This window comes from Balaenoptera ricei, chromosome 2, assembly GCF_028023285.1.
Source record: "Balaenoptera ricei isolate mBalRic1 chromosome 2, mBalRic1.hap2, whole genome shotgun sequence".
In the NCBI taxonomy this organism is placed as follows: Eukaryota; Metazoa; Chordata; class Mammalia; order Artiodactyla; family Balaenopteridae; genus Balaenoptera; species Balaenoptera ricei.
The window spans coordinates 187,996,818-188,137,509 of record NC_082640.1 but is presented as its reverse complement, the minus strand read 5'-3'; the positions used below and the strand labels follow the sequence as shown (position 1 = coordinate 188,137,509).

General features: G+C 58.0%; 6 gene segments (V, D, J or C); all 6 read left to right on the top strand.

Moving 5' to 3' along the window:
• The first annotated feature begins 28,421 nt into the window (after positions 1-28,421).
• Positions 28,422-37,691, top strand: LOC132360211 (Ig gamma chain C region-like). The segment is given in 8 exon segments: positions 28,422-28,466; positions 28,546-28,555; positions 28,805-28,882; positions 36,000-36,293; positions 36,627-36,689; positions 36,832-36,983; positions 37,086-37,161; positions 37,246-37,691. Coding segments are annotated over 8 exon segments (1,047 nt in total).
• A 20,198-nt stretch (positions 37,692-57,889) lies between these two features.
• Positions 57,890-63,631, top strand: LOC132360210 (immunoglobulin heavy constant epsilon-like). The segment is given in 8 exon segments: positions 57,890-57,959; positions 58,704-59,003; positions 59,130-59,453; positions 59,543-59,866; positions 59,939-60,271; positions 62,572-62,705; positions 62,800-62,964; positions 63,110-63,631. Coding segments are annotated over 8 exon segments (2,172 nt in total).
• Positions 63,632-71,266: 7,635 nt separating this feature from the next.
• Positions 71,267-77,342, top strand: LOC132360209 (immunoglobulin heavy constant gamma 1-like). The segment is given in 7 exon segments: positions 71,267-71,285; positions 72,320-72,646; positions 72,980-73,042; positions 73,185-73,514; positions 73,599-73,919; positions 75,521-75,654; positions 77,259-77,342. Coding segments are annotated over 7 exon segments (1,278 nt in total).
• Positions 77,343-86,278: 8,936 nt separating this feature from the next.
• On the top strand, positions 86,279-102,218 carry LOC132360208 (immunoglobulin heavy constant gamma 1-like). The segment is given in 9 exon segments: positions 86,279-86,406; positions 89,189-89,247; positions 89,586-89,663; positions 97,525-97,818; positions 98,152-98,214; positions 98,357-98,686; positions 98,771-99,091; positions 100,693-100,826; positions 102,135-102,218. Coding segments are annotated over 9 exon segments (1,491 nt in total).
• Positions 102,219-119,260: 17,042 nt separating this feature from the next.
• Positions 119,261-125,002, top strand: LOC132360207 (immunoglobulin heavy constant epsilon-like). The segment is given in 8 exon segments: positions 119,261-119,330; positions 120,075-120,374; positions 120,501-120,824; positions 120,914-121,237; positions 121,310-121,642; positions 123,943-124,076; positions 124,171-124,335; positions 124,481-125,002. Coding segments are annotated over 8 exon segments (2,172 nt in total).
• Positions 125,003-133,018: 8,016 nt separating this feature from the next.
• Positions 133,019-138,027, top strand: LOC132360206 (immunoglobulin heavy constant gamma 1-like). The segment is given in 6 exon segments: positions 133,019-133,331; positions 133,665-133,727; positions 133,870-134,199; positions 134,284-134,604; positions 136,206-136,339; positions 137,944-138,027. Coding segments are annotated over 6 exon segments (1,245 nt in total).
• The last annotated feature ends 2,665 nt before the right edge of the window (positions 138,028-140,692 follow it).

Below are 140,692 nucleotides of genomic sequence, written 5' to 3'. Positions count from 1 at the left end.
CGCACGGCGATGAAGAGTGGCCCCTGCTCGCCGCAACTAGAGAAGGCCCGCGCACAGAAACAAAGACCCAACGCAGCCAAAAATTAATTAATTAATTAATTAATTAATTTTTTAAAAAAACCCATATGATCATCTCAATAGATGCAGAGAAAGCTTCCAACAAAATTCAACACCCATTTATGATAAAAACCCTCCAGAAAGTAGGCATAGAGGGAACTTTCCTCAACATAATAAAGGCCAGATATGACAAACCCACAGCCAACATCATCCTCAATGGTGAAAAACTGAAACCATTTCCTCTAAGATCAGGAACAAAACAAGGTTGCCCACTCTCACCACTATTATTCAACATAGTTTTGGAAGTTTTAGCCACAGCAATCAGAGAAGAAAAAGAAATAAAAGGAATCCAAATTGGAAAAGAAGAAGTAAAGCTGTCACTGTTTGCAGATGACATGATACTATACATAGAGAATCCTAAAGATGTTACCAGAAAACTACTAGAGCTAATCAATGAATCTGGTAAAGTAGCAGGATACAAAATTAATGCACAGAAATCTCTTGCATTCCTATACACTAATGATGAAAAATCTGAAACTGAAATTAAGAAAACACTCCCATTTACCATTGCAACAAAAAGAATAAAATATCTAGGAATAAACCTACCTAAGGAGACAAAAGACCTGTATGCAGAAAATTATAAGACACTGATGAAAGAAATTAAAGATGATACAAACAGATGGAGAGATATACCATGTTCTTGGATTGGAAGAATCAACATTGTGAAAATGCCTCTACTACCCAAAGCAATCTACAGATTTAATGCAATCCCTATCAAACTACCACTGGCATTTTTCACAGAACTAGAACAAAAAATTTCACAATTCGTATGGAAACACAAAAGACCCCAAATAGCCAAGGCAATCTTGACAAAGAAAAACGGAGCTGGAGGAATCAGGCTCCCTGACTTCAGACTATGTTACAAAGCTACAGTAATCAAGACAGTATAGTACTGGCACAGACACAGAAATATAGATGAATGGAACAGGATAGAAAGCCCAAAGATAAACCCACGCACATATGGTCACCTTATCTTTGTTAAAGGAGGCAAGAATATACAGTGGAGAAAAGACAGCCTCTTCAGTAAGTGGTGCTGGGAAAACTGGACAGCTACATATAAAAGAATGAAATTAGAACACTCCCTAACACCATACTCAAAAACACACTCAAAGTGGATTAAAGACCTAAATTTAAGGCCAGACACCATGAAACTCTTAGAGGAAAACATAGGCAGAACACTCTATGACATCAATCACAGCAAGATCCTTTTTGACCCACCTCCTAGAGAAATGGAAATAAAAACAAAAATAAACAAATGGGACCTAGTGAAACTTAAAAGCTTTTGCACAGCCAAGGAAACCAAAAGCAAGACAAAAAGACAACCCTCAGAGTGGGAGAAAATATTTGCCAACGAAGCAACTGACAAAGGATTAATCTCTAAAATATACAAGCAGCTCATGCAGTTCAATATCAAAAAAACAAACAACCCAATCCAAAAATGGGCAGAAGACCTAAATAGACATTTCTCCTAAGAAGATATACAGATTGCCAACAAACACGTGAAAATACGCTCAACATCACTAATCATTAGAGAAATGTAAATCAAAACTACAATGAGGTATCACCTCACACCAGTCAGAATGGCCATCATATAAAAATCTGCAAACAATAAATGCTGGAGAGGGTGTGGAGAAAAGGGAACCCTCTTGCACTGTTGGTGGGAATGTAAATTGGTACAGCCACTATGGAGAACAGTTTGGAGGTTCCTTAAAAAACTTAAAATAGAACTACCATATGACCCAGCAATCCCACTACTGGACATATACCCTGAGAAAACCATAATTCAAAAAGAGTCATGTACCACTATTTTCATGGCAGCACTATTTACAATAGCCAGGACATGGAAGCAACCTAAGTGTCCATCGGCAGATGAATGGATAAAGAAGATGTGGCACATATGTACAATGGAATATTACTCAGCCATAAAAAGAAATGAAATTGAGTTATTTGTAGTGAGGTGGATGGACCTAGAGACTGTCATACAGAGTGAAGTAAGTCAGAAAGAGAAAAACAAATACTGTATGCTAACACATATATATGGAATCTTAAAAAAAAAATGGTTCTGAAGAACCTAGGGGCAGGACAGGAATAGAGACACAGATGTAGAGAATGGACTTGAGGACACAGGGAGGGGGAAGGGTAAGCTGGGACGAAGTGAGAGAATGGCATGGACTTATATATACTACCAAATGTAAAACAGATAGCTAGTGGGAAGCAGCTGCATAGCACAGGGAGATCAGCTGGGTGCTCTGTGACCACCTAGAGGGGTGGGATAGGGAGGGGTGGGAGGGAGACCAAGAGGGTGGAGATATTGGGATATATGTATATGTATAGCTGATTCACTTTGTTTTAAAGCAGAAACTAACACACCATTGTAAAGCAATTATACTCCAGTAAAGTTGTTTTTAAAAATCCCAATTACATTTTTTTCAGAAAAAAATTTTTTAAACCCATCCTAAAATCTATACGGAATCTCAAAGGACCCCCAAATGGTGAAAATGATCATGAAAAATAAGGACAAAGCTTTAGGACTCACGCTTCCTAATTTCAAAACTTACTACAAAGCTACAGTAATCAAAACAGTGTGGTACTGGCATAAAGACAGACATAGCCCAATGGAATAAAATATGGTCCAGAAATATACCCTCACATATATGATCTCATGATTTTTGGTAAGGGTGCCAAGAGCATACAATTGTGAAAAGACAATCTTTTCAACAAATGGTACTGGGAAACTGGATATTCATATGCAAGAGAATGAAGTTGGACCCTTGTCTAATACTGTATACAAAAGCTAATTGAAAATGGATCAGACTTAAATGTAGGACTTAAAACTATAAAACTCTTAGAGGAAAACATAGGGCAAAAGCTTCACAACATTAAAATTGGCAATGATTTATTGGATATGACACCAAAAGTATAGGCAACAAAAGAAAAGAACAGACAAATTAGACTTCATGAAAATTTTTAAATTTCATGCATCAAAAGACACTATCCCCATATGTATACATATAGCTGATTTACTTTGTTATATAGCAGAAACTAACACAAAATTGTAAAGCAATTATACTCCAATAAAGATGTTAAAAAAAAAAAAGACACTATCCACAGAATAAAAAGGTAGCCCATAGAATGGGAGAAAATATTTGCAAATTCCTGATAAGGAATTAATATCCAGAATATACAGAGAACTCCTAAAATTCAACAACAAAGAAATAACTAACCTGATGCACAAATGGGCAAAGGACTTGAATTAACATTTCTCCAAAGAAAATATATAAATGGTCAACAAGCACATGGAAAGGTGCTCAGTATCACAAATCATTAGAGAAATGCAAATCCAAACAACAATGTGATACCACCTCACACACACATTAGAATAGCTATGATTTTTTAAAAAACAGAAAATAACAAGTGTTGGCAAGGATATGGAGAAACTGGAACCCTTGTGCACTGTTGGTGAGAATGTAAAATGGCATAGCTGCTGTGCAAAACAGCTTGGAAGTTCCTCAAAAAATTTAAAAAAGAACTACATATGATCCAGCAATTTCACTTCTGGGTATATACCCAAAAGAATTGAAAGCAGGGTCTTGAAGAGATACTTGTATACCCATGTTCACAGCAACATTATTCACAATAGCTAAAATGTGGAAGCAACTTAAGTGTCCATGGATGGATGAATGGATAAGCAAAATGTGGTATATACATACAATAGAATATTATCCCCCTTAAAAAGGAAAGAAATTCTGACATGCGCTACAACTTGGATGAACCTTGATGACATTATGCTAAGTGAAATAAGTTAGTCACAAAAATATAAGTACTGTATGATTCCACTTATATTTAGGTACTTAGAGTTGTCTAATTCACAGAAAGAGAAAGTAGAATGGTGGTTACCAGGTGGGAGGTGGGGGGGGAGAATAGGGGATTACTGTTTAATGGGTATAGAATCTTGGTTTTACAAGATAAAAAGAGTGATGGGGATGGATGGTGGTGATGGTTGCACAACATTATGAATGAATTTAACATCATTGTACACGTTGAACTGTACATAGGTTTAACATGGTAAATTTTGCTATGCATATTTTACGACAGTTTTTTTTTTTTTAATTTTAAGTAGAGGAAAACAAGAGAAAACTAACCCATAAAGAAACTGAAACCATTCAGGAAAATCTGGAGCCTGTGTCTCTCTCACACCTGTGACCCTCAGGATGGAGCTGCACATCTGCCTGGCCCAGGACTCAGATGACCTGAAGGGTATCTGCAGGGGCTGCAGAAGCAGCTTCTCCACACTAACAAAGTGAGTGTGCAGGTCAGTGACAAGACGCGTGGGCCTTGGCAGCACTGGGGCTCTGCACCAGCCTTCCAGGACTGCTGCTTCATGCTTGCTTTCCAAAAACTGTAAACTCTTTATGACCAACCCTAATCTAGGGGGACACACAGGGAAGGGAAGTCTAAGAAATCCAGTTAGAGCTTAGAAACTTGACACAGACCAAAACCACCACAAACCACTCCTTGTCAACCACTTTGGACCACTTTTAGCTTCCAAATTAAAAAAAAAAAAAAAGCAATATTATCTTCCACCTAATTCAGTGAAATTATCTCACATTCAACTTAAAACATGCCTCCAGAAAGAGGAGATGAAGTCCAACATATCAGTTTAAATATCTTTGGGGGATGTTCATTTCTCTTCTTGATGAATAACACTCAACTTTGGTTATCCTGCAACTTATACACTGTGATACAGTAAATCACCACTAACACCTCTTATGTCAGATGGTAGGGGAGTGGGAGGGTGGAAAAAGGAAAAGAATTGGTTAAGGGAGGAGGAGATGGAGATGGTGGAGTAGGAGGGCCCTGAGCTCCCCTCCCACCGCGAGCACATCAAAATCACATCTACGTGTAGAGTAGTTCTCACTGAAGACTCACTGGAGGCTGGCAGGATGTATAACCAAGGCTGCAAGAAAGGTCCACACGGAGTCAGGTAGGAAAGGAAGAGGAGCAACTGGGTTGGGAACCGCTCCTTAGGAGGGACACAGAAGAGGAGGAGGGTTATACAGTCTTGGAGATCCTCCCTGGGGAGTGAGCACTTCGACCCACATATAGGGCTCCCCAGCCCTGGGGTCCAACACCAGGAATATGAGTCCCCTTAGCTGGTTTGCAAACCAGTGGGACTAAGAGGAGGGCTGTAAGAAACCTAGACTCTGCTCATGCAGAGCATGCACACACTTGCTTACTCCTAGGAACAAGGCGGAGTAAGGAGACTGAAAACATCCAGGGCTCTGGCCAGTTTCCAGCGACAGCCCCACTGCAAGCCCCGCCCACACTGGGCACCTGCTCCAGCCTCTCTTGCTTTGGCACAGCTCCCCACTAGGGTGAAGGCTGCTGTTGCCGAGGAGAGCGTGGAGTTGGGGGGACAGGGCCAGCTCCGCATCTGAATGGGGTGAGAGCGGCCACTGCCCGCCCTTGTGGAGGTGGTGGACTGGGAGCTGTCTCGAGCCTGCTGGGGTGCAAGGACTGTCCCGGGGCACACCCTGGCCCACAACGGGCACCCACTCTGGCCCCTCTTGCTCCAGCTCTGCTCTCCTCGAGGTGAAGGTGCCATTGCTGGGAGGGGGGAGAGTGTGCACTTAGAGGGACCAGAACCAGATCAGAACCCTCAGGGCTTCTGCCCCAGCAACTTGAGACCCGACCCTTCCCCAATAGGGGGTTGATGACCACTGAACAGAGGAGAAGCTCTGGCTCACACCTGGCTTGGGCTCTAGCCCCTCCATCTCCAGCCCCACCTCCCACCAAGGTGGTAGCTGCCAGCACACCCTGGGGGGGAGACATGACCCGTGCTCACATCACAGCCAGCTCTCCCATCAAAGGCACTGGGCACACACAGACCGCATAGGGACACTCCCACACAAGGACACCCCTTCCAGACCAGGATAGGTGACTGCTTCACCTAATCTCATAGATACAGAGAAAGTTAAGCAAAATTAAAAGACAGAGTAACTGGTCTCAATTGAAAGAGCAAGAGAAAACCCCTGAATAAACAGCTAATGAAACAAATAATGTACCAAAGAATTCAAAGCATTAGTAATAAGAATGTTAACTGAACTTGGGAAAAGAATAGATTAACACAGTGAGAATTTTTACAAGGAACTAAAAAATATAAAAAAAGAACCAGTCTGGACTTCCCTGGTGGTGCAGTGGTTAACAATCCGCCTGCCAATGCAGGGGACACCGGTTCAATCCCTGGTCCCGGAAGATCCCACATGCCGTGGAGCAACTAAGCCCGTGTGCCGCAATTACTGAGTCTGCACTCTAGATCCCGTGAGCCACAACTATTGAGCCCACAAGCCACAACTACAGAAGTCCATGCACCTAGAGCCCCTGCTCTGCAACAAGAGAAGCCACCGCAATGAGAAGCCCACGCACCACAACGAAGAGTAGCCCCCACTCGACTCAACTTGAGAAAGCCCGCGCACAGCAACAAAGACCCAACACAGCCAAACATAAATAAATAAATTTTTAAAGAAAAAGAACCAGTAAGAGCTGAAGAATACAATAACTGAAATTTAAAACACTGGGAGGAATTAATAGCAGATTAGGTGCTATAGAAGAATGCATAAATGATCTGGAAGATAGAATAATGGAAATCACTCAATCAGACCTGCAAAAAGAAAAACAATTTTTTAAAAATAAGAACAGGGCTTCCCTGGTGGTGTGGTGGTTGAGAGTCTGCCTGCCAATGCAGGGGACACGGGTTCGGGCCCTGGTCTGGGAAGATCCCACATGCCACGGAGCAGCTGGGCCCGTGAGCCACAACTACTGAGCTTGCGTGTCTGGAGCCTGTGCTCCGCAACAAGAGAGGCCGCGATAGTGAGAGGCCCGCGCACGGCGATGAAGAGTGGTCCCCGCTCGCCGCAGCTAGAGAAAGCCCTCGCACAGAAATGAAGACCCAACACAGCCAAAATAAATAAATAAATAAATTTATTTTAAAAAAATAAGAACAGTTTAAGAGACCTCTGAGACAACAACAAGAATACTAAAATTTTCATTACAGGGGTCCTAGGAGAAGAGAGAAAGGAAGGGGGTTGAAAATGTATTTGATGAAATTATCGGTGCAAACTTCCCAAACCTGAAGAAGGAAACAGATTTTCAGGTACAGGAAGCATAGAGAGTCCCAAACAAGACAAACCCAAAGAGATCTCACACCAAGATGTATCATAATTAAATTGGCAAAAGTTAAAATAAAGAAAATTCTAAAGGCAGCAAGAGAAAAACAAAGAGTCACATACAAAGGAACCCCCATAAAATTACCAGCTGATTTTTCTGCAGAAACTTCACAGGTCAAAAGGGAGTGACATGGTATATTTTAAGTGCTGAAAGGGAAAAACCTACAACCTAGGATATTCTACCCAACAAGATTATCATTTAGAATAGGAGAGAGAAAGAACTTCTCAGACAAGCAAAAATTAAAAGAGTTCATCCACACTAAATCAACCCTAAAAGAAATGTTAAAGGGTCTTCCTTAAGGGGAAAAGAAAAGGCTACAACAAGAAGTAAGAATTTATAGGAAAGGAAAATCCCACTAATAAAGGCAAATATACAGAAAAGGCTGAGGATCAACCACTTAAATAAGCTAGTATGAAGATTAAAAGATAAAAAAATATAAAATCAACTGTAACTACAGTAAACAGTTAAGGGATAAACATGAAGATGTAAAATATGACATAAAAAAACACGAAAGGTGGAGGAGGGGAGTAAAAAATAGGCACATGAAAAGATGCTCAGTATTCCTAATCATCAGAGAAATGCAAATCAAAACTAAAATGAGATATCACCTCACCCCTGTAAGAATGGCTGTCATCAAAAAGACCACAAATAACAAATGTTAGTGAGGATATGGAAAAAAAGGAACCCTCCTACACTGTTGGTGAGAATGTAAATTGGTGCAGCCACTATGGAAAAAAGTGTGGAAGTTCCTCAAGAAATTAAGAATAGAACTACCATATGATCCAGCAACTCCGTTCCTGGGGATATATACCAAAAAAATGAAAACAATAATTTGAAAAGACACATGAACCCCAATGTTCTTACCAATATTATTTATATAATAGCCAAGATATGGAAGCAACCTGTGTCCATCAACAGACAAATGAATAAAGAAGATGTGGTATATATTTACAATGGAATATTATTCGGTCATAAAAAAGAATGAAATTTGCAGCAACATGGATGGATCTCTGGGGTATTATGCTAAGTGAAACAAGTCAGACAGAGAAAGACAAACACTGTATGTTATCACTTACATGTGGAATCTAAAAATTAAAACAAATGAATGAATATAACAAAAGAGAAACAGACTCACAGATATAGAAAACAAACTAGTGGTTACCAGTGAGGAGAGGAATTGGGGAGAGAGGCAAGATAGGGGTGGGGAATTAAGAGGTACAAACTACCATGTATAAAATAAATAAGCTACAAGGATATATTTTACAGCACAAGGAATATAACCAATATTTTATAATAACTTTAAATGGAGCATAGTCTATAAAAATATTGAATCACTATGTTGTGTATCTGAAACTAATATAATATTGTAAATCAACTATACTTTAATTTAAATATATTTATATTAATATATTTATATATAGATACAAATTTCATATCAAAATAAGGAACCATCTTAGAATTCCACCTACCATACTCGGGATCAATCTGTTCTTCTCTGTGGGGCACTCATGGTCCATGCATGCATGACTCCAAGAACTTGGGCCATCAGGTTACAAAAATGGACATGGTTTACGCCCTAAGACACATGAGGTCATGGGACGATGGTCCAGAATGCTTTCTTAATCTGTGAACTACCTTACATAAGGCTACTTTGCTGTGCACGATGCAGCCTTTTCCACATCAGACGATGGCTGTGCCACGTTTGTACCGAAGGCTTTCGAGGCTGCTGTCCGTGGTGTTGACTTGGTCCAGCCGGCTGTTTAAGCTACTGTCCATGGTTCTGCTTTTGTTTTTCTGCACAGCAAAATGATATTTTTAAAAAAACAGACTTTGTTCTTTTAGAATAGTTTTAGGTTAACAGATAAATTGAGCAGGAAGTACAGAGAGTTCCTTATACTCCAGTGCACCCCACATACACCCACAGTCTCACCTATTATTAATATCTTGAATCAGTGTGCTCTATTTGTTATAAATGATGAACCAATATTAATATATTATTATTAACTGAAGTCTATAGTTAACATTATGGTGCTACAGTAGTTACTTTATGTGTACAACTCTATGAGTTTTGACAAATGCACAATGTCATTTGCATCCAGAGGCCCCCAGGCTACTATCCATGGAACTGCCTTGGCCAGATATGCTGTTTAAGCTGCTGCCCGTGTAGCCACAAATTCCGTATCATACAGTATAATTTTACTGCCCTGATGATCCCCTGTACGTCACCTATTCATTCCTCACCCCTCCCCTGCAAGTCCCTGGCAACCAATGATCTTTTTTCTGTCTGTATAGAGGTGCCTTTCTGAAAATCATATAGTTGGCATCACACAGCATGTAGCCTTCTCCAGTTGGCTTCTTTTACTTAGCAACATGCATTTAAGATTCCTCCATGTGTTTTTGTGGCTTGATAGCTTATTTATTTGTTATTAACTTCTTTTTTAACAGCTTTATGGAGGTATAATTGATATATAAAATACCTGCATGTATTTAATGTATACATGAGTTTGGACACATGCATACACCTATGAAACCATCACTACAATCGAGGTAACAGACATATCCATTACCTCTAAAAGTTTCCTTGTGCCTTTGGGTTTATTGTTTTGGAGGGGTGTGTGTGTGTGTGTGTATAGAACACTTAACATGAGATCTTCTCTCTAAAACATGTTGAGGTGCACAGTGCAGTGTTGTTACCTCAGGTACTATATTGTATAGCAGATCCTAGAACTTAACTCATTTTGCATCACTGAAACTTTATACCCATTGAACAACAAAGGAATCAAAGAATATCACCACGAAAAAAATCAATGAAACACGGGGACTTCCCTGGCAGTCCAGTGCTTAAGACTCCCTGCTTCCAGTGCAGGGGGCACAAGTTCAATCCCTGGTCAGGGAACTAAGATCCTACATGCCGTGCGATGCAGCCAAAAAAAAAAAAAAAAATCAATGAAACACAAAGTAAGGCAACAAGAAAGAAAAAGAGGAACAAAGTAACTACAAGACAGAGAGAAAACTATTAACAAAATGGTGATAGTAGGCATTTCCCTACCAATAATTACTTTATTTCCTTGTCATTGCATTATTATGAACTTTCATCAAATCTTTAACTATGGTCATTTTTAAGTCTTTGTCATTTACAGACAGTTCTGGGTGTACTCTGATGCTTTTGCAAAAATGTTCCTATAAAAGGGTTTCATCTTCAAGGAATTCATGGAAAAGACTCTGACACGTACAGGTTTCTGGTAACTGACTATACTGTTGAACTGAATGAATAAGCATTTTCAGAATTCTAATGGAAAACTGATGAATTCATAAAAGTGCTAACAAAAGATCAAGATGAAAAAAATAATTAATTACATGGGACTGAGTGAACTGTTGGGGATGATTGTAATTTTTGTGACTTTCTGTTTGAATAATTAAAACATAATAATAATAATTACTTTAAATGTAAATGGTTAAATTATCCAGTCAAAAGATATAGGGTGGCTGAATGGAGGAAAACAAGACCCAACTATGTGCTGTCCACAAGAGACTCACTTTAGATTTAAACACACACATGGGCTGAAAGTGAAGGGATGGAAAACGGTATTCCATGAAAATGATAAACAAAAGAAAGCTGGGATGGGCACATTTAGAAAAAACAGACTTTAAAGTCAAAAATAGTCACAAGAGACTAAGAAGGACATTATACAATGATGAAAGGATCGATTCATCAGAAACAGATAGCTCATTTCTTTTAATTGCAAAATACTATCCCATTGTCTGGATGCACCACGCTAGTAATCCAACTCACCTACTGAGGGACATCTTGGTTGCTTCCAAGTTTGGGAATTGTGAATAAAGCATCTATAAACATTTATCAACTATAAACATCTGTGTGCAGGTTTGGAGGAGGACATAAGTTTTCAGCTCATTTGGATAAATACCTAGGAGTGCAATTGTTGGTTTGTATGGTAAGATTATGTGTAGATTTTTAAGAAACTGCCAAACTGTCTTCCAAAGTGGCTGCACCATTCTGCGTTCCCACCAAGAGTGGATGAGAGTTCCTGTTGTTCCACATCCTCACCAGCATTTGGAATTGTCAGGTTTTTTGTTCCTTGTTTCCAGATTTTCACCATTCTAAAGATGTGTAGTGGTATATCACTGCTGTTTTAATTTGCAATCTCTAATGATATGTGATGTAGAGCATCTTGTCATATACTTATTTGTGTCTGTAAGTCTTCTTTGGTGAGAGGTCTGCTCAGATCTTTTGCTCATTTTTAAATTGGGTTGTTTGTTTCCTTACTGTTGAATTTTAACAGTGCTCTGCACATTTTGGATACAAGTCCTTTATCAACTACGTGTTTTGCATGTTTCTAGACATCTGTGGCCTGTATTTTCATTCTCTTGACAGTGTCTTTCACAGGCAGACATTTTTCATTTTAAGTAAGTTCAACTAATGAATTTTTCTTTTTCATGAAGTGTGCTTTTGGTGTTGTATCTAAAAACTCATTGCCAACACCACGATCACCTAGATTTTCTATTTTCTAGAAGGTCCGTAGTTTTATGTTTTATATTTAGGTCAATGAGTTAATTTTGTGACTGCTGTTAAGTTTACACCTAGGTTCATTTTGTGCATGTGGATATCCAGATGTTTCAGCACCATCTGTTGAAAAGACTACCTCTTCTCCATCAAATTGCCTTTGCTCCAGTCCAGCACTTGGAGGTGGACCTGGGTGGGGAGAGGTCACCCCTTACCTGAGCTCCTTTGGTGATTCCAGAATGTTCTGTCACTGAGGGGCACATGCAATCAGATGGCCTAAGCTATGTGGAGAAAAATTATTTCTAACAGAATTCTGCACCCAAGCTGATAATAAAATGTAAGGGTAGAATAAAGACATTCTCAGACATGTAGGATCTCAAAAAAATTTCCCTCCAGACATCCTCTCTCAGCAAGCTAAAGCAGACGGCCCTCAGATCTGAACTCTCCATGTCAGCTCCCCTGGGTCTCCAGCCTGAGGGCCGCCCTGCACATTGTGGATTATCATCGTGTGAGCCACTGCCTTATGATAAATCTCCTTCTAGATAAAGATGATACAGAGACAGAGACAGATACAGGTACAGACATAGATACATCATATTGATTCTGTTTCCCTGGAGACTAATACATCCTGAGACACAATGGAGTTTTCTTCTAACCCAAAGGAACCAACTGACTCCAGAGAGGATGGGAGGGCAGGTCCAATGCACTTAGCAGCACTCCTGAAGAAGGGGTCAAAATTGCACTGGAAAGCCAGATCGAGAGCCCAGCACCAATGCCTGATTAAGTCTAAAGGCCACGTTTCCATCCGTACAATGTGAAAATGCTAAGTTTTAAGCATTGGGTCTGTTCTGTTCCCTGGGTGGCATTTTTCTTTCTAAATGGTGCGTAAAGTAATAGAGCACCGTGGAAGGCACAGCATCTTGGATATGAAGGACGATGGGTGTCACAAACCTGCTGAAAAGTGGAGCGGGCACTCGTAATCTTCACTGGGTGCCCACCAGCTGCACGGGCTTCTAGAGAAGGCGGCCTCTGTGTGGTCCTGCTATGGGCAGCCAGAGCCCTTCTCCACCTTTAGAGACAAAATGTAGAGACTTCCCCTAGGAAAGAATACTGTGTTACCGGGGCCCTTGCCCTTGGCTTGGCTGTGAAGGTGAGTCCCGCCGCTGGGAGGAATGTGGCAGCGTTCCACACGTGAGGCAGAGGGCGGGGACCAATCCACGCCCCACGCCCACGCCCAGCCACAAAGGTCACAGCCAAGGGCCTGCGTTCTCCTCCTGGTCACCGCTGGTCCTGCACCGCGATACGTGTCGCTGTCTTCACGGCAGCTGCGCCATCCTGGGGAAGGGCTCCCACATCACGGAGCCACTGTCCTAACAACAGTGCCGCGCCTGGCAAATTCCAGCGCCTGGCAAATTCCAGCTCGGCTGGCTGGGCGGGAGCCTCCACCAGGCGATGGTGAGTGCTCTGACGTCAGGCAGAAGTCACCAGACAGCAAACCTCAGCGTGCAGAGCCGTCTGCGGGCCCCCGGGGAGGGGTTAACCCACATTCTCTCCGGAACCTCCCCCGTCCACTGCTCCTTCAGTCCTCGGGAGCCCCTCCCACGCCCACACCTTCCTCCCGGTGAGCTGCGGGCCCCCCCTGCACCAGGAGAGACCCCCCACCCCCAGCGAGCCGGGGGAGCAAGACCCAGGCAGCAGCATCTGACCAACCTCCGGCCGATTCCACCTGCAGCTCCTGCCGCTGGGCACCCAAGAACGTAAGCGCTCCGCGTCTCCTTCTGTAAATGCACAACCGCCCTGCGCGCGCCTGCACGTCTACGCGTCCCACCGCGGACTCAGCAGCCTCGCTGCTCCAGGCCAGAGCCCACCCACCGTGCGGCCGCCATCGCCCACCAAGCAGCCTGCTTGCGTGTCCTGGCAGGTCTCAGCCCAGGGCGGACTCTGCCGCGGGGGCCGGTGCCCCATCGTGGGAGGCGGGGGTCGGGGAACCAGGCCTAACTCTGCCTCCGCGGCACCCGCGTGACGGGCGGAGGGGGCCGGCCCAAGGGTGTGCTAACGGCACCCGGGTCGTCAGACTCTACAGGGGTGGGGCGGGGACGGGGTTTTCTGATTCTCAAGACTCTGGGTGCGGCCCAGCAGGCGCCCCGGGAGCCGGCCCCCACCCACGCTCAGTGGATTGAGAGCAGTCGAGAAGGGCGCAGTGGGGGGAGTGCTTGCTGACACGGGTGTGGGCTGAGCGTGGGGAGCCCCAGATGTGCCCCTTTGAGGTAAGAATTATTTTGAGCCGTGGGCAATTTAAAAAGCAAACACAAGAAAAACCCTCGCCTCCCACCTTCCACCGGGAAGGGCAGGGCGATTCCTCAGGGCGCAGCAGGCCCGTATCAGCCCGTCGCCACTGGAGGGTCTTCAGGGTAAGCTCGACTCATGCCTCCCCACACCCGCATCTGCTTTCCCACGTACCCGGCCCCAGGAGCTCAAAGTCCCCTTCCTCTGTCTTGTCACTTGTCCAGAACTGTGCCAACCTTCCCGCCGGGACTCAGCCTGAGCTCCGTGTGCGCGCGCGCGTGTTGCTAACCTTCTGGCTGCTCCCGCTGGCCTGGCCTGTCTGAACTACAGGGCCCAGCCGGTGAACCTGAGGTGGCGGGCGTGCTCTCGTCCCCTACAACAGCAAGCCCCCCAGACCCGAAGGCCCCTTGCAGTCAGCAGAAGGAGGCAGCTCTCGGCCCTGCGGGGAGAGAGCCAGGCTGCTCGGGCCTCCCGCCCATCTCCAGCCGGTGCGCCCCACAAGCTGACCCACCCTCGGCCAGGGAAGGGGCGGGTCAGAGACTGCCTGAGGGGGCGGTGGGGCAGGTGGTCACACAGCCTGAGGGAGGGGTACAGAGCAGCCCACCTGGAGGGAGGCTGGGGCCAGGCCTGGAGCTGATCCAGGAGGGAGCCATAGCCGGTGGGCTGGCGGGATCACCTGAGCAGACCACAGCAGGCCTCCCGTTCAGGAAGACAGCCCACTCCCGCCATCAGGGGCAGACCCTGCAGGGGAGAGGCCACCCCCACCTGAGCCCCTTCAGTGCTTCTAGAATGTTCTATCACGTGGACTCAGATGGACATGATTCCACATGTTTCCTCCAGGTGGACTTGGGGGGGTGACGCATGACGGGACCCCTGAATTACTGTCCACCCCACACGCCTGGGGGCGACCTTAGGGAATGCAGAAGGTACTGGTTCAAGGCTCTCGCAGTGAAGCTGCACGGGGGGCACGTCCCCACCAGGGGCTGTGTGGGGCTGGGAAGCTGGAGTGTTCCGCTCACCTGGCTCGGCCCCCTGCGCTCCGCCCAAAAGGCCGGGACAGGCTGAGGCTGTTCTGGGATCCAAAGATGGTGAGCTAGGCCTAGAGACTGGTCAGGACACACCATGTCATGTGTACTTGTGGCCAAGAGAAATGGGGTTCAGAGCGGGAAACACACGTTCAGCACACCCAGGGGTCGCACCCAGGGTCACAGCAGAAAGACGCTGGGGTGGCACCAGGTTCACATAAATATCTCACTTAAAGAGAAGGGCCCTTAATTTTTGGCCAGTCGCCCCCTTGGGGTGCCTGGGAGATTGATTCCAGGACGCCCTCAGATACCAGAATTCACTGATGTTCAAGTCCCTTATGTAAAATGGGGTAGGGTTTGCATATAACCTGTGCACATCCTCTCATATACTTTATATTTTTGTTGGAGTAGAGTTGCTTTACAATGCTGTGTTGGTTTCTGCTGTACAGTGAAGTGAATCAGCTCTATGCATACATATATCCCCTCCCTTCTAGACCCCCCTCCCCACCCCCATCCCACCCATCTAGGTCATCACAGAGCACCGAGCTGAGCTTCCTGTGCTTTATAGCATGTTCCCACTAGCTATCTATTTTACACGTTAGTGTATATATGTCAATCCTAATCTCCCAATTTGTCCCACCTTCCCCTTCCCCGCCCCATGCCCACATGTCTGTTCTCTACATGTGCATCTCTATTCCTGCCCTGCAAATAGGTTCATCTGTACCATTTTTCTAGATTCCACATATATGTGTTAATACATGACATTTGTTTTTCTCTTTCTGGCTTAATTCACTCTGTATGACAGACTCTAGGTCCATCCACATATCTACAAATGACCCAATTTCGTTCCTTTTCATGGCTGAGTAATATTCCATTGTATATATATGTATGTACAACATCTTCTTTATCCATTCATCAGTCATTGGACATTCAGTCATTGTCCTGGCTATTGTAAATAGTGCTGCAATGAACATTGGGGGTACATGTGTCATTTTTTTTTCTTTTTATTTTTTTTGGCTGCACTGGGTCTTCATTGCTGCACGAGGTTTCTCTAGTTGCAGCGAAAGGGGGCTACTCTTCATTACGGAGCACAGGATCTAGGACACATGGGCTTCAGTAGTTGTGGCTCGCAGGCTCTAGAGTGCAGGCTCAGAAGTTGTGGCACACAGGCTTAGTTGCCCTGCAGCATGTGAGATCTTCCCGGACCAGGGATCGAACCCGTGTCCCCTGCATTAGCAAGCGGATTCTTAACCACTACACCCCTAGGGAAGTGCTCTTTGAATTATGGTTTTCTCAGGGTATATGCCCGGTAGTGGGATTGCTGGGTCATATGGTAATTCTATTTTTAGATTTTAAGGAACCTCCATAATGTTCTCCAAAGTGGCTCCATCAGTTTACATTCCCACCAAGAGTGCAAGAGGGTTCCCTTTTCTCCGCACCCTCTCCGACATTTATTGTTTATAGATTTTTTGTTGATGGCCATTCTGACTGGTGTGAGGTGATACCTCATTGTAGTTTTGATTTGCATTTCTCTAAAACCTAGTGATGTTGAGCATCTTTTCATGTGCCTCTTGGCCATCTGTATGTCTTCTTTGGAGAGATGTCTATTTAGGTCTTCCACCCATTTTTCAGTTGGGTTATTTGTTTTTTTGATATTGAGCTCCATGAGCTGTTTGTATATTTTGGAGATTAATCTTTTGTCTGTTACTTTGTTTGCAAATATTTTCTCCCATTCTGAGGGTTGTCTTTCGTCTTGTTTATGGTTTCCTTTGCTGTGCAAAAGTTTTTAAATTTCATTAGGTCCCATTTGTTTATTTTGGGGTTTATTTCCATTACTCCAGGAGGTGGGTCAAAAAAAGAGCTTGCTGAGATTTATGTCAAAGAGTGTTTTTCCTATGTTTTCTTCTAAGAGTTTTATAGTATCCAGCCTTACATTTAAGTCTTTAATCCATTTTGAGTTTATTTTTGGGTACAGTGTTAGGGAGTGTTCTAATTTCATTCTTTTACATGTAGCTGTCCAGTTTTCCCAGCACCACTTATTGAAGAGGCTGTCTTTTCTCCATTGTATATTATTGCCTCCTTTATCAAAGAAAAGGTGACCATGGGTGCGTGGGTTTGTTTCTGGGCTTTCTATCCTGTACCATTGATCTAAATTTCTGCTTTTGTGCCAGTTCCATACTGTCTTGATTACTGTAGCTTTGTAGTATAGTTTGAAGTTGGGGAGCCTGATTCCTCCAACTCCATTTTTCTTTCTCAAGAATGCTTTGGCTATTCGGGGTCTTTTGTGTTTCCATACAAATTGTAAAATTTTTTGTTCTAATTCTGTGAAGAATGCCATTGGTAATTTAATAGGGATTGCATTGAATCTGTAGATTACTTTGGATAGTATAGTCATTTTCACAAGGTTGATTCTTCCAATCCAAGAACATGGTACATTTCTCCATCTGTTTGTGTCATCTCTGATTTCTTTCATCAGTGTTTTATAGTTTTCTGAGTACAGGTCTTTTGCCTCCTTAGGTAGGTTTATTCCTAGGTATGTTATTCTTTTTGTTTCAGTGGTATATGGGAGTGTTTCCTTAATTTCTCTTTCAGATTTTTCATCATTAGTGTATAGGAATGCAAGAGATTTCTGTGCATTAATTGTGTATCCTGTAACTTTACCAAATTCATTGATTAGTTCTAGTAGTTTTCTGGTGGCATCTTTAGGATTTTCTCTGTATAGTATCATGTCATCTACAAACAATGAGTTTTAATTCTTTTCCAATTTATATTCCTTTTATTTCTTTTTCTTCACTGATTCGCATGGCTAAGACTTCCAAAACTATGTTGAATAAAAGTGAAGAGAGTGGACATCCTTGTCTTGTTACTGATCTTAGAGGAAATGCTTTCAGTTTTTCACCATTGAGAATGATGTTTGCTGTGGGTGTGTCATATATGGCCTTTATTATGTTGAGGTAGGTTCCCTCTATGCCCAGTTTCTGGAGAGTTTTTATCATAAATGGGTGCTGAGTTTTGTCAAAAGCTTTTTCTGCATCTTTGAGATGATCATATGGTTTTTATTCCTTAATTTGTTAATATGATGTATCACATTGATTGATTTGCATATACTGAAGAATCCTTGCATCCCTGGGATAAATCTCACTTGATCATGGTGTATGATTCTTTTGATGTGTTGTTGGATTCTGTTTGCTAGTATTTTTGTACTAGCAAAAATTTTTAAATTTTGTATTTTAGTATTTTGAGGATTTTTGTATCTATGTTCATCAGTGATATTGGCCTGTAGTTTTCTTTCTTTGTGACATCTTTGTCTGGTTTTGGTATCAGGGTGATGGTGGCCTCATAGAGTGAGTTTGAGAGTGTTCCTCCCTCTGCAATTTTTTGGAAGAGTTTGAGAAGGATAGGTGTTAGCTTTTCTCTAAATGTTTGATAGATTTCACCTGTGAAGCCATCCGGTCCTGGACTTTTGTTTGTTGGAAGATTTTTAATTACAGTTTCAATTTCATTGCTTGTGATAGGTCTGTTTATATTTTCTAATTCTTCCTGGTTCAGTCTTGGAAAATTGTACCTTTCCGAGTATTTGTCCATTTCTTCGAGGTTATCCATTTTATTGGCGTATAGTTGCTTGGAGTAGTCTCTTATAGTCCTTTGTATTTCTGTGGTGTCAGTTGTAATTTCTCCTTTTTCATTTCTAATTATATTGATCTGAATCCTCTCCCTTTTTTTCTTGATGAGTCTGGCTAGAGGTTTATCAATTTTGTTTATCTTCTCAAAGAACCAACTTTTAGTTTTATTGATCTTTGCTATTGTTGTCTTCATTTCTATTTCATTTATTTCTGGTCTGATCTTTATGATTTCTTTCCTTCTACTGACTTTGGGTTTTCTTTGTTCTTCTCTCTCTAGTTGCTTTAGGTGTAAGTTTAGATTGTTTATTTGAGATTTTTCTTGTTTCTTGAGATGAGACTGAACTGCTATAAACTTCCCTCTTAGAACTGCTTTTGCTACATCCCATAGGTTTTGGGTCATCAAGTTTTCATTATCAGTTGTTTCTATGTATGTTTTTATTTCCTCTTTGATTTCTTCAGTGATCTCTTGGTTGTTTAGTAGCACACTGTTTAACCTCCATATATTTGTGTTTTTTACAGTTTTTTTTCCTGTAATTGATCTCTAATCTTATAGTGTTGTGGTCAGAAAAGATGCTTGATACAATTTCAATTTTCTTAAATTTTCTGAGGCTTGATTTGTGACCCAAGATCTGATCTATCCTGGAGAATGTTCCGTGTGCCCTTGAGAAGAAAGTGTAATCTCCTGTTTTCAGATGGAATGTCCTACAAATATCAATTAAATCTATCTGGTCTGTTGTGTTATTTAAAGCTTGTGTTTCCTTATTTATTTTCAGTTTGGATGATCTGTCCATTGGTGTAAGTTGGTGTTAAAGTCCCCCCACTATTATTGGGTTACTGTCAATTTCCCCTTTTATGATTGTTAGCATTTGCTTTATGTATTGGAGTGCTCCTATGTTGGGTGCATAAATATTTACAATTGTTATATCTTCTTCTTGGATTGATGCCTTGATCATTATGTAGTGTCCTTCCTTATCTCTTGTAACAGCCTGTATTTTAAAGTCTATTTTATCTGATATGAGTATTACTACTCCACTGACTACTGAAGTCAGCCTCTTGTAGACAGCATATATATGGGTCGTGTTTTTGTATCCATTCAGCGAGCCTGTGGCTTTGGCTTGGGGCATCTAGTCCATTACATTTAAGGTAATTATCAATATGTATGTTCCTATTAGCATTTTCTTAATTATTTTAGGTTATGTTTTTGTGGGTCTTTTTCTTCTCTTGTGTTTCCCGCCTAGAGAAGTTCCTTTAGCATTTGTTGCAAAGCTGGTTTGATGGTGCTGAATTCTACTAGCTTTTGCTTGTCTGAAAAACTTTTGATTTCTCCAATGAATCTGAATGAGATTCTTGCTGGGTAGAGTAATCTTGGTTGTAGGTTTTTTTCTTTCATCACTTTAAACATATCCTGCCACTCCCTTCCTGCTTGCAGAGTTTCTGCTGAAAAATCAGCTGATAAACTTATGGGGATTCCCTTGTATGTTATTTTTTGCTTTTCCCTTGCTGCTTTTAATATTTCTTCTTTGAATTTAATTTTTGTTAGTTTGCTTAATATGTGTCTTGGTGTGTTTCTCCTAGGGTTTATCCTATGTGGGACTCTCCGCTTCCTGGACTTGGGTGGCTATTTCCTTTCCCATGTTAGGGAAGTTGTTGACTATAATCTCTTTGAATATTTTTTCAGACCCTTTCTTTTTCTCTTCTTCTTCTGGGACCCCTATGATTCGAATGTTGTTATGGTTAATGTTGTTCCAGAGGTCTCCGAGACTGTCCTCAATTCTTTTCATTCTTTTTTCTTTATTCTGCTCCTCAGCAGTTACTTCCATCATTCTATCTTCCAGCTCACTTATCTTTTCTTCTGCTTCAGTTATTCTGCTGTTGATTCCTTCTAGTGTATTCTTCATTTCCGTTATTGTGTTGTTAATCACTGTTTGTTTGTTCTTTAGTTCTTCTAGGTCCTTGTTAAACATTCTTGTATTTTCTCAATCTGTGCCTCTATTCTATTTCTGAGATTCTGGATCATCTTTACTATCATTACTCTGAATTCTTTTTCAGGTAGATTGCCTAATTCCTCTTCATTTATTTGGTCTTGTAGGTTTCTACCTTACTCCTTCATCTGTAACATGTTTTTCTGTCTTCTCTTTTTTTTTTTTTTTTTTTGTGGGTGGGACTGTGTTCCTGTTTTACTGGTTGTTTGGCCTGAGGTTTCCAGCACTGGAGTTTGTAAGCTGCTGGGTAGAGCTGGGTCTTGGTGCTGAGATGATGACCTCCGTGAGACCTCACTCTGATTAATATTCCCTAGGGTCTGAGGTTCTTTGTTAGTCCAGTGGTTTGGATTTGGTGCACACACCATAGGAGCTCAGGCCCAACCCCCAGTCACTCAGGGGTTCCTCCCATCCCCTTGGGTGTCAAGGTCCCCACCAGTGTCTGGTAGGTGCCCTAGTTGTGAGGAGACACAAACTCCACGTCCTCCTACTCAGCCATCTTGACTCCACCCACTCCCATATACTTTAATAATCTCTAGGTTACTTATAACACCTAATGCAATGTAACCACTACATAAATACCTCCCAACATGCACAAAATTCAGATTTGCTTTATGGAACTTTCTCGGAATTTTTTTGCAAACACAGTACATGTTTTTAATCCACAGTTGGTTGAATCCAAGGATGCAGAACCCATGGATCCAGAGGGATGACTCTACTTACTCTCAGTAAAGATAGCCTTGGGATAGGTTTCCATTCTTAATCAAAATCACCTCGACCCCTGCCACCTCCAGACAGGATCCAGCTTCTGTGCTGATGAGGACCCAAACCTGGCCAGGATTACTGCTGTGGCCTCAGATGCCTATGTTGCCTGGTGGTCACTTTAAATGTATGGACCCCTCTGCACAGACCAGGCCCTGCACATGCCTACAGTGGCCTGCAGGGGTCATACAGGAGGGCCGCCAGGCTGCACTGGGGATCTGTGCTGGGCGGGGGAGGTGGGATGCAATGAGGATCTGTTGGGGGGACAGGTGGGATGCCCCAGGGGTTTGTGCAGGGCAGGGGAGGGGGAATGCACTGGGCCTCTGTGGGTGGCGGGGGGTGTGGGATGCATGGGATAAATCCCAAGGGGGCCTCTTTCACAAGACACTAGGCCAGGGCTGTGGTGGGATACTCAGTTTACACCTGTACCTGGCCAACCGTATATAAAGATGGAACTCTGACCCAAGAATGCAGCCAACAGCCCAGGACACCCAGGCACCATCACAGGATCCAGCCCAGGAAGCAGCTTTCTCCCTCCATGCTAACCTAAACCTAACCCTCTGTGCTAGACCTGCAGGAAGTCAGACCTGTATCTCGAGTGACAGCCCAGGAAGCCCTACCACTGCCCTGTGACATCCTTCCCACGGGCGGGGCTTGATCAATAACCCACGGCTTCCATGGTCTTTGTCCTCGCTTCTGACTGAGGACCAGTCAGAGAAAACCGGGTGTGCCCCAGCCATCACAGGGGTGCCTGCATCTTGTCGGCCGTCCAGCTTCCCCAGCCCCGCAGCCCCCATCAGGACGCCGGAGGCACTCTTTTTTCCTATAAAGAAGCTTTCTATACACAGAAAATATTTTAACATGCTAACACACACATGATATAATAAGTATGTTATAGGCCCTTACATGGGCATAGTGTTATATGTATACAGTAACAATTAAGCCACATACACATAATAAAGCCTCAAAGCCACCCACTCTCCTGCTGCCCGAGTCCCTGCCCAGCCAGCTGGGCACGGCTCCCTGGCTGCAGCAGCTCAGCATAAACAGCCTCTGCTTTTCCCGTTAAAACATTTCCAGTGTTTTAGGAGACACAAGGCCTCGTGACAATAGCTCAGGGTCACAGTGACAAACAGCCCCAAATGCATCCCGAGACCTGGACACAACAGGGACAAAGGTGAAGCTGGCATTCGGGCCTGGGCAGGGAGGTGATCGCCCATGGAAATGAGCAGAGAAGGGGTTGGCAGGGCGGCCACGGGGCCAGAGCAGCACCATGGCAGGGAGCGCCGTGCTTGACCGCCGTGCTAGACCACGGTGCTCTACCGCGCAGAGACGGATGCTGACAGAGGGCCCCGCCCTCCTCTTCCTCACAGGACTGGCCACACAGCCGGGCCTGCAGGCACCCTGAAGCGCACCCAAGCCACACCACGAGGAGTGTCGGGGCATTTCTTTTTTTTTTTTATTGAAATATAATTGATTTACAATGCTGTGTTAGTTTCAGTTGTACAGCAAAGTGATTCCGTTATACATATACTTATATCTATTCCAGATTCTTTTCCCTTATAGGTTATTATCTATTCTATATAGAGTAGTGAGTATATGTTAATCCCAAACTCCTAATTTATCCCTCCCCTCCCCTCTCCCCTTTGGTATCCATAAGTTTGTTTTCTATGTCTGTGAAGTCTATGACTGTTTTGTATGTAAGTTCATTTGTATCATTTTTTTTAGATTCCGCATATGAGTGATATCATATGGTATTTGTCTTTCTCTGTCTGACTAACTTCACTTAGTAATGTAATCTGTAGGTCCATCCACGCTGCTGCAAATGGCATTATTTCATTCCTTATTATGGCTGAGTAATATTCCATTGTATATACGTACCACCTCTTCTTTATCCATTCGTCTGTCGATGGGCATTTAGGTTGCTTCCATGTCCTGGCTATTGTAAACAGTGTTGCAATGAACACTGCGGTGCATGCATCTTTTTGAATTATGGTTTTCCTGGATATATCTCCAGGAGTGGGATTGCTGGATCATATGGTAGCTCTATTTTTAGGTTTTTGAGGAACCTCCATACTGTTCTCCATAGTGGCTGTATCAATTTTCATTCCCACCAACAGTGTAGAAGAGTTCCCTTTTCTCCACACCCTCTCCAGCATTATTGTTTGTATAGTTTTTGATGATGGCCCTTCTGACCGGTGACAGGTGGTACCTCATTGTACTTTGATTTGCATTTCTCTAATAATTAGCAATGTTGAACATCTCTTCATGTGCCTTTTGGCCATCTGTATGTCTTCTTTGCAGAAATGTCTATTTAGATACTCTGCCCATTTTTCTATTGGGCTGTTCATTTGTTTTTTATATTGAGTCGTATGAGCTGTATATACATTTTGGAGATTAATCTCTTATTGGTTGCATGGTTTGCAAATATTTGCTCCCAATCTGTAGGTTATCTTTTTGTTTTGTGTATGGTTTTCCATTGCTGTGCAAAAGCTTTTCAGGTTAATTACGTCCCATTTGTTTATTTTTGTTTTTATTTCCATTACTCTAGAAGTTTGGTCAAAAAAATCTTGCTGTGATTTATGTCAAAGAGTGTTCTGCCTATGTTTTCCTCTAGGAGTTTTCTAGTATCCAGTTTCACATTTAGGTCTTTAATCCATTTTGAGTTTATTTTTGTCCATGGTGTTAGAGAATTTTCTAATTTCATTTTTTTACATGTAGCTGTCCAGTTTTCCCAGCACCACTTATTGAAGAGGCTGTCTTTTCTCCATTGTATATTCTTGCCTCCTTTGTCATAGATTAATTGACCATAGGTGTGTGGGTTTATTTCTGGGCTGTCTATCCTGTTCCATTGATCTATATTTCTGGTTTTGTGCCACTACCATACTGTTCTGATGACTGTAGCTTTGTAGTATAGTGTGAAGTCATGGCGCCTGATTGCTCCAGCTCCATTTTTCATTCTTAAGATTGCTTTGGGTATTCAGGGTCTTTTCTGTCTCCATACAAATTGTAAAATTTTTTGTTCTAGTTCTGTGAAAGATGCCATTGGTAATTTGATAGGGATTGCATTGAATCTGTAGATTACCTTGGGTAGTGCAGTCATTTTCACAATGTTGATTCTTCCAATCCAAGAACATGGTATATCTCTCCATCTGTTTGTATCATCTTTGATTTCTTTCATCAGTGTCTTATAGTTTTCTGAGTACAGGTCTTTTGCCTCCTTAGGTAGGTTTATTCCTAGGTATTTTATTCTTTTTGATGTGATGGTGTATGGGAGTGTTTCCTTAATTTCTCTTTCTGATTTTTCATCGTTAGTGTATAGAAATGTAACAGATTTCTGTGTATTAATTTTGTATCCGGCAACATTGCCAAATTCATTGATGAGCTCTAGTAGCTTTCTGGTACCGTCATGAGGATTTTCTATGCATAGTATCATGTCATCTGCAAATAGTGACAGTTTTACTTCTTCTTTTCCAATTTAGATTCCTTTTATTTCTTTTTCTTCTCTGATTGCTGTGGCTATGACTTCCAAAACTATGTTGAATAAAAGTGGTGAGAGTGGACATCCATGTCTTGTTCTTGATCTTAGAGGAAATGCTTTCAGCTTTTCACCATTGAGAATGATGTTAGCTGTGGGTTTGTCAAAGGTGGCCTTTATCATGTTGAGGGGCATTTCTGTGAAACTCTGAGTGAGCGTTCCCATCCCAGGTCTGAGCAACCTCTTGGGGCAGAAGATCATGAGCTTCCCTGGGCCCCCTGAGCCTCAGCGACCATCTCACCTGATAGCACTTCTCCTGCTCTTGTTACAATTTTATACACGTTTGGTTTCCTGGGTGGCATCAATTCCCACCTGAAAGGCCTCCAGGGGCTTATGTTTTCTGGATTCAACCTGGACTTAAACAGCAATAAGTAAAAAGTCCTTCCGGAAGCAGAACTTCAAAGGTGGAACGGGCACCATGTGTCTGCCCGGCAAGCAGCAACCATCACGATCCCGGGACAGTGGGCATGAGATCCAGGCATGCGGCGGCCAAACCAGCACCCAGGTGGCCCTCCGCAACGACAGAAGGAGGTGCCGAATACAGGGGTGAGCCGGGGCAGGCCCAGGAGACACGGTTGCAACAGGTCGGGTCAAGTCAAGAATGAGCCAGGTTTCGGGCAGGGTGGGGTCTTACCACTGGGCTGGAGGACCCACAGCACGGGGTGACACCTCTGCTCCAACTTCTCATTCGTGTTCACAGATGCAGGAAGGGTCTGCTAGGAACCCCTCAAAGCCTCTCTCTGCTCTCAGAACTACATGGCGAATGTTTCTGAAGCCAAACCCAGACTTCAACACGACGTTTCACAAAGTTTCAACACCAGGTAAATTCACAGCCTCACTAACTTTCTCATGTGAAAAGATTTGCCTGGAAAAAATGGGACCTTGAGAACTGGGATGTGGACACGTGTGTGGATTTGATAAAGCCCAGGGCCTTGAGTGCGCAAATCACATTGTCACGCCCTCCCCAGCCAACGTAGGCTGCCCCCAAGTTGCTCCAGGGACAACAGTGGTGCTCTAATGATCCCGAGTGACTGATCCTCCTCAGTACAAACGCCACCACCACAACCAGGGGGCAGACAGCACGCACAGGACCAGGAGGAGGTAACCAGCGCCCTCAGTGACGTGCACCTTTTGCTGCTTTGTCTTGTCAGAAGCCTGGGCAGCAGGTGGGGTGGACTCCTCGGGCCCGAAGCCCACAAGCCCAGACTTTCTCAGGGGTTTATCCAGACTTGTCAGTACGGCTGAGCTGAGCACAGATTATGCAGATCCATGTGCTTCGTGAGCAACGCAAGCGAGTGGTAAGTGCAGCTTGCAGAACCAGTAGCCAACTGGCCGGGGGGTCACACCGATCCTGTGCCACATCTGATGGCACCTCCACACCGTCCACTCCCTATGGAGCTGGACTTGGCTTGGGGCAGGTCTGAAGCAGCACAGCACACACGCCGCCCACCCACAGCTTGGAGGAGTTGCACCCTGCCCCCCGCCCATGGCACTTCTGGGGTGGTGCGACAGTGTCTCCTGGGACCCCGATCCAGGACTAATGCTGAAGCTACGGGACGGCCCAGGGGGTGCACACAGGGTGTAGGGTCCGCTGCAGCACTCAAACGAGAAACTGAGGGCCAGTGTCCCCCAAAGATGGGACGACCAGTCTCGGCCCACACACAGCAGTGGACAGGCCGCACGCTCTCTCTCACCTAGAGGGCCATTTTCCGGCCCCAGTGACCATCGTGAACTCTGTCCCCCGGGGGACAGCTGTGGCCGGGATAACAACTGCCCTCTGACCGTGCACGTTACACTGGCCTTTGGTCAGATATCGGGGCCACGGATGGAGCCAGGGAGAGGAGGAGGGAAGAGGCGGGAGACAGAGGTCTGGAGGGGAGGCCACCCTGGCAGGTAGGCAGGACGAAGCAGGGGCTGGGCTGCAGGCTGAGCCCAACCACACACTCTCCAGGGTCAGGAGAGGTGCCCACCAGGGCTGGGACACCCAGAGGGCTCAGGCGAGGGGCCCGGTCCCCGGGCTGCGGTGGGCAAACCAGGCATAATCCCTGCAGAAGGTGGAAAGCCGTGACAGCCGGGGTTCTCACTCTGTCCCCTGGGTCCAAGGGCACCGCTCACCACACCCCACACACCCACAAGAGACACCCCGGCTGCATCTGGACTCCCCCAGGCCCTCTGAGACAGAAAACACCCAGAAGAAAAGGGAATTTCAGGAAGCAATTTGAGCCACCCGGTTTCAGTCCTGTTCTTAGTGTCTGATGGTCTGGGGGAAGGGAGTTCACACCTCCGGGGGCTGGGTACCAAGTCCTATAGGAAGCGGGGCTGCAGTCACAGAGCACAGCCCTGAGGAGCCACATGTGCCTGGGGCCGGAGCAGGGAGGGGCGCGGAGCCCTGGGCTGCAGGGGAGCGAGTCCACCACCCCAACCCTTGGTGAGTGGGGTCCGAGAGGATCAGGACAAGGGAGTGGAATGGGGGCCACGGAGGGATTGTCTACCTACTGTACCCATGAGGAGAAACAAAGGATTTGGACAGCAGACCAAGGGCGTGCTGACCAGCTCGCCAGGCACCAACTCCACATTTATGATGGGGGTGGGGACACGGTCCCCATTCAGGAGCCCGTTTGGGATTATAGTTCCCAGGGGTGGTGGGCAGTGGGGGAACGAAGGCCAGGAGCCACATGGTCCAATGCCTCTTAGAAGGAACGAGAAAGGACTTTAGGAAGCAGTCAGCCATGAAAAGGTCAAGGAAGTGACCCAAGAGAAAGAAGAAAATGCAGCTCTTCTTCAGGATGGCTTGTGGAGGCTTTTAGAAAGTTTACTAACATAGGCCCCTTCACTCCTGAGGGTCAGTCCCTGCTGGGACAACATTTCATCAGCCAGTCTGCCCGATATGAGGCAAAAACCCCAAAAGTCACAATTAGGCCCACAAACCCCTATGCACCAACTCACAGAGGTGGTCTTTGGGGTATTTAATAATCCAGATCAACCGGAGGGGGAAGAAAGAACTCAGCATGAGTAAAGGCAGGTCAAAGCTCCAGCTAAACCGATAGCCCTTGCTGTCAGCCGCATTTTGCAACCTCGGGAGAACCCAAAGGAGACAAGAAGGTTCAACCATCAGTCCGGAAGTAAGACCAGCAAAGGGGAATGCTTCAAATGCAAGTCGACCGGCCATTGGGCCCATGAATGCCAGAAGGAGCCCCCCAGGCCATGCCCAGTCTACAAGCAGACGGGTCATCAGAGTGGGACTGCCCTCGGTCCCGAAGGGGAAGGGGGGCTCCTGTTCCTGAGATGGCCATGCTGGACGACTGAGTCAGCCCGGGGATTCTGGCAGCTCCCCGCAACGAGATGTCCGTCTCCATCAAGGGGCCCCGGGCGTCTTTGACGTGGCAGGTAGGAAGAGCGACTTTTTAGTCCATACGGGAGCCTCTTACTCTGTGCTGATTTCTCACGCTGGGCCTCTTTCTTCTAGAAGCTGCACAGTAACCGTGTCGACGGAAAGCCTCTCACCCGTGACTTCACTGGGCCTCTCGCTTGCCAGTTTCAACAGCGTTTGAGCTCGCATGCCTTTCTGGTTGCCAAAAGCCCCACCCCACTGCTGGGGAGAGATCTTCTGGGCTTCCTTGGGGCCATATTATGTTTAGGAGACCCTGAGCAACCCCTTATTTTGACCCTAACTGAGGCTAATGAAAAGAGGGAGCTAGATCCTATCCCTAGCCATATCTCTGCAGATAAAGTGACCCCTGAGAAGGCCATCAACGTGCTAGCCGCTGCCCAAGGGGGAATCTGCGCCATGTTAAAGGAACAATGTGGGTTTTGGGTAAACCAAACAGGTCAAGTCCAAAAAGATACTCAGGGCTTCTTATCTGAGGCCTTTCAACTCAGGGAGCAGGCAACCCAGGGATGGCTCTCACCTGGTCCTGGTTCTCCTGGTCCCTTCCGCTCATAGGACCTAGAACCTCTATCTTTCCTCTTCTCCTCTTTGGCCCATGTCTGTTTATCCTCTTAGAAAGATTTGTCTCCTCTAGATTACGGCAATTCCATGTCAAGATGATGGTGATACAGGGATTCCAGCCACTCCCTGAAACAGATCCTGTCAGGGTGGCAGCAGAACTCACCTTGGGGCCCCTTAACAAGACAGAGCGAGAGTTCTGTGGCCCCAGTTAGGTAGGGTCCATGAGCCCAATACGAGCCTGAAGAAGCTACAGAAGAGGGACCATCGCCCTACATCCTGCCAGTAAACACTTCTCGCGGTCCACATATCTCAGGGGCGATTTGAGGTAGGAGATAGATGGGCCCAGCACAGGAATCAGTTCAACCTCTGTCTCCTAACTTTTCCTAGTAAAGTTCATTAAAGAATCCCATGCCACCTGAGCATACCTTGGGGGAGGTGCCTGTGGTACCTTGGGAGCAGGAGGTGCCCTCCCCCGAGGACGTGGACAAGGGGCCAGAGGGAAGGGGGCAGAGGGCAGCTCTGGGCCCCGAGGACCCAAGTGTCCAGCCAGGCTCTGCCTCAAGAGTCCTTCAATACCCACAGAGACCCCGGTTCAGGCTCCACCACGCCTGCGCCACTGACCTCCAGCCCAGACTCACCGCCCCTCCCCACACAAAGGTAAAAGCAACAATTCCACTCCCCATGGGCAAACCCTGAGGGGCTCATTCAGTGGTCAGTGCAGGAGGCCGCAGGAACACAGCTGCACAAGCACCAGGGTGGAGGCCAGCATCACCCTCCTGGGGCCCCAGTCACCACCCAGCCGTCCACCCACTGAGCTCACGCAGACAGGCCAGTCCTCAGGCCCCATCCCGCCAGCCAGCCCGGACATCCTGATGAGCAAGCGAGAGCTGTCTGGGGCTGGCCGCCACCATCCTCGAGAAGAAAGCTGGGAGCCGCGAAGGCAGCAGCCACAGGCACCAGGGAGAGGGCCGGCTGGCCAAGCACAGTGGAGGGCCCGGGCTGAGCCTCCTCCTGAGGGAAAAGAGCTGGAGAAGCCCGCCCACAAGGGGCTCTGAAGTCCCATGGAAACGGGGCAGAGCGCATGAGCACACGTGACACAGGGCAGGACTCCTTCATATACAAAGAGCACTCAGCAACCAATGAAAAGAAAGAAATGTGAGCAGTGGGTCCTGCACCATAAGGAAAAACCGGGTGGCTTATTGGGTGGCCAATAACAGGACGAAAATGTTTCAATAATTGGAAAAGGGACAATAGGAGGAAACTAGGGGCGGTGAGTGACCCTCTTGGCCTCTTTGAGGACCTGTGAGCAGCTAAGACCATTCTTCAGGGCCCGGTGGCCTCCTTCCCAGCATACGAGTGCCCAGACTGTGTTGACAGGAGAGTCCACTTGTGGCGAAGGCCCTTCTGAGAGCCGCCATCTGCGCTGGGAGACCAGGCATCCCACGGACTCCGACACGGACCGTGCAGCCTGCTGGGGTCGGGCACAGAAAACCCAGCACTGGGCAACTCTGAGGCTTGTCCAGAGAGCCCGAGTGTTTGGTTCAAATAGAACATGAGAGGGGCAGTAGAGCACTTCACACAAGGTCAAGGGCGCAACCCTGCTCTGCTCTGCCCCCTCACACCGACACTCCCTGGGGATCTGCTCCTGAGGCAGACAGGATGCCCTGGGGATCTGTGCTGGGGGAGGTGGGAGTGTTGCCCACCAGAGTTCGGAGGCCCAGAAGGCTCAGGCGAGGGGCCTATTACCCAGGGTGCTGTGGGCCGAGCAGGCATATTCCCTCAGGAGGGTGGAGCTGTGACGGCCGGGGTTCCCACTCTGTCCCCTGGGTCCCTGGGCCCCACTCACCGCGCCCTACACCCCAAAATAATGCATCTCTGCTGCATCTGGACTCCCCAGGCCCTCTGAGACAGGAACCACCCAGAAGAAAAGGGAACTTCAGGAAGCAAGCCATGCCGCTGGGTTTCAGTCCTGTTCTTAGTGTTTGCAGGGTTGTGGGCAAGGAGTTCACACCTCCGGGGGCTGGGTACCAAGTCCTATAGGAAGCGGGGCTGCAGAGACAGAGCACAGCCCTGAGGAGCCACATGTGCCTGGGGCCGGAGCAGGGAGGGGCGCGGAGCCCTGGGCTGCAGGGGAGCGAGTCCAGGCCCTCCACCCCCCTTGGTGAGTCTGGTCTGCGAGGATGGGGCAGAGATAGGGAGTGGGTGCCATGAAGAGGAGACTGGCCTCAGGGACCCCACAGAGCGGCTGGAGCAGCCACGCGGGCACGGGGACGGCGGGCTGCCCAGGGGTCACAGTGCTGGCCCAGGGGTCACAGTGCTGCCCCAGGGGTCACAGTGCTGGCTCAGGGGTCACAGTGCTGGCCCAGGGGTCACAGTGCTGGCCCAGGGGTCACAGTGCTGGCTCAGGGGTCACAGTGCTGGCCCAGGGGTCACAGTGCTGGCTCAGGGGTCACAGTGCTGCCCCAGGGGTCACAGTACTGGCTCAGGGGTCACAGTGCTGCCCCAGGGGTCACAGTGCTGGCCCAGGGGTCACAGTGCTGGCCCAGGGGTCACAGTGCTGGCTCAGGGGTCACAGTGCTGGCCCAGGGGTCACAGTGCTGCCCCAGGGGTCACAGTGCTGGCCCAGGGGTCACAGTGCTGCCCCAGGGCAGGGACTAGGGAGCCCAGGGCAGGGGCGTGTCCACACCAACAGGGCTGGAAACTCAGGGGCGGCAGAGCTCGGCGGGGCTGCTGGGCCTTCGAGGAACATGACGGGCTGGGGGACGGGAGCCTGAGGGCTTCGCTTGGCCAGATGTGCTGCAGGCACAGGGCTGGGCTGGGGCTGAGGACGAGGCCAGGATGGGCAGGTGGGTCTGAGCGAGGACGGAGGGAGGACGCGGCTCGGCACAGGGGAAGGAAAGGCCCCCCCGGTGGCGGGGGGGTGGGGGGAGGCTGAGGGTCCTGTCCAGGACAGTGGAGCCGGCTTGAGCCCCAGGGCAGTGGCAGGCGGGCTGGCGGTGGGCTCTGGGCTGGGGCCGGGGCCCAGGGCAGCGGGAGCGCCGGGGGCACAGCAGGCAGGGCTGGCCGCACAGGGGCTGAGCCCGCAGCTCCACAGGCTACACGAGGGGCGAGCGGAGCCAGGGCCGGAGGGCCGGGAGCAGGGGCTGGGGGCCGGGAGCGGGCAGGCAGAGGGCAGGTGACCCGGCAACTGGAGGGAGAAGCGACCAGAGGAGGATCCCGGGGGTGGTGGGAGAGAGAAGAGGGTGAAGCTCGGCAGGCCAGGAGCTCCTCTGGGAGGGGCCCACGGTGGGACAGGGGCTCTGCCAGGGGAGAGGGGCCCGGAGACAGGGTGGGCACCTAGCGACTCCAGGGAACAGAGCTCAGCCCCGGGAAAGAAAGGAGTCAGGAGTGGAACTGCACTAGGGTGAGGGCTCGGGGGTGGGCCAGAGGGGCGCGGGTGCTGAGGGCCAGAGCTCCAGGGACAAGTGGCAGGGAGGCAGCAGGTGAGCTGGAAAGCAGGGGGTCAGGGGCTGCCTCAGGGGCTCTGGGGAGCAGGTAGAGCTAGTGTAGGTGAGCCCGGGGCTGGGAGGGTGGGGGGCTTCCCTGGAGCTTTGGGGGAGCAGGTAGAGCTAGTGTAGGTGAGCCCGGGGCTGGGAGGGCAGGGGGCTGCCTGGGAGCTTTGGGGGAGCAGGTAGAGCTAGTGTAGGTGAGCCTGGGGCTGGGAGGGCAGGGGGCTGCCTGGGAGCTTTGGGGGAGCAGGTAGAGCTAGTGTAGGTGAGCCCGGGGCTGGGAGGGAGGGGGGCTTCCCTGGAGCTTTTGGGGAGCAGGTAGAGCTTGTGTAGGTGAGCCCGGGACTGGGAGGGCAGGGGGCTGCCCTGGAGCTTTGGGGGAGCAGGTAGAGCTAGTGTAGGTGAGCCCGGGACTGGGAGGGCAGGGGGCTGCCCTGGAGCTTTGGGGGAGCAGGTAGAGCTAGTGTAGGTGAGCCCGGGGCTGGGAGGGCAGGGGGCTTCCCTGGAGCTTTGGGGGAGCAGGTAGAGCTAGTGTAGGTGAGCCCGGGGCTGGGAGGGCAGGGGGCTGCCTGGGAGCTTTGGGGGAGCAGGTAGAGCTAGTGTAGGTGAGCCTGGGGCTGGGAGGGCAGGGGGCTGCCTGGGAGCTTTGGGGGAGCAGGTAGAGCTAGTGTAGGTGAGCCCGGGGCTGGGAGGGCAGGGGGCTGCCTGGGAGCTTTGGGGGAGCAGGTAGAGCTAGTGTAGGTGAGCCTGGGGCTGGGAGGGCAGGGGGCTGCCTGGGAGCTTTGGGGGAGCAGGTAGAGCTAGTGTAGGTGAGCCCGGGACTGGGAGGGAGGGGGGCTTCCCTGGAGCTTTGGGGGAGCACGTAGAGCTAGTGTAGGTGAGCCCGGGACTGGGAGGGCAGGGGGCTGCCCTGGAGCTTTGGGGGAGCAGGTAGAGCTAGTGTAGGTGAGCCCGGGGCTGGGAGGGCAGGGGGCTTCCCGGGAGCTTTTGGGGAGCAGGTAGAGCTTGTGTAGGTGAGCCCGGGGCTGGGAGGCCAGGGGGCTGCCCTGGAGCTTTGGGGGAGCAGGTAGAGCTAGTGTAGGTGAGCCCGGGGCTGAGAGGGCAGGGGGCTGCCCGGGAGCTTTGGGGGAGCAGGTAGCGTTTCTGCAGCTGAGCAGGGTGGGTGGAAGGGTAAGAGGCTGCCCCAGGAGCTTTGGGGAAGCAGGTAGACCTTGTGCGGGTGAACAGGAGCCTGGGAGGGTATGGGGCTGCCCCGGGAGCTTTGGGGAGCAGGGAAAACTTGTGCAGGTAAGCAGGGGTTTGGGAGGGCAGGTAGCTGTCCCCAGAGCTTTGGTGGAGCAGGTAGAGCTTCTGCAGCTGAGCAGTGGGGTGGGCGGTTAGGGGGCTGCCCGGGAGCTTTGGGGGAGCAGGTAGACCTTGTGCAGGTGAGCACGGGCCTGGGAGGGCAGGGAGCTGCCCTGGAGCTTTGGGGGAGCAGGTAGAGCTTCTGCAAGTGAGCCCGGGGCTGGGAGGGCAGGGGGCTTCCCGGGAGCATTGGGGGAGCAGTTAGAGTTTCTGCAGCTGAGCAGGGTGGGTGGAAGGCTAAGGGGCTGCCCCAGGAGCTTTGGGGAAGCAGGTAGACCTTGTGCAGGTGAACAGGAGCCTGGGAGGGGATGGGGCTGCCCCAGGAGCTTTGGGGAGCAGGGAGAGCTTGTGCAGGTAAGCAGGGGTTTGGGAGGACAGGTAGCTGTCCCCAGAGCTTTGGTGGAGCAGGTAGAGCTTGTGCAGGTGAGCATGGGGCTGGGTGAGCCAGGAGCTGCCCAAGAGCTTTAGGGTAGCAGGTGGAGCTTGTGTAGCTGAGCAGGGGCCTGGAGGGGCAGGGAGCTGCCCAGGAGCTTTGGGGAAGCAGGTAGACCTTGTGCAGGTGAACAGGAGCCTGGGAGGGGATGGGGCTCCCCGGGAGCTTTGGGGAGGAGGTAGAGCTTGTGCAGGTGAGCAATGGTTTGGGAGGCAGAGGGCTGCCCCGGAGCTTTGGGGAAGCAGGCAGAGCTTGTGCAGGTGAGCTCGGGGTGGGGAGGTAGGGTCCTGCCCAGGACCTCAGCAGACCAGGTACTGGGGTGAGCAGGTGAGTAGGCAAGTGTCATAGGGTGCAAGGGACAGCTGGTGCTGTGGGCCCAGTGCTCCAGGGACAGTGGGCAGTCTGACGCCAGGTGAGTAGATGACATGAGGATACAGCATCCCTGAGCTGAGCCCAGAGACCTGAGCCAAGGGGGCTGGGAGGGCAGGACGCAGGGCAGCTGGCAGTGGGGGCAGAGCAGGGAGTCCTACAGGAGATCGGGCTGGGGGTCCCCCTGGGGTGTTCTGAGGGCCCAGGGCCGGGGAGAAGGGGCACAAGGGCAGAGAGGACTCAGGCCTGAGATGGTGAACCGGAGCTCAGGTGGGAAGAGGCTAGACACTCGATGGGCAGGAAGCCCGGGCTCAGCTGAGAGGCCAGGACGAGGGGCTGGAGGCAGGTGAGGGAGCATCTGGGGGAGGGGAACCTGAGTGCACAGAGAAAGGAGAGCAGCCTTCCCACTAGAGCTCAGGGGGCTGGTAGGGAGGGTGCAGGGGGAGCTCAGGGGAGCAGGCGGGGGTGCGCAGGGGAGCAGGGGCCTGGGAGGCAGGGGCTGCCCCAGGTGCCCCAGAGTCAGGGGAAGAAAGGCTGAGGAAAAGTGAGCCCTGGTCTGCTGGGAGGGGCTTTGGGGATGGCAAGCCCGGGTGGAGAGGGGACCTGGGAGTGCAGGTCTCTGGGGCTGAAGGCGCACGGGCAGCCCTGAGGGGACCCGATGGGCCGCAGTTCTTGTACCCAGGGTCCCAACCCTGTTCCAGAAGACTGTAGGAGCTGGGACAGGAGGGGTGAACGTGCAAAAGCGAGGTGGGGTTGACAGGGCAGTGGACCTGGCAGAGGGGAAACGAGGGGCTCTTTCGGGGCTCAGACGGGTCTGCATATCTGGGCTGAGCAGACCAGGGTCAGAGGGGACAGGTCCAGCCGGGGAATGGGGCTTGGGGTGCTGGCACCCTGCAGGAAGAGAAGGCCAGGGGCAGTGCAAGGCTCCCAGAGATGCCGATGGGCAGAGCTGATCCAGAACACACGGGCCCTGGGTGGCAAAGAGCAGACCAGGACAAGGGGACAGGAGCAGGGCAGTGGGCTCAGGGAGCAATAGCCTCTGGTCAGGGCTCAGACCGACGGCCTGATCAGGCCAGACACCCACAGGAGGACTGGGGCCCCGGGGGGATCTAATCCAGGTGGTCACCCAGCACTGGCCCCCAGCAGTGTCTGGAGCCCACAGCTGCAGACGCAGAGACCTGGGGTGGGAGACAGCCATGCCGGGCCGCTGGTCTTCAGACACGCTGGAAGCACATGGTGGCTGGGCTCAATGGTGCCCCAGGCCTGCACACCTGATGCCCTGCCCGGTCCCTCGCAGGGGTGAGGCCCTGCCAGTCACATGGCCTCCTCTCTCACAGCTTCCACCACGGCCCCGAAAGTCTACGCTCTGGATTCCAGATGTGAGGGCACAACCGGCTCCACAGTGGTCGTGGGCTGCCTGGTCTCGAACTACTTGCCTGAGCCAGTGACCGTGACCTGGAACTCGGGCACCCTATCCAGCGGTGTGCACACCTTCCCATCCGTCCTCGGGTCCTCGGGGCTGTACTCTCTCAGCAGCACTGTGACCGTACCTTCCAGCACCTCGTCCGGCAAGACCTTCACCTGCAACGTAGCCCACCCGGCCAGCAGCACCAAGGTGGACAAGCGCATCGGTGAGGGGACGGGCCGCAGGGAGGGTGTCCACTACGAGACAGGCCCGGGGTCAGCCCTCCCACCTGAACGCACCGCACACCAGGGATGGGGAATCCCGCCCAGGGTGTCACGGGAGGCCTGTCTCTCTCCCTCACCTCAAGTCCTCCCAGGCTCGGGGAGGGGGTCCTCTGGGCGTTTCCACCAGGTCCAGTGTGGGCACAGGCTGGACGCCTCCCCCAGTCCCTGGGCCCACAGAGGTGGGCACAGGTCTCACCTGCCAAAACCTGGCCTGCCCTAAGGCCAGCCCCGGGCTGTCCCCAACCCCGGTAACCTCCTTTCTGTTCTCTCTGCAGAGATCAATGGCCGCAAACCATGCCCCAAGTGTCCTGAATGCCAGAAGTGTTCCAAATGTCCATGTAAGTCACCCGGCCTCATCCTCCGCCCCTCGGGGGTGGACCTCGCCCAGGAGCGGCCTTGGGGCTTGGGGGAGGGGGATGGATGGGTGCCCAAGAGGAGGTCCACCCAGGCGCTGACCACCCTCCGTGTCTCCCCGACCAGCCCCTGAGCTCCCAGGAGGACCGTCCGTCTTCATCTTCCCCCCGACACCCAGGGACACCCTCACAATATCCCAAATACCCGAGGTCACCTGCGTTGTGGTTGACGTGGGCCACGAGGACCCCGATGTCGAGTTCTCCTGGTACGTGGACGACGTACAGGTGCACACGGCCAAGACGAAGCCAAGGGAGGAGCAGTTCAACAGCACCTACCGTGTGGTCAGCGCCCTGCCCATCCAGCACCAGGACTGGCTGAAGGGAAAGGAGTTCAAGTGCAAGGTCAACAACAAAGGTCTCCCGGCCCCCATCGTGAGGACCATCTCCAAGGCCAAAGGTGGGTCAGGTGGACGGGCGCAGGAGGGTCCCTGGGGGCCAATAGCAGTGACCATCGTGCTAACAGCCATGCCTCTCCCCACAGGGCAGCCCCGGGAGCCGCAGGTGTACATACTGGCCCCACCGCAGGAGGAGCTGGCCAAGAGCTCGGTCAGCTTAACCTGCATGGTCACCAGCTTCTACCCGGGCGACATCGACGTGGAGTGGCAGAGAAAGGGGCAGCCGGAGTCAGAGGACAAGTACGGCACGACCCCACCCCAGCTGGACGCCGACGGGTCCTTCTTCCTGTACAGCAAGCTCAGGGTAGACAAGAGGAGCTGGCAGCAGGGAGACACCTACACGTGTGTAGTTTTGCACGAGGCTCTGCACAATCACAACACGCAGAAGTCCATCTCCCAGTCTCCGGGTAAATGAGCCCCACGGCATTGTCGCCCCAGCCAGCCCTCCCTCCCCTTGGGCTCTCAGGGTCCAGCGAGGACGCCTGAGCCCCAGCCCTGTGTACATTCCTCCCGGGCGCCATGAAATAAAGCACCCAGCGCCGCCCTGGGACCCCGCAATGCTGTCATGGTTCTTTCCGAGCAGAGCCCCGGGGCACGCCGGGCCTGCGTTGGGGCAGGGGGGACCCGGCTCTGGGTCACACTTGTCACCACCAGTGCGCGAGGGCTGATCCCACTCAGGGCCAGACCCAGAGTGTGCGGGTCTGCGCAGGCCGCTTGGGGGCTGCCCGAGGCCGGGGAGGGCCCCTCCCGGAGGCGACAGCTGCTCCGGCCGCCCTCCGCCCAGCAGCTGCTGGGGCTGGAGTGTGTGCCCGGAACGGGAGAAGCCCACCAGAGACCCTCAGGAGAATGAGTGCCCACTTCTTCCCGCCCCTGTTCCAGCCCAAGCTGTGGGACACTGGCCGTCCTCGTCCCCACGTTCCTGTCCCTGGCTCCAGGGTCCGCGTGCCAGCTCTGTGCCCTCACGGGGGCCACACGCGGCCCGGGGTGGGTGGACGGCCCTGCTGCACCGTCGGGCACGGGAGATCAGGCCCCCCTCCACTCAGGCCAGGTGGCTCTGCCCTGCTTGTCCCTGCCAGGGGCCAGGCCTGTGCACTCGTGGGGACACTCATCCCTGTGCCCATAAGGGGCTGAGGCAAGCAGCCCTGAGTGCCCGGGGAGGGACTGTCCAGATGTACCCGTGGACACTGAGCCCAGAGCCATTGGAAACAAGCCCCCCACTGAGCCACACCAGCCCACACACCACCGCCTTCATCCACATGCACTCACCTGCCCGCGTACACGCGTGTGCAGGGCACCCACCACACACACCCACGCGCGTGCACACACGCGGGCCTTGCACACGGGCCCTCCCACAGGGCAGCCGCACAGACCCACACCCGACCACAGAGCTGGGTCTCATGAGTCCTCGCCGTAGACCCCAGCCTGGTCCCCACCCTCCAACGCCCATGGGCTGCTCAGCGGCCCCTCCCCACACTGACCGCACTGACCACCTCCGTCACCCATCCCTCCTCTTCCCTGGGGCACCGACACCGCCTGCCGAACAGGCCAAAATCCTCCCACAGCCCCCTCGTCCCGGCACTCCCAGCCCCGCGGGCACAGGGACAGAGCCCAGCACTGTCCTGCCCCTTCCCTGGGGCAGGGCCCACGGCCCACGTGCTCTGCTGACCCTCCCGCCCTCCGGGTCTGGCCCCAGGGGGCGAGGAGGCCGGGGCCTGAGCCACTGTCCTGCGGGGGGTCCGGGCACCCTCCCCCCAAGGGCCCCAGCTCAGCTCACAGCACAGGACAGGGAGCAGGACCCACTGGCCAGGCCGAGACTGGGGCCCAGGCTGGAGGAATGGGGGGCTGGGCCTGGTGCCCAGCGACTGTCCTCAGGTGCATCTGGCCCGGCCCACCTGGGGCATCCCGCCACCACCCCGCCACAATGGGAGCCGCGCTGCGAGGCCCCGATGACCCCACCCCTGCCCCCCGGGGGCAGGCACAGCACTGACCCCCCCCCCCCTCCCTGTGCAGAACTGCTCCTAGAGGAGGAGACCTGTGCTGATGCCCAGGACGGGGAGCTGGACGGGCTGTGGACGACCATCTCCATCTTCATCACCCTCTTCCTGCTCAGCGTGTGCTACAGCGCCACCGTGACCCTCTTCAAGGTGGGCGGGCCGGCCCTGCTGTGCCCTCGCTGTCACCACTGTGTCTCCAACTGTCCCCTGTCCCCTTACTGTTCCCCACTGTCCCCTAACTGTCCCTCACGGTCCCCCACTGTCCCTCACTGTCCCTCACGGTCCCCCACTGCCCCCACTGTCCCCTCACTGTCCCTCATGGTCCCTCACTGTCCCCCACTGTCCCTCACTGTCCCTCACTCTCCCCCACTGTCCCCTCACTGTCCCTCACGGTCCCTCACGGTCCCCCACTGTCTCCTCACTGTCTCCTCACTGTCCCTCACTGTTCCTCACTGTCCCTCACTGTCGCCTCACTGTCCCTCACTGTCTCCTCACTGTTCCTCACTGTCCCTCGCTGTCCCCCACTGTTTCCTCACTGTCCCTTACCTTCCCTCACTGTCCCTCACAGTCCCTCACTGTCCCCCACTGTGCCTCACTGTCCCTCACTGTCTCCTCATGGACCCTCACAGTCCCTCACTGTCCCTCACTGTCCCTCACTGTTCCTCACTGTCCTTCACTGTCCCTCACTGTCTCCTCACGGTCCCTCACTGTCACCTCACTGTCTCCTCACTGTCCCTCACTGTCGCCTCACTGTCGCTCACTGTCTCCTCACTGTTGCCTCACTGTCCCTCACTGTCGCCTCACTGTCCCTCATTGTCTCCTCACTGTCGCCTCACTGTCCCTCATGGTCCCTCACTGTCCCTCACTGTCTCCTCACTGTCCCTTACTGTTCCTCACTGTCCCTCACTGTCTCCTCACTGTCCCTCACTGTCTCCTCACTGTTCCTCACTGTCCCCTCACTGTCCCTCACCTTCCCTCACTGTCCCTCATGGTCCCTCACGGTCCCCCACTGTCTCCTCACTGTCCCTCACGGTCCCTCACTGTCCCTCATGGTCCCTCACTACCCCCTACTGTCCCTCATGGTCCCTCACTGCCCCCTACTGTCCCTTATGGTCCCCCACTGCCCCCAATTTCCCTCACAGTCCCCCATTGTCCCTCACTGTCCCCCACTGTCCCTCATGGTCCCTCACTGTCCCCCGTTGTCCCTCACTGTCCCCCACTGTCCCTCACTGTCCCTCACTGTCCCTCACGGTCCCTCACTGCGCTCCACTGTCCCTCACGGTCCCCCACTGCCCCTACTTTCCCTCACTGTCCCCCATTGTCCCTCACTGTCCCTCACTTTCCCTCACTTTCTCCTCACTGTCCCTCACTGTCCCTCACGGTACCTCACTGTCCCTCATCATCCCCTCACTCTCCCCTCACCTTCCCTCACTGTCCCTCACTGTCCCCTTACTGTCCCCTCACTGTCCCCCACTCTCCCTCACTGTCCCCATCATGTCCTCATGTCCACCCTGGAAACCCTCGTTGTCCGTCGGCCCGGGGATGGGGGGCAGGCCCTGGGTGGCGGCCCAGGTGGGTTCCAGCCTGCACTCAGCCTCGCCACCCCTCAGGTGAAATGGATCTTCTCGTCGGTGGTGGAGCTGAAGCGGACGATCGTCCCCGACTACAGAAACATGATCGGGCAGGGCGCCTAGCGCTCACTACGTGCTGCGTCCAGGGCCACCCCGGACCGGCAGGACCACGTCCATCGCCTTGTGCCACTCAGCCTGCGCCAGGCCTGCCCCTCCGCCTGCTGACCTCGCCAGCCTCTGAGCTCACGAGTACCCTCGCCTGCACCCCCGGCCTCTGGCCTCGTGGCCACCACGACCTGCCCCCCACCCCACTCACAGACCCGAGTGGACAGCAGGTGATGCCCAACCTGAGCTGATGTCCCCGCAGGACACCTCCAGGACCCCAGGGACCACCGGGAACACCCGGCTCGGCGTGGAGGTCCCCCTGGAGGAGGAGGAGGCCGGCCTCCCGGGCTTCTGCACAGGGCCCGCCCCCTGCATCTTGTCCCAGCCGGGCTCCAGACGCAGGGTCCCAGGAGGACGGCCTGTGTCAGAAGCTGGAGGGGAACCACCCCCCTCAGCGCCCGCCTCTCCCAGCAGGAGAGCTTCTGCTGGTGCCGCTAGTGGTCCCTCCGGTCACCTCCACCGAGGACGCTGCTCAGAGCAGGGCCTGGGCCCGAGGCCGCTGCAGGAGCCCCAGCGCGGGAGGCGGTGAGGTCCAGCCAGACCGGCCTCCCGGAGAGGGCCCTGCTGACCTGGTGCCCCGCGGGCTGAGCTGGAGGGGCTCCCGGAGAAGAGGGCAGAAGGCGCGGCCAGCGCATCCTGCAGCCAAAGGCCTGAGTCACGTACAGCAGGAGCTCCGCCTGCACCGGGCTGGGGGTGAGAGGCGCGACCCCCGTAGGGCCAGCCTCCGGGCCCGGTACCAACTCTCCGCCTCTGGCGAAACACGCGCTCAGCATCCGCGTCGGAGAGGCCGCCCCCCGGGTGGGAAGGAAGGTCCACGTCATCGCAGCGTGGGGGGCTGGTCTCCGTTTTAAATGCTGGAGCCCACCGATGCTCTTTGCCGTCTCTTCATTTTCTTAATGACAATAAAGCGTTCTTTACAGTCGCCTAGCTCGCTGAGAAGTCTCCCTAGGTTAACACGCCTCCTACCCTCGAGAAGTCCACAGCCTGCCTCCCCCACACCACCGCCCAAGCCTGGGCGTCCCGCCTGGCCTGTGGGCGCAGGGGCGAGCCAGGGTCCTGGGGGAGCCACAGGGAAGTCGCACGCGTTGGGTGTGTCCGCACAGGAGGCTGTAACAGACACCACAGGGGCCTTTGACGACAGACATCACTGTCTGACGCCCTGGAGGCTGGAATCCCAGATCCGGGAGGTGCAGGGCTGGCTTCTCCTGAGGCCTGTCTCCGTGCCATGTAGACGCCGTCTTCTCCCGTGTCCTCACGTGGTCGTCCCTCTGTACGTGTCTCTGTCCTAATGTCCTCCTCTTATAAGGACGCCAGTCAGACTGGATTAGGGCACACCCTAGAGACCCCAGTTTACATCATCACCTCTTTACAGACCCCATCTCCAAATACAGTTACATTCTGAGGTCCTGGGGTCCGGGCTTCAAGACTGGAATTTGGGGACACAATTCAGCCCAAAACAGCCGAGCTGAGTGCCAGAAAGGAGGACCAGGAGGGAACGCCAGGAAGCCAGGCCAGGGGGGGCAGCGGTGGGGAGGGGCTGTCAAAGGGGAGCAGAGCCAGACCAGGCTCACCGCTCAGGACAGACTGGGCAGTGAGAAGGACCGCAGGAGGCGAGGGGGTCCGGGTGGCACTGAACTCAGCTGGCTGCACAGAGGTGACCCGTGTGTCACAGGAGGCGCAGGAGTGGGGCTCCAGGGGCTCCGGCGAGGGACCAGGAAGGGTGGCCGTGCAGATGCAGTGAAGCTGCTGTGTCCGCCGGCCGGCAAGGGTGCAGGGGCGGGTCAGGACTCCGCCGTCACAGAGACCAGGGATCAAAGCCCCGTCCCTCCTGGCGATGCCACCTCAGAGCAGACACAGCCCTCCCCAGAGGGCAGAGTCAGGATCCACAGCTGTCGGCCCTTCTCAGTAAAAGCTCCACGAAAGGGGGCCGGGGCCTGGGTCGGGGGCTGGCCGTGCTGGGCTCCCTCAGCCCAGCGGTTCAGGGGGGCTGGCTCATCCCGGGGACGCGGCCTTTCGCCGCGGGAAGCCACGCGTGTGTTTGTTGCAGCCTAGCAGGGCGAGGGGAGGAGGCCGCCCCTCGACAGCCCCAGGCCGAGGCCCAGCAGGACAGCGGCCCAGACCGGGAGCCGGAGTCTGGTCAGCATGGACGCTGCGGCCCAAGGCCGTCCGATGTGCCGCTCCAGCTTCCTGTGGGGGAGACAGAGACAGACAGAGGCAGAGACAGAGAGAATGGTCTGCAGGGAAGGGGCTGCATCGCTCAGGGGGCCCTGCACCAAACGGGGAGGCCGGGAGGGGCGGCAAACAGGACGGCCGAGGGTGGACAGCCGCGTCCAGGAGAACATCTGGCCCTCGGGCACCCCGCCAGGCACGCTGGGCACGCTGGCACAGGGCCCCCTCTGCCTGCTGGGCTCCGCGGGGGCTCCAGGCGACGGGCCTGGGGGTCACCCCACACCCTGCCTTTCCCTCCCCCAAACGTGTAACCAAGAAGCTGAACTTGCCTGAGGACAGCACAGCCTGCCCAGCCCTGGGCCCTGCCCCTCACTTCTATCCCCCAGACCAACGATCAGCCGCTAGCCGGCCCGCCCCGCCCCGCAGGAACGCCAGGGTGGTCACACGAGGGCCGGTCCCATGGCCTCCTAGCTGAACACCGTCCCTGGCACGGCTGCCTCTGGGCCCCTCGAGAGCTGCCCCACACTGGGCCCCAGGGCTCCCACCCTCGCCCCCCAGCAGTGCCGCACCACACGACATCCCTCACCTCTCCATGCCCCCCAAGCACCCCGAAGCCCAGTGGCCGACGCCTGCCCTTGAGCCCCTCGGGCTGCACCTGTGTGAGCCTGAGGTCAGCCTCCCGCTGCGTCCTGACCCCTGGAGCCCCCCAGACCATGAGCTCCACAGACACCTGCCAGTGCCTCACCTCGCCACCACACACCTCCATCTGTGTCTTACACACACACACACACGCCTGCACCCCTGGGCCACCACCCGGTCCCAGCCTCCTCCCTCACCAAGGGAGACATTGTCAGTCTGAACTCTGCATCCCGTTGTGGCATCTGTGCTGTGATGTCCATGGTGTGGTGTCTGTGGGGTCCAAGACATAGAATGGTCGGTATGAGTGGAGGAGGGGAAGAGAAGGCGATGCAATGGACTGAATATTTCCTCCAAAATTCATACATTGAAGCCCTAAGCCTCTAATATGATGCCATTAGGAGGTGGGCTTTGGGGAGTTGATGAGGTCATGAGGGTGGTCCCTTTTGAGTGGGATTAGTGTCCCTGTAGGGACCCTATAGAGCTTGCAGTCCTTCTCTACATTAGGACACAGCAGGGAGACGCCATCTGTGAACCAGGAAGCGGCCCTCACCAGACACCGAATCTGCCAGCTCCGTGACCGTAGACTTCAAGCCCCCAGAACAGTGAGGGCAAGTGTCTGCCGTCCATATGTGTGTGGTGCCTTGTTGGAGCAGCCGGACGAACTGAGACAGGAAACCCCTGGCCAGGTGACCCCACCCCCAGGACCCAGGTGGGCTGGCAGAGCAGTGGCAGGGCTGGTGAGATGCGGGAAGGACCCGCCAGCGCGGGGTGTAGGCACGCGAGACCCCTGGCGCACGAGCTGCTGAAGCCCCACGTGTGCTCAGCTTGCATGGGGCGGGCCTGGAGGCGGGCCAGGCCAGGATGGGGGTCGCACGGAGCCCTGCTGGGGTCCGTCCCGGTCCACGGGCTCCTGGCACTGCTGCTGCCACGTCACCAGGCCCGCCCAAAGTCACAGGGACGGTCGGCCTGCGGGGGAGAGAGCAGGGAGAACAGCCTGGCCTCCCCAAAGAGGCTCTTACGGGCACCCCCAGACGTGGCTGAGCCACCGCACAAGGGGGGGACCAGGCTGGGCACCCGTCTCCCCGTCATCCCTGTGGATTCGTCAGACTGCTCTCCAGGCTGGGATCACCATTGCAAAGTCACAGCCAGGGCCTGCCCGGACCCAGCCATGATCGGCACGGGTGTGGGCAGGGGCAGGGGCTGGGGCTGGGGCAGGGGGCCGGTAGGTGGAGGAGTTGGTCACAGCATCAGCATGACTTGGGGTTGGGTGACAACCCCCCCACTGCCACCCCTGGGCTCTTTTCAAATGCAGGCTGCAGAGGGCCAGGCCGGGGGAGAGGCCAGTGGGGGCTGTAGAGCTTGCCCACCGCCAGGTGTGGGGACAACGAGACCAGGCAAGGGGCCAGCAGCGTCAGTGACACAGACAGACCCCGGAGGGCACAGTGCGCAGGACGAGGTGGCACACCAGCTGTCAGGCAGCTGGCTCTGGGCTCCTCAAGTGTGTCTTCACCCTGGGGGTACGTCGATGACTGTCCCCACCACTCACGGCCCCCACCCTCTGTGGTTCTGTCCTGGGGGACGAGGACACTCACCACACACTGGCCCTGCCTCAGCGGAGGAGCATGCGCTGGAATGTCCACTGTGCAGACCACCACTGCTCCGTCCCTCCGCCCTGACATTGGCAAGTTCCAGAAAGCGCCTGCTCCTTTGTCCTGGCTACCAGAACAGAGGAGCCCAGACAAACTGCAGCAAATGCAGCAGCGAGAGAGAGATAGACCCTGACATCGTAGCCTGTTCACCTGGGGGCTGTGATCTCAGTGCATCCTAGTGAAAGCTGGCTGATACAGCCACCCTCAAATGCCACTGAGTGAGGTAAACTCGACAACAAGCCCAAATGTAATAACCACATCTGACGTGCACACAGTGTCCTGACTTTTACAGGGTTTTCAGAGACTATTAGTCAGGGGTCTCAAGAGAAACAGAACCAATAGAACATAGATGACAGATAGATATAGATAGATAGATGATAGATAGACGATTGAAAGATAGATAGATAGATAATAGATACATACATACATACGTACATATGATATAGCTATATATGTATATATGTACATCTATAGATAGAGCTAAAATACAGCTAAAGATAGACATAGACATAGATGACATACATATGGAGACAACAAGATTTCTTCCAAGGAACGGGCTCTCACGTTTGTGCGGGGTTGCCTGGCAGTTCTGAAATCTGTGGGGCAGGCCAGCAGGCTGGAAGCTCAGGTGGGAGTAGGTGCTGCTGTCTTGAGGCAGAATTCCTTCCTCTCCGGGAAGTCTCAATTTTGTTAAGTCCTTCCCTGGTTGGATGAGGCCCGCCCACATCATGCAGGGTCATCTCATTTACTTGGAGCCCACTGATTGCAGATGTTAACCACATCTACAAAATACCTTCACAGCAGCACCCGGACTCATGTCAGAACACACGGCCCCGCTAAGTGGGACTGTGGCCCTGACCCTCACGGGGACCTCCTCTCCTTTCGTACTCACAACGCCCCAAGAGGCGGCAGTCACTGTCACAATCTTACCATTGAAGCCCCTGTCCGAGGGGACGCCCCGCCTCTGGGGAGGACGCCAGGGCTTCATCTATGTCTTCTGAGCCAAAGCTCATGTTCTTTCCACTGCCCACACTGCCTCTTAGAGAGACTCGACAGCACCCTCCTCCTCCGATTCCTGCCCTCGGGGACAGGCTGCCTGAGGACATCCCTCCAGCCTGGAGATGTTTGGAGAGACAGAAGCCCTGGAAGTCCTGTGAAGGTGCATCCATTTATCTACCGGACAACTGCTCACCAGATGGCAACTCTGCCATCATCGCTGGACACTGAGTACCCCGTGATGAATACCACAGATGTGGCCTCTGACCTCAAGGACATTAGGGAGCAGGGCAAAGGCAGGCATCAAGTAAATCATTCCACAGACAATGATGTAAGGACCATCATGATAAGTCCTATGAATGGAAAGCTGGAGCGTGAGGCCCTACAACAGAAGAAACAGCCCAGTCTCGGGGCCAGGGCGAACTCCCCGGGGGGAGCACCCTGAAGCAGAGCCCTGGAGGAATGGTGTGGCTGCCTTGTCAACACCTGGTCTCCTGCCCTCCCGGCCACGGAACTTCTGGACCCAGGATACGTGGGGCCAAGCGGGAGCAGATGTCAGTGACATGATAGGTTTCAAAACATGGTCTGATGATGACTCTCACACAGATACATAAAGAAAACATCTCACAATTTTATTTAACTCAATTAATTGTTTACACCCACTTCAAAGTAGAATTCAAAGTACTACATGTATAGAGTTGAATCAAGGATGCTGAAATGAGTTTATACATGGGAGGCGGAGAAGAATCAATCGTCCTTCCAAAAAAGAGAATTTGCATTGCCATCAATTATCCATGGCTTACAGAGTTGTGAAGTAGCTCAAAGATAATGAAAATCATAGAGCCCGTAGAATCAGATAACCTTGAAGCGTGTGCAAGACAATGCCTTGCTTTCCACCGAAGACACAAGAAGTAACCCTTTGGTCCATTTCCAAGTCTTTCACAATTTCTCCTATTAACAAATACAACTCACAGAAACAGATCCAGAATATATAGCGAACTCCTGCAAATCAATCAGAAAAATCAAACAATTCGGTAGAGAAGTGGTAAAGAGAATTAAACAGATGTTTCACAAAAGATGTCCAAACAGCCCTCAGACATTTGAAAGGAACCAGACTGGTTACGAAGGAAATGAAAATGAAAAACCACATCAGAGAAAGTAGTTCTGACTCCACCACAGGTGAGGCAGCTTGGGCCAGACTAATCCCTTGCAAATAGCAATTATAAGCCCTGGCGGGGGGGCGCTGTTTTAAAAGAGGAGTTGAAGGCACTGGGGAATGACCGAAAGCAAGCAGACACTGGAGAAAATGATCCCCTTGAAAGATTTCTCTGAGGATGTACCCCGACCAGGCACCAGGTGCAACTAGAACATGAACAGGAACTGCAGTCACACTGGCTCGAGGGGTCAGATCATGGATGCAGGGCCGCATTGCAAGGGCAGCTGGAAATTAAGGGGAGATGTCCATAAAAGGAGGGCGCCACAGAAGGGGAGCCCCCAAATTCTGTACGTACACTCTGCTCAAACCCTTGACTGTCCCCTTACCTGTGCATGTGTAGGGGAAACTCCAAAGGGCCTGGGAAAAACCACAAGCAGGAGGCTGAAAGAACTGAGGAGATGTTAGCTACTGCCAACCACAGAAATAGTACCATGGCAGGCAGATTTTGGAATCCAGTCAAGCTAACTGCGTCCCGACAAAAAAAATCAATACTTCTCTGAGGAAGAGTACAAAATCCATAGTCTGGACTATACTTCATCCACCACACCCAGCACGCATTCAAAAATTACTAAGTGTGCAAAGAAATAAGAAAATGTGACCCAGGGGCTTCCCTGGCGGCGCAGTGGTTGAGAGTCTGCCTGCCAATGCAGGGGACGCGGGTTCGAGCCCTGGTCTGGGAGGATCCCACATGCCGCGGAGCGGCTACGCCCGTGAGCCACAATTGCTGAGCCTGCGCGTCTGGAGCCTGTGCTCCTCAGCAAGAGAGGACGCGATAGTGAGAGGCCGGCGCACTGCGATGAAGAGTGGTCCCCACTTGCCATAACTGGAGAAAGCCCTCACACAGAAACGAAGACCCAACACAGCCATAAATAAATAAATAAATAAATAAATGGATTATCACGTTTAAAAAAAAGAAAGAAAGAAAGAAAATGTGACCCATAGTCAAAATACAAAATAGTCAATGGAGAATGATCCAAAGATGACCCAGACACAGACCCAATTATGACAAAGACATTAAAGCAGCTATTATAAATATGTTCAGAGATCTTAAAGGAAAATATGCTCATAATGAGTGACTAGATAACCTCTACAGAAAACTTTAAACTATCTATAAGAACCAAATAAAAATTCTAGAACTAGAAAGTACAATTCTCAATTTTTTAAGTCACTTGATGAGCTTAACAGCAGATTGGAGAAGGCATAAGAAAGGTCAGAAAACTACATTTCAATATAGAGACATTCTATATTTATTATAGATATTCTAATTTATTATGTATGTAAAATATATCTATATATAATATATAGATTATATATAATATCTATATATTTTATATATCAATAAAATGTTCTTTTAATCAAATCCAAAGAACAGAAAGAAAAATATTGGAAAGAAAGAAAAGAAGAGACTCAATGGCCTATGAGACACTATGAAACATTTGAAAATACGTAAAATTTTGGAGTCCCAGAAAGGGACAAGAGATAGAAGGGGGGCAGAAAATGTCTCTGAAGAGATAAAAAGCAAAATTCCCCAATGTGATGAAAATATCAATTTACAGATTTAAGAAGCTCAGCCAGTTCCTAACCATAAATACGACATGATGTGTCATGCTGAGACACATTGTGCAAACTGATGAAAACCAAAGGTAAAGAAGATGTCTTGATAGCAGCCAGAGAAAGAACACAGACATACAAGGAACAAACTACAGCTGGCTTCTCATCGGAAAAAATGGTGACCAGGAAACAATACAAGGGGGGAGTTTCAACCCAGAATTCTATATCCAGAGAAAATATCGTTCCAAAATGAATATGTAATAAACATTTTTAGATACACAAAAACCGAGGGAGTGCATTTCCAAGAGACCTGCAGTAAAGGAAAGGCTAACAGAGAATCTTTGTGCTGAAAGGAAATGACACCAAATGGAAACTCTGATCTACAGGATGGAAAGGCGAGCATCAGAGATGGCAAACATGCAAGTGCAAAAACTAATCTTTTTTCTCTTAGTTTCTTAAAAAGATAATCGATTGTTTAAAGTAAAAATTATTAACAGTATGTTGTGGGGTTTATAATACGTACAGATGCAAAATATATGACAGTAGCACAAAAGATGAGTTCATAAATGAAACTATACTTTTTCAAGGCTCTAATGACTTATGTGAGGTAGTCAATTATTCAATCTAAGTTCATTGTGATGACTTCAGGATGCACATTATATTCACTGAAACCATATGCAAAGAGGCTTATCTAAAAAGTTGACAGAGAAATTTTTTTTAAAAAAAGGAAATCCTAGATCACACATTGTTTCAGTTGTCATGCCTCTTTCGTTTCCTTTATTTTTTTAATACATTTATTTATTTACTTATTTTTGGCTGCGTTGGATCTTCGTTGCTACGCGTGGGCTTTCTCTAGTTGCAGCGAGCAGGGGCTACTCTTCATTGTGGTGCATGGGTGTCTCGTTGCGGTGGCTTCTCTTGTTGTGGAGCACAGGCTCTAGGTGAGCAGACTTCAGTAGTTATGGTGCGTGGACCCTAGAGTGCAGTCTCAGTAGCTGTGGCACACGGGCTTAGTTGCTCTGCGGCATGTGGGATCGTCCCAGTTCAGGGATTGAACCCATGTTCCCTGCATTGGCAGGCCGATTCTTAACCACTGAGCCACCAGGGAAGTCCCCAGAGAAATTAGAATGGAATAAGTACTTAAAGTACTTATTAAGTACTAAGTATTAACTAATAAGTACTAAGAAGTACTTATTAACCCAAAAGAATGTAGGAAAGAAGGAATAAAGCTACAGTGAACACACTTGATAGACAAACTTTAAGAGGTGTTCCCATAAGATTAGGGACACAGCAAGGACGCCTGTCACTCCTGTCATACTATTTTGCAGTGCTTTTCAGATATGTGCTTAAATATTTGTGGATTGTGAAATCAAATCAGACAGTTACAGCCAGCTCTTTCTAATAAATAAAGAAAAAAAGTCTATGCATTGTACATAACAAGGGTAAATATTTTCAGGAAAATTTTGTTTCAGTTACATAAATAAATATACATAATATATGTTACATACAAATAATGTGTGTATGTGAATTAGATTATAATATAAGACACTTTTTTTACAAGGATTGTGGTCGAAACAGTTTGGAAAATGTTTATTTAATAGATTATTGGAGGTCCTGGCCAATGCTACATGAAAAGAAAAAGAAACAGGGCTGTTAAGATTGAAAGGAAAGATGTGAAGGAGGTATTATTTGTAGATGATGTGATCATTGCCAAGGAAAAGCCAACACAATCAGCAGACAAACTGTTAGAACTAACAAGAAAATTGGGACAATTTCCATGCAAGACCAACTTACCAAAAGCAGCTCTGTTCCTCTATGTCAGCAAAAACCTACTAGAAAATGTAACAGAAAGCCGGGCACAAGTCACAGCAATGGGAGGAATAACCTGGGAAAGAATGCCCAAGACCTCTGAGAAAAAAACTGAACTCTATTCAAGGACATAAAAGAAATCTGAATGGCTGGAGAGATACACTGGTCAAGGAAGGAATGACATGTTAGATTAAAGTGTCATCTATCTCCCAGACTAAGAAATAGAGTGTACTCCCAACCAAAATTCCAGCTGGGTTGGTTTTGTTTGTTTCTTTGTTTGTTTGTGAGATCCATTTACAGCTTAGACTATTTTGAAAAACAAAAGCACAGGACGAGGGGTTTCAGGGGGACTGTCCCCCTGAATGTTAACACATACACAAAACCATCACTGAAAAGGATGGTATTCATGCACAGACTACCAGACCCAAGGAATAGGAGAGCACTCAGAAACAGCCTGGTCGTTCCTAGGAACTTGGACTACAATGAGTGTGGTGCCTTCAGGCAGCGGGAAAGCTTCTGAGGTGGGTGGGAAACTGGCTCCTTCTGTGGAGAACTTCACCCTGGGTTTCTACTCCACACCATATGCACGGTGAGTGGTGGTGGAGCCTGTTGGGATCAAACACTTACATCTGAAAGGCTAACTTTAAATATAGCTGAAAGGAAATGGACCAGCAAGGCTGGCGGAGCACAGTAATAGCAACAGCCTGGTGGGATGTATGTCCACCCAGAACTTCAGAATGTGACCTTGTCTGGATATAGGGTCTCTGCAAATGTAATTAGGTTAAGGACCTTGGGATTAGATCACACTAGATTTCAGAAGCATTGTAAGTCCAGTGACTTATAAGAGGAGAAGATGACACGCGGGGCAGATGGCCATGTGAAGATGGAGGAAAGATTGGAGTGATGTCAATAGCCAGCAGGGGCTGGAAGAGGCAGGAAGGACCCTGCCCTGGAGCTTTCAGGGCAGCTTGGCACTGCCAACACCTTGTTTTTGGATTTCTTGCCTTCCAGAATGTGAGAGTCCATTTCTGTGGTTTTAAGCCACCAAGTTTGTGGGCCTTTGTTACTGCAGCCACAGGAAGCTCACACGGCAGCCTCCAAACGTGCAAGCTGTAGGGTAAATAGCTGATGAATCTGCCACATGGAAATCAAGAATTTCTGTTAAAGGAGGACTCAATAAGCAGCATTAACAACCAGGGGATTGACCAGGAGAAGTTTATCCCAAGGTTAAAGCTAGCAAGGGGCAGGCACCTAGAGACGACTGCCTTGCAAATTCCCAGGAAATCGCCAAGAAAATCTTCAGAAAGCAGGATGAGATCAGAGACAGACGTCCAAATGTCTCCCAAGTCTCTGAAGAGATACTCCAGCTCATTAGTAATGGGAGCATTTAAATTAGAAGAGAGACAACGCACTGCACACTTCAGAGATCGTAACGACAGCATCCTTGCTGGGGAGGCAGGCACGGAGCTGGAGAAGCGGGGCCTCCCTGGGGTGGAGGGCGTCTGGAGGCCGGGGTGGTGGTGGGCCAGCCCCAAGAGGGAGCGGGCAGCAGTGGAACCAGGCCTGTCCCGGGGGAAGGAAGCCGGGGAGGGGGGATTGAAGCATCTTTGGGCCCATGTTCGGGGCCACAACCAAGGACAACAAGGGGCTCAGCTGGTCTCGCTGTCCAGGAGAACTCTGGGACCTAGCCCCCACCGTGCGTACCGAGGGCAGTGAGCCCCTGGCTGAGTCTGAGGGGTCTGGAGGCTAGTGCTGCCGCCCGGTTAGTGTCCTGGTCAGGAAAGGTTGAAGAAACATCTGCAGCTTGGCCTTCCCTCCAAGCAGCCCACTGGCTGGAGCCAGCGTTGGCCCCTGGCTACCCCACAGGCCCTTACACGGAGGCCCAGCCTCAGAGGGACCTCACACTGCCTTGGCTGAAGGCCCACCCATCCCAGGCTGTCTGGCCAGGTCCCATCTGACTTCCTGCAGTCCCCAAACCCCCCAGCTCCTTGAGAACTCCCTGACCACACGGGATCCTGCTCCGGGCCCGCCTGAGCTGGGTCATTAGAGAGCGGCCTGAGGGAGACTGCGCTCTCCCTGTCCAGGCTCCCAGCTCCAGGCTTCGCCACGTCCTCCAGTGCCACGGGGCCACGCTGAGGGCTCCCGGGGCTGCCGGGCAAAGCCGCCCTGCCCGACCAGCCACCTGCGCAAGCGGCAGCAGCTCTGTTCTTGCACACGCAGCCCCGGCCCTCCTCGGTCGGCAGGGCCTTTTGAGGGCTGGGGTAGGAAGGCACAACCTCTCCCCGCTCCTCAAACACACAGGTGTGCACACACACAGACACACGCATGGACGCACACACACGCACCCAGCTGTGGCGCCGCACGTTTAGGTGCAGAACGTGTCCGAAGTCACTGAAGTAAAGCAGCAGCACCTTGGGGTCACAGGAGGGGCAGCTGGACCCTGTGCTGGGCAGGACAGGTGAGACGGCCTGAGCAGGGTGGCCGGGAGGGCTAGCGCCCTACGCCTGCTGGGTGGAGGGGGCGCCAGCGGGCAGGAGGGGGACAGCCAGGCCCAGCCCTGGGCAGGAAGAGGGTGGGGGAAGGACGATTCCTGGAGGCCAGGGCGGGGCCGCAGCCCCAGAGAGGCAGGGAGCACGCGTGCCCAGAGCTCAGCCGGCGCAGGAGCGCGTCTCCTCCAGCACCAAGGGGCGCTTCCCCCCACCCTCCCTGCCTCTGCGCCCGGCAGCCCAGTGGCTCCTGGGGTGCGGGGTGGAGCTGGGGGAGGGGCCGGCTGGGCACGAGGCCTCAGCCTTGAACGCCCACAGCTGGGCAGGAAGCGCAGGGGGTGCCGGGCCAGGCCCCCAGCCCCACACACTCACAGCGTGCGGGCCGCAGGGCCGGGCACCACATGGCAGAAGGCTGCCCGACGCGGCTCTGCCTGCCCTGTGGTTTCTCTCAGAACCTTGAGTCCTTCCAGGGAACTCGGCGTTCCCCTTGCACCTGCCAGGCGGCATCTGTGCCTGGTGCCGAGGGTGGGGCGGGACAGACCAGGACAATCTGTCCTGGGGGCCTCGGGGCCCTGGCTCTGCACACGGGGCCCCCCCAGCCATCCAGCAGCCCCTCTGGGGTCTTCCAAGAGGCCCGGACACTCCTCTGAGCGTGCAGGCCCGACAGCCCATCCCGGCACAGCCTCCCTGCATGCAGACCAGCGGCCCTGGGTGTCCTGGGCCCAGGGGACGTGGTCCTGCTGTGTCCCTCTCCAAAGACTGCATGTCGCCTCCCAGGAGCCCATGCTGATGAGCTAGCTTGCAAGTTCTCGTGGCCTCCCCTGTGTGTGGGCCTTTGGGGGGCTTTGGGGGGCTCCAGGGACACACCGGCCTGCAGGACACGTCCACAGCCTGGAGGCAAGGCCGAGACTCAGCACGCCATCTGGCTCAGCACGTGCCAGTGGAGTGTCGATGGTAGACTGGCCGCCCCGACAGACCGGAGTCGAGTGCTGTGGGCACCTCTACGAAGGCCACTCTGTGGTCCCCACACCTTGACGGACAGCAACAGCACAGGGCTGCGTGGTACACCCCAGGGTCCGGTGGCTACAGAGGTCTTGCCGAGCCACTGGCCAAGCTCACAGCCACGTCCCGCCGCCCCACAGGCCCCTGCCAGCCCTTGCCGGCCACGCAGCCCAGCCGCAGCCCCGATGGGAGCCCAGCTGCAAGACGGCGATCGGGAAGCCGGCTCGCAGACAGCGGGTGAGACTGCCGGCCGGCAGGGTGCCCAGGAAGCCACCAGAGGACCAGCACCTGCCTACACGCAGCTGGACCCACAGCCTCTCACACTCGCACCCAGGGCCGCCCACCGGGCCAGCCCCCAGACCACTGCTCAGAAAGCCCCATGCTCCACCACAGGCACCTAGGCCACGCGGGCCTCAACTTCTCAGGCACAAAAAGGCCCGGACCGTCCCTCACGGGGCTGCCTCGGGGGCAGCGGTGGCGGTGCCTGGTGCCCTCTCCCTTCCCGGGCCGTCGTGGTGACCACAGTGTGTGCCGGCCGCTCACCAAGTCAGCCCCTGGCATCAAGGGAAAGAGGTCACGAGCCGGGTGGCAGAGGCCGGGGAAGAGGCCACAGAGAGGAGCCTCACCTGAGACCGGCCGTCACTGGGTCGACTTCCCGAGAACAGAGAGAGAGAAGGGAACTTCCAGGGCTGCCGAGGCCCCTGCGGCTTCCCACTCCATTTTTAGCTGAGAGCACTGAGGCAGAGCTCGCCCCCCTGCCCCGCCCCGCCCCAGGCCCTATCGTCTGGACATAAAAATAACAGCAATGGTCCTAACGATTCACCTTATCTGGGAGGCTGCAGACGGCCACCACTGGCCAGATGGGCCACACCAGCCATGGGCACCCGACAGAGGACCCCAGCCCCTCAGGCACCCAGCCACTGGAGCTGCCCAGACCACTGCTGGGAGAAGACACCTGGACCGCCTGCCCAGTGGGGACCCAGCTTCTGGGTCACTGCTTGTCTTGCAGCTGTCCCTTCCCTGCATGGAGACGCAGGGAAGTAAGAGAACGCTCGAAGCTGACCTGGAGAAGACCAAGGGGCCGAGAATCTCAGACAGGTCAGGGCCAGGGCAAGAATCACACACGGGGCATGGACCTTGGGCTGAGCGTGGATCTGCCTACAACCAGTAAAAACGGTGACGGCCAGCCCAGGGTCAGGGGGAAGCAGCGGGGCTCAGTCCCTAGGCCGGCCAACATGGCAGGCAGGCCTGGGCCCACATCGTCTGGCCTGAGCTGGGCTGGCCTGAGCCAGCCTGACTCGGGTAGGCCAGGCAGGGCTGGGCTGGGCCAAGTTTGGCTTCAGTGGATGGAGTTATGTGGAGGGAGATGAACTATCCCAGCCTCAGCTGGGCCACACTGGCCAGAAGGGCTGTCCTCAGCCATGCGGGACCGTGCGCTGAGCTAAAGTGAGCTGGGCTGCCCTGAGCCAAGGGGATTCTGGGCCAAGCTGGGTGGACTGAGCCAGGTGAAGTGGGCTTAGAGAGAGGCTGTCCTCAGCGGGGCCAGTGGGGCTGAGCTGGGCTCTCCTGGACCAGGCTGCTTTGGATAGACAGGGAGGCAGCAGGCTGGTCCAGCTGAGCAGAGCTCAGGACTCAGCCATCCTAGGTTGGCTCGGCTGGGCTGTGCTCAGATGAACTAGGTGGCCGCAGACTCTGCTGGACTGAGCTGGGCTGTCAGAAGAAACTGGGCTCGGCTGAGTGGGGCCCAACGAGCATAGTCAGGTGGGATAAAGTGGGCAATCTGGGCTCACCTGGGCTGAATGCTCTGGGCTGGGCTCCTCTCTGCTGAGCTTGCCTACCCCGGAGGGCTGGGGCTGAGCTGGGCTGAGCTGGGCTGAACTGGGATGAGCAGGGCTGAGCTGAACTGGGTTGAACTGGGCTGAGCTGGGCTGAACTCAGCTGAGCTGAACTGGGCTGAACAATTTTCAGCTGGGCTGAACTGGGCTGAACTAGGCTGAGATGGGCTGACCTGGGTTAAACTGGGCTGAACTGGGCTGAGCTGGTCTGAACTGAGCTGAACTGGGATGAGCAGGGATGAACAGGGTTGAACTGGGCTTGGTTGAGCTGAGCTGAACTGGGCTGAACTGGGCTAGGCTGAGCTGAGTGAGGCTGAACTGGGCTAAGGTGGGCTGAGCTGGGCTGGGCTGAGCTGAACTGGGTTGAACTGGGCTGAGCTGGGGTGAACTGGGCAGAGCTGAAGTGGGTTGAACTGGGCTGAGCTGGGCTTGGTTGATTTGAGCTGAGCTGAACTGGGTTGAACTGGGCTGAGCTGAACTGGGTTGAACTGGGCTGAGCTAGGCTGAACTGGGCTGAACTGAGCTGAACTGGGCTGAACTGGGCTGAGTTGGGCTGAACTGGGCTAAATTGGGCTGAGCTGAACTATGCTGAGCTGGGCTGGGCTGAGCTGAACTAGGTTGAACTGGGCTGAGCTGGGGTGAACTGGGCAGAGCTGAAGTGGGTTGAAATGAGCTGAGCTGGGGTGAACTGGGATGAACTGGATTGAGCTGGGCTGAACTGGACTGAGCTGGGCTGGGCTGAGCTGAACTGGGTTGAACTGGCCTGAACTGGGATGAACTGAGCTGAACTGGGCTGAACTGAGCTGAACCGGGATGAGCTGGGCTTGGTTGAGCTGAGCTGAGCTGAGCTGAACTGGGCTGAGCTGAGCTGAGCTGAACTGGGCTGAGCTGAGCTGAACTGGGTTGAACTGGGCCAAACTGGGCTGAGCTGAGCTGAACTAGGTTGAACTGGGCTGAGCTGGGCTGAGCTGAACTGGGTTGAACTGGGCTGAGCTGGGCTACACTGGGCTGAACTGGGTTAGGCTGGGCTGGGCTGAGCTGAGTAGGGCTACATTGGGTTGAGCTGGGCAGGACTGGCCTGGGCTGAGCTGGATTAACTGGGTGGAGTGGGCTGTGGGGTCATCCTGGCCAACTTTGCTCAGTCAGCTAAACTGAACTAAAATGAACCATGTGGACGCAGCTCAGATGAGTTGTTTTGCTTGAGATGGGATGTCAGGGGCTGAAGCGGGCCAGGCTGGATCAAGGCAGGCTGTTCTGGGCTGAGCTGACTTGAAATGAGCAGGACTCGTTAGGGGTGCTGGGCTGTACTTGCGAGCTTGTTTGCTTTGTCTCAGCTGTCCTGACACAAGGTCATCTGGGCTGTGCTCAGCTGGGCTAGCCGGCAGAATAGAATAAGGTGGAAGAGCTGAGCTGGGATGCAGAGCCGGGATGGGCTGGGGTCTGGAGCTCCAAGGCCAGGGGATGTGCAGACAGGCATGGGAACCAGAGGAGCCTGAGAAGGGCTGAGGGGGACTGAGGAGGGCTCTGAGGGGTCTTTGTCCTCTCTCCATGGGGCCTGTAATCGGGCTCCCCTTGGGGGGTCAGCAGGGCAGGTAGAGCACCAGGGGTCCTGGGCTGGTCAGCCGAAGGATGGGGTGAAAGGGCAGCCATGGCAAAGCAGCTCAGGGACCTGAAGGCTGACCCACGGCTGCAGGTAGCAGGGGCCCAGTGGGTGGCAGGTGGATCCGCCCACAACAAGCCCACAGGGACTTTGGAGTGGGGCGGGGACACAAGGTGATTCCTGGGAAGTGGGGTCCTGTGGCTCGCCAGGCCCTTATGAGGTCTTTGGTTGGGAGCAGAAGGGCCAGCTTGGTGGTTCCTGGGGGTCTCCCCGATCCCCGATGGGGGTCTGAGTTAGGGTTAGGAGTGGGAAAGCAGCTTGGTGATCCTGGGGTTCTCTGTGTCCCAGGCCTGTGTTCCCAGGGCTATGGGTGGGGCAGAGGGGACAGACTGGTGGCTACTGGGGTTCTCAGGTTCCCTGATCTCCAATGGGGGTCTATGAGTGGGGGCAGAAGAGTAGCCTGGTAACTCCTGGGGGGGGGGTCTCTCTGGGTCCCTGGGTGCCGACAGGGGGCTATGGGCTCTGAGCCTCCACCTCAGGGAGTGGGTTAGCGCCTCCACTCAAGAGCCCCGTGTCCACCCACTTGGGGCTGAGGGCAGGAGTCCTGGCCAAGGGCAGTGACAGCCACTGCTTCTGCAGGGGCACAAGGATTCACTGGAGGGCGTCCCTAGTGGAATCAGGAGATGAGGAAAGGACCCAGGAGGAGCCATCTGTCCCCCAAAGCTGGAGCAGAGTCCCGGTGTTCCCTGCACGGGACCACCCCCCCTCGACCCCACAGCCCACCCTCCAAAGCCAGCAGTTAGTCTGGCACATACGGGTGACAGTCCTGAGGCCAGCGTTGACCCCTGTCTTGTCCCCACAGCCTCCATCCACGGCCCATCCGTCTACCCCTTGGGCTCCTGTTGCACAAGTGCTACCAATGCCACTTCTGTGACGCTGGGCTGCCTGGTCACGGGCTACTTCCCGGGGCCAGTGACCATGACCTGGGACACAGCGTCCCTGAACAGGAGCACCCTGACCTTCCCTGCCGTCCAAAACTTGAACTCCAGCCTCTACACCGCCAGCAGCCAGGTGACAGTCTCGGGCGAGTGGTCCAAGCAGAAGTTCACCTGCAGTGTGGCTCACGCTGCGTCCAACACCACCACCACCAAGGCCGTCACTGGTGAGCCAGGTCTGGGCCAGCCCGCGAGACAGCCGGAGGGGGAGGGGGAGGCCAGGCAGGAGGCACAGGGAGGAGGGGCTGGGGGCTCAGAGAGGCCAACCCCACTCCTGCTGCCTCTGCCACCAGGGTGCACCAAGAGCTTCCCCGACCCCTCTGTGAAGCTCTTTTACTCCTCGTGCGACCCCCGTGGTGACACCCATACCGCCATCCAGCTCCTGTGCCTCATCTCCGGCTATACCCCAGGCAAAGTCAAGGTCACCTGGCTGGTGGACGGGCGTGAGGCCACAGACGTGTTCCCACACACCGGCCCCGAAAGGGTGGAGGGCAAACTGGCCTCCACTTACAGCGAGCTCAACATCACGCAGGGCCAGTGGGTGTCCCAAATCACCTACACCTGCCGGGTCACCTATTATGGCTTCACCTACGACAACCACGCCCGCAGGTGCACAGGTACGGTGCTCGCCCACGCCAACACCCAGCCGCTCGGGATTCAGAGAGGAGGGCAGACTCAGCCTCACTCAGTCCCCTCCCCCACACAGCCGAGTCTGAGCCCCGTGGCGTGAGCGCCTACCTGAGCCCACCCACACCCCTCGACCTGTACGTCAACAAGTCACCCAAGATCACCTGCCTGGTGGTGGACCTGGCCAGCGACAAGGACATGACACTGACCTGGTCCACGGAGAACAAGGATCTAGTCTATCCAGACCCACCCATCGCCAAGACTCAGTTCAACGGGACGGTCACCGTCACGTCCACCCTGCCGGTGGACGTCAGTGACTGGATTGAGGGCGAGACCTACTACTGCAAAGTGGCCCACCCACACCTGCCCAAGGAGATCCTGCGCTCCATCTCCAAGGGCCCTGGTGAGCTGCAGGCTGAGGGGAGGTGGGCGGGTCTCCCAGGTGGAGTCTGGCTGACCACACACCTGTCTGCAGGCAAGCGTATGATTCCCGAGGTCTACGTGTTCCCGCCACCCAAGGAGGAGCTCAAGACCAAGGGCGAGGTCACCCTCACCTGCCTGATCCAGAACTTCTTCCCCGCGGATATCTCCGTGCGGTGGCTGCGGAACGGCGCCCCGATGCAGGCGGACCAGCACACCAGCACGGGGCCCCACAGGGTCCGCGGCTCCAGCCCCGCCTTCTTCGTCTACAGCCACCTGGCGGTCAAGCAGGCCGACTGGCAGCAGAGGAGCACGTTCACCTGCCAGGTGGTCCACGAGGCCCTGTCCGGCTCAAGGACCCTCGAGAGATCGATGTCCATCGACCTTGGTAAATGATGGCTGACCTCCCTCCCTCCCCCCGTCCCAGGGCTCCATCCTGCTGGGGCGGGGGAGGGGGCCGGCCAGACCTTCTGTCCATTGTCAATAAACACTCCAGTGCCTGCTCAGAGCCCTGGGCGTGCCCGTTCTTGGGGAGCTGTGGGGCAGGGAGCAGTGTCTTGGCACAAGGAAAGGAAGGCACGGGGCGGGGGCCGGGGCTGAGGCGCGGCTCCATCCAGCATTGCCGTCTGTGTCAGAGGCCCTCCCCGCCACCCCACTATGCACTCTATCCACTCAAAGGAGTTCTAAGAGCCAGAGAGTGGTCCTAGGGGAGGGACCACAGAGACCCCAGCCTCTCCCGGAGGTCCCGGAGGCCTCAGCCTCCACCCCTAGCCTCCTGCCAGCCCCTCTGGACACAGACAAGCCCCCAAGCTCCCAAGTCCAGCTGCACACACAGGCCCTCCAGGTAGAGAAATGGGCCAAGTCAGTCCCCCGCACCGGCACCAACACGCAGGTCCCTTCACCGTCACCTCCTGGGCACAAACGGGCCAACCCTGCACAGGGGCCAGTGCGGAGCCCACTCCTCTGACCCCGGCCTTCTGACCCCCCATCCTACCTGCGTGGTCACACCAGGCCGGGGTCGGCGCCCTGTGTCCCCCATCTTGCTGCTCAGCCTCACTCCACCCTGAATCGATCCAGGGAAACGCCCAGCCCTCGCACGCACCCTCACACTGTCATGCCCGCTGGTGCCAAGGCTCCGCACCCACCCAAGTCACATGGCACTGCCAACCGCTGGTAGCGTCTCACACACACTCACAGGTGGCCTCCCACCTGTGAGGCCCGCCCTCGCTCCCAGGCCACTCCCAAACCCTTCCCCGTCATACCTGGGCCCCTGGACCCACCCGTCGCCCCACATGGCTTCCTCCTGCAGCCAGCCCCTCCCTGTCAGCTGCACCCCACAGATGGACAGTTGGACACACAGACACACACTGACGCACATGGACACAGACACACACACAGACACAGACACATGGGGACACAGACATGAACACATACAAATGAACACACACAGATACACATACTGATACACATGAACAGACACACATGGACAGACACACTGACACACATGGACACAGATATACATGGACGCATATGGACACAGACACTGATACACATGGACACAGACACAACAGGCACACAGACACATGGAGACACACACATGAACACATACACAGACACACACAGACACATGGACACACACATGGATACACACAGACATGGACACAGGCGCACAGAGACACATGCGTGTGGACACACACGGACACACACATGGGCACATACTGATACACATGGATGGACACTCTGGCACACACGGACATGGATATACACAGACACATATGGACACAGACACACGGGGACACAGCCATGAACACACACACATGAATACACACAGACACACGTGGACACACACATGGACACACACGGATACATACTGACACACACGGACAGACACACACATGGACAGCACGCAGGCACCCACCACAGCCACACAGAAAGCAGCACATGCACAGCCCACACCCTGAACACGAGCCCAGAGCAGAGGCCGTGCTGGGGAAGGAAGGGGCCCAGCCCCAGGACAGGAGGAGCCGGAGGCCAGGGGCAGCTCTGGGCTCCCGCAGACTGGGCAAGGTCCGTGCGGCCGGACCGAGCCCTCGGGGCACCCACTGCGATGATCCAATGAGCCTAGGGGCCCTCCCGGGTCCAGAGCCCCTCCTGAGGGCTCCAGGCAGGGATGCCAGCCTGGGCTCTTCAAGGGGCCCCCAGGCTGGCGAGAACGGAGCCGAGCAGGAACGGGGCCCAGGGGGCCGGACTGGGCGGCCACAGGCCATGCAGTGGGTGGATGTGGGTGCTCCCCAGGCCGGGGGACCCCGCCTGCCACGGGGCAGGGAGCGGGGTGGGGCAGAGCTGGAGCTGAGGTGAGGGGCCCGCGGGGCTGAGAGGGGCGACCGGCAGTCAGGAGAAAAGCCGGAGAAACCGGGGGAGAGAAAACGCCAGCCACCTGAGAGCGGAGGGACAGCAGAGGGCAGGGGAACGGTGCCGCCCCACACGGCCACCGGCCGGCTCGGGGGCTTCCAACCCCCCACCCTCCAGGTCCAGCTGGTGGCTCTGGGCAGTCGCAGAGGGGCCGGATGGAGGGACCGCCCAGGACCAGGGCGCCCGGCCCAGTCCCCTCTGCTCCCTAAGGGTGGCCAGGCCTGTCCTTCCCCGTCGGACCCCGAGGCCAGGGGGCTGACCGGCTGACGCCCGCAGAGCTGGCCCTGGAAGACCTGTGCGCAGAGGCGGCCGAGAGCAAGGAGCTGCAGGGGACACGGACCAGCCTCCTCACCTTCGTGGCGCTCTTCCTGCTCAGCGTGAGCTACAGCGCTACCGTCACCCTCTGCAAGGTGGGCACGGGCGCCCCATTCCAGGGCGGGGCGCCCAGAGAGAGGGAGAACCTCGGCCTGGGCACAGAGTCCCTCACGCACGCCGTCCTCCCAGGCGAAGTGGGTCCTGGCCACCGTCCGGCAGGAGCAGCCGCAGGCTTCCCGCGACTACACGGACATTGCACAGCCCTGCCTTTCGCCTCCTCGTGTGAGCAGCCCCGAGGCGGCCAGCTCTACCCTGGGCCGGAGGAAGGAGCAGAACAGCCCCCAAGGGGCCAGAGTCAGGGGCCCAGCGACCAGCACACAGGCGCCCAGAGGCCCCAGCTCAGCCCCAAGGTCGAAGGCGACAAGGGGGCCCACCTATCACAGCCCCACACCACCCCACTTTGGGGCAAGTCCCAGAAGAGCATCTGTTCCCTCCACAGAGAGGCCTGGGCTGGGCGTGGCTGCTGACCACCCCAGGCTTCTCCCAGGCCCCTGGGCTTGGGCCCACACCGGCTCTGACTGAACAACCCCTGAAACACAGTGACGGCCTGGAGCCCATGGCCCAGCCCACGCTGGAGCCCAGAGCCAAATCTAGGACTCAGAGTCCCAACCAGCCCAATCCAGCGTCTGAGTCCAGCCCAGCCAAGCCAAGGGCTCACTCCCCAGGCTCAGTCCCGCCCTCCGTGCCCCCAGGTCCAAGGGCACTGCCCCCCATGCCCTGCTCCTGTCCCGTGCCCACCCTCCCTGCTGTCCACCCCCAGGCCCCGTTCGTGCAGAATGAGGCTGCAGAGCAGACCTTCCGGGGAGGGGCCAGGGCAGTTTTCAGGGCTGCGGGCAGGGCCCTAGGCTGTGAGGCAGGGTCCCACAGCAAAAGGCGCTTCCCAAGGGGTCCGCAGTGTGGCCAAATCAGCCCTGCAGCACGCAGCCCGTCCCCCGTGCCCTCGTCCCGACGCAGGAGATAGACGGGCTCCAGGCTGAGCAGCTGCAATCACTCTCCTGCTGACACTTCGAGGTGATTGGCCAGAGACCACCTGGAAAACTGTCCCCGTGTAAGCAACCTAAGCCACCCCTGCGGCACGTGACTCGCTCCAAGTTTCCCGTGTGCTCTTCCACTCGTACCTTCCTTCTAGTAAACACTGTCTCTATTTCACAATCTTGGTCTCTTTCCTAAATTCTTTCTTCAAAGAAACAAGACAGACATCCATCTTCCACCTGATCCACTGCCAGAATCAGGTCGACCTCTCTCTCTTTACTTTTCCTTGTAAAGTTCCTTTAAGTAAAGAACCCCATGCCACCTGAGCGTACCTTGGGGGAGGTGCCTGTGGTCCCTTGGGAGCAGGAGGTGCCCCCCCCCCGAGGACGTGGACAAGGGGCCAGAGGGAAGGGGGCAGAGGGCAGCTCTGGGCCCCGAGGACCCAAGTGTCCAGCCAGGCTCCACCTCAAGAGTCCTTCAATACCCACAGAGACCCCGGTTCAGGCTCCACCACGCCTCCACCACTGGCCTCCAGCCCAGACTCACCGCCCCTCTGCGCCCAAAGGTAAAAGCAACAATCCCCATCCCTGTGGGCAAACCCTGAGGGGCTCATTCAGTGGTCAGTGCAGGAGGCCGCAGGAACACAGCTGCACAAGCACCAGGATGGAGGCCGGCATCAGCCTCCTGGGGCCATAGTCACCACCCACTGAGCTCACGCAGACAGGCCAGTCCTCAGGCCCCATCCCACCAGCCAGCCTGGACGTCCCGATGAACAAGTGAGAGCTGTCTGGGGCTGGCCACCACCGTCCTCGAGAAGAAAGCTGGGAGCCGCAAAGGCAGGAGCCACAGGCACCAGGGAGAGGGCCGGCTGGCCAAGCACAGTGGAGGGCCCGGGCTGAGCCTCCTCCTGAGGGTAAAGAGCTGGAGAAGCCCACCCACAAGGGGCTCTGAAGTCCCATGGAAACGGGGCAGAGCGCATGAGCACACGTGACACAGGGCAGGACTCCTTCATATACAAAGAGCACTCAGCAACCAATGAAAAGAAAGAAATGTGAGCAGTGGGTCCTGCACCATAAGGAAAAACCGGGTGGCTTATTGGGTGGCCAATAACAGGACGAAAATGTTTCAATAATTGGAAAAGGGACAATAGGAGGAAACTAGGGGCGGTGAGTGACCCTCTTGGCCTCTTTGAGGACCTGTGAGCAGCTAAGACCATTCTTCAGGGCCCGGTGGCCTCCTTCCCAGCATACGAGTGCCCAGACTGTGTTGACAGGAGAGTCCACTTGTGGCGAAGGCCCTTCTGAGAGCCGCCATCTGCGCTGGGAGACCAGGCATCCCACGGACTCCGACACGGACCGTGCAGCCTGCTGGGGTCGGGCACAGAAAACCCAGCACTGGGCAACTCTGAGGCTTGTCCAGAGAGCCCGAGTGTTTGGTTCAAATAGAACATGAGAGGGGCAGTAGAGCACTTCACACAAGGTCAAGGGCGCAGCCCTGCTCTGCTCTGCCCCCTCACACCGACACTCCCTGGGGATCTGCTCCTGAGGCAGGCAGGATGCCCTGGGGATCTGTGCTGGGGGAGGTGGGAGTGTTGCCCACCAGAGTTCAGAGGCCCAGAAGGCTCAGGCGAGGGGCCTATTACCCAGGGTGCTGTGGGCCGAGCAGGCATATTCCCTCAGGAGGGTGGAGCTGTGACGGCCGGGATTCCCACTCTGCCCCTGGGTCCCTGGGCCCCACTCACCGCGCCCTACACCCCAAAATAATGCATCTCTGCTGCATCTGGACTCCCCAGGCCCTCTGAGACAGGAACCACCCAGAAGAAAAGGGAACTTCAGGAAGCAAGCCATGCCGCTGGGTTTCAGTCCTGTTCTTAGTGTTTGCAGGGTTGTGGGCAAGGAGTTCACACCTCCGGGGGCTGGGTACCAAGTCCTATAGGAAGCGGGGCTGCAGTCACAGAGCACAGCCCTGAGGAGCCACATGTGCCTGGGGCCGGAGCAGGGAGGGGCGCGGAGCCCTGGGCTGCAGGGGAGCGAGTCCACCACCCCAACCCTTGGTGAGTGGGGTCCGAGAGGATCAGGACAAGGGAGTGGAATGGGGGCCACGGAGGGAAGCCTGGCCTCGGGGACCCCACAGAGCGGCGGAAGCAGCCAAGCGGGCACGGGGAAGGCGGGCTGCCCAGGGGTCACAGTGCTGCCCCAGGGGTCACAGTGCTGGCCCAGGGGTCACAGTGCTGGCTCAGGGGTCACAGTGCTGGCTCAGGGGTCACAGTGCTGGCCCAGGGGTCACAGTGCTGGCTCAGGGGTCACAGTGCTGGCTCAGGGGTCACAGTGCTGGCCCAGGGGTCACAGTGCTGGCCCAGGGGTCACAGTGCTGGCTCAGGGGTCACAGTGCTGGCCCAGGGGTCACAGTGCTGGCTCAGGGGTCACAGTGCTGCCCCAGGGGTCACAGTACTGGCTCAGGGGTCACAGTGCTGCCCCAGGGGTCACAGTGCTGGCTCAGGGGTCACAGTGCTGGCCCAGGGGTCACAGTGCTGGCTCAGGGGTCACAGTGCTGGCCCAGGGGTCACAGTGCTGCCCCAGGGGTCACAGTGCTGGCCCAGGGGTCACAGTGCTGCCCCAGGGCAGGGACTAGGGAGCCCAGGGCAGGGGCGTGTCCACACCAACAGGGCTGGAAACTCAGGGGCGGCAGAGCTCGGCGGGGCTGCTGGGCCTTCGAGGAACATGACGGGCTGGGGGACGGGAGCCTGAGGGCTTCGCTTGGCCAGATGTGCTGCAGGCACAGGGCTGGGCTGGGGCTGAGGACGAGGCCAGGATGGGCAGGTGGGTCTGAGCGAGGACGGAGGGAGGACGCGGCTCGGCACAGGGGAAGGAAAGGCCCCCCCGGTGGCGGGGGGGTGGGGGGAGGCTGAGGGTCCTGTCCAGGACAGTGGAGCCGGCTTGAGCCCCAGGGCAGTGGCAGGCGGGCTGGCGGTGGGCTCTGGGCTGGGGCCGGGGCCCAGGGCAGCGGGAGCGCCGGGGGCACAGCAGGCAGGGCTGGCCGCACAGGGGCTGAGCCCGCAGCTCCACAGGCTACACGAGGGGCGAGCGGAGCCAGGGCCGGAGGGCCGGGAGCAGGGGCTGGGGGCCGGGAGCGGGCAGGCAGAGGGCAGGTGACCCGGCAACTGGAGGGAGAAGCGACCAGAGGAGGATCCCGGGGGTGGTGGGAGAGAGAAGAGGGTGAAGCTCGGCAGGCCAGGAGCTCCTCTGGGAGGGGCCCACGGTGGGACAGGGGCTCTGCCAGGGGAGAGGGGCCCGGAGACAGGGTGGGCACCTAGCGACTCCAGGGAACAGAGCTCAGCCCCGGGAAAGAAAGGAGTCAGGAGTGGAACTGCACTAGGGTGAGGGTGAGGGGGTGGGCCAGAGGGGCGCGGGTGCTGAGGGCCAGAGCTCCAGGGACAAGTGGCAGGGAGGCAGCAGGTGAGCTGGAAAGCAGGGGGTCAGGGGCTGCCTCAGGGGCTCTGGGGAGCAGGTAGAGCTAGTGTAGGTGAGCCCGGGGCTGGGAGGGTGGGGGGCTTCCCTGGAGCTTTGGGGGAGCAGGTAGAGCTAGTGTAGGTGAGCCCGGGGCTGGGAGGGCAGGGGGCTGCCTGGGAGCTTTGGGGGAGCAGGTAGAGCTTCTGCAGGTGAGACCGGGGATGGGAGGGCAGGGGGCTTCCCTGGAGCTTTGGGGGAGCAGGTAGAGCTAGTGTAGGTGAGCCCGGGGCTGGGAGGGCAGGGGGCTGCCTGGGAGCTTTGGGGGAGCAGGTAGAGCTAGTGTAGGTGAGCCTGGGGCTGGGAGGGCAGGGGGCTGCCTGGGAGCTTTGGGGGAGCAGGTAGAGCTAGTGTAGGTGAGCCCGGGGCTGGGAGGGCAGGGGGCTGCCTGGGAGCTTTGGGGGAGCAGGTAGAGCTAGTGTAGGTGAGCCTGGGGCTGGGAGGGCAGGGGGCTGCCTGGGAGCTTTGGGGGAGCAGGTAGAGCTAGTGTAGGTGAGCCCGGGGCTGGGAGGGAGGGGGGCTTCCCTGGAGCTTTGGGGGAGCAGGTAGAGCTAGTGTAGGTGAGCCCGGGACTGGGAGGGCAGGGGGCTGCCCTGGAGCTTTGGGGGAGCAGGTAGAGCTAGTGTAGGTGAGCCCGGGGCTGGGAGGGCAGGGGGCTTCCCTGGAGCTTTGGGGGAGCAGGTAGAGCTAGTGTAGGTGAGCCCGGGGCTGGGAGGGCAGGGGGCTGCCTGGGAGCTTTGGGGGAGCAGGTAGAGCTAGTGTAGGTGAGCCTGGGGCTGGGAGGGCAGGGGGCTGCCTGGGAGCTTTGGGGGAGCAGGTAGAGCTAGTGTAGGTGAGCCCGGGGCTGGGAGGGCAGGGGGCTGCCTGGGAGCTTTGGGGGAGCAGGTAGAGCTAGTGTAGGTGAGCCTGGGGCTGGGAGGGCAGGGGGCTGCCTGGGAGCTTTGGGGGAGCAGGTAGAGCTAGTGTAGGTGAGCCCGGGACTGGGAGGGAGGGGGGCTTCCCTGGAGCTTTGGGGGAGCAGGTAGAGCTAGTGTAGGTGAGCCCGGGGCTGGGAGGGTGGGGGGCTTCCCTGGAGCTTTGGGGGAGCAGGTAGAGCTTGTGTAGGTGAGCCCGGGGCTGGGAGGGCGGGGGGCTTCCCTGGAGCTTTGGGGGAGCAGGTAGAGCTAGTGTAGGTGAGCCCGGGGCTGGGAGGGCGGGGGGCTTCCCTGGAGATTTGGGGGAGCAGGTAGAGCTAGTGTAGGTGAGCCCGGGGCTGGGAGGGCAGGGGGCTGCCTGGGAGCTTTGGGGGAGCAGGTAGAGCTAGTGTAGGTGAGCCCGGGACTGGGAGGGCAGGGGGACTGCTCTGGAGCTATGGGGGAGCAGGTAGAGCTAGTGTAGGTGAGCCCGGGGCTGGGAGGGCGGGGGGTTCCCTGGAGCTTTGGGGGAGCAGGTAGAGCTAGTGTAGGTGAGCCCGGGGCTGGGAGGGCAGGGGGCTGCCCTGGAGCTTTGGGGGAGCAGGTAGAGCTAGTGTAGGTGAGCCCGGGGCTGGGAGGGCGGGGGGCTTCCCTGGAGCTTTGGGGGAGCAGGTAGAGCTAGTGTAGGTGAGCCCGGGGCTGGGAGGGCGGGGGGTTCCCTGGAGCTTTGGGGGAGCAGGTAGAGCTAGTGTAGGTGAGCCCGGGGCTGGGAGGGCAGGGGGCTGCCCTGGAGCTTTGGGGGAGCAGGTAGAGCTAGTGTAGGTGAGCCCGGGGCTGGGAGGGCGGGGGGCTTCCCTGGAGCTTTGGGGGAGCAGGTAGAGCTAGTGTAGGTGAGCCCGGGACTGGGAGGGCGGGGGGTTCCCTGGAGCTCTGGGGGAGCAGGTAGAGCTAGTGTAGGTGAGCCCGGGGCTGGGAGGGCAGGGGGCTGCCCGGGAGCTTTGGGGGAGCAGGTAGAGCTAGTGTAGGTGAGCCCGGGGCTGGGAGGGTGGGGGGCTTCCCTGGAGATTTGGGGGAGCAGGTAGAGCTAGTGTAGGTGAGCCCGGGGCTGGGAGGGCAGGGGGCTTCCCTGGAGCTTTGGGGGAGCAGGTAGAGCTAGTGTAGGTGAGCCCGGGGCTGGGAGGGCAGGGGGCTTCCCTGGAGATTTGGGGGAGCAGGTAGAGCTAGTGTAGGTGAGCCCGGGGCTGGGAGGGCGGGGGACTGCCCTGGAGCTTTGGGGGAGCAGGTAGAGCTAGTGTAGGTGAGCCTGGGGCTGGGAGGGCAGGGGGCTGCCTGGGAGCTTTGGGGGAGCAGGTAGAGCTAGTGTAGGTGAGCCTGGGGCTGGGAGGGCGGGGGGCTTCCCGGGAGCTTTTGGGGAGCAGGTAGAGTTAGTGTAGGTGAGCCCGGGGCTGGGAGCCCAGGGGGCTGCCCTGGAGCTATGGGGGAACAGGTAGAGCTAGTGTACGTGAGCCCGGGGCTGGGAGGGCAGGAGGCTTCCCTGGAGCTTTGGGGGAGCAGGTAGAGCTAGTGTAGGTGAGCCCGGGGCTGGGAGGGAGGGGGGCTTCCCTGGAGATTTGGGGGAGCAGGTAGAGCTAGTGTAGGTGAGCCCGGGACTGGGAGGGAGGGGGGCTTCCCTGGAGATTTGGGGGAGCAGGTAGAGCTAGTGTAGGTGAGCCCGGGACTGGGAGGGCAGGGGGCTGCCCTGGAGCTTTGGGGGAGCAGGTAGAGCTAGTGTAGGTGAGCCCGGGGCTGGGAGGGCAGGGGGCTTCCCGGGAGCTTTTGGGGAGCAGGTAGAGCTTGTGTAGGTGAGCCCGGGGCTGGGAGGCCAGGGGGCTGCCCTGGAGCTTTGGGGGAGCAGGTAGAGCTAGTGTAGGTGAGCCCGGGGCTGAGAGGGCAGGGGGCTGCCCGGGAGCTTTGGGGGAGCAGGTAGCGTTTCTGCAGCTGAGCAGGGTGGGTGGAAGGGTAAGAGGCTGCCCCAGGAGCTTTGGGGAAGCAGGTAGACCTTGTGCGGGTGAACAGGAGCCTGGGAGGGTATGGGGTTGCCCCGGGAGCTTTGGGGAGCAGGGAAAGCTTGTGCAGGTAAGCAGGGGTTTGGGAGGGCAGGTAGCTGTCCCCAGAGCTTTGGTGGAGCAGGTAGAGCTTCTGCAGCTGAGCAGTGGGGTGGGCGGGTAGGGGGCTGCCCGGGTGCTTTGGGGGAGCAGGTAGACCTTGTGCAGGTGAGCACGGGCCTGGGAGGGCAGGGGGCTGCCCTGGAGCTTTGGGGGAGCAGGTAGAGCTTCTGCAAGTGAGCCCGGGGCTGGGAGGGCAGGGGGCTTCCCGGGAGCATTGGGGGAGCAGTTAGAGTTTCTGCAGCTGAGCAGGGTGGGTGGAAGGCTAAGGGGCTGCCCCAGGAGCTTTGGGGAAGCAGGTAGACCTTGTGCAGGTGAACAGGAGCCTGGGAGGGGATGGGGCTGCCCCAGGAGCTTTGGGGAGCAGGGAGAGCTTGTGCAGGTAAGCAGGGGTTTGGGAGGACAGGTAGCTGTCCCCAGAGCTTTGGTGGAGCAGGTAGAGCTTGTGCAGGTGAGCATGGGGCTGGGTGAGCCGGGGGCTGCCCAAGAGCTTTAGGGTAGCAGGTGGAGCTTGTGTAGCTGAGCAGGGGCCTGGAGGGGCAGGGAGCTGCCCAGGAGCTTTGGGGAAGCAGGTAGACCTTGTGCAGGTGAACAGGAGCCTGGGAGGGGATGGGGCTCCCTGGGAGCTTTGGGGAGGAGGTAGAGCTTGTGCAGGTGAGCAATGGTTTGGGAGGCAGAGGGCTGCCCCGGAGCTTTGGGGAAGCAGGCAGAGCTTGTGCAGGTGAGCTCGGGGTGGGGAGGTAGGGTCCTGCCCAGGACCTCAGCAGACCAGGTACTGGGGTGAGCAGGTGAGTAGGCAAGTGTCATAGGGTGCAAGGGACAGCTGGTGCTGTGGGCCCAGTGCTCCAGGGACAGTGGGCAGTCTGACGCCAGGTGAGTAGATGACATGAGGATACAGCATCCCTGAGCTGAGCCCAGAGACCTGAGCCAAGGGGGCTGGGAGGGCAGGACGCAGGGCAGCTGGCAGTGGGGGCAGAGCAGGGAGTCCTACAGGAGATCGGGCTGGGGGTCCCCCTGGGGTGTTCTGAGGGCCCAGGGCCGGGGAGAAGGGGCACAAGGGCAGAGAGGACTCAGGCCTGAGATGGTGAACCGGAGCTCAGGTGGGAAGAGGCTAGACACTCGATGGGCAGGAAGCCCGGGCTCAGCTGAGAGGCCAGGACGAGGGGCTGGAGGCAGGTGAGGGAGCATCTGGGGGAGGGGAACCTGAGTGCACAGAGAAAGGAGAGCAGCCTTCCCACTAGAGCTCAGGGGGCTGGTAGGGAGGGTGCAGGGGGAGCTCAGGGGAGCAGGCGGGGGTGCGCAGGGGAGCAGGGGCCTGGGAGGCAGGGGCTGCCCCAGGTGCCCCAGAGTCAGGGGAAGAAAGGCCGAGGAAAAGTGAGCCCTGGTCTGCTGGGAGGGGCTTTGGGGATGGCAAGCCCGGGTGGAGAGGGGACCTGGGAGTGCAGGTCTCTGGGGCTGAAGGCACTCGGGCAGCCCTGAGGGGACCCGATGGGCCGCAGTTCTTGTACCCAGGGTCCCAACCCTGTTCCAGAAGACTGTAGGAGCTGGGACAGGAGGGGTGAACGTGCAAAAGCGAGGTGGGGTTGACAGGGCAGTGGACCTGGCAGAGGGGAAATGAGGGGCTCTTTCGGGGCTCAGACGGGTCTGCATATCTGGGCTGAGCAGACCAGGGTCAGAGGGGACAGGTCCAGCCGGGGAATGGGGCTTGGGGTGCTGGCACCCTGCAGGAAGAGAAGGCCAGGGGCAGTGCAAGGCTCCCAGAGATGCCGATGGGCAGAGCTGATCCAGAACACACGGGCCCTGGGTGGCAAAGAGCAGACCAGGACAAGGGGACAGGAGCAGGGCAGTGGGCTCAGGGAGCAATAGCCTCTGGTCAGGGCTCAGACCGACGGCCTGATCAGGCCAGACACCCACAGGAGGACTGGGGCCCCGGGGGGATCTAATCCAGGTGGTCACCCAGCACTGGCCCCCAGCGGTGTCTGGAGCCCACAGCTGCAGACGCAGAGACCTGGGGTGGGAGACAGCCATGCCGGGCCGCTGGTCTTCAGACACGCTGGAAGCACATGGTCGCTGGGCTCAATGGTGCCCCAGGCCTGCACACCTGATGCCCTGCCCGGGCCCTCGCAGGGGTGAGGCCCTGCCAGTCACATGGCCTCCTCTCTCACAGCCTCCACCACGGCCCCGGCAGTCTACCCTCTGGATTCCAGCTACGAGGACACAACTGGCTCCACAGTGGTCGTGGGCTGCCTGGTCTCGAACTACTTGCCTGAGCCAGTGACCGTGACCTGGAACTCGGGCACCCTATCCAGCGGTGTGCACACCTTCCCATCCGTCCTCGGGTCCTCGGGGCTGTACTCTCTCAGCAGCACTGTGACCGTGCCTGCCAGCACCTCGTCCGGCAAGACCTTCATCTGCAACGTAGCCCACCCGGCCAGCAGCACCAAGGTGGACAAGCACATCGGTGAGGGGACGGGCCGCAGGGAGGGTGTCCACTACGAGACAGGCCCGGGGTCAGCCCTCCCACCTGAACGCACCGCACACCAGGGATGGGGAATCCCGCCCAGGGTGTCACGGGAGGCCTGTCTCTCTCCCTCACCTCAAGTCTTCCCAGGCTCGGGGAGGGGGTCCTCTGGGCGTTTCCACCAGGTCCAGTGTGGGCACAGGCTGGACGCCTCCCCCAGCCCCTGGGCCCACAGAGGTGGGCACAGGTCTCACCTGCCAAAACCTGGCCTGCCCTAAGGCCAGCCCCAGGCCGTCCCCAACCCCGGTAACCTCCTGTCTGTTCTCTCTGCAGAGATCCATGGCCCCAAACCATACCCCAAGTGTCCTGAATGCCAGAAGTGTTCCAAATGTCCACGTAAGTCACCCGGCCTCATCCTCCGCCCCTCGGGGGTGGACCTCGCTGAGGAGCGGCCTTGGGGCTTGGGGGAGGGGGATGGATGGGTGCCCAAGAGGAGGTCCACCCAGGCGCTGACCACCCTCCGTGTCTCCCCGACCAGCCCCTGAGCTCCCAGGAGGACCGTCCGTCTTCATCTTCCCCCCGACACCCAGGGACACCCTCACAATATCCCAAATACCCAAGGTCACCTGCGTTGTGGTTGACATGGGCCACGAGGACCCCGATGTCGAGTTCTCCTGGTACGTGGACAACGTACAGGTGTACACGGCCAAGACGAGGCCAAGGGAGGAGCAGTTCAACAGCACCTACCGTGTGGTCAGCACCCTGCCCATTCAGCACCAGGACTGGCTGAAGGGAAAGGAGTTCAAGTGCAAGGTCAACAACGAAGGTCTCCCGGCCCCCATCGTGAGGACCATCTCCAAGGCCAAAGGTGGGTCAGGTGGACGGGCGCAGGAGGGTCCCTGGGGGCCAATAGCAGTGACCATCGTGCTAACAGCCATGCCTCTCCCCACAGGGCAGCCCTGGGAGCCGCAGGTGTACATACTGGCCCCACCGCAGGAGGAGCTGGCCAAGAGCTCGGTCAGCTTAACCTGCATGGTCACCGGCTTCTACCCGGGCGACATCGACGTGGAGTGGCAGAGAAATGGGCTGCTGGAGTCAGAGAGCAAGTACGGCACGACCCCACCCCAGCTGGACGCCGACGGGTCCTTCTTCCTGTACAGCAAGCTCAGGGTAGACAAGAGGAGCTGGCAGCAGGGAGACACCTACACGTGTGTAGTTTTGCACGAGGCTCTGCACAATCACAACACGCAGAAGTCCATCTCCCAGTCTCCGGGTAAATGAGCCCCACGGCACTGTCGCCCCAGCCAGCCCTCCCTCCCCTTGGGCTCTCAGGGTCCAGCGAGGACGCCTGAGCCCCAGCCCTGTGTACATTCCTCCCGGGCGCCATGAAATAAAGCACCCAGCGCCGCCCTGGGACCCCGCACTGCTGTCATGGTTCTTTCCGAGCAGAGCCCCGGGGCACGCCGGGCCTGCGTTGGGGCAGGGGGGACCCGGCTCTGGGTCACACTTGTCACCACCAGTGCGCGAGGGCTGATCCCACTCAGGGCCAGACCCAGAGTGTGCGGGTCTGCGCAGGCCGCTTGGGGGCTGCCCGAGGCCGGGGAGGGCCCCTCCCGGAGGCGACAGCTGCTCTGGCCGCCCTCTGCCCAGCAGCTGCTGGGGCTGGAGTGTGTGCCCGGAACGGGAGAAGCCCACCAGAGACCCTCAGAGAATGAGTGCCCACTTCTTCCCGCCCCTGTTCCAGCCCAAGCTGTGGGACACTGGCCGTCCTCGTCCCCACCTTCCTGTCCCTGGCTCCAGGGTCCGCGTGCCAGCTCTGTGCCCTCACGGGGGCCACACGCGGCCCGGGGTGGGTGGACGGCCCTGCTGCACCGTCGGGCACGGGAGATCAGCCCCCCCCCCCACTCAGGCCAGGTGGCTCTGCCCTGCTTGTCCCTGCCAGGGGCCAGGCCTGTGCACTCGTGGGGACACTCATCCCTGTGCCCATAAGGGGCTGAGGCAAGCGGCCCTGAGTGCCCAGGGAGGGACCGTCCAGACGCATCCGTGGACACTGAGCCCAGAGCCATTGGAAACGAGCCCCCCACTGAGCCACACCAGCCCACACACCACCGCCTTCATCCACATGCACTCACCTGCCCGCGTACACGCGTGTGCAGGGCACCCACCACACACACCCACGCGCGTGCACACACGCGGGCCTTGCACACGGGCCCTCCCACAGGGCAGCCGCACAGACCCACACCCGACCACAGAGCTGGGTCTCATGAGTCCTCGCCGTAGACCCCAGCCTGGTCCCCACCCTCCAACGCCCATGGGCTGCTCAGCGGCCCCTCCCCACACTGACCGCACTGACCACCTCCGTCACCCATCCCTCCTCTTCCCTGGGGCACCGACACCGCCTGCCGAACAGGCCAAAATCCTCCCACAGCCCCCTCGTCCCGGCACTCCCAGCCCCGCGGGCACAGGGACAGAGCCCAGCACTGTCCTGCCCCTTCCCTGGGGCAGGGCCCACGGCCCACGTGCTCTGCTGACCCTCCCGCCCTCCGGGTCTGGCCCCAGGGGGCGAGGAGGCCGGGGCCTGAGCCACTGTCCTGCGGGGGGTCCGGGCACCCTCCCCCCAAGGGCCCCAGCTCAGCTCACAGCACAGGACAGGGAGCAGGACCCACTGGCCAGGCCGAGACTGGGGCCCAGGCTGGAGGAATGGGGGGCTGGGCCTGGTGCCCAGCGACTGTCCTCAGGTGCCTCTGGCCCGGCCCACCTGGGGCATCCCGCCACCACCCCGCCACAATGGGAGCCGCGCTGCGAGGCCCCGATGACCCCACCCCTGCCCCCCGGGGGCAGGCACAGCACTGACCCCCCCCCCTCCCTGTGCAGAACTGCTCCTAGAGGAGGAGACCTGTGCTGATGCCCAGGACGGGGAGCTGGACGGGCTGTGGACGACCATCTCCATCTTCATCACCCTCTTCCTGCTCAGCGTGTGCTACAGCGCCACCGTGACCCTCTTCAAGGTGGGCGGGCCGGCCCTGCTGTGCCCTCGCTGTCACCACTGTGTCTCCAACTGTCCCCTGTCCCCTTACTGTCCCCCACTGTCCCCTCACTGTCCCTCACCTTCCCTCACTGTCCCTCACGGTCCCTCACTGTCCCCCACTGTCCCCCACTGTCCCTCACGGTACCCCACTGCCCCCACTGTCCCCTCACTGTCCCTCACGGTCCCTGACTGTCCCCCACTATCCATCACTGTCCCCCACTGTCCCTCACTGTCCCTCACCTTCCCTCACTGTCCCTCACTGTCGCTCATGGTCCCTCAATGCCCCCACTGTCCCCTCACTGTCCTTCATGGTTCCTCACTGTCCCCCACTGTCCCCCACTGTCCCTCACTGTCTCCTCACTGTCCCTCACTGTCCCTCACCTTCCCTCACTGTCCCTCACGGTCCCTCACTGTCCCCCACTGTCCCTCACTGTCCCTCACTGCCCCCACTGTCCCCTCACTTTCCCTCACCTTCCCTCACTGTCCCTCATGGTCCCTCACGGTCCCCCACTGTCTCCTCACTGTCCCTCACTGTCTCCTCACTGTCCCTCACTGTTCCTCACTGTCCCTCACTGTCTCCTCACTGTCCCCCACTGTCCCCTCACTGTCCCGCACCTTCCCTCACTGTCCCTCACGGTCTCTCACGGTCCCTCACTACCCCCCACTGTTGCTCACGGTCCCTCACTGTGCCCCACTGTCCCTCACGGTCCCTCACTGCCCCCTACTGTCCTTTATGGTCCCCCACTGCCCCCACTTTCCCTCACAGTCCCCCATTGTCCCTCACTGTCCCCCACTGTCTCTAACTGTCCCTCACGGTCCCTCACTGCCCCCTACTGTCCTTTATGGTCCCCCACTGCCCCCACTTTCCCTCACAGTCCCCCATTGTCCCTCACTGTCCCTCACTGTCGCCCACTGTCTCTAACTGTCCCTCACGGTCCCTCACTGTCCCCCACTGTCCCTCATGGTCCCTCACTGTCCCCCTTTGTCCCTCACTGTCCCCCACTGTCCCTCACTGTCCCTCACGGTCCCTCACTGCCCCCCACTGTTGCTCACAGTCCCTCACTGTCCCACACTGTCCCTCACGGTCCCTCACAGCGCTCCACTGTCCCTCACGGTCCCCCACTGCCCCCACTTTCCCTCACTGTCCCCCATTGTCCCTCACTGTCCCTAACTGTCCCTCATGGTTCCTCACTCTCCCCCACTGTACCCCACTGTCCCTCACAGTGCCTCACTGTCCCCCACTGTTCCTCACTGTCCCTCACTGTCCCTCACTTTCCCTCACTTTCTCCTCACTGTCCCTCACTGTCCCTCACGGTCCCTCACTGTCCCCCACTGTCCATCACTGTCCCTCACGGTCCCTCACTGTCCCTCATCATCCCCTCACTCTCCCCTCACCTTCCCTCACTGTCCCTCACTGTCCCCTTACTGTCCCCTCACTGTCCCCCACTCTCCCTCACTGTCCCCATCATGTCCTCATGTCCACCCTGGAAACCCTCGCTGTCCGTCGGCCCGGGGATGAGGGGACAGGCCCTGGGGGTTGGCCCAGGTGGGTTCCAGCCTGCACTCACCCCTGCCGCCCCTCAGGTGAAGTGGATCTTCTCGTCGGTGGTGGAGCTGAAGCAGACGATCGTCCCCGACTACAGAAACATGATCGGGCAGGGCGCCTAGCGCTCACTACGTGCTGCGTCCAGGGCCACCCCGGACCGGGGCAGGACCACGTCCATCGCCTTGTGCCGCTCAGCCTGCGCCAGGCCTGCCCCTCCGCCTGCTGACCTCGCCAGCCTCTGAGCTCACGAGTACCCTCGCCTGCACCCCCGGCCTCTGGCCTCGTGGCCACCACGACCTGCCCCCCACCCCACTCACAGACCCGAGTGGACAGCAGGTGATGCCCAACCTGAGCTGATGTCCCCGCAGGACACCTCCGGGACCCCAGGGACCACCGGGAACGCCCGGCTCGGCGTGGAGGTCCCCCTGGAGGAGGAGGAGGCCGGCCTCCCGGGCTTCTGCACAGGGCCCACCGCCTGCATCTTGTCCCAGCCGGGCTCCAGACGCAGGGTCCCGGGAGGACGGCCTGTGTCAGAAGCTGGAGGGGAACCGCCCCCCTCAGCGCCCGCCTCTCCCAGCAGGAGAGCTTCTGCTGGTGCCGCTAGTGGTCCCTCCGGTCACCTCCACCGAGGACGCTGCTCAGAGCAGGGCCTGGGCCCGAGGCCGCTGCAGGAGCCCCAGCGCGGGAGGCAGTGAGGTCCAGCCAGACCGGCCTCCCGGAGAGGGCCCTGCTGACCTGGTGCCCCGCGGGCTGAGCTGGAGGGGCTCCCGGAGAAGAGGGCAGAAGGCGCGGCCAGCGCATCCTGCAGCCAAAGGCCTGAGTCACGTACAGCAGGAGCTCCGCCTGCACCGGGCTGGGGGTGAGAGGCGCGACCCCCGTAGGGCCAGCCTCCGGGCCCGGTACCAACTCTCCGCCTCTGGCGAAACACGCGCTCAGCATCCGCGTCGGAGAGGCCGCCCCCCGGGTGGGAAGGAAGGTCCACGTCATCGCAGCGTGGGGGGCTGGTCTCCGTTTTAAATGCTGGAGCCCACCGATGCTCTTTGCCGTCTCTTCATTTTCTTAATGACAATAAAGCGTTCTTTACAGTCGCCTAGCTCGCTGAGAAGTCTCCCTAGGTTAACACGCCTCCTACCCTCGAGAAGTCCACAGCCTGCCTCCCCCACACCACTGCCCAAGCCTGGGCGTCCCGCCTGGCCTGTGGGCGCAGGGGCGAGCCAGGGTCCTGGGGGAGCCACAGGGAAGTCGCACGCGTTGGGTGTGTCCGCACAGGAGGCTGTAACAGACACCACAGGGGCCTTTGACGACAGACATCACTGTCTGACGCCCTGGAGGCTGGAATCCCAGATCCGGGAGGTGCAGGGCTGGCTTCTCCTGAGGCCTGTCTCCGTGCCATGTAGACGCCGTCTTCTCCCGTGTCCTCACGTGGTCGTCCCTCTGTACGTGTCTCTGTCCTAATGTCCTCCTCTTATAAGGACGCCAGTCAGACTGGATTAGGGCACACCCTAGAGACCCCAGTTTACATCATCACCTCTTTACAGACCCCATCTCCAAATACAGTTACATTCTGAGGTCCTGGGGTCCGGGCTTCAAGACTGGAATTTGGGGACACAATTCAGCCCAAAACAGCCGAGCTGAGTGCCAGAAAGGAGGACCAGGAGGGAACGCCAGGAAGCCAGGCCAGGGGGGGCAGCGGTGGGGAGGGGCTGTCAAAGGGGAGCAGAGCCAGACCAGGCTCACCGCTCAGGACAGACTGGGCAGTGAGAAGGACCGCAGGAGGCGAGGGGGTCCGGGTGGCACTGAACTCAGCTGGCTGCACAGAGGTGACCCGTGTGTCACAGGAGGCGCAGGAGTGGGGCTCCAGGGGCTCCGGCGAGGGACCAGGAAGGGTGGCCGTGCAGATGCAGTGAAGCTGCTGTGTCCGCCGGCCGGCAAGGGTGCAGGGGCGGGTCAGGACTCCGCCGTCACAGAGACCAGGGATCAAAGCCCCGTCCCTCCTGGCGATGCCACCTCAGAGCAGACACAGCCCTCCCCAGAGGGCAGAGTCAGGATCCACAGCTGTCGGCCCTTCTCAGTAAAAGCTCCACGAAAGGGGGCCGGGGCCTGGGTCGGGGGCTGGCCGTGCTGGGCTCCCTCAGCCCAGCGGTTCAGGGGGGCTGGCTCATCCCGGGGACGCGGCCTTTCGCCGCGGGAAGCCACGCGTGTGTTTGTTGCAGCCTAGCAGGGCGAGGGGAGGAGGCCGCCCCTCGACAGCCCCAGGCCGAGGCCCAGCAGGACAGCGGCCCAGACCGGGAGCCGGAGTCTGGTCAGCATGGACGCTGCGGCCCAAGGCCGTCCGATGTGCCGCTCCAGCTTCCTGTGGGGGAGACAGAGACAGACAGAGGCAGAGACAGAGAGAATGGTCTGCAGGGAAGGGGCTGCATCGCTCAGGGGGCCCTGCACCAAACGGGGAGGCCGGGAGGGGCGGCAAACAGGACGGCCGAGGGTGGACAGCCGCGTCCAGGAGAACATCTGGCCCTCGGGCACCCCGCCAGGCACGCTGGGCACGCTGGCACAGGGCCCCCTCTGCCTGCTGGGCTCCGCGGGGGCTCCAGGCGACGGGCCTGGGGGTCACCCCACACCCTGCCTTTCCCTCCCCCAAACGTGTAACCAAGAAGCTGAACTTGCCTGAGGACAGCACAGCCTGCCCAGCCCTGGGCCCTGCCCCTCACTTCTATCCCCCAGACCAACGATCAGCCGCTAGCCGGCCCGCCCCGCCCCGCAGGAACGCCAGGGTGGTCACACGAGGGCCGGTCCCATGGCCTCCTAGCTGAACACCGTCCCTGGCACGGCTGCCTCTGGGCCCCTCGAGAGCTGCCCCACACTGGGCCCCAGGGCTCCCACCCTCGCCCCCCAGCAGTGCCGCACCACACGACATCCCTCACCTCTCCATGCCCCCCAAGCACGCCGAAGCCCAGTGGCCGACGCCTGCCCTTGAGCCCCTCGGGCTGCACCTGTGTGAGCCTGAGGTCAGCCTCCCGCTGCGTCCTGACCCCTGGAGCCCCCCAGACCATGAGCTCCACAGACACCTGCCAGTGCCTCACCTCGCCACCACACACCTCCATCTGTGTCTTACACAAACACACGGGCGCCCAGAGGTTCCAGCTCAGCCCCAAGGTCGAAGGCGACAAGGGGGCCCACCTATCACAGCCCCACACCACCCCACTTTGGGGCAAGTCCCAGAAGAGCATCTGTTCCCTCCACAGAGAGGCCTGGGCTGGGCGTGGCTGCTGACCACCCCAGGCTTCTCCCAGGCCCCTGGGCTTGGGCCCATACCGGCTCTGACTGAACAACCCCTGAAACACAGTGACGGCCTGGAGCCCATGGCCCAGCCCACGCTGGAGCCCAGAGCCAAATCTAGGACTCAGAGTCCCAACCAGCCCAATCCAGCATCTGAGTCCAGCCCAGCCAAGCCAAGGGCTCACTCCCCAGGCTCAGTCCCGCCCTCCGTGCCCCCAGGTCCAAGGGCACTGCCCCCCATGCCCTGCTCCTGTCCCGTGCCCACCCTCCCTGCTGTCCACCCCCAGGCCCCATTCGTGCAGAATGAGGCTGCAGAGCAGACCTTCCGGGGAGGGGCCAGGGCAGTTTTCAGGGCTGCGGGCAGGGCCCTAGGCTGTGAGGCAGGGTCCCACAGCAAAAGGCGCTTCCCAAGGGGTCCGCAGTGTGGCCAAATCAGCCCTGCAGCACGCAGCCCGTCCCCCGTGCCCTCGTCCCGACGCAGGAGATAGACGGGCTCCAGGCTGAGCAGCTGCAATCACTCTCCTGCTGACACTTCGAGGTGATTGGCCAGAGACCACCTGGAAAACTGTCCCCGTGTAAGCAACCTAAGCCACCCCTGCGGCACGTGACTCGCTCCAAGTTTCCCGTGTGCTCTTCCACTCGTACCTTCCTTCTAGTAAACACTGTCTCTATTTCACAATCTTGGTCTCTTTCCTAAATTCTTTCTTCAAAGAAACAAGACAGACATCCATCTTCCACCTGATCCACTGCCAGAATCAGGTCGACCTCTCTCTCTTTACTTTTCCTTGTAAAGTTCCTTTAAGTAAAGAACCCCATGCCACCTGAGCGTACCTTGGGGGAGGTGCCTGTGGTCCCTTGGGAGCAGGAGGTGCCCCCCCCCCGAGGACGTGGACAAGGGGCCAGAGGGAAGGGGGCAGAGGGCAGCTCTGGGCCCCGAGGACCCAAGTGTCCAGCCAGGCTCCACCTCAAGAGTCCTTCAATACCCACAGAGACCCCGGTTCAGGCTCCACCACGCCTGCGCCACTGGCCTCCAGCCCAGACTCACTGCCCCTGTCCGCACAAAGGTAAAAGCAAAAATTCCACTCCCTGTGGGCAAACCCTGAGGGGCTCATTCAGTGGTCAGTGCAGGAGGCCGCAGGAACACAGCTGCACAAGCACCAGGATGGAGGCTGGCATCAGCCTCCTGGGGCCATAGTCACCACCCACTGAGCTCACGCAGACAGGCCAGTCCTCAGGCCCCATCCCACCAGCCAGCCTGGACGTCCCGATGAACAAGTGAGAGCTGTCTGGGGCTGGCCACCACCGTCCTCGAGAAGAAAGCTGGGAGCCGCAAAGGCAGGAGCCACAGGCACCAGGGAGAGGGCCGGCTGGCCAAGCACAGTGGAGGGCCCGGGCTGAGCCTCCTCCTGAGGGTAAAGAGCTGGAGAAGCCCACCCACAAGGAGCTCTGAAGTCCCATGGAAACGGGGCAGAGCGCATGAGCACATGTGACACAGGGCAGGACTCCTTCATATACAAAGAGCACTCAGCAACCAATGAAAAGAAAGAAATGTGAGCAGTGGGTCCTGCACCATAAGGAAAAACCGGGTGGCTTATTGGGTGGCCAATAACAGGAAGAAAATGTTTCAATAATTGGAAAAGGTACAATAGGAGGAAACTAGGGGCGGTGAGTGACCCTCTTGGCCTCTTTGAGGACCTGTGAGCAGCTAAGACCATTCTTCAGGGCCCGGTGGCCTCCTTCCCAGCATACGAGTGCCCAGACTGTGTTGACAGGAGAGTCCACTTGTGGCGAAGGCCCTTCTGAGAGCCGCCATCTGCGCTGGGAGACCAGGCATCCCACGGACTCCGACACGGACCGTGCAGCCTGCTGGGGCAGGCACAGAAAACCCAGCACTGGGCAACTCTGAGGCTTGTCCAGAGAGCCCGAGTGTTTGGTTCAAATAGAACATGAGAGGGGCAGTAGAGCACTTCACACAAGGTCAAGGGCGCAACCCTGCTCTGCTCTGCCCCCTCACACCGACACTCCCTGGGGATCTGCTCCTGAGGCAGGCAGGATGCCCTGGGGATCTGTGCTGGGAGGGTGGGGAGATGCATTGTGATGTAAGCTGGATGCTGCGGAGAGGTGCACTGGGGACCTGTGCTGGGGCGGGGGAGGGGAGATGCACGGGATAAATCCCAAGGGGGCCTCATGAACATTCTCATTCACAAGACACTAGGCCAGGGCTGTGGTGGGATACTCAGTTTACACCTGTACCTGGCCAACCGTATATAAAGATGGAACTCTGACCCAAGAATGCAGCCAACAGCCCAGGACACCCAGGCACCATCACAGGATCCAGCCCAGGAAGCAGCCTTCTCCCTCCATGCTAACCTAAACCTAACCCTCTGTGCTAGACCTGCAGGAAGTCAGACCTGTATCTCGAGTGACAGCCCAGGAAGCCCTACCACTGCCCTGTGACATCCTTCCCACGGGCGGGGCTTGATCAATAACCCACGGCTTCCATGGTCTTTGTCCTCGCTTCTGACTGAGGACCAGTCAGAGAAAACCGGGTGTGCCCCAGCCATCACAGGGGTGCCTGCGTCTTGTCGGCCGTCCAGCTTCCCCAGCCCCGCAGCCCCCATCAGGACGCCGGAGGCACTCTTTTTTCCTATAAAGAAGCTTTCTATACACAGAAAATATCTTAACATGCTAACACACACATGATATAATAAGTATGTTATAGGCCCTTACATGGGCATAGTGTTATATGTATACAGTAACAATTAAGCCACATACGCATAATAAAGCCTCAAAGCCACCCACTCTCCTGCTGCCCGAGTCCCTGCCCAGCCAGCTGGGCACGGCTCCCTGGCTGCAGCAGCTCAGCATAAACAGCCTCTGCTTTTCCCGTTAAAACATTTCCAGTGTTTTAGGAGACACAAGGCCTCGTGACAATAGCTCAGGGTCACAGTGACAAACAGCCCCAAATGCATCCCGAGACCTGGACACAACAGGGACAAAGGTGAAGCTGGCATTCGGGCCTGGGCAGGGAGGTGATCGCCCATGGAAATGAGCAGAGAAGGGGTTGGCAGGACGGCCACGGGGCCAGAGCAGCACCATGGCAGGGAGCGCCGTGCTTGACCGCCGTGCTAGACCACGGTGCTCTACCGCGCAGAGACGGATGCTGACAGAGGGCCCCGCCCTCCTCTTCCTCACAGGACTGGCCACACAGCCGGGCCTGCAGGCACCCTGAAGGGCACCCAAGCCACACCACGAGGAGTGTCGGGGCATTTCTTTTTTTTTTTTTTATTGAAATATAATTGATTTACAATGCTGTGTTAGTTTCAGTTGTACAGCAAAGTGATTCCGTTATACATATACATGTATCTATTCCAGATTCTTTTCCCTTATAGGTTATTATCTATTCTATATAGAGTAGTGAGTATATGTTAATCCCAAACTCCTAATTTATCCCTCCCCTCCCCTCTCCCCTTTGGTATCCATAAGTTTGTTTTCTATGTCTGTGAAGTCTATGACTGTTTTGTATGTAAGTTCATTTGTATCATTTTTTTTAGATTCCGCATATGAGTGATATCATATGGTATTTGTCTTTCTCTGTCTGACTAACTTCACTTGGTAATGTAATCTGTAGGTCCATCCACGCTGCTGCAAATGGCATTATTTCATTCCTTATTATGGCTGAGTAATATTCCATTGTATATACGTACCACCTCTTCTTTATCCATTCGTCTGTCGATGGGCATTTAGGTTGCTTCCATGTCCTGGCTATTGTAAACAGTGTTGCAATGAACACTGCGGTGCATGCATCTTTTTGAATTATGGTTTTCCTGGATATATCTCCAGGAGTGGGATTGCTGGATCATATGGTAGCTCTATTTTTAGGTTTTTGAGGAACCTCCATACTGTTCTCCATAGTGGCTGTATCAATTTTCATTCCCACCAACAGTGTAGAAGAGTTCCCTTTTCTCCACACCCTCTCCAGCATTATTGTTTGTATAGTTTTTGATGATGGCCCTTCTGACCGGTGACAGGTGGTACCTCATTGTACTTTGATTTGCATTTCTCTAATAATTAGCAATGTTGAACATCTCTTCATGTGCCTTTTGGCCATCTGTATGTCTTCTTTGCAGAAATGTCTATTTAGATACTCTGCCCATTTTTCTATTGGGCTGTTCATTTGTTTTTTATATTGAGTCGTATGAGCTGTATATACATTTTGGAGATTAATCTCTTATTGGTTGCATGGTTTGCAAATATTTGCTCCCAATCTGTAGGTTATCTTTTTGTTTTGTGTATGGTTTTCCATTGCTGTGCAAAAGCTTTTCAGGTTAATTACGTCCCATTTGTTTATTTTTGTTTTTATTTCCATTACTCTAGAAGTTTGGTCAAAAAAATCTTGCTGTGATTTATGTCAAAGAGTGTTCTGCCTATGTTTTCCTCTAGGAGTTTTCTAGTATCCAGTTTCACATTTAGGTCTTTAATCCATTTTGAGTTTATTTTTGTCCATGGTGTTAGAGAATTTTCTAATTTCATTTTTTTACATGTAGCTGTCCAGTTTTCCCAGCACCACTTATTGAAGAGGCTGTCTTTTCTCCATTGTATATTCTTGCCTCCTTTGTCATAGATTAATTGACCATAGGTGTGTGGGTTTATTTCTGGGCTGTCTATCCTGTTCCATTGATCTATATTTCTGGTTTTGTGCCACTACCATACTGTTCTGATGACTGTAGCTTTGTAGTATAGTGTGAAGTCATGGCGCCTGATTGCTCCAGCTCCATTTTTCATTCTTAAGATTGCTTTGGGTATTCAGGGTCTTTTCTGTCTCCATACAAATTGTAAAATTTTTTGTTCTAGTTCTGTGAAAGATGCCATTGGTAATTTGATAGGGATTGCATTGAATCTGTAGATTACCTTGGGTAGTGCAGTCATTTTCACAATGTTGATTCTTCCAATCCAAGAACATGGTATATCTCTCCATCTGTTTGTATCATCTTTGATTTCTTTCATCAGTGTCTTATAGTTTTCTGAGTACAGGTCTTTTGCCTCCTTAGGTAGGTTTATTCCTAGGTATTTTATTCTTTTTGATGTGATGGTGTATGGGAGTGTTTCCTTAATTTCTCTTTCTGATTTTTCATCGTTAGTGTATAGAAATGTAACAGATTTCTGTGTATTAATTTTGTATCCGGCAACATTGCCAAATTCATTGATGAGCTCTAGTAGCTTTCTGGTACCGTCATGAGGATTTTCTATGCATAGTATCATGTCATCTGCAAATAGTGACAGTTTTACTTCTTCTTTTCCAATTTAGATTCCTTTTATTTCTTTTTCTTCTCTGATTGCTGTGGCTATGACTTCCAAAACTATGTTGAATAAAAGTGGTGAGAGTGGACATCCATGTCTTGTTCTTGATCTTAGAGGAAATGCTTTCAGCTTTTCACCATTGAGAATGATGTTAGCTGTGGGTTTGTCAAAGGTGGCCTTTATCATGTTGAGGGGCATTTCTGTGAAACTCTGAGTGAGCGTTCCCATCCCAGGTCTGAGCAACCTCTTGGGGCAGAAGATCATGAGCTTCCCTGGGCCCCCTGAGCCTCAGCGACCATCTCACCTGATAGCACTTCTCCTGCTCTTGTTACAATTTTATACACGTTTGGTTTCCTGGGTGGCATCAATTCCCACCTGAAAGGCCTCCAGGGGCTTATGTTTTCTGGATTCAACCTGGACTTAAACAGCAATAAGTAAAAAGTCCTTCCGGAAGCAGAACTTCAAAGGTGGAACGGGCACCATGTGTCTGCCCGGCAAGCAGCAACCATCACGATCCCGGGACAGTGGGCATGAGATCCAGGCATGCGGCGGCCAAACCAGCACCCAGGTGGCCCTCCGCAACGACAGAAGGAGGTGCCGAATACAGGGGTGAGCCGGGGCAGGCCCAGGAGACACGGTTGCAACAGGTCGGGTCAAGTCAAGAATGAGCCAGGTTTCGGGCAGGGTGGGGTCTTACCACTGGGCTGGAGGACCCACAGCACGGGGTGACACCTCTGCTCCAACTTCTCATTCGTGTTCACAGATGCAGGAAGGGTCTGCTAGGAACCCCTCAAAGCCTCTCTCTGCTCTCAGAACTACATGGCGAATGTTTCTGAAGCCAAACCCAGACTTCAACACGACGTTTCACAAAGTTTCAACACCAGGTAAATTCACAGCCTCACTAACTTTCTCATGTGAAAAGATTTGCCTGGAAAAAATGGGACCTTGAGAACTGGGATGTGGACACGTGTGTGGATTTGATAAAGCCCAGGGCCTTGAGTGCGCAAATCACATTGTCACGCCCTCCCCAGCCAACGTAGGCTGCCCCCAAGTTGCTCCAGGGACAACAGTGGTGCTCTAATGATCCCGAGTGACTGATCCTCCTCAGTACAAACGCCACCACCACAACCAGGGGGCAGACAGCACGCACAGGACCAGGAGGAGGTAACCAGCGCCCTCAGTGACGTGCACCTTTTGCTGCTTTGTCTTGTCAGAAACCTGGGCAGCAGGTGGGGTGGACTCCTCGGGCCCGAAGCCCACAAGCCCAGACTTTCTCAGGGGTTTATCCAGACTTGTCAGTACGGCTGAGCTGAGCACAGATTATGCAGATCCATGTGCTTCGTGAGCAACGCAAGCGAGTGGTAAGTGCAGCTTGCAGAACCAGTAGCCAACTGGCCGGGGGGTCACACCGATCCTGTGCCACATCTGATGGCACCTCCACACCGTCCACTCCCTATGGAGCTGGACTTGGCTTGGGGCAGGTCTGAAGCAGCACAGCACACACGCCGCCCACCCACAGCTTGGAGGAGTTGCACCCTGCCCCCCGCCCATGGCACTTCTGGGGTGGTGCGACAGTGTCTCCTGGGACCCCGATCCAGGACTAATGCTGAAGCTACGGGACGGCCCAGGGGGTGCACACAGGGTGTAGGGTCCGCTGCAGCACTCAAACGAGAAACTGAGGGCCAGTGTCCCCCAAAGATGGGACGACCAGTCTCGGCCCACACACAGCAGTGGACAGGCCGCACGCTCTCTCTCACCTAGAGGGCCATTTTCCGGCCCCAGTGACCATCGTGAACTCTGTCCCCCGGGGGACAGCTGTGGCCGGGATAACAACTGCCCTCTGACCGTGCACGTTACACTGGCCTTTGGTCAGATATCGGGGCCACGGATGGAGCCAGGGAGAGGAGGAGGGAAGAGGCGGGAGACAGAGGTCTGGAGGGGAGGCCACCCTGGCAGGTAGGCAGGACGAAGCAGGGGCTGGGCTGCAGGCTGAGCCCAACCACACACTCTCCAGGGTCAGGAGAGGTGCCCACCAGGGCTGGGACACCCAGAGGGCTCAGGCGAGGGGCCCGGTCCCCGGGCTGCGGTGGGCAAACCAGGCATAATCCCTGCAGAAGGTGGAAAGCCGTGACAGCCGGGGTTCTCACTCTGTCCCCTGGGTCCAAGGGCACCGCTCACCACACCCCACACACCCACAAGAGACACCCCGGCTGCATCTGGACTCCCCCAGGCCCTCTGAGACAGAAAACACCCAGAAGAAAAGGGAATTTCAGGAAGCAATTTGAGCCACCCGGTTTCAGTCCTGTTCTTAGTGTCTGATGGTCTGGGGGAAGGGAGTTCACACCTCCGGGGGCTGGGTACCAAGTCCTATAGGAAGCGGGGCTGCAGTCACAGAGCACAGCCCTGAGGAGCCACATGTGCCTGGGGCCGGAGCAGGGAGGGGCGCGGAGCCCTGGGCTGCAGGGGAGCGAGTCCACCACCCCAACCCTTGGTGAGTGGGGTCCGAGAGGATCAGGACAAGGGAGTGGAATGGGGGCCACGGAGGGATTGTCTACCTACTGTACCCATGAGGAGAAACAAAGGATTTGGACAGCAGACCAAGGGCGTGCTGACCAGCTCGCCAGGCACCAACTCCACATTTATGATGGGGGTGGGGACACGGTCCCCATTCAGGAGCCCGTTTGGGATTATAGTTCCCAGGGGTGGTGGGCAGTGGGGGAACGAAGGCCAGGAGCCACATGGTCCAATGCCTCTTAGAAGGAACGAGAAAGGACTTTAGGAAGCAGTCAGCCATGAAAAGGTCAAGGAAGTGACCCAAGAGAAAGAAGAAAATGCAGCTCTTCTTCAGGATGGCTTGTGGAGGCTTTTAGAAAGTTTACTAACATAGGCCCCTTCACTCCTGAGGGTCAGTCCCTGCTGGGACAACATTTCATCAGCCAGTCTGCCCGATATGAGGCAAAAACCCCAAAAGTCACAATTAGGCCCACAAACCCCTATGCACCAACTCACAGAGGTGGTCTTTGGGGTATTTAATAATCCAGATCAACCGGAGGGGGAAGAAAGAACTCAGCATGAGTAAAGGCAGGTCAAAGCTCCAGCTAAACCGATAGCCCTTGCTGTCAGCCGCATTTTGCAACCTCGGGAGAACCCAAAGGAGACAAGAAGGTTCAACCATCAGTCCGGAAGTAAGACCAGCAAAGGGGAATGCTTCAAATGCAAGTCGACCGGCCATTGGGCCCATGAATGCCAGAAGGAGCCCCCCAGGCCATGCCCAGTCTACAAGCAGACGGGTCATCAGAGTGGGACTGCCCTCGGTCCCGAAGGGGAAGGGGGGCTCCTGTTCCTGAGATGGCCATGCTGGACGACTGAGTCAGCCCGGGGATTCTGGCAGCTCCCCGCAACGAGATGTCCGTCTCCATCAAGGGGCCCCGGGCGTCTTTGACGTGGCAGGTAGGAAGAGCGACTTTTTAGTCCATACGGGAGCCTCTTACTCTGTGCTGATTTCTCACGCTGGGCCTCTTTCTTCTAGAAGCTGCACAGTAACCGTGTCGACGGAAAGCCTCTCACCCGTGACTTCACTGGGCCTCTCGCTTGCCAGTTTCAACAGCGTTTGAGCTCGCATGCCTTTCTGGTTGCCAAAAGCCCCACCCCACTGCTGGGGAGAGATCTTCTGGGCTTCCTTGGGGCCATATTATGTTTAGGAGACCCTGAGCAACCCCTTATTTTGACCCTAACTGAGGCTAATGAAAAGAGGGAGCTAGATCCTATCCCTAGCCATATCTCTGCAGATAAAGTGACCCCTGAGAAGGCCATCAACGTGCTAGCCGCTGCCCAAGGGGGAATCTGCGCCATGTTAAAGGAACAATGTGGGTTTTGGGTAAACCAAACAGGTCAAGTCCAAAAAGATACTCAGGGCTTCTTATCTGAGGCCTTTCAACTCAGGGAGCAGGCAACCCAGGGATGGCTCTCACCTGGTCCTGGTTCTCCTGGTCCCTTCCGCTCATAGGACCTAGAACCTCTATCTTTCCTCTTCTCCTCTTTGGCCCATGTCTGTTTATCCTCTTAGAAAGATTTGTCTCCTCTAGATTACGGCAATTCCATGTCAAGATGATGGTGATACAGGGATTCCAGCCACTCCCTGAAACAGATCCTGTCAGGGTGGCAGCAGAACTCACCTTGGGGCCCCTTAACAAGACAGAGCGAGAGTTCTGTGGCCCCAGTTAGGTAGGGTCCATGAGCCCAATACGAGCCTGAAGAAGCTACAGAAGAGGGACCATCGCCCTACATCCTGCCAGTAAACACTTCTCGCGGTCCACATATCTCAGGGGCGATTTGAGGTAGGAGATAGATGGGCCCAGCACAGGAATCAGTTCAACCTCTGTCTCCTAACTTTTCCTAGTAAAGTTCATTAAAGAATCCCATGCCACCTGAGCATACCTTGGGGGAGGTGCCTGTGGTACCTTGGGAGCAGGAGGTGCCCTCCCCCGAGGACGTGGACAAGGGGCCAGAGGGAAGGGGGCAGAGGGCAGCTCTGGGCCCCGAGGACCCAAGTGTCCAGCCAGGCTCTGCCTCAAGAGTCCTTCAATACCCACAGAGACCCCGGTTCAGGCTCCACCACGCCTGCGCCACTGACCTCCAGCCCAGACTCACCGCCCCTCCCCACACAAAGGTAAAAGCAACAATTCCACTCCCCATGGGCAAACCCTGAGGGGCTCATTCAGTGGTCAGTGCAGGAGGCCGCAGGAACACAGCTGCACAAGCACCAGGGTGGAGGCCAGCATCACCCTCCTGGGGCCCCAGTCACCACCCAGCCGTCCACCCACTGAGCTCACGCAGACAGGCCAGTCCTCAGGCCCCATCCCGCCAGCCAGCCCGGACATCCTGATGAGCAAGCGAGAGCTGTCTGGGGCTGGCCGCCACCATCCTCGAGAAGAAAGCTGGGAGCCGCGAAGGCAGCAGCCACAGGCACCAGGGAGAGGGCCGGCTGGCCAAGCACAGTGGAGGGCCCGGGCTGAGCCTCCTCCTGAGGGAAAAGAGCTGGAGAAGCCCGCCCACAAGGGGCTCTGAAGTCCCATGGAAACGGGGCAGAGCGCATGAGCACACGTGACACAGGGCAGGACTCCTTCATATACAAAGAGCACTCAGCAACCAATGAAAAGAAAGAAATGTGAGCAGTGGGTCCTGCACCATAAGGAAAAACCGGGTGGCTTATTGGGTGGCCAATAACAGGAAGAAAATGTTTCAATAATTGGAAAAGGTACAATAGGAGGAAACTAGGGGCGGTGAGTGACCCTCTTGGCCTCTTTGAGGACCTGTGAGCAGCTAAGACCATTCTTCAGGGCCCGGTGGCCTCCTTCCCAGCATACGAGTGCCCAGACTGTGTTGACAGGAGAGTCCACTTGTGGCGAAGGCCCTTCTGAGAGCCGCCATCTGCGCTGGGAGACCAGGCATCCCACGGACTCCGACACGGACCATGCAGCCTGCTGGGGTCGGGCACAGAAAACCCAGCACTGGGCAACTCTGAGGCTTGTCCAGAGAGCCCGAGTGTTTGGTTCAAATAGAACATGAGAGGGGCAGTAGAGCACTTCACACAAGGTCAAGGGCGCAACCCTGCTCTGCTCTGCCCCCTCACACCGACACTCCCTGGGGATCTGCTCCTGAGGCAGACAGGATGCCCTGGGGATCTGTGCTGGGGGAGGTGGGAGTGTTGCCCACCAGAGTTCGGAGGCCCAGAAGGCTCAGGCGAGGGGCCTATTACCCAGGGTGCTGTGGGCCGAGCAGGCATATTCCCTCAGGAGGGTGGAGCTGTGACGGCCGGGGTTCCCACTCTGTCCCCTGGGTCCCTGGGCCCCACTCACCGCGCCCTACACCCCAAAATAATGCATCTCTGCTGCATCTGGACTCCCCAGGCCCTCTGAGACAGGAACCACCCAGAAGAAAAGGGAACTTCAGGAAGCAAGCCATGCCGCTGGGTTTCAGTCCTGTTCTTAGTGTTTGCAGGGTTGTGGGCAAGGAGTTCACACCTCCGGGGGCTGGGTACCAAGTCCTATAGGAAGCGGGGCTGCAGAGACAGAGCACAGCCCTGAGGAGCCACATGTGCCTGGGGCCGGAGCAGGGAGGGGCGCGGAGCCCTGGGCTGCAGGGGAGCGAGTCCAGGCCCTCCACCCCCCTTGGTGAGTCTGGTCTGCGAGGATGGGGCAGAGATAGGGAGTGGGTGCCATGAAGAGGAGACTGGCCTCAGGGACCCCACAGAGCGGCTGGAGCAGCCACGCGGGCACGGGGACGGCGGGCTGCCCAGGGGTCACAGTGCTGGCCCAGGGGTCACAGTGCTGCCCCAGGGGTCACAGTGCTGGCTCAGGGGTCACAGTGCTGGCCCAGGGGTCACAGTGCTGGCCCAGGGGTCACAGTGCTGGCTCAGGGGTCACAGTGCTGGCCCAGGGGTCACAGTGCTGGCTCAGGGGTCACAGTGCTGCCCCAGGGGTCACAGTACTGGCTCAGGGGTCACAGTGCTGCCCCAGGGGTCACAGTGCTGGCTCAGGGGTCACAGTGCTGGCCCAGGGGTCACAGTGCTGGCTCAGGGGTCACAGTGCTGGCCCAGGGGTCACAGTGCTGCCCCAGGGGTCACAGTGCTGGCCCAGGGGTCACAGTGCTGCCCCAGGGCAGGGACTAGGGAGCCCAGGGCAGGGGCGTGTCCACACCAACAGGGCTGGAAACTCAGGGGCGGCAGAGCTCGGCGGGGCTGCTGGGCCTTCGAGGAACATGACGGGCTGGGGGACGGGAGCCTGAGGGCTTCGCTTGGCCAGATGTGCTGCAGGCACAGGGCTGGGCTGGGGCTGAGGACGAGGCCAGGATGGGCAGGTGGGTCTGAGCGAGGACGGAGGGAGGACGCGGCTCGGCACAGGGGAAGGAAAGGCCCCCCCGGTGGCGGGGGGGTGGGGGGAGGCTGAGGGTCCTGTCCAGGACAGTGGAGCCGGCTTGAGCCCCAGGGCAGTGGCAGGCGGGCTGGCGGTGGGCTCTGGGCTGGGGCCGGGGCCCAGGGCAGCGGGAGCGCCGGGGGCACAGCAGGCAGGGCTGGCCGCACAGGGGCTGAGCCCGCAGCTCCACAGGCTACACGAGGGGCGAGCGGAGCCAGGGCCGGAGGGCCGGGAGCAGGGGCTGGGGGCCGGGAGCGGGCAGGCAGAGGGCAGGTGACCCGGCAACTGGAGGGAGAAGCGACCAGAGGAGGATCCCGGGGGTGGTGGGAGAGAGAAGAGGGTGAAGCTCGGCAGGCCAGGAGCTCCTCTGGGAGGGGCCCACGGTGGGACAGGGGCTCTGCCAGGGGAGAGGGGCCCGGAGACAGGGTGGGCACCTAGCGACTCCAGGGAACAGAGCTCAGCCCCGGGAAAGAAAGGAGTCAGGAGTGGAACTGCACTAGGGTGAGGGCTCGGGGGTGGGCCAGAGGGGCGCGGGTGCTGAGGGCCAGAGCTCCAGGGACAAGTGGCAGGGAGGCAGCAGGTGAGCTGGAAAGCAGGGGGTCAGGGGCTGCCTCAGGGGCTCTGGGGAGCAGGTAGAGCTAGTGTAGGTGAGCCCGGGGCTGGGAGGGTGGGGGGCTTCCCTGGAGCTTTGGGGGAGCAGGTAGAGCTAGTGTAGGTGAGCCCGGGGCTGGGAGGGCAGGGGGCTGCCTGGGAGCTTTGGGGGAGCAGGTAGAGCTTCTGCAGGTGAGACCGGGGATGGGAGGGCAGGGGGCTTCCCTGGAGCTTTGGGGGAGCAGGTAGAGCTAGTGTAGGTGAGCCCGGGGCTGGGAGGGCAGGGGGCTGCCTGGGAGCTTTGGGGGAGCAGGTAGAGCTAGTGTAGGTGAGCCTGGGGCTGGGAGGGCAGGGGGCTGCCTGGGAGCTTTGGGGGAGCAGGTAGAGCTAGTGTAGGTGAGCCCGGGGCTGGGAGGGCAGGGGGCTGCCTGGGAGCTTTGGGGGAGCAGGTAGAGCTAGTGTAGGTGAGCCTGGGGCTGGGAGGGCAGGGGGCTGCCTGGGAGCTTTGGGGGAGCAGGTAGAGCTAGTGTAGGTGAGCCCGGGGCTGGGAGGGAGGGGGGCTTCCCTGGAGCTTTGGGGGAGCAGGTAGAGCTAGTGTAGGTGAGCCCGGGACTGGGAGGGCAGGGGGCTGCCCTGGAGCTTTGGGGGAGCAGGTAGAGCTAGTGTAGGTGAGCCCGGGGCTGGGAGGGCAGGGGGCTTCCCTGGAGCTTTGGGGGAGCAGGTAGAGCTAGTGTAGGTGAGCCCGGGGCTGGGAGGGCAGGGGGCTGCCTGGGAGCTTTGGGGGAGCAGGTAGAGCTAGTGTAGGTGAGCCTGGGGCTGGGAGGGCAGGGGGCTGCCTGGGAGCTTTGGGGGAGCAGGTAGAGCTAGTGTAGGTGAGCCCGGGGCTGGGAGGGCAGGGGGCTGCCTGGGAGCTTTGGGGGAGCAGGTAGAGCTAGTGTAGGTGAGCCTGGGGCTGGGAGGGCAGGGGGCTGCCTGGGAGCTTTGGGGGAGCAGGTAGAGCTAGTGTAGGTGAGCCCGGGACTGGGAGGGAGGGGGGCTTCCCTGGAGCTTTGGGGGAGCAGGTAGAGCTAGTGTAGGTGAGCCCGGGGCTGGGAGGGTGGGGGGCTTCCCTGGAGCTTTGGGGGAGCAGGTAGAGCTTGTGTAGGTGAGCCCGGGGCTGGGAGGGCGGGGGGCTTCCCTGGAGCTTTGGGGGAGCAGGTAGAGCTAGTGTAGGTGAGCCCGGGGCTGGGAGGGCGGGGGGCTTCCCTGGAGATTTGGGGGAGCAGGTAGAGCTAGTGTAGGTGAGCCCGGGGCTGGGAGGGCAGGGGGCTGCCTGGGAGCTTTGGGGGAGCAGGTAGAGCTAGTGTAGGTGAGCCCGGGACTGGGAGGGCAGGGGGACTGCTCTGGAGCTATGGGGGAGCAGGTAGAGCTAGTGTAGGTGAGCCCGGGGCTGGGAGGGCAGGGGGCTTCCCTGGAGCTTTGGGGGAGCAGGTAGAGCTAGTGTAGGTGAGCCCGGGACTGGGAGGGCGGGGGGTTCCCTGGAGCTTTGGGGGAGCAGGTAGAGCTAGTGTAGGTGAGCCCGGGGCTGGGAGGGCAGGGGGGCTTCCCTGGAGCTTTGGGGGAGCAGGTAGAGCTAGTGTAGGTGAGCCCGGGGCTGGGAGGGCAGGGGGCTGCCCGGGAGCTTTGGGGGAGCAGGTAGAGCTAGTGTAGGTGAGCCCGGGACTGGGAGGGCAGGAGCTGCCTGAGAGCTTTGGGGGAGCAGGTAGAGCTAGTGTAGGTGAGCCCGGGGCTGGGAGGGCAGGGGGCTTCCCTGGAGCTTTGGGGGAGCAGGTAGAGCTAGTGTAGGTGAGCCCGGGACTGGGAGGGCAGGGGGCTTCCCTGGAGCTTTGGGGGAGCAGGTAGAGCTAGTGTAGGTGAGCCCGGGACTGGGAGGGCGGGGGGTTCCCTGGAGCTCTGGGGGAGCAGGTAGAGCTAGTGTAGGTGAGCCCGGGGCTGGGAGGGCAGGGGGCTGCCCGGGAGCTTTGGGGGAGCAGGTAGAGCTAGTGTAGGTGAGCCCGGGGCTGGGAGGGCAGGGGGCTGCCTGGGAGCTTTGGGGGAGCAGGTAGAGCTAGTGTAGGTGAGCCCGGGGCTGGGAGGGCAGGGGGCTGCCTGGGAGCTTTGGGGGAGCAGGTAGAGCTAGTGTAGGTGAGCCCGGGACTGGGAGGGTGGGGGGCTTCCCTGGAGCTTTGGGGGAGCAGGTAGAGCTAGTGTAGGTGAGCCCGGGACTGGGAGGGCGGGGGGCTGCCTGGGAGCTTTGGGGGAGCAGGTAGAGCTTCTGCAAGTGAGCCCGGGGCTGGGAGGGCAGGGGGCTTCCCGGGAGCATTGGGGGAGCAGTTAGAGTTTCTGCAGCTGAGCAGGGTGGGTGGAAGGCTAAGGGGCTGCCCCAGGAGCTTTGGGGAAGCAGGTAGACCTTGTGCAGGTGAACAGGAGCCTGGGAGGGGATGGGGCTGCCCCAGGAGCTTTGGGGAGCAGGGAGAGCTTGTGCAGGTAAGCAGGGGTTTGGGAGGACAGGTAGCTGTCCCCAGAGCTTTGGTGGAGCAGGTAGAGCTTGTGCAGGTGAGCAGGGGCCTGGAGGGGCAGGGAGCTGCCCAGGAGCTTTGGGGAAGCAGGTAGACCTTGTGCAGGTGAACAGGAGCCTGGGAGGGGATGGGGCTCCCCGGGAGCTTTGGGGAGGAGGTAGAGCTTGTGCAGGTGAGCAATGGTTTGGGAGGCAGAGGGCTGCCCCGGAGCTTTGGGGAAGCAGGCAGAGCTTGTGCAGGTGAGCTCGGGGTGGGGAGGTAGGGTCCTGCCCAGGACCTCAGCAGACCAGGTACTGGGGTGAGCAGGTGAGTAGGCAAGTGTCATAGGGTGCAAGGGACAGCTGGTGCTGTGGGCCCAGTGCTCCAGGGACAGTGGGCAGTCTGACGCCAGGTGAGTAGATGACATGAGGATACAGCATCCCTGAGCTGAGCCCAGAGACCTGAGCCAAGGGGGCTGGGAGGGCAGGACGCAGGGCAGCTGGCAGTGGGGGCAGAGCAGGGAGTCCTACAGGAGATCGGGCTGGGGGTCCCCCTGGGGTGTTCTGAGGGCCCAGGGCCGGGGAGAAGGGGCACAAGGGCAGAGAGGACTCAGGCCTGAGATGGTGAACCGGAGCTCAGGTGGGTAGAGGCTAGACACTCGATGGGCAGGAAGCCCGGGCTCAGCTGAGAGGCCAGGACGAGGGGCTGGAGGCAGGTGAGGGAGCATCTGGGGGAGGGGAACCTGAGTGCACAGAGAAAGGAGAGCAGCCTTCCCACTAGAGCTCAGGGGGCTGGTAGGGAGGGTGCAGGGGGAGCTCAGGGGAGCAGGCGGGGGTGCGCAGGGGAGCAGGGGCCTGGGAGGCAGGGGCTGCCCCAGGTGCCCCAGAGTCAGGGGAAGAAAGGCCGAGGAAAAGTGAGCCCTGGTCTGCTGGGAGGGGCTTTGGGGATGGCAAGCCCGGGTGGAGAGGGGACCTGGGAGTGCAGGTCTCTGGGGCTGAAGGCGCACGGGCAGCCCTGAGGGGACCCGATGGGCCGCAGTTCTTGTACCCAGGGTCCCAACCCTGTTCCAGAAGACTGTAGGAGCTGGGACAGGAGGGGTGAACGTGCAAAAGCGAGGTGGGGTTGACAGGGCAGTGGACCTGGCAGAGGGGAAACGAGGGGCTCTTTCGGGGCTCAGATGGGTCTGCATATCTGGGCTGAGCAGACCAGGGTCAGAGGGGACAGGTCCAGCCGGGGAATGGGGCTTGGGGTGCTGGCACCCTGCAGGAAGAGAAGGCCAGGGGCAGTGCAAGGCTCCCAGAGATGCCGATGGGCAGAGCTGATCCAGAACACACGGGCCCTGGGTGGCAAAGAGCAGACCAGGACAAGGGGACAGGAGCAGGGCAGTGGGCTCAGGGAGCAATAGCCTCTGGTCAGGGCTCAGACCGACGGCCTGATCAGGCCAGACACCCACAGGAGGACTGGGGCCCCGGGGGGATCTAATCCAGGTGGTCACCCAGCACTGGCCCCCAGCAGTGTCTGGAGCCCACAGCTGCAGACGCAGAGACCTGGGGTGGGAGACAGCCATGCCGGGCCGCTGGTCTTCAGACACGCTGGAAGCACATGGTGGCTGGGCTCAATGGTGCCCCAGGCCTGCACACCTGATGCCCTGCCCGGTCCCTCGCAGGGGTGAGGCCCTGCCAGTCACATGGCCTCCTCTCTCACAGCTTCCACCACGGCCCCGAAAGTCTACGCTCTGGATTCCAGATGTGAGGGCACAACCGGCTCCACAGTGGTCGTGGGCTGCCTGGTCTCGAGCTACTTCCCTGAGCCAGTGACCGTGACCTGGAACTCGGGCACCCTATCCAGCGGTGTGCACACCTTCCCATCCGTCCTCGGGTCCTCGGGGCTGTACTCTCTCAGCAGCACTGTGACCGTACCTTCCAGCACCTCGTCCGGCAAGACCTTCACCTGCAACGTAGCCCACCCGGCCAGCAGCACCAAGGTGGACAAGCGCATCGGTGAGGGGACGGGCCGCAGGGAGGGTGTCCACTACGAGACAGGCCCGGGGTCAGCCCTCCCACCTGAACGCACCGCACACCAGGGATGGGGAATCCCGCCCAGGGTGTCACGGGAGGCCTGTCTCTCTCCCTCACCTCAAGTCCTCCCAGGCTCGGGGAGGGGGTCCTCTGGGCGTTTCCACCAGGTCCAGTGTGGGCACAGGCTGGACGCCTCCCCCAGTCCCTGGGCCCACAGAGGTGGGCACAGGTCTCACCTGCCAAAACCTGGCCTGCCCTAAGGCCAGCCCCGGGCTGTCCCCAACCCCGGTAACCTCCTTTCTGTTCTCTCTGCAGAGATCAATGGCCGCAAACCATGCCCCAAGTGTCCTGAATGCCAGAAGTGTTCCAAATGTCCATGTAAGTCACCCGGCCTCATCCTCCGCCCCTCGGGGGTGGACCTCGCCCAGGAGCGGCCTTGGGGCTTGGGGGAGGGGGATGGATGGGTGCCCAAGAGGAGGTCCACCCAGGCGCTGACCACCCTCCGTGTCTCCCCGACCAGCCCCTGAGCTCCCAGGAGGACCGTCCGTCTTCATCTTCCCCCCGACACCCAGGGACACCCTCACAATATCCCAAATACCCGAGGTCACCTGCGTTGTGGTTGACGTGGGCCACGAGGACCCCGATGTCGAGTTCTCCTGGTACGTGGACGACGTACAGGTGCACACGGCCAAGACGAAGCCAAGGGAGGAGCAGTTCAACAGCACCTACCGTGTGGTCAGCGCCCTGCCCATCCAGCACCAGGACTGGCTGAAGGGAAAGGAGTTCAAGTGCAAGGTCAACAACAAAGGTCTCCCGGCCCCCATCGTGAGGACCATCTCCAAGGCCAAAGGTGGGTCAGGTGGACGGGCGCAGGAGGGTCCCTGGGGGCCAATAGCAGTGACCATCGTGCTAACAGCCATGCCTCTCCCCACAGGGCAGCCCCGGGAGCCGCAGGTGTACATACTGGCCCCACCGCAGGAGGAGCTGGCCAAGAGCTCGGTCAGCTTAACCTGCATGGTCACCGGCTTCTACCCGGGCGACATCGACGTGGAGTGGCAGAGAAAGGGGCAGCCGGAGTCAGAGGACAAGTACGGCACGACCCCACCCCAGCTGGACGCCGACGGGTCCTTCTTCCTGTACAGCAAGCTCAGGGTAGACAAGAGGAGCTGGCAGCAGGGAGACACCTACACGTGTGTAGTTTTGCACGAGGCTCTGCACAATCACAACACGCAGAAGTCCATCTCCCAGTCTCCGGGTAAATGAGCCCCACGGCATTGTCGCCCCAGCCAGCCCTCCCTCCCCTTGGGCTCTCAGGGTCCAGCGAGGACGCCTGAGCCCCAGCCCTGTGTACATTCCTCCCGGGCGCCATGAAATAAAGCACCCAGCGCCGCCCTGGGACCCCGCAATGCTGTCATGGTTCTTTCCGAGCAGAGCCCCGGGGCACGCCGGGCCTGCGTTGGGGCAGGGGGGACCCGGCTCTGGGTCACACTTGTCACCACCAGTGCGCGAGGGCTGATCCCACTCAGGGCCAGACCCAGAGTGTGCGGGTCTGCGCAGGCCGCTTGGGGGCTGCCCGAGGCCGGGGAGGGCCCCTCCCGGAGGCGACAGCTGCTCCGGCCGCCCTCCGCCCAGCAGCTGCTGGGGCTGGAGTGTGTGCCCGGAACGGGAGAAGCCCACCAGAGACCCTCAGGAGAATGAGTGCCCACTTCTTCCCGCCCCTGTTCCAGCCCAAGCTGTGGGACACTGGCCGTCCTCGTCCCCACCTTCCTGTCCCTGGCTCCAGGGTCCGCGTGCCAGCTCTGTGCCCTCACGGGGGCCACACGTGGCCCGGGGTGGGTGGACGGCCCTGCTGCACCGTCGGGCACGGGAGATCAGGCCCCCCTCCACTCAGGCCAGGTGGCTCTGCCCTGCTTGTCCCTGCCAGGGGCCAGGCCTGTGCACTCGTGGGGACACTCATCCCTGTGCCCATAAGGGGCTGAGGCAAGCAGCCCTGAGTGCCCGGGGAGGGACTGTCCAGATGCACCCGTGGACACTGAGCCCAGAGCCATTGGAAACAAGCCCCCCACTGAGCCACACCAGCCCACACACCACCGCCTTCATCCACATGCACTCACCTGCCCATGTACACGCATGTGCAGGGCACCAACCACACACACCCACGCGCGTGCACACACGCGGGCCTTGCACACGGGCCCTCCCACAGGGCAGCCGCACAGACCCACACCCGACCACAGAGCTGGGTCTCATGAGTCCTCGCCGTAGACCCCAGCCTGGTCCCCACCCTCCAACGCCCATGGGCTGCTCAGCGGCCCCTCCCCACACTGACCGCACTGACCACCTCCGTCACCCATCCCTCCTCTTCCCTGGGGCACCGACACCGCCTGCCGAACAGGCCAAAATCCTCCCACAGCCCCCTCGTCCCGGCACTCCCAGCCCCGCGGGCACAGGGACAGAGCCCAGCACTGTCCTGCCCCTTCCCTGGGGCAGGGCCCACGGCCCACGTGCTCTGCTGACCCTCCCGCCCTCCGGGTCTGGCCCCAGGGGGCGAGGAGGCCGGGGCCTGAGCCACTGTCCTGCGGGGGGTCCGGGCACCCTCCCCCCAAGGGCCCCAGCTCAGCTCACAGCACAGGACAGGGAGCAGGACCCACTGGCCAGGCCGAGACTGGGGCCCAGGCTGGAGGAATGGGGGGCTGGGCCTGGTGCCCAGCGACTGTCCTCAGGTGCCTCTGGCCCGGCCCACCTGGGGCATCCCGCCACCACCCCGCCACAATGGGAGCCGCGCTGCGAGGCCCCGATGACCCCACCCCTGCCCCCCGGGGGCAGGCACAGCACTGACCCCCCCCCCTCCCTGTGCAGAACTGCTCCTAGAGGAGGAGACCTGTGCTGATGCCCAGGACGGGGAGCTGGACGGGCTGTGGACGACCATCTCCATCTTCATCACCCTCTTCCTGCTCAGCGTGTGCTACAGCGCCACCGTGACCCTCTTCAAGGTGGGCAGGCCGGCCCTGCTGTGCCCTCGCTGTCACCACTGTGTCTCCAACTGTCCCCTGTCCCCTTACTGTTCCCCACTGTCCCCTAACTGTCCCTCACGGTCCCCCACTGTCCCTCACTGTCCCTCACGGTCCCCCACTGCCCCCACTGTCCCCTCACTGTCCCTCATGGTCCCTCACTGTCCCCCACTGTCCCTCACTGTCCCTCACTCTCCCCCACTGTCCCCTCACTGTCCCTCACGGTCCCTCACGGTCCCCCACTGTCTCCTCACTGTCTCCTCACTGTCCCTCACTGTTCCTCACTGTCCCTCGCTGTCCCCCACTGTTTCCTCACTGTCCCTTACCTTCCCTCACTGTCCCTCACAGTCCCTCACTGTCCCCCACTGTGCCTCACTGTCCCTCACTGTCTCCTCATGGACCCTCACAGTCCCTCACTGTCCCTCACTGTCCCTCACTGTTCCTCACTGTCCTTCACTGTCCCTCACTGTCTCCTCACGGTCCCTCACTGTCACCTCACTGTCTCCTCACTGTCCCTCACTGTCGCCTCACTGTCGCTCACTGTCTCCTCACTGTTGCCTCACTGTCCCTCACTGTCGCCTCACTGTCCCTCATTGTCTCCTCACTGTCGCCTCACTGTCCCTCATGGTCCCTCACTGTCCCTCACTGTCTCCTCACTGTCCCTTACTGTTCCTCACTGTCCCTCACTGTCTCCTCACTGTCCCTCACTGTCTCCTCACTGTTCCTCACTGTCCCCTCACTGTCCCTCACCTTCCCTCACTGTCCCTCATGGTCCCTCACGGTCCCCCACTGTCTCCTCACTGTCCCTCACGGTCCCTCACTGTCCCTCATGGTCCCTCACTACCCCCTACTGTCCCTCATGGTCCCTCACTGCCCCCTACTGTCCCTTATGGTCCCCCACTGCCCCCAATTTCCCTCACAGTCCCCCATTGTCCCTCACTGTCCCCCACTGTCCCTCACGGTCCCCCACTGCCCCTACTTTCCCTCACTGTCCCCCATTGTCCCTCACTGTCCCTCACTTTCCCTCACTTTCTCCTCACTGTCCCTCACTGTCCCTCACGGTACCTCACTGTCCCTCATCATCCCCTCACTCTCCCCTCACCTTCCCTCACTGTCCCTCACTGTCCCCTTACTGTCCCCTCACTGTCCCCCACTCTCCCTCACTGTCCCCATCATGTCCTCATGTCCACCCTGGAAACCCTCGTTGTCCGTCGGCCCGGGGATGGGGGGCAGGCCCTGGGTGGCGGCCCAGGTGGGTTCCAGCCTGCACTCAGCCTCGCCACCCCTCAGGTGAAATGGATCTTCTCGTCGGTGGTGGAGCTGAAGCGGACGATCGTCCCCGACTACAGAAACATGATCGGGCAGGGCGCCTAGCGCTCACTACGTGCTGCGTCCAGGGCCACCCCGGACCGGCAGGACCACGTCCATCGCCTTGTGCCGCTCAGCCTGCGCCAGGCCTGCCCCTCCGCCTGCTGACCTCGCCAGCCTCTGAGCTCACGAGTACCCTCGCCTGCACCCCCGGCCTCTGGCCTCGTGGCCACCACGACCTGCCCCCCACCCCACTCACAGACCCGAGTGGACAGCAGGTGATGCCCAACCTGAGCTGATGTCCCCGCAGGACACCTCCAGGACCCCAGGGACCACCGGGAACACCCGGCTCGGCGTGGAGGTCCCCCTGGAGGAGGAGGAGGCCGGCCTCCCGGGCTTCTGCACAGGGCCCGCCCCCTGCATCTTGTCCCAGCCGGGCTCCAGACGCAGGGTCCCAGGAGGACGGCCTGTGTCAGAAGCTGGAGGGGAACCACCCCCCTCAGCGCCCGCCTCTCCCAGCAGGAGAGCTTCTGCTGGTGCCGCTAGTGGTCCCTCCGGTCACCTCCACCGAGGACGCTGCTCAGAGCAGGGCCTGGGCCCGAGGCCGCTGCAGGAGCCCCAGCGCGGGAGGCGGTGAGGTCCAGCCAGACCGGCCTCCCGGAGAGGGCCCTGCTGACCTGGTGCCCCGCGGGCTGAGCTGGAGGGGCTCCCGGAGAAGAGGGCAGAAGGCGCGGCCAGCGCATCCTGCAGCCAAAGGCCTGAGTCACGTACAGCAGGAGCTCCGCCTGCACCGGGCTGGGGGTGAGAGGCACGACCCCCGTAGGGCCAGCCTCCGGGCCCGGTACCAACTCTCCGCCTCTGGCGAAACACGCGCTCAGCATCCGCGTCGGAGAGGCCGCCCCCCGGGTGGGAAGGAAGGTCCACGTCATCGCAGCGTGGGGGGCTGGTCTCCGTTTTAAATGCTGGAGCCCACCGATGCTCTTTGCCGTCTCTTCATTTTCTTAATGACAATAAAGCGTTCTTTACAGTCGCCTAGCTCGCTGAGAAGTCTCCCTAGGTTAACACGCCTCCTACCCTCGAGAAGTCCACAGCCTGCCTCCCCCACACCACCGCCCAAGCCTGGGCGTCCCGCCTGGCCTGTGGGCGCAGGGGCGAGCCAGGGTCCTGGGGGAGCCACAGGGAAGTCGCACGCGTTGGGTGTGTCCGCACAGGAGGCTGTAACAGACACCACAGGGGCCTTTGACGACAGACATCACTGTCTGACGCCCTGGAGGCTGGAATCCCAGATCCGGGAGGTGCAGGGCTGGCTTCTCCTGAGGCCTGTCTCCGTGCCATGTAGACGCCGTCTTCTCCCGTGTCCTCACGTGGTCGTCCCTCTGTACGTGTCTCTGTCCTAATGTCCTCCTCTTATAAGGACGCCAGTCAGACTGGATTAGGGCACACCCTAGAGACCCCAGTTTACATCATCACCTCTTTACAGACCCCATCTCCAAATACAGTTACATTCTGAGGTCCTGGGGTCCGGGCTTCAAGACTGGAATTTGGGGACACAATTCAGCCCAAAACAGCCGAGCTGAGTGCCAGAAAGGAGGACCAGGAGGGAACGCCAGGAAGCCAGGCCAGGGGGGGCAGCGGTGGGGAGGGGCTGTCAAAGGGGAGCAGAGCCAGACCAGGCTCACCGCTCAGGACAGACTGGGCAGTGAGAAGGACCGCAGGAGGCGAGGGGGTCCGGGTGGCACTGAACTCAGCTGGCTGCACAGAGGTGACCCGTGTGTCACAGGAGGCGCAGGAGTGGGGCTCCAGGGGCTCCGGCGAGGGACCAGGAAGGGTGGCCGTGCAGATGCAGTGAAGCTGCTGTGTCCGCCGGCCGGCAAGGGTGCAGGGGCGGGTCAGGACTCCGCCGTCACAGAGACCAGGGATCAAAGCCCCGTCCCTCCTGGCGATGCCACCTCAGAGCAGACACAGCCCTCCCCAGAGGGCAGAGTCAGGATCCACAGCTGTCGGCCCTTCTCAGTAAAAGCTCCACGAAAGGGGGCCGGGGCCTGGGTCGGGGGCTGGCCGTGCTGGGCTCCCTCAGCCCAGCGGTTCAGGGGGGCTGGCTCATCCCGGGGACGCGGCCTTTCGCCGCGGGAAGCCACGCGTGTGTTTGTTGCAGCCTAGCAGGGCGAGGGGAGGAGGCCGCCCCTCGACAGCCCCAGGCCGAGGCCCAGCAGGACAGCGGCCCAGACCGGGAGCCGGAGTCTGGTCAGCATGGACGCTGCGGCCCAAGGCCGTCCGATGTGCCGCTCCAGCTTCCTGTGGGGGAGACAGAGACAGACAGAGGCAGAGACAGAGAGAATGGTCTGCAGGGAAGGGGCTGCATCGCTCAGGGGGCCCTGCACCAAACGGGGAGGCCGGGAGGGGCGGCAAACAGGACGGCCGAGGGTGGACAGCCGCGTCCAGGAGAACATCTGGCCCTCGGGCACCCCGCCAGGCACGCTGGGCACGCTGGCACAGGGCCCCCTCTGCCTGCTGGGCTCCGCGGGGGCTCCAGGCGACGGGCCTGGGGGTCACCCCACACCCTGCCTTTCCCTCCCCCAAACGTGTAACCAAGAAGCTGAACTTGCCTGAGGACAGCACAGCCTGCCCAGCCCTGGGCCCTGCCCCTCACTTCTATCCCCCAGACCAACGATCAGCCGCTAGCCGGCCCGCCCCGCCCCGCAGGAACGCCAGGGTGGTCACACGAGGGCCGGTCCCATGGCCTCCTAGCTGAACACCGTCCCTGGCACGGCTGCCTCTGGGCCCCTCGAGAGCTGCCCCACACTGGGCCCCAGGGCTCCCACCCTCGCCCCCCAGCAGTGCCGCACCACACGACATCCCTCACCTCTCCATGCCCCCCAAGCACCCCGAAGCCCAGTGGCCGACGCCTGCCCTTGAGCCCCTCGGGCTGCACCTGTGTGAGCCTGAGGTCAGCCTCCCGCTGCGTCCTGACCCCTGGAGCCCCCCAGACCATGAGCTCCACAGACACCTGCCAGTGCCTCACCTCGCCACCACACACCTCCATCTGTGTCTTACACACACACACACACGCCTGCACCCCTGGGCCACCACCCGGTCCCAGCCTCCTCCCTCACCAAGGGAGACATTGTCAGTCTGAACTCTGCATCCCGTTGTGGCATCTGTGCTGTGATGTCCATGGTGTGGTGTCTGTGGGGTCCAAGACATAGAATGGTCGGTATGAGTGGAGGAGGGGAAGAGAAGGCGATGCAATGGACTGAATATTTCCTCCAAAATTCATACATTGAAGCCCTAAGCCTCTAATATGATGCCATTAGGAGGTGGGCTTTGGGGAGTTGATGAGGTCATGAGGGTGGTCCCTTTTGAGTGGGATTAGTGTCCCTGTAGGGACCCTATAGAGCTTGCAGTCCTTCTCTACATTAGGACACAGCAGGGAGACGCCATCTGTGAACCAGGAAGCGGCCCTCACCAGACACCGAATCTGCCAGCTCCGTGACCGTAGACTTCAAGCCCCCAGAACAGTGAGGGCAAGTGTCTGCCGTCCATATGTGTGTGGTGCCTTGTTGGAGCAGCCGGACGAACTGAGATAGGAAACCCCTGGCCAGGTGACCCCACCCCCAGGACCCAGGTGGGCTGGCAGAGCAGTGGCAGGGCTGGTGAGATGCGGGAAGGACCCGCCAGCGCGGGGTGTAGGCACGCGAGACCCCTGGCGCACGAGCTGCTGAAGCCCCACGTGTGCTCAGCTTGCATGGGGCGGGCCTGGAGGCGGGCCAGGCCAGGATGGGGGTCGCACGGAGCCCTGCTGGGGTCCGTCCCGGTCCACGGGCTCCTGGCACTGCTGCTGCCACGTCACCAGGCCCACCCAAAGTCACAGGGACGGTCGGCCTGCGGGGGAGAGAGCAGGGAGAACAGCCTGGCCTCCCCAAAGAGGCTCTTACGGGCACCCCCAGACGTGGCTGAGCCGCCGCACAAGGGGGGGACCAGGCTGGGCACCCGTCTCCCCGTCATCCCTGTGGATTCGTCAGACTGCTCTCCAGGCTGGGATCACCATTGCAAAGTCACAGCCAGGGCCTGCCCGGACCCAGCCATGACCGGCACGGGTGTGGGCAGGGGCAGGGGCTGGGGCTGGGGCAGGGGGCCGGTAGGTGGAGGAGTTGGTCACAGCATCAGCATGACTTGGGGTTGGGTGACAACCCCCCCACTGCCACCCCTGGGCTCTTTTCAAATGCAGGCTGCAGAGGGCCAGGCCGGGGGAGAGGCCAGTGGGGGCTGTAGAGCTTGCCCACCGCCAGGTGTGGGGACAACGAGACCAGGCAAGGGGCCAGCAGCGTCAGTGACACAGACAGACCCCGGAGGGCACAGTGCGCAGGACGAGGTGGCACACCAGCTGTCAGGCAGCTGGCTCTGGGCTCCTCAAGTGTGTCTTCACCCTGGGGGTACGTCGATGACTGTCCCCACCACTCACGGCCCCCACCCTCTGTGGTTCTGTCCTGGGGGACGAGGACACTCACCACACACTGGCCCTGCCTCAGCGGAGGAGCATGCGCTGGAATGTCCACTGTGCAGACCACCACTGCTCCGTCCCTCCGCCCTGACATTGGCAAGTTCCAGAAAGCGCCTGCTCCTTTGTCCTGGCTACCAGAACAGAGGAGCCCAGACAAACTGCAGCAAACGCAGCAGCGAGAGAGAGATAGACCCTGACATCGTAGCCTGTTCACCTGGGGGCTGTGATCTCAGTGCATCCTAGTGAAAGCTGGCTGATACAGCCACCCTCAAATGCCACTGAGTGAGGTAAACTCGACAACAAGCCCAAATGTAATAACCACATCTGACGTGCACACAGTGTCCTGACTTTTACAGGGTTTTCAGAGACTATTAGTCAGGGGTCTCAAGAGAAACAGAACCAATAGAACATAGATGACAGATAGATATAGATAGATAGATGATAGATAGACGATTGAAAGATAGATAGATAGATAATAGATACATACATACATACGTACATATGATATAGCTATATATGTATATATGTACATCTATAGATAGAGCTCAAATACAGCTAAAGATAGACATAGACATAGATGACATACATATGGAGACAACAAGATTTCTTCCAAGGAACGGGCTCTCACGTTTGTGCGGGGTTGCCTGGCAGTTCTGAAATCTGTGGGGCAGGCCAGCAGGCTGGAAGCTCAGGTGGGAGTAGGTGCTGCTGTCTTGAGGCAGAATTCCTTCCTCTCCGGGAAGTCTCAATTTTGTTAAGTCCTTCCCTGGTTGGATGAGGCCCGCCCACATCATGCAGGGTCATCTCATTTACTTGGAGCCCACTGATTGCAGATGTTAACCACATCTACAAAATACCTTCACAGCAGCACCCGGACTCATGTCAGAACACACGGCCCCGCTAAGTGGGACTGTGGCCCTGACCCTCACGGGGACCTCCTCTCCTTTCGTACTCACAACGCCCCAAGAGGCGGCAGTCACTGTCACAATCTTACCATTGAAGCCCCTGTCCGAGGGGACGCCCCGCCTCTGGGGAGGACGCCAGGGCTTCATCTATGTCTTCTGAGCCAAAGCTCATGTTCTTTCCACTGCCCACACTGCCTCTTAGAGAGACTCGACAGCACCCTCCTCCTCCGATTCCTGCCCTCGGGGACAGGCTGCCTGAGGACATCCCTCCAGCCTGGAGATGTTTGGAGAGACAGAAGCCCTGGAAGTCCTGTGAAGGTGCATCCATTTATCTACCGGACAACTGCTCACCAGATGGCAACTCTGCCATCATCGCTGGACACTGAGTACCCCGTGATGAATACCACAGATGTGGCCTCTGACCTCAAGGACATTAGGGAGCAGGGCAAAGGCAGGCATCAAGTAAATCATTCCACAGACAATGATGTAAGGACCATCATGATAAGTCCTATGAATGGAAAGCTGGAGCGTGAGGCCCTACAACAGAAGAAACAGCCCAGTCTCGGGGCCAGGGCGAACTCCCCGGGGGGAGCACCCTGAAGCAGAGCCCTGGAGGAATGGTGTGGCTGCCTTGTCAACACCTGGTCTCCTGCCCTCCCGGCCACGGAACTTCTGGACCCAGGATACGTGGGGCCAAGCGGGAGCAGATGTCAGTGACATGATAGGTTTCAAAACATGGTCTGATGATGACTCTCACACAGATACATAAAGAAAACATCTCACAATTTTATTTAACTCAATTAATTGTTTACACCCACTTCAAAGTAGAATTCAAAGTACTACATGTATAGAGTTGAATCAAGGATGCTGAAATGAGTTTATACATGGGAGGCGGAGAAGAATCAATCGTCCTTCCAAAAAAGAGAATTTGCATTGCCATCAATTATCCATGGCTTACAGAGTTGTGAAGTAGCTCAAAGATAATGAAAATCATAGAGCCCGTAGAATCAGATAACCTTGAAGCGTGTGCAAGACAATGCCTTGCTTTCCACCGAAGACACAAGAAGTAACCCTTTGGTCCATTTCCAAGTCTTTCACAATTTCTCCTATTAACAAATACAACTCACAGAAACAGATCCAGAATATATAGCGAACTCCTGCAAATCAATCAGAAAAATCAAACAATTCGGTAGAGAAGTGGTAAAGAGAATTAAACAGATGTTTCACAAAAGATGTCCAAACAGCCCTCAGACATTTGAAAGGAACCAGACTGGTTACGAAGGAAATGAAAATGAAAAACCACATCAGAGAAAGTAGTTCTGACTCCACCACAGGTGAGGCAGCTTGGGCCAGACTAATCCCTTGCAAATAGCAATTATAAGCCCTGGCGGGGGGGCGCTGTTTTAAAAGAGGAGTTGAAGGCACTGGGGAATGACCGAAAGCAAGCAGACACTGGAGAAAATGATCCCCTTGAAAGATTTCTCTGAGGATGTACCCCGACCAGGCACCAGGTGCAACTAGAACATGAACAGGAACTGCAGTCACACTGGCTCGAGGGGTCAGATCATGGATGCAGGGCCGCATTGCAAGGGCAGCTGGAAATTAAGGGGAGATGTCCATAAAAGGAGGGCGCCACAGAAGGGGAGCCCCCAAATTCTGTACGTACACTCTGCTCAAACCCTTGACTGTCCCCTTACCTGTGCATGTGTAGGGGAAACTCCAAAGGGCCTGGGAAAAACCACAAGCAGGAGGCTGAAAGAACTGAGGAGATGTTAGCTACTGCCAACCACAGAAATAGTACCATGGCAGGCAGATTTTGGAATCCAGTCAAGCTAACTGCGTCCCGACAAAAAAAATCAATACTTCTCTGAGGAAGAGTACAAAATCCATAGTCTGGACTATACTTCATCCACCACACCCAGCACGCATTCAAAAATTACTAAGTGTGCAAAGAAATAAGAAAATGTGACCCAGGGGCTTCCCTGGCGGCGCAGTGGTTGAGAGTCTGCCTGCCAATGCAGGGGACGCGGGTTCGAGCCCTGGTCTGGGAGGATCCCACATGCCGCGGAGCGGCTACGCCCGTGAGCCACAATTGCTGAGCCTGCGCGTCTGGAGCCTGTGCTCCTCAGCAAGAGAGGACGCGATAGTGAGAGGCCGGCGCACTGCGATGAAGAGTGGTCCCCACTTGCCATAACTGGAGAAAGCCCTCACACAGAAACGAAGACCCAACACAGCCATAAATAAATAAATAAATAAATAAATGGATTATCACGTTTAAAAAAAAGAAAGAAAGAAAGAAAATGTGACCCATAGTCAAAATACAAAATAGTCAATGGAGAATGATCCAAAGATGACCCAGACACAGACCCAATTATGACAAAGACATTAAAGCAGCTATTATAAATATGTTCAGAGATCTTAAAGGAAAATATGCTCATAATGAGTGACTAGATAACCTCTACAGAAAACTTTAAACTATCTATAAGAACCAAATAAAAATTCTAGAACTAGAAAGTACAATTCTCAATTTTTTAAGTCACTTGATGAGCTTAACAGCAGATTGGAGAAGGCATAAGAAAGGTCAGAAAACTACATTTCAATATAGAGACATTCTATATTTATTATAGATATTCTAATTTATTATGTATGTAAAATATATCTATATATAATATATAGATTATATATAATATCTATATATTTTATATATCAATAAAATGTTCTTTTAATCAAATCCAAAGAACAGAAAGAAAAATATTGGAAAGAAAGAAAAGAAGAGACTCAATGGCCTATGAGACACTATGAAACATTTGAAAATACGTAAAATTTTGGAGTCCCAGAAAAGGACAAGAGATAGAAGGGGGGCAGAAAATGTCTCTGAAGAGATAAAAAGCAAAATTCCCCAATGTGACGAAAATATCAATTTACAGATTTAAGAAGCTCAGCCAGTTCCTAACCATAAATACGACATGATGTGTCATGCTGAGACACATTGTGCAAACTGATGAAAACCAAAGGTAAAGAAGATGTCTTGATAGCAGCCAGAGAAAGAACACAGACATACAAGGAACAAACTACAGCTGGCTTCTCATCGGAAAAAATGGTGACCAGGAAACAATACAAGGGGGGAGTTTCAACCCAGAATTCTATATCCAGAGAAAATATCGTTCCAAAATGAATATGTAATAAACATTTTTAGATACACAAAAACCGAGGGAGTGCATTTCCAAGAGACCTGCAGTAAAGGAAAGGCTAACAGAGAATCTTTGTGCTGAAAGGAAATGACACCAAATGGAAACTCTGATCTACAGGATGGAAAGGCGAGCATCAGAGATGGCAAACATGCAAGTGCAAAAACTAATCTTTTTTCTCTTAGTTTCTTAAAAAGATAATCGATTGTTTAAAGTAAAAATTATTAACAGTATGTTGTGGGGTTTATAATACGTACAGATGCAAAATATATGACAGTAGCACAAAAGATGAGTTCATAAATGAAACTATACTTTTTCAAGGCTCTAATGACTTATGTGAGGTAGTCAATTATTCAATCTAAGTTCATTGTGATGACTTCAGGATGCACATTATATTCACTGAAACCATATGCAAAGAGGCTTATCTAAAAAGTTGACAGAGAAATTTTTTTTAAAAAAAGGAAATCCTAGATCACACATTGTTTCAGTTGTCATGCCTCTTTCGTTTCCTTTATTTTTTTAATACATTTATTTATTTACTTATTTTTGGCTGCGTTGGATCTTCGTTGCTACGCGTGGGCTTTCTCTAGTTGCAGCGAGCAGGGGCTACTCTTCATTGTGGTGCATGGGTGTCTCGTTGCGGTGGCTTCTCTTGTTGTGGAGCACAGGCTCTAGGTGAGCAGACTTCAGTAGTTATGGTGCGTGGACCCTAGAGTGCAGTCTCAGTAGCTGTGGCACACGGGCTTAGTTGCTCTGCGGCATGTGGGATCGTCCCAGTCCAGGGATTGAACCCATGTTCCCTGCATTGGCAGGCCGATTCTTAACCACTGAGCCACCAGGGAAGTCCCCAGAGAAATTAGAATGGAATAAGTACTTAAAGTACTTATTAAGTACTAAGTATTAACTAATAAGTACTAAGAAGTACTTATTAACCCAAAAGAATGTAGGAAAGAAGGAATAAAGCTACAGTGAACACACTTGATAGACAAACTTTAAGAGGTGTTCCCATAAGATTAGGGACACAGCAAGGACGCCTGTCACTCCTGTCATACTATTTTGCAGTGCTTTTCAGATATGTGCTTAAATATTTGTGGATTGTGAAATCAAATCAGACAGTTACAGCCAGCTCTTTCTAATAAATAAAGAAAAAAAGTCTATGCATTGTACATAACAAGGGTAAATATTTTCAGGAAAATTTTGTTTCAGTTACATAAATAAATATACATAATATATGTTACATACAAATAATGTGTGTATGTGAATTAGATTATAATATAAGACACTTTTTTTACAAGGATTGTGGTCGAAACAGTTTGGAAAATGTTTATTTAATAGATTATTGGAGGTCCTGGCCAATGCTACATGAAAAGAAAAAGAAACAGGGCTGTTAAGATTGAAAGGAAAGATGTGAAGGAGGTATTATTTGTAGATGATGTGATCATTGCCAAGGAAAAGCCAACACAATCAGCAGACAAACTGTTAGAACTAACAAGAAAATTGGGACAATTTCCATGCAAGACCAACTTACCAAAAGCAGCTCTGTTCCTCTATGTCAGCAAAAACCTACTAGAAAATGTAACAGAAAGCCGGGCACAAGTCACAGCAATGGGAGGAATAACCTGGGAAAGAATGCCCAAGACCTCTGAGAAAAAAACTGAACTCTATTCAAGGACATAAAAGAAATCTGAATGGCTGGAGAGATACACTGGTCAAGGAAGGAATGACATGTTAGATTAAAGTGTCATCTATCTCCCAGACTAAGAAATAGAGTGTACTCCCAACCAAAATTCCAGCTGGGTTGGTTTTGTTTGTTTCTTTGTTTGTTTGTGAGATCCATTTACAGCTTAGACTATTTTGAAAAACAAAAGCACAGGACGAGGGGTTTCAGGGGGACTGTCCCCCTGAATGTTAACACATACACAAAACCATCACTGAAAAGGATGGTATTCATGCACAGACTACCAGACCCAAGGAATAGGAGAGCACTCAGAAACAGCCTGGTCGTTCCTAGGAACTTGGACTACAATGAGTGTGGTGCCTTCAGGCAGCGGGAAAGCTTCTGAGGTGGGTGGGAAACTGGCTCCTTCTGTGGAGAACTTCACCCTGGGTTTCTACTCCACACCATATGCACGGTGAGTGGTGGTGGAGCCTGTTGGGATCAAACACTTACATCTGAAAGGCTAACTTTAAATATAGCTGAAAGGAAATGGACCAGCAAGGCTGGCGGAGCACAGTAATAGCAACAGCCTGGTGGGATGTATGTCCACCCAGAACTTCAGAATGTGACCTTGTCTGGATATAGGGTCTCTGCAAATGTAATTAGGTTAAGGACCTTGGGATTAGATCACACTAGATTTCAGAAGCATTGTAAGTCCAGTGACTTATAAGAGGAGAAGATGACACGCGGGGCAGATGGCCATGTGAAGATGGAGGAAAGATTGGAGTGATGTCAATAGCCAGCAGGGGCTGGAAGAGGCAGGAAGGACCCTGCCCTGGAGCTTTCAGGGCAGCTTGGCACTGCCAACACCTTGTTTTTGGATTTCTTGCCTTCCAGAATGTGAGAGTCCATTTCTGTGGTTTTAAGCCACCAAGTTTGTGGGCCTTTGTTACTGCAGCCACAGGAAGCTCACACGGCAGCCTCCAAACGTGCAAGCTGTAGGGTAAATAGCTGATGAATCTGCCACATGGAAATCAAGAATTTCTGTTAAAGGAGGACTCAATAAGCAGCATTAACAACCAGGGGATTGACCAGGAGAAGTTTATCCCAAGGTTAAAGCTAGCAAGGGGCAGGCACCTAGAGACGACTGCCTTGCAAATTCCCAGGAAATCGCCAAGAAAATCTTCAGAAAGCAGGATGAGATCAGAGACAGACGTCCAAATGTCTCCCAAGTCTCTGAAGAGATACTCCAGCTCATTAGTAATGGGAGCATTTAAATTAGAAGAGAGACAACGCACTGCACACTTCAGAGATCGTAACGACAGCATCCTTGCTGGGGAGGCAGGCACGGAGCTGGAGAAGCGGGGCCTCCCTGGGGTGGAGGGCGTCTGGAGGCCGGGGTGGTGGTGGGCCAGCCCCAAGAGGGAGCGGGCAGCAGTGGAACCAGGCCTGTCCCGGGGGAAGGAAGCCGGGGAGGGGGGATTGAAGCATCTTTGGGCCCATGTTCGGGGCCACAACCAAGGACAACAAGGGGCTCAGCTGGTCTCGCTGTCCAGGAGAACTCTGGGACCTAGCCCCCACCGTGCGTACCGAGGGCAGTGAGCCCCTGGCTGAGTCTGAGGGGTCTGGAGGCTAGTGCTGCCGCCCGGTTAGTGTCCTGGTCAGGAAAGGTTGAAGAAACATCTGCAGCTTGGCCTTCCCTCCAAGCAGCCCACTGGCTGGAGCCAGCGTTGGCCCCTGGCTACCCCACAGGCCCTTACACGGAGGCCCAGCCTCAGAGGGACCTCACACTGCCTTGGCTGAAGGCCCACCCATCCCAGGCTGTCTGGCCAGGTCCCATCTGACTTCCTGCAGTCCCCAAACCCCCCAGCTCCTTGAGAACTCCCTGACCACACGGGATCCTGCTCCGGGCCCGCCTGAGCTGGGTCATTAGAGAGCGGCCTGAGGGAGACTGCGCTCTCCCTGTCCAGGCTCCCAGCTCCAGGCTTCGCCACGTCCTCCAGTGCCACGGGGCCACGCTGAGGGCTCCCGGGGCTGCCGGGCAAAGCCGCCCTGCCCGACCAGCCACCTGCGCAAGCGGCAGCAGCTCTGTTCTTGCACACGCAGCCCCGGCCCTCCTCGGTCGGCAGGGCCTTTTGAGGGCTGGGGTAGGAAGGCACAACCTCTCCCCGCTCCTCAAACACACAGGTGTGCACACACACAGACACACGCATGGACGCACACACACGCACCCAGCTGTGGCGCCGCACGTTTAGGTGCAGAACGTGTCCGAAGTCACTGAAGTAAAGCAGCAGCACCTTGGGGTCACAGGAGGGGCAGCTGGACCCTGTGCTGGGCAGGACAGGTGAGACGGCCTGAGCAGGGTGGCCGGGAGGGCTAGCGCCCTACGCCTGCTGGGTGGAGGGGGCGCCAGCGGGCAGGAGGGGGACAGCCAGGCCCAGCCCTGGGCAGGAAGAGGGTGGGGGAAGGACGATTCCTGGAGGCCAGGGCGGGGCCGCAGCCCCAGAGAGGCAGGGAGCACGCGTGCCCAGAGCTCAGCCGGCGCAGGAGCGCGTCTCCTCCAGCACCAAGGGGCGCTTCCCCCCACCCTCCCTGCCTCTGCGCCCGGCAGCCCAGTGGCTCCTGGGGTGCGGGGTGGAGCTGGGGGAGGGGCTGGCTGGGCACGAGGCCTCAGCCTTGAACGCCCACAGCTGGGCAGGAAGCGCAGGGGGTGCCGGGCCAGGCCCCCAGCCCCACACACTCACAGCGTGCGGGCCGCAGGGCCGGGCACCACATGGCAGAAGGCTGCCCGACGCGGCTCTGCCTGCCCTGTGGTTTCTCTCAGAACCTTGAGTCCTTCCAGGGAACTCGGCGTTCCCCTTGCACCTGCCAGGCGGCATCTGTGCCTGGTGCCGAGGGTGGGGCGGGACAGACCAGGACAATCTGTCCTGGGGGCCTCGGGGCCCTGGCTCTGCACACGGGGCCCCCCCAGCCATCCAGCAGCCCCTCTGGGGTCTTCCAAGAGGCCCGGACACTCCTCTGAGCGTGCAGGCCCGACAGCCCATCCCGGCACAGCCTCCCTGCATGCAGACCAGCGGCCCTGGGTGTCCTGGGCCCAGGGGACGTGGTCCTGCTGTGTCCCTCTCCAAAGACTGCATGTCGCCTCCCAGGAGCCCATGCTGATGAGCTAGCTTGCAAGTTCTCGTGGCCTCCCCTGTGTGTGGGCCTTTGGGGGGCTTTGGGGGGCTCCAGGGACACACCGGCCTGCAGGACACGTCCACAGCCTGGAGGCAAGGCCGAGACTCAGCACGCCATCTGGCTCAGCACGTGCCAGTGGAGTGTCGATGGTAGACTGGCCGCCCCGACAGACCGGAGTCGAGTGCTGTGGGCACCTCTACGAAGGCCACTCTGTGGTCCCCACACCTTGACGGACAGCAACAGCACAGGGCTGCGTGGTACACCCCAGGGTCCGGTGGCTACAGAGGTCTTGCCGAGCCACTGGCCAAGCTCACAGCCACGTCCCGCCGCCCCACAGGCCCCTGCCAGCCCTTGCCGGCCACGCAGCCCAGCCGCAGCCCCGATGGGAGCCCAGCTGCAAGACGGCGATCGGGAAGCCGGCTCGCAGACAGCGGGTGAGACTGCCGGCCGGCAGGGTGCCCAGGAAGCCACCAGAGGACCAGCACCTGCCTACACGCAGCTGGACCCACAGCCTCTCACACTCGCACCCAGGGCCGCCCACCGGGCCAGCCCCCAGACCACTGCTCAGAAAGCCCCATGCTCCACCACAGGCACCTAGGCCACGCGGGCCTCAACTTCTCAGGCACAAAAAGGCCCGGACCGTCCCTCACGGGGCTGCCTCGGGGGCAGCGGTGGCGGTGCCTGGTGCCCTCTCCCTTCCCGGGCCGTCGTGGTGACCACAGTGTGTGCCGGCCGCTCACCAAGTCAGCCCCTGGCATCAAGGGAAAGAGGTCACGAGCCGGGTGGCAGAGGCCGGGGAAGAGGCCACAGAGAGGAGCCTCACCTGAGACCGGCCGTCACTGGGTCGACTTCCCGAGAACAGAGAGAGAGAAGGGAACTTCCAGGGCTGCCGAGGCCCCTGCGGCTTCCCACTCCATTTTTAGCTGAGAGCACTGAGGCAGAGCTCGCCCCCCTGCCCCGCCCCGCCCCAGGCCCTATCGTCTGGACATAAAAATAACAGCAATGGTCCTAACGATTCACCTTATCTGGGAGGCTGCAGACGGCCACCACTGGCCAGATGGGCCACACCAGCCATGGGCACCCGACAGAGGACCCCAGCCCCTCAGGCACCCAGCCACTGGAGCTGCCCAGACCACTGCTGGGAGAAGACACCTGGACCGCCTGCCCAGTGGGGACCCAGCTTCTGGGTCACTGCTTGTCTTGCAGCTGTCCCTTCCCTGCATGGAGACGCAGGGAAGTAAGAGAACGCTCGAAGCTGACCTGGAGAAGACCAAGGGGCCGAGAATCTCAGACAGGTCAGGGCCAGGGCAAGAATCACACACGGGGCATGGACCTTGGGCTGAGCGTGGATCTGCCTACAACCAGTAAAAACGGTGACGGCCAGCCCAGGGTCAGGGGGAAGCAGCGGGGCTCAGTCCCTAGGCCGGCCAACATGGCAGGCAGGCCTGGGCCCACATCGTCTGGCCTGAGCTGGGCTGGCCTGAGCCAGCCTGACTCGGGTAGGCCAGGCAGGGCTGGGCTGGGCCAAGTTTGGCTTCAGTGGATGGAGTTATGTGGAGGGAGATGAACTATCCCAGCCTCAGCTGGGCCACACTGGCCAGAAGGGCTGTCCTCAGCCATGCGGGACCGTGCGCTGAGCTAAAGTGAGCTGGGCTGCCCTGAGCCAAGGGGATTCTGGGCCAAGCTGGGTGGACTGAGCCAGGTGAAGTGGGCTTAGAGAGAGGCTGTCCTCAGCGGGGCCAGTGGGGCTGAGCTGGGCTCTCCTGGACCAGGCTGCTTTGGATAGACAGGGAGGCAGCAGGCTGGTCCAGCTGAGCAGAGCTCAGGACTCAGCCATCCTAGGTTGGCTCGGCTGGGCTGTGCTCAGATGAACTAGGTGGCCGCAGACTCTGCTGGACTGAGCTGGGCTGTCAGAAGAAACTGGGCTCGGCTGAGTGGGGCCCAACGAGCATAGTCAGGTGGGATAAAGTGGGCAATCTGGGCTCACCTGGGCTGAATGCTCTGGGCTGGGCTCCTCTCTGCTGAGCTTGCCTACCCCGGAGGGCTGGGGCTGAGCTGGGCTGAGCTGGGCTGAACTGGGATGAGCAGGGCTGAGCTGAACTGGGTTGAACTGGGCTGAGCTGGGCTGAACTCAGCTGAGCTGAACTGGGCTGAACAATTTTCAGCTGGGCTGAACTGGGCTGAACTAGGCTGAGATGGGCTGACCTGGGTTAAACTGGGCTGAACTGGGCTGAGCTGGTCTGAACTGAGCTGAACTGGGATGAGCAGGGATGAACAGGGTTGAACTGGGCTTGGTTGAGCTGAGCTGAACTGGGCTGAACTGGGCTAGGCTGAGCTGAGTGAGGCTGAACTGGGCTAAGGTGGGCTGAGCTGGGCTGGGCTGAGCTGAACTGGGTTGAACTGGGCTGAGCTGGGGTGAACTGGGCAGAGCTGAAGTGGGTTGAACTGGGCTGAGCTGGGCTTGGTTGATTTGAGCTGAGCTGAACTGGGTTGAACTGGGCTGAGCTGAACTGGGTTGAACTGGGCTGAGCTAGGCTGAACTGGGCTGAACTGAGCTGAACTGGGCTGAACTGGGCTGAGTTGGGCTGAACTGGGCTAAATTGGGCTGAGCTGAACTATGCTGAGCTGGGCTGGGCTGAGCTGAACTAGGTTGAACTGGGCTGAGCTGGGGTGAACTGGGCAGAGCTGAAGTGGGTTGAAATGAGCTGAGCTGGGGTGAACTGGGATGAACTGGATTGAGCTGGGCTGAACTGGACTGAGCTGGGCTGGGCTGAGCTGAACTGGGTTGAACTGGCCTGAACTGGGATGAACTGAGCTGAACTGGGCTGAACTGAGCTGAACCGGGATGAGCTGGGCTTGGTTGAGCTGAGCTGAGCTGAGCTGAACTGGGCTGAGCTGAGCTGAGCTGAACTGGGCTGAGCTGAGCTGAACTGGGTTGAACTGGGCCAAACTGGGCTGAGCTGAGCTGAACTAGGTTGAACTGGGCTGAGCTGGGCTGAGCTGAACTGGGTTGAACTGGGCTGAGCTGGGCTACACTGGGCTGAACTGGGTTAGGCTGGGCTGGGCTGAGCTGAGTAGGGCTACATTGGGTTGAGCTGGGCAGGACTGGCCTGGGCTGAGCTGGATTAACTGGGTGGAGTGGGCTGTGGGGTCATCCTGGCCAACTTTGCTCAGTCAGCTAAACTGAACTAAAATGAACCATGTGGACGCAGCTCAGATGAGTTGTTTTGCTTGAGATGGGATGTCAGGGGCTGAAGCGGGCCAGGCTGGATCAAGGCAGGCTGTTCTGGGCTGAGCTGACTTGAAATGAGCAGGACTCGTTAGGGGTGCTGGGCTGTACTTGCGAGCTTGTTTGCTTTGTCTCAGCTGTCCTGACACAAGGTCATCTGGGCTGTGCTCAGCTGGGCTAGCCGGCAGAATAGAATAAGGTGGAAGAGCTGAGCTGGGATGCAGAGCCGGGATGGGCTGGGGTCTGGAGCTCCAAGGCCAGGGGATGTGCAGACAGGCATGGGAACCAGAGGAGCCTGAGAAGGGCTGAGGGGGACTGAGGAGGGCTCTGAGGGGTCTTTGTCCTCTCTCCATGGGGCCTGTAATCGGGCTCCCCTTGGGGGGTCAGCAGGGCAGGTAGAGCACCAGGGGTCCTGGGCTGGTCAGCCGAAGGATGGGGTGAAAGGGCAGCCATGGCAAAGCAGCTCAGGGACCTGAAGGCTGACCCACGGCTGCAGGTAGCAGGGGCCCAGTGGGTGGCAGGTGGATCCGCCCACAACAAGCCCACAGGGACTTTGGAGTGGGGCGGGGACACAAGGTGATTCCTGGGAAGTGGGGTCCTGTGGCTCGCCAGGCCCTTATGAGGTCTTTGGTTGGGAGCAGAAGGGCCAGCTTGGTGGTTCCTGGGGGTCTCCCCGATCCCCGATGGGGGTCTGAGTTAGGGTTAGGAGTGGGAAAGCAGCTTGGTGATCCTGGGGTTCTCTGTGTCCCAGGCCTGTGTTCCCAGGGCTATGGGTGGGGCAGAGGGGACAGACTGGTGGCTACTGGGGTTCTCAGGTTCCCTGATCTCCAATGGGGGTCTATGAGTGGGGGCAGAAGAGTAGCCTGGTAACTCCTGGGGGGGGGGTCTCTCTGGGTCCCTGGGTGCCGACAGGGGGCTATGGGCTCTGAGCCTCCACCTCAGGGAGTGGGTTAGCGCCTCCACTCAAGAGCCCCGTGTCCACCCACTTGGGGCTGAGGGCAGGAGTCCTGGCCAAGGGCAGTGACAGCCACTGCTTCTGCAGGGGCACAAGGATTCACTGGAGGGCGTCCCTAGTGGAATCAGGAGATGAGGAAAGGACCCAGGAGGAGCCATCTGTCCCCCAAAGCTGGAGCAGAGTCCCGGTGTTCCCTGCACGGGACCACCCCCCCTCGACCCCACAGCCCACCCTCCAAAGCCAGCAGTTAGTCTGGCACATACGGGTGACAGTCCTGAGGCCAGCGTTGACCCCTGTCTTGTCCCCACAGCCTCCATCCACGGCCCATCCGTCTACCCCTTGGGCTCCTGTTGCACAAGTGCTACCAATGCCACTTCTGTGACGCTGGGCTGCCTGGTCACGGGCTACTTCCCGGGGCCAGTGACCATGACCTGGGACACAGCGTCCCTGAACAGGAGCACCCTGACCTTCCCTGCCGTCCAAAACTTGAACTCCAGCCTCTACACCGCCAGCAGCCAGGTGACAGTCTCGGGCGAGTGGTCCAAGCAGAAGTTCACCTGCAGTGTGGCTCACGCTGCGTCCAACACCACCACCACCAAGGCCGTCACTGGTGAGCCAGGTCTGGGCCAGCCCGCGAGACAGCCGGAGGGGGAGGGGGAGGCCAGGCAGGAGGCACAGGGAGGAGGGGCTGGGGGCTCAGAGAGGCCAACCCCACTCCTGCTGCCTCTGCCACCAGGGTGCACCAAGAGCTTCCCCGACCCCTCTGTGAAGCTCTTTTACTCCTCGTGCGACCCCCGTGGTGACACCCATACCGCCATCCAGCTCCTGTGCCTCATCTCCGGCTATACCCCAGGCAAAGTCAAGGTCACCTGGCTGGTGGACGGGCGTGAGGCCACAGACGTGTTCCCACACACCGGCCCCGAAAGGGTGGAGGGCAAACTGGCCTCCACTTACAGCGAGCTCAACATCACGCAGGGCCAGTGGGTGTCCCAAATCACCTACACCTGCCGGGTCACCTATTATGGCTTCACCTACGACAACCACGCCCGCAGGTGCACAGGTACGGTGCTCGCCCACGCCAACACCCAGCCGCTCGGGATTCAGAGAGGAGGGCAGACTCAGCCTCACTCAGTCCCCTCCCCCACACAGCCGAGTCTGAGCCCCGTGGCGTGAGCGCCTACCTGAGCCCACCCACACCCCTCGACCTGTACGTCAACAAGTCACCCAAGATCACCTGCCTGGTGGTGGACCTGGCCAGCGACAAGGACATGACACTGACCTGGTCCACGGAGAACAAGGATCTAGTCTATCCAGACCCACCCATCGCCAAGACTCAGTTCAACGGGACGGTCACCGTCACGTCCACCCTGCCGGTGGACGTCAGTGACTGGATTGAGGGCGAGACCTACTACTGCAAAGTGGCCCACCCACACCTGCCCAAGGAGATCCTGCGCTCCATCTCCAAGGGCCCTGGTGAGCTGCAGGCTGAGGGGAGGTGGGCGGGTCTCCCAGGTGGAGTCTGGCTGACCACACACCTGTCTGCAGGCAAGCGTATGATTCCCGAGGTCTACGTGTTCCCGCCACCCAAGGAGGAGCTCAAGACCAAGGGCGAGGTCACCCTCACCTGCCTGATCCAGAACTTCTTCCCCGCGGATATCTCCGTGCGGTGGCTGCGGAACGGCGCCCCGATGCAGGCGGACCAGCACACCAGCACGGGGCCCCACAGGGTCCGCGGCTCCAGCCCCGCCTTCTTCGTCTACAGCCACCTGGCGGTCAAGCAGGCCGACTGGCAGCAGAGGAGCACGTTCACCTGCCAGGTGGTCCACGAGGCCCTGTCCGGCTCAAGGACCCTCGAGAGATCGATGTCCATCGACCTTGGTAAATGATGGCTGACCTCCCTCCCTCCCCCCGTCCCAGGGCTCCATCCTGCTGGGGCGGGGGAGGGGGCCGGCCAGACCTTCTGTCCATTGTCAATAAACACTCCAGTGCCTGCTCAGAGCCCTGGGCGTGCCCGTTCTTGGGGAGCTGTGGGGCAGGGAGCAGTGTCTTGGCACAAGGAAAGGAAGGCACGGGGCGGGGGCCGGGGCTGAGGCGCGGCTCCATCCAGCATTGCCGTCTGTGTCAGAGGCCCTCCCCGCCACCCCACTATGCACTCTATCCACTCAAAGGAGTTCTAAGAGCCAGAGAGTGGTCCTAGGGGAGGGACCACAGAGACCCCAGCCTCTCCCGGAGGTCCCGGAGGCCTCAGCCTCCACCCCTAGCCTCCTGCCAGCCCCTCTGGACACAGACAAGCCCCCAAGCTCCCAAGTCCAGCTGCACACACAGGCCCTCCAGGTAGAGAAATGGGCCAAGTCAGTCCCCCGCACCGGCACCAACACGCAGGTCCCTTCACCGTCACCTCCTGGGCACAAACGGGCCAACCCTGCACAGGGGCCAGTGCGGAGCCCACTCCTCTGACCCCGGCCTTCTGACCCCCCATCCTACCTGCGTGGTCACACCAGGCCGGGGTCGGCGCCCTGTGTCCCCCATCTTGCTGCTCAGCCTCACTCCACCCTGAATCGATCCAGGGAAACGCCCAGCCCTCGCACGCACCCTCACACTGTCATGCCCGCTGGTGCCAAGGCTCCGCACCCACCCAAGTCACATGGCACTGCCAACCGCTGGTAGCGTCTCACACACACTCACAGGTGGCCTCCCACCTGTGAGGCCCGCCCTCGCTCCCAGGCCACTCCCAAACCCTTCCCCGTCATACCTGGGCCCCTGGACCCACCCGTCGCCCCACATGGCTTCCTCCTGCAGCCAGCCCCTCCCTGTCAGCTGCACCCCACAGATGGACAGTTGGACACACAGACACACACTGACGCACATGGACACAGACACACACACAGACACAGACACATGGGGACACAGACATGAACACATACAAATGAACACACACAGATACACATACTGATACACATGAACAGACACACATGGACAGACACACTGACACACATGGACACAGATATACATGGACGCATATGGACACAGACACTGATACACATGGACACAGACACAACAGGCACACAGACACATGGAGACACACACATGAACACATACACAGACACACACAGACACATGGACACACACATGGATACACACAGACATGGACACAGGCGCACAGAGACACATGCGTGTGGACACACACGGACACACACATGGGCACATACTGATACACATGGATGGACACTCTGGCACACACGGACATGGATATACACAGACACATATGGACACAGACACACGGGGACACAGCCATGAACACACACACATGAATACACACAGACACACGTGGACACACACATGGACACACACGGATACATACTGACACACACGGACAGACACACACATGGACAGCACGCAGGCACCCACCACAGCCACACAGAAAGCAGCACATGCACAGCCCACACCCTGAACACGAGCCCAGAGCAGAGGCCGTGCTGGGGAAGGAAGGGGCCCAGCCCCAGGACAGGAGGAGCCGGAGGCCAGGGGCAGCTCTGGGCTCCCGCAGACTGGGCAAGGTCCGTGCGGCCGGACCGAGCCCTCGGGGCACCCACTGCGATGATCCAATGAGCCTAGGGGCCCTCCCGGGTCCAGAGCCCCTCCTGAGGGCTCCAGGCAGGGATGCCAGCCTGGGCTCTTCAAGGGGCCCCCAGGCTGGCGAGAACGGAGCCGAGCAGGAACGGGGCCCAGGGGGCCGGACTGGGCGGCCACAGGCCATGCAGTGGGTGGATGTGGGTGCTCCCCAGGCCGGGGGACCCCGCCTGCCACGGGGCAGGGAGCGGGGTGGGGCAGAGCTGGAGCTGAGGTGAGGGGCCCGCGGGGCTGAGAGGGGCGACCGGCAGTCAGGAGAAAAGCCGGAGAAACCGGGGGAGAGAAAACGCCAGCCACCTGAGAGCGGAGGGACAGCAGAGGGCAGGGGAACGGTGCCGCCCCACACGGCCACCGGCCGGCTCGGGGGCTTCCAACCCCCCACCCTCCAGGTCCAGCTGGTGGCTCTGGGCAGTCGCAGAGGGGCCGGATGGAGGGACCGCCCAGGACCAGGGCGCCCGGCCCAGTCCCCTCTGCTCCCTAAGGGTGGCCAGGCCTGTCCTTCCCCGTCGGACCCCGAGGCCAGGGGGCTGACCGGCTGACGCCCGCAGAGCTGGCCCTGGAAGACCTGTGCGCAGAGGCGGCCGAGAGCAAGGAGCTGCAGGGGACACGGACCAGCCTCCTCACCTTCGTGGCGCTCTTCCTGCTCAGCGTGAGCTACAGCGCTACCGTCACCCTCTGCAAGGTGGGCACGGGCGCCCCATTCCAGGGCGGGGCGCCCAGAGAGAGGGAGAACCTCGGCCTGGGCACAGAGTCCCTCACGCACGCCGTCCTCCCAGGCGAAGTGGGTCCTGGCCACCGTCCGGCAGGAGCAGCCGCAGGCTTCCCGCGACTACACGGACATTGCACAGCCCTGCCTTTCGCCTCCTCGTGTGAGCAGCCCCGAGGCGGCCAGCTCTACCCTGGGCCGGAGGAAGGAGCAGAACAGCCCCCAAGGGGCCAGAGTCAGGGGCCCAGCGACCAGCACACAGGCGCCCAGAGGCCCCAGCTCAGCCCCAAGGTCGAAGGCGACAAGGGGGCCCACCTATCACAGCCCCACACCACCCCACTTTGGGGCAAGTCCCAGAAGAGCATCTGTTCCCTCCACAGAGAGGCCTGGGCTGGGCGTGGCTGCTGACCACCCCAGGCTTCTCCCAGGCCCCTGGGCTTGGGCCCACACCGGCTCTGACTGAACAACCCCTGAAACACAGTGACGGCCTGGAGCCCATGGCCCAGCCCACGCTGGAGCCCAGAGCCAAATCTAGGACTCAGAGTCCCAACCAGCCCAATCCAGCGTCTGAGTCCAGCCCAGCCAAGCCAAGGGCTCACTCCCCAGGCTCAGTCCCGCCCTCCGTGCCCCCAGGTCCAAGGGCACTGCCCCCCATGCCCTGCTCCTGTCCCGTGCCCACCCTCCCTGCTGTCCACCCCCAGGCCCCGTTCGTGCAGAATGAGGCTGCAGAGCAGACCTTCCGGGGAGGGGCCAGGGCAGTTTTCAGGGCTGCGGGCAGGGCCCTAGGCTGTGAGGCAGGGTCCCACAGCAAAAGGCGCTTCCCAAGGGGTCCGCAGTGTGGCCAAATCAGCCCTGCAGCACGCAGCCCGTCCCCCGTGCCCTCGTCCCGACGCAGGAGATAGACGGGCTCCAGGCTGAGCAGCTGCAATCACTCTCCTGCTGACACTTCGAGGTGATTGGCCAGAGACCACCTGGAAAACTGTCCCCGTGTAAGCAACCTAAGCCACCCCTGCGGCACGTGACTCGCTCCAAGTTTCCCGTGTGCTCTTCCACTCGTACCTTCCTTCTAGTAAACACTGTCTCTATTTCACAATCTTGGTCTCTTTCCTAAATTCTTTCTTCAAAGAAACAAGACAGACATCCATCTTCCACCTGATCCACTGCCAGAATCAGGTCGACCTCTCTCTCTTTACTTTTCCTTGTAAAGTTCCTTTAAGTAAAGAACCCCATGCCACCTGAGCGTACCTTGGGGGAGGTGCCTGTGGTCCCTTGGGAGCAGGAGGTGCCCCCCCCCGAGGACGTGGACAAGGGGCCAGAGGGAAGGGGGCAGAGGGCAGCTCTGGGCCCCGAGGACCCAAGTGTCCAGCCAGGCTCCACCTCAAGAGTCCTTCAATACCCACAGAGACCCCGGTTCAGGCTCCACCACGCCTCCACCACTGGCCTCCAGCCCAGACTCACCGCCCCTCTGCGCCCAAAGGTAAAAGCAACAATCCCCATCCCTGTGGGCAAACCCTGAGGGGCTCATTCAGTGGTCAGTGCAGGAGGCCGCAGGAACACAGCTGCACAAGCACCAGGATGGAGGCCGGCATCAGCCTCCTGGGGCCATAGTCACCACCCACTGAGCTCACGCAGACAGGCCAGTCCTCAGGCCCCATCCCACCAGCCAGCCTGGACGTCCCGATGAACAAGTGAGAGCTGTCTGGGGCTGGCCACCACCGTCCTCGAGAAGAAAGCTGGGAGCCGCAAAGGCAGGAGCCACAGGCACCAGGGAGAGGGCCGGCTGGCCAAGCACAGTGGAGGGCCCGGGCTGAGCCTCCTCCTGAGGGTAAAGAGCTGGAGAAGCCCACCCACAAGGGGCTCTGAAGTCCCATGGAAACGGGGCAGAGCGCATGAGCACACGTGACACAGGGCAGGACTCCTTCATATACAAAGAGCACTCAGCAACCAATGAAAAGAAAGAAATGTGAGCAGTGGGTCCTGCACCATAAGGAAAAACCGGGTGGCTTATTGGGTGGCCAATAACAGGACGAAAATGTTTCAATAATTGGAAAAGGGACAATAGGAGGAAACTAGGGGCGGTGAGTGACCCTCTTGGCCTCTTTGAGGACCTGTGAGCAGCTAAGACCATTCTTCAGGGCCCGGTGGCCTCCTTCCCAGCATACGAGTGCCCAGACTGTGTTGACAGGAGAGTCCACTTGTGGCGAAGGCCCTTCTGAGAGCCGCCATCTGCGCTGGGAGACCAGGCATCCCACGGACTCCGACACGGACCGTGCAGCCTGCTGGGGTCGGGCACAGAAAACCCAGCACTGGGCAACTCTGAGGCTTGTCCAGAGAGCCCGAGTGTTTGGTTCAAATAGAACATGAGAGGGGCAGTAGAGCACTTCACACAAGGTCAAGGGCGCAGCCCTGCTCTGCTCTGCCCCCTCACACCGACACTCCCTGGGGATCTGCTCCTGAGGCAGGCAGGATGCCCTGGGGATCTGTGCTGGGGGAGGTGGGAGTGTTGCCCACCAGAGTTCAGAGGCCCAGAAGGCTCAGGCGAGGGGCCTATTACCCAGGGTGCTGTGGGCCGAGCAGGCATATTCCCTCAGGAGGGTGGAGCTGTGACGGCCGGGATTCCCACTCTGCCCCTGGGTCCCTGGGCCCCACTCACCGCGCCCTACACCCCAAAATAATGCATCTCTGCTGCATCTGGACTCCCCAGGCCCTCTGAGACAGGAACCACCCAGAAGAAAAGGGAACTTCAGGAAGCAAGCCATGCCGCTGGGTTTCAGTCCTGTTCTTAGTGTTTGCAGGGTTGTGGGCAAGGAGTTCACACTTCCAGGAACTGGTTACCAGTCCTAGGAAGCGGGGCTGCAGAGACAGAGCACAGCCCTGAGGAGCCACATGTGCCTGGGGCCGGAGCAGGGAGGGGCGCGGAGCCCTGGGCTGCAGGGGAGCGAGTCCAGGCCCTCCACCCCCCTTGGTGAGTCTGGTCTGCGAGGATGGGGCAGAGATAGGGAGTGGGTGCCATGAAGAGGAGACTGGCCTCAGGGACCCCACAGAGCGGCTGGAGCAGCCACGCGGGCACGGGGACGGCGGGCTGCCCAGGGGTCACAGTGCTGGCCCAGGGGTCACAGTGCTGCCCCAGGGGTCACAGTGCTGGCTCAGGGGTCACAGTGCTGGCCCAGGGGTCACAGTGCTGGCTCAGGGGTCACAGTGCTGGCCCAGGGGTCACAGTACTGGCTCAGGGGTCACAGTGCTGCCCCAGGGGTCACAGTGCTGGCTCAGGGGTCACAGTGCTGGCCCAGGGGTCACAGTGCTGGCTCAGGGGTCACAGTGCTGGCCCAGGGGTCACAGTGCTGCCCCAGGGGTCACAGTGCTGGCCCAGGGGTCACAGTGCTGCCCCAGGGCAGGGACTAGGGAGCCCAGGGCAGGGGCGTGTCCACACCAACAGGGCTGGAAACTCAGGGGCGGCAGAGCTCGGCGGGGCTGCTGGGCCTTCGAGGAACATGACGGGCTGGGGGACGGGAGCCTGAGGGCTTCGCTTGGCCAGATGTGCTGCAGGCACAGGGCTGGGCTGGGGCTGAGGACGAGGCCAGGATGGGCAGGTGGGTCTGAGCGAGGACGGAGGGAGGACGCTGGCTCGGCACAGGGGAAGGAAAGGCCCCCCCGGTGGCGGGGGGGTGGGGGGAGGCTGAGGGTCCTGTCCAGGACAGTGGAGCCGGCTTGAGCCCCAGGGCAGTGGCAGGCGGGCTGGCGGTGGGCTCTGGGCTGGGGCCGGGGCCCAGGGCAGCGGGAGCGCCGGGGGCACAGCAGGCAGGGCTGGCCGCACAGGGGCTGAGCCCGCAGCTCCACAGGCTACACGAGGGGCGAGCGGAGCCAGGGCCGGAGGGCCGGGAGCAGGGGCTGGGGGCCGGGAGCGGGCAGGCAGAGGGCAGGTGACCCGGCAACTGGAGGGAGAAGCGACCAGAGGAGGATCCCGGGGGTGGTGGGAGAGAGAAGAGGGTGAAGCTCGGCAGGCCAGGAGCTCCTCTGGGAGGGGCCCACGGTGGGACAGGGGCTCTGCCAGGGGAGAGGGGCCCGGAGACAGGGTGGGCACCTAGCGACTCCAGGGAACAGAGCTCAGCCCCGGGAAAGAAAGGAGTCAGGAGTGGAACTGCACTAGGGTGAGGGCTCGGGGGTGGGCCAGAGGGGCGCGGGTGCTGAGGGCCAGAGCTCCAGGGACAAGTGGCAGGGAGGCAGCAGGTGAGCTGGAAAGCAGGGGGTCAGGGGCTGCCTCAGGGGCTCTGGGGAGCAGGTAGAGCTAGTGTAGGTGAGCCCGGGGCTGGGAGGGTGGGGGGCTGCCTGGGAGCTTTGGGGGAGCAGGTAGAGCTAGTGTAGGTGAGCCCGGGGCTGGGAGGGCAGGGGGCTGCCTGGGAGCTTTGGGGGAGCAGGTAGAGCTTCTGCAGGTGAGACCGGGGCTGGGAGGGCAGGGGGCTTCCCTGGAGCTTTGGGGGAGCAGGTAGAGCTAGTGTAGGTGAGCCCGGGGCTGGGAGGGCAGGGGGCTGCCTGGGAGCTTTGGGGGAGCAGGTAGAGCTTCTGCAGGTGAGACCGGGGCTGGGAGGGCAGGGGGCTTCCCTGGAGCTTTGGGGGAGCAGGTAGAGCTAGTGTAGGTGAGCCCGGGACTGGGAGGGCGGGGGGTTCCCTGGAGCTTTGGGGGAGCAGGTAGAGCTAGTGTAGGTGAGCCCGGGGCTGGGAGGGCAGGGGGCTGCCCTGGAGCTTTGGGGGAGCAGGTAGAGCTAGTGTAGGTGAGCCCGGGGCTGGGAGGGCGGGGGGCTTCCCTGGAGCTTTGGGGGAGCAGGTAGAGCTAGTGTAGGTGAGCCCGGGGCTGGGAGGGCAGGGGGCTGCCTGGGAGCTTTGGGGGAGCAGGTAGAGCTAGTGTAGGTGAGCCCGGGACTGGGAGGGCGGGGGGCTTCCCTGGAGCTTTGGGGGAGCAGGTAGAGCTAGTGTAGGTGAGCCCGGGACTGGGAGGGCGGGGGGTTCCCTGGAGCTTTGGGGGAGCAGGTAGAGCTAGTGTAGGTGAGCCCGGGGCTGGGAGGGCAGGGGGCTGCCCTGGAGCTTTGGGGGAGCAGGTAGAGCTAGTGTAGGTGAGCCCGGGGCTGGGAGGGCGGGGGGCTTCCCTGGAGCTTTGGGGGAGCAGGTAGAGCTAGTGTAGGTGAGCCCGGGGCTGGGAGGGCAGGGGGCTGCCTGGGAGCTTTGGGGGAGCAGGTAGAGCTAGTGTAGGTGAGCCCGGGACTGGGAGGGCGGGGGGCTTCCCTGGAGCTTTGGGGGAGCAGGTAGAGCTAGTGTAGGTGAGCCCGGGACTGGGAGGGCGGGGGGTTCCCTGGAGCTCTGGGGGAGCAGGTAGAGCTAGTGTAGGTGAGCCCGGGGCTGGGAGGGCAGGGGGACTGCTCTGGAGCTATGGGGGAGCAGGTAGAGCTAGTGTAGGTGAGCCCGGGACTGGGAGGGCAGGGGGCTTCCCTGGAGCTTTGGGGGAGCAGGTAGAGCTAGTGTAGGTGAGCCCGGGACTGGGAGGGCGGGGGGTTCCCTGGAGCTCTGGGGGAGCAGGTAGAGCTAGTGTAGGTGAGCCCGGGGCTGGGAGGGCAGGGGGCTGCCCGGGAGCTTTGGGGGAGCAGGTAGAGCTAGTGTAGGTGAGCCCGGGGCTGGGAGGGTGGGGGGCTTCCCTGGAGATTTGGGGGAGCAGGTAGAGCTAGTGTAGGTGAGCCCGGGGCTGGGAGGGCAGGGGGCTTCCCTGGAGCTTTGGGGGAGCAGGTAGAGCTAGTGTAGGTGAGCCCGGGGCTGGGAGGGCAGGGGGCTTCCCTGGAGATTTGGGGGAGCAGGTAGAGCTAGTGTAGGTTAGCCCGGGGCTGGGAGGGCGGGGGACTGCCCTGGAGCTTTGGGGGAGCAGGTAGAGCTAGTGTAGGTGAGCCTGGGGCTGGGAGGGCAGGGGGCTGCCTGGGAGCTTTGGGGGAGCAGGTAGAGCTAGTGTAGGTGAGCCTGGGGCTGGGAGGGCGGGGGGCTTCCCGGGAGCTTTTGGGGAGCAGGTAGAGTTAGTGTAGGTGAGCCCGGGGCTGGGAGCCCAGGGGGCTGCCCTGGAGCTATGGGGGAACAGGTAGAGCTAGTGTACGTGAGCCCGGGGCTGGGAGGGCAGGAGGCTTCCCTGGAGCTTTGGGGGAGCAGGTAGAGCTAGTGTAGGTGAGCCCGGGGCTGGGAGGGCAGGGGGCTTCCCTGGAGCTTTGGGGGAGCAGGTAGAGCTAGTGTAGGTGAGCCCGGGACTGGGAGGGAGGGGGGCTTCCCTGGAGATTTGGGGGAGCAGGTAGAGCTAGTGTAGGTGAGCCCGGGGCTGGGAGGGCAGGGGGCTGCCCTGGAGCTTTGGGGGAGCAGGTAGAGCTAGTGTAGGTGAGCCCGGGGCTGGGAGGGCAGGGGGCTTCCCGGGAGCTTTTGGGGAGCAGGTAGAGCTTGTGTAGGTGAGCCCGGGGCTGGGAGGCCAGGGGGCTGCCCTGGAGCTTTGGGGGAGCAGGTAGAGCTAGTGTAGGTGAGCCCGGGGCTGAGAGGGCAGGGGGCTGCCCGGGAGCTTTGGGGGAGCAGGTAGCGTTTCTGCAGCTGAGCAGGGTGGGTGGAAGGGTAAGAGGCTGCCCCAGGAGCTTTGGGGAAGCAGGTAGACCTTGTGCGGGTGAACAGGAGCCTGGGAGGGTATGGGGTTGCCCCGGGAGCTTTGGGGAGCAGGGAAAGCTTGTGCAGGTAAGCAGGGGTTTGGGAGGGCAGGTAGCTGTCCCCAGAGCTTTGGTGGAGCAGGTAGAGCTTCTGCAGCTGAGCAGTGGGGTGGGCGGGTAGGGGGCTGCCCGGGTGCTTTGGGGGAGCAGGTAGACCTTGTGCAGGTGAGCACGGGCCTGGGAGGGCAGGGGGCTGCCCTGGAGCTTTGGGGGAGCAGGTAGAGCTTCTGCAAGTGAGCCCGGGGCTGGGAGGGCAGGGGGCTTCCCGGGAGCATTGGGGGAGCAGTTAGAGTTTCTGCAGCTGAGCAGGGTGGGTGGAAGGCTAAGGGGCTGCCCCAGGAGCTTTGGGGAAGCAGGTAGACCTTGTGCAGGTGAACAGGAGCCTGGGAGGGGATGGGGCTGCCCCAGGAGCTTTGGGGAGCAGGGAGAGCTTGTGCAGGTAAGCAGGGGTTTGGGAGGACAGGTAGCTGTCCCCAGAGCTTTGGTGGAGCAGGTAGAGCTTGTGCAGGTGAGCATGGGGCTGGGTGAGCCGGGGGCTGCCCAAGAGCTTTAGGGTAGCAGGTGGAGCTTGTGTAGCTGAGCAGGGGCCTGGAGGGGCAGGGAGCTGCCCAGGAGCTTTGGGGAAGCAGGTAGACCTTGTGCAGGTGAACAGGAGCCTGGGAGGGGATGGGGCTCCCTGGGAGCTTTGGGGAGGAGGTAGAGCTTGTGCAGGTGAGCAATGGTTTGGGAGGCAGAGGGCTGCCCCGGAGCTTTGGGGAAGCAGGCAGAGCTTGTGCAGGTGAGCTCGGGGTGGGGAGGTAGGGTCCTGCCCAGGACCTCAGCAGACCAGGTACTGGGGTGAGCAGGTGAGTAGGCAAGTGTCATAGGGTGCAAGGGACAGCTGGTGCTGTGGGCCCAGTGCTCCAGGGACAGTGGGCAGTCTGACGCCAGGTGAGTAGATGACATGAGGATACAGCATCCCTGAGCTGAGCCCAGAGACCTGAGCCAAGGGGGCTGGGAGGGCAGGACGCAGGGCAGCTGGCAGTGGGGGCAGAGCAGGGAGTCCTACAGGAGATCGGGCTGGGGGTCCCCCTGGGGTGTTCTGAGGGCCCAGGGCCGGGGAGAAGGGGCACAAGGGCAGAGAGGACTCAGGCCTGAGATGGTGAACCGGAGCTCAGGTGGGAAGAGGCTAGACACTCGATGGGCAGGAAGCCCGGGCTCAGCTGAGAGGCCAGGACGAGGGGCTGGAGGCAGGTGAGGGAGCATCTGGGGGAGGGGAACCTGAGTGCACAGAGAAAGGAGAGCAGCCTTCCCACTAGAGCTCAGGGGGCTGGTAGGGAGGGTGCAGGGGGAGCTCAGGGGAGCAGGCGGGGGTGCGCAGGGGAGCAGGGGCCTGGGAGGCAGGGGCTGCCCCAGGTGCCCCAGAGTCAGGGGAAGAAAGGCTGAGGAAAAGTGAGCCCTGGTCTGCTGGGAGGGGCTTTGGGGATGGCAAGCCCGGGTGGAGAGGGGACCTGGGAGTGCAGGTCTCTGGGGCTGAAGGCGCACGGGCAGCCCTGAGGGGACCCGATGGGCCGCAGTTCTTGTACCCAGGGTCCCAACCCTGTTCCAGAAGACTGTAGGAGCTGGGACAGGAGGGGTGAACGTGCAAAAGCGAGGTGGGGTTGACAGGGCAGTGGACCTGGCAGAGGGGAAATGAGGGGCTCTTTCGGGGCTCAGACGGGTCTGCATATCTGGGCTGAGCAGACCAGGGTCAGAGGGGACAGGTCCAGCCGGGGAATGGGGCTTGGGGTGCTGGCACCCTGCAGGAAGAGAAGGCCAGGGGCAGTGCAAGGCTCCCAGAGATGCCGATGGGCAGAGCTGATCCAGAACACACGGGCCCTGGGTGGCAAAGAGCAGACCAGGACAAGGGGACAGGAGCAGGGCAGTGGGCTCAGGGAGCAATAGCCTCTGGTCAGGGCTCAGACCGACGGCCTGATCAGGCCAGACACCCACAGGAGGACTGGGGCCCCGGGGGGATCTAATCCAGGTGGTCACCCAGCACTGGCCCCCAGCGGTGTCTGGAGCCCACAGCTGCAGACGCAGAGACCTGGGGTGGGAGACAGCCATGCCGGGCCGCTGGTCTTCAGACACGCTGGAAGCACATGGTCGCTGGGCTCAATGGTGCCCCAGGCCTGCACACCTGATGCCCTGCCCGGGCCCTCGCAGGGGTGAGGCCCTGCCAGTCACATGGCCTCCTCTCTCACAGCCTCCACCACGGCCCCGGCAGTCTACCCTCTGGATTCCAGCTGCGAGGACACAACTGGCTCCACAGTGGTCGTGGGCTGCCTGGTCTCGAACTACTTGCCTGAGCCAGTGACCGTGACCTGGAACTCGGGCACCCTATCCAGTGGTGTGCACACCTTCCCATCCGTCCTCGGGTCCTCGGGGCTGTACTCTCTCAGCAGCACTGTGACCGTGCCTGCCAGCACCTCGTCCGGCAAGACCTTCATCTGCAACGTAGCCCACCCGGCCAGCAGCACCAAGGTGGACAAGCACATCGGTGAGGGGACGGGCCGCAGGGAGGGTGTCCACTACGAGACAGGCCCGGGGTCAGCCCTCCCACCTGAACGCACCGCACACCAGGGATGGGGAATCCCGCCCAGGGTGTCACGGGAGGCCTGTCTCTCTCCCTCACCTCAAGTCTTCCCAGGCTCGGGGAGGGGGTCCTCTGGGCGTTTCCACCAGGTCCAGTGTGGGCACAGGCTGGACGCCTCCCCCAGCCCCTGGGCCCACAGAGGTGGGCACAGGTCTCACCTGCCAAAACCTGGCCTGCCCTAAGGCCAGCCCCAGGCCGTCCCCAACCCCGGTAACCTCCTGTCTGTTCTCTCTGCAGAGATCCATGGCCCCAAACCATACCCCAAGTGTCCTGAATGCCAGAAGTGTTCCAAATGTCCACGTAAGTCACCCGGCCTCATCCTCCGCCCCTCGGGGGTGGACCTCGCTGAGGAGCGGCCTTGGGGCTTGGGGGAGGGGGATGGATGGGTGCCCAAGAGGAGGTCCACCCAGGCGCTGACCACCCTCCGTGTCTCCCCGACCAGCCCCTGAGCTCCCAGGAGGACCGTCCGTCTTCATCTTCCCCCCGACACCCAGGGACACCCTCACAATATCCCAAATACCCAAGGTCACCTGCGTTGTGGTTGACATGGGCCACGAGGACCCCGATGTCGAGTTCTCCTGGTACGTGGACAACGTACAGGTGTACACGGCCAAGACGAGGCCAAGGGAGGAGCAGTTCAACAGCACCTACCGTGTGGTCAGCACCCTGCCCATTCAGCACCAGGACTGGCTGAAGGGAAAGGAGTTCAAGTGCAAGGTCAACAACGAAGGTCTCCCGGCCCCCATCGTGAGGACCATCTCCAAGGCCAAAGGTGGGTCAGGTGGACGGGCGCAGGAGGGTCCCTGGGGGCCAATAGCAGTGACCATCGTGCTAACAGCCATGCCTCTCCCCACAGGGCAGCCCTGGGAGCCGCAGGTGTACATACTGGCCCCACCGCAGGAGGAGCTGGCCAAGAGCTCGGTCAGCTTAACCTGCATGGTCACCGGCTTCTACCCGGGCGACATCGACGTGGAGTGGCAGAGAAATGGGCTGCTGGAGTCAGAGAGCAAGTACGGCACGACCCCACCCCAGCTGGACGCCGACGGGTCCTTCTTCCTGTACAGCAAGCTCAGGGTAGACAAGAGGAGCTGGCAGCAGGGAGACACCTACACGTGTGTAGTTTTGCACGAGGCTCTGCACAATCACAACACGCAGAAGTCCATCTCCCAGTCTCCGGGTAAATGAGCCCCACGGCATTGTCGCCCCAGCCAGCCCTCCCTCCCCTTGGGCTCTCAGGGTCCAGCGAGGACGCCTGAGCCCCAGCCCTGTGTACATTCCTCCCGGGCGCCATGAAATAAAGCACCCAGCGCCGCCCTGGGACCCCGCACTGCTGTCATGGTTCTTTCCGAGCAGAGCCCCGGGGCACGCCGGGCCTGCGTTGGGGCAGGGGGGACCCGGCTCTGGGTCACACTTGTCACCACCAGTGCGCGAGGGCTGATCCCACTCAGGGCCAGACCCAGAGTGTGCGGGTCTGCGCAGGCCGCTTGGGGGCTGCCCGAGGCCGGGGAGGGCCCCTCCCGGAGGCGACAGCTGCTCTGGCCGCCCTCTGCCCAGCAGCTGCTGGGGCTGGAGTGTGTGCCCGGAACGGGAGAAGCCCACCAGAGACCCTCAGAGAATGAGTGCCCACTTCTTCCCGCCCCTGTTCCAGCCCAAGCTGTGGGACACTGGCCGTCCTCGTCCCCACCTTCCTGTCCCTGGCTCCAGGGTCCGCGTGCCAGCTCTGTGCCCTCACGGGGGCCACACGCGGCCCGGGGTGGGTGGACGGCCCTGCTGTACCGTCGGGCACGGGAGATCAGCCCCCCCCCCCACTCAGGCCAGGTGGCTCTGCCCTGCTTGTCCCTGCCAGGGGCCAGGCCTGTGCACTCGTGGGGACACTCATCCCTGTGCCCATAAGGGGCTGAGGCAAGCGGCCCTGAGTGCCCGGGGAGGGACCGTCCAGACGCATCCGTGGACACTGAGCCCAGAGCCATTGGAAACGAGCCCCCCACTGAGCCACACCAGCCCACACACCACCGCCTTCATCCACATGCACTCACCTGCCCGCGTACACGCATGTGCAGGGCACCCACCACACACACCCACGCGCGTGCACACACGCGGGCCTTGCACACGGGCCCTCCCACAGGGCAGCCGCACAGACCCACACCCGACCACAGAGCTGGGTCTCATGAGTCCTCGCCGTAGACCCCAGCCTGGTCCCCACCCTCCAACGCCCATGGGCTGCTCAGCGGCCCCTCCCCACACTGACCGCACTGACCACCTCCGTCACCCATCCCTCCTCTTCCCTGGGGCACCGACACCGCCTGCCGAACAGGCCAAAATCCTCCCACAGCCCCCTCGTCCCGGCACTCCCAGCCCCGCGGGCACAGGGACAGAGCCCAGCACTGTCCTGCCCCTTCCCTGGGGCAGGGCCCACGGCCCACGTGCTCTGCTGACCCTCCCGCCCTCCGGGTCTGGCCCCAGGGGGCGAGGAGGCCGGGGCCTGAGCCACTGTCCTGCGGGGGGTCCGGGCACCCTCCCCCCAAGGGCCCCAGCTCAGCTCACAGCACAGGACAGGGAGCAGGACCCACTGGCCAGGCCGAGACTGGGGCCCAGGCTGGAGGAATGGGGGGCTGGGCCTGGTGCCCAGCGACTGTCCTCAGGTGCCTCTGGCCCGGCCCACCTGGGGCATCCCGCCACCACCCCGCCACAATGGGAGCCGCGCTGCGAGGCCCCGATGACCCCACCCCTGCCCCCCGGGGGCAGGCACAGCACTGACCCCCCCCCCTCCCTGTGCAGAACTGCTCCTAGAGGAGGAGACCTGTGCTGATGCCCAGGACGGGGAGCTGGACGGGCTGTGGACGACCATCTCCATCTTCATCACCCTCTTCCTGCTCAGCGTGTGCTACAGCGCCACCGTGACCCTCTTCAAGGTGGGCGGGCCGGCCCTGCTGTGCCCTCGCTGTCACCACTGTGTCTCCAACTGTCCCCTGTCCCCTTACTGTCCCCCACTGTCCCCTCACTGTCCCTCACCTTCCCTCACTGTCCCTCACGGTCCCTCACTGTCCCCCACTGTCCCCCACTGTCCCTCACGGTACCCCACTGCCCCCACTGTCCCCTCACTGTCCCTCACGGTCCCTGACTGTCCCCCACTATCCATCACTGTCCCCCACTGTCCCTCACTGTCCCTCACCTTCCCTCACTGTCCCTCACTGTCGCTCATGGTCCCTCAATGCCCCCACTGTCCCCTCACTGTCCTTCATGGTTCCTCACTGTCCCCCACTGTCCCCCACTGTCCCTCACTGTCTCCTCACTGTCCCTCACTGTCCCTCACCTTCCCTCACTGTCCCTCACGGTCCCTCACTGTCCCCCACTGTCCCTCACTGTCCCTCACTGCCCCCACTGTCCCCTCACTTTCCCTCACCTTCCCTCACTGTCCCTCATGGTCCCTCACGGTCCCCCACTGTCTCCTCACTGTCCCTCACTGTCTCCTCACTGTCCCTCACTGTTCCTCACTGTCCCTCACTGTCTCCTCACTGTCCCCCACTGTCCCCTCACTGTCCCGCACCTTCCCTCACTGTCCCTCACGGTCTCTCACGGTCCCTCACTACCCCCCACTGTTGCTCACGGTCCCTCACTGTGCCCCACTGTCCCTCACGGTCCCTCACTGCCCCCTACTGTCCTTTATGGTCCCCCACTGCCCCCACTTTCCCTCACAGTCCCCCATTGTCCCTCACTGTCCCTCACTGTCCCCCACTGTCTCCTACTGTCCCTCACGGTCCCTCACTGCCCCCTACTGTCCTTTATGGTCCCCCACTGCCCCCACTTTCCCTCACAGTCCCCCATTGTCCCTCACTGTCCCTCACTGTCGCCCACTGTCTCTAACTGTCCCTCACGGTCCCTCACTGTCCCCCACTGTCCCTCATGGTCCCTCACTGTCCCCCTTTGTCCCTCACTGTCCCCCACTGTCCCTCACTGTCCCTCACGGTCCCTCACTGCCCCCCACTGTTGCTCACAGTCCCTCACTGTCCCACACTGTCCCTCACGGTCCCTCACAGCGCTCCACTGTCCCTCACGGTCCCCCACTGCCCCCACTTTCCCTCACTGTCCCCCATTGTCCCTCACTGTCCCTCATGGTTCCTCACTCTCCCCCACTGTACCCCACTGTCCCTCACAGTGCCTCACTGTCCCCCACTGTTCCTCACTGTCCCTCACTGTCCCTCACTTTCCCTCACTTTCTCCTCACTGTCCCTCACTGTCCCTCACGGTCCCTCACTGTCCCCCACTGTCCATCACTGTCCCTCACGGTCCCTCACTGTCCCTCATCATCCCCTCACTCTCCCCTCACCTTCCCTCACTGTCCCTCACTGTCCCCTTACTGTCCCCTCACTGTCCCCCACTCTCCCTCACTGTCCCCATCATGTCCTCATGTCCACCCTGGAAACCCTCGCTGTCCGTCGGCCCGGGGATGAGGGGACAGGCCCTGGGGGTTGGCCCAGGTGGGTTCCAGCCTGCACTCACCCCTGCCGCCCCTCAGGTGAAGTGGATCTTCTCGTCGGTGGTGGAGCTGAAGCAGACGATCGTCCCCGACTACAGAAACATGATCGGGCAGGGCGCCTAGCGCTCACTACGTGCTGCGTCCAGGGCCACCCCGGACCGGGGCAGGACCACGTCCATCGCCTTGTGCCGCTCAGCCTGCGCCAGGCCTGCCCCTCCGCCTGCTGACCTCGCCAGCCTCTGAGCTCACGAGTACCCTCGCCTGCACCCCCGGCCTCTGGCCTCGTGGCCACCACGACCTGCCCCCCACCCCACTCACAGACCCGAGTGGACAGCAGGTGATGCCCAACCTGAGCTGATGTCCCCGCAGGACACCTCCGGGACCCCAGGGACCACCGGGAATGCCCGGCTCGGCGTGGAGGTCCCCCTGGAGGAGGAGGAGGCCGGCCTCCCGGGCTTCTGCACAGGGCCCACCGCCTGCATCTTGTCCCAGCCGGGCTCCAGACGCAGGGTCCCGGGAGGACGGCCTGTGTCAGAAGCTGGAGGGGAACCGCCCCCCTCAGCGCCCGCCTCTCCCAGCAGGAGAGCTTCTGCTGGTGCCGCTAGTGGTCCCTCCGGTCACCTCCACCGAGGACGCTGCTCAGAGCAGGGCCTGGGCCCGAGGCCGCTGCAGGAGCCCCAGCGCGGGAGGCAGTGAGGTCCAGCCAGACCGGCCTCCCGGAGAGGGCCCTGCTGACCTGGTGCCCCGCGGGCTGAGCTGGAGGGGCTCCCGGAGAAGAGGGCAGAAGGCGCGGCCAGCGCATCCTGCAGCCAAAGGCCTGAGTCACGTACAGCAGGAGCTCCGCCTGCACCGGGCTGGGGGTGAGAGGCGCGACCCCCGTAGGGCCAGCCTCCGGGCCCGGTACCAACTCTCCGCCTCTGGCGAAACACGCGCTCAGCATCCGCGTCGGAGAGGCCGCCCCCCGGGTGGGAAGGAAGGTCCACGTCATCGCAGCGTGGGGGGCTGGTCTCCGTTTTAAATGCTGGAGCCCACCGATGCTCTTTGCCGTCTCTTCATTTTCTTAATGACAATAAAGCGTTCTTTACAGTCGCCTAGCTCGCTGAGAAGTCTCCCTAGGTTAACACGCCTCCTACCCTCGAGAAGTCCACAGCCTGCCTCCCCCACACCACCGCCCAAGCCTGGGCGTCCCGCCTGGCCTGTGGGCGCAGGGGCGAGCCAGGGTCCTGGGGGAGCCACAGGGAAGTCGCACGCGTTGGGTGTGTCCGCACAGGAGGCTGTAACAGACACCACAGGGGCCTTTGACGACAGACATCACTGTCTGACGCCCTGGAGGCTGGAATCCCAGATCCGGGAGGTGCAGGGCTGGCTTCTCCTGAGGCCTGTCTCCGTGCCATGTAGACGCCGTCTTCTCCCGTGTCCTCACGTGGTCGTCCCTCTGTACGTGTCTCTGTCCTAATGTCCTCCTCTTATAAGGACGCCAGTCAGACTGGATTAGGGCACACCCTAGAGACCCCAGTTTACATCATCACCTCTTTACAGACCCCATCTCCAAATACAGTTACATTCTGAGGTCCTGGGGTCCGGGCTTCAAGACTGGAATTTGGGGACACAATTCAGCCCAAAACAGCCGAGCTGAGTGCCAGAAAGGAGGACCAGGAGGGAACGCCAGGAAGCCAGGCCAGGGGGGGCAGCGGTGGGGAGGGGCTGTCAAAGGGGAGCAGAGCCAGACCAGGCTCACCGCTCAGGACAGACTGGGCAGTGAGAAGGACCGCAGGAGGCGAGGGGGTCCGGGTGGCACTGAACTCAGCTGGCTGCACAGAGGTGACCCGTGTGTCACAGGAGGCGCAGGAGTGGGGCTCCAGGGGCTCCGGCGAGGGACCAGGAAGGGTGGCCGTGCAGATGCAGTGAAGCTGCTGTGTCCGCCGGCCGGCAAGGGTGCAGGGGCGGGTCAGGACTCCGCCGTCACAGAGACCAGGGATCAAAGCCCCGTCCCTCCTGGCGATGCCACCTCAGAGCAGACACAGCCCTCCCCAGAGGGCAGAGTCAGGATCCACAGCTGTCGGCCCTTCTCAGTAAAAGCTCCACGAAAGGGGGCCGGGGCCTGGGTCGGGGGCTGGCCGTGCTGGGCTCCCTCAGCCCAGCGGTTCAGGGGGGCTGGCTCATCCCGGGGACGCGGCCTTTCGCCGCGGGAAGCCACGCGTGTGTTTGTTGCAGCCTAGCAGGGCGAGGGGAGGAGGCCGCCCCTCGACAGCCCCAGGCCGAGGCCCAGCAGGACAGCGGCCCAGACCGGGAGCCGGAGTCTGGTCAGCATGGACGCTGCGGCCCAAGGCCGTCCGATGTGCCGCTCCAGCTTCCTGTGGGGGAGACAGAGACAGACAGAGGCAGAGACAGAGAGAATGGTCTGCAGGGAAGGGGCTGCATCGCTCAGGGGGCCCTGCACCAAACGGGGAGGCCGGGAGGGGCGGCAAACAGGACGGCCGAGGGTGGACAGCCGCGTCCAGGAGAACATCTGGCCCTCGGGCACCCCGCCAGGCACGCTGGGCACGCTGGCACAGGGCCCCCTCTGCCTGCTGGGCTCCGCGGGGGCTCCAGGCGACGGGCCTGGGGGTCACCCCACACCCTGCCTTTCCCTCCCCCAAACGTGTAACCAAGAAGCTGAACTTGCCTGAGGACAGCACAGCCTGCCCAGCCCTGGGCCCTGCCCCTCACTTCTATCCCCCAGACCAACGATCAGCCGCTAGCCGGCCCGCCCCGCCCCGCAGGAACGCCAGGGTGGTCACACGAGGGC